Genomic DNA, 144179 nt, shown 5'->3' on the forward strand with positions numbered 1-144179 from the left:
AATGCAGCTATAATGAGATACAATACCAAAACTTACTGGTATACTGGCCTATTATATCGTACATATCAAAGTTCATATCAATATATATTCAGTGTGAAGTTATGTCATCTTATTTCCAACACTTCTGTTGTGTAAGCAGCCAGAATAACAGACTGACAAAGGAAAACAAATAGATCAACCCAGTATCTTTTCCCTTTTTTATTGAAGAGTGTGAAATGTCAGCTGTGCGAGACTTACTGCAAATTCATTAAATGTAAATTTCTGGCAGATATTCTTCAGATGCTTCCCTAGCTTTTGCATTCCAAACATGCAGAGTCAACATAAGCTGCCGTTAGTTGCCAGCAATGGTGTGTGTTTGTTTCCTGCTCTCCTGCCGCATTTTCTGTGCTGTTTGGTATTTCTAAATTTTGTTTAAGTATCTCTGACATCCAAGAGTATTAAATTAGTCTTGTACATACTGCCACCTGCTGTGATTAACCAAAACTAGAGCTAAAATACTCAATTTAAGTAGATTTCAGCTTCTTACCAAGTATAAAGGGGGCCAGCATTTGCATTCAGGCATGCTTACCCTGAAACTGAAAACCTCTGATGGCATCAGTCTACACATACATGCTGTACATAACTACTAAGGAGCTTTTTTATTTAACTGCTTCCTTGTGAAGGCATTACGCCCATTTATCAGATAGGCGTAAACCATCCTTCTGATTCTGTACATGTGAATCGACTTTGAACAAACACTCATCTATGCATGTTAATGTATGTACATACAAACACACACACAAGTGCCACGGTGATGTGGTGTCAGAAAGGAGGGGACAGTGTCTGCCCTCAGGTGACTTCCCTTTAACTTACAGCCCAGCCAAGAGCAGAATTTGGCCCCGACGCCCTTGTCTTCAAATCCCAGGCCCGTGTTCAGGACAGCATTTAGATTTGTGCACTCCTGTTGGAGCAGCCACGCTGTACGAATCACTTCATTAGCAGCATAATCACTTCCTCTTTTATTTCCCCACTAAGCAGTAATGAGTGCTGTAAGTACATTTTGATAATACGTCCTGCTGCAGGGCTTTGAACACAGGCTTTGCCGTCATGCCAATTCACATGCTTCAGCAGGACCAGCCAAAGCAAGCATACTCCTGCTCTCTGCATTATCCTTTTGCGTGTGAAAGCTGCGGTTTGAAAATAATAGATCATAGCGGAAGCTGGTGTGTTACTAATTAAACTTTTAAATCTCAACCAACCAGCTTGCCTATTTTAGACACACAAGTAGGGCAAGGAAATTTAATTGCAGGACCTTTACTGGGGGCAGAATTGTTCTACACTTGCAACCACCACCCCATCCCCCGTTTAGAAGTACAATCTCCGTTAAGTGGCTCTACGTGGTAGGGCCAACGCCAGCCACCACGAAGTTTACGTGCGTTACGGCACACTTCTAGAGGTCGGAGCAGGGCCCGGGGCTGCCCAGCCCTTGCGGGGACACCTCCGCGGCTGCAGACCCGCACACGCCGCGGTGACGGCGGCACGTTGGATGCCGCAGGCTGCGGCCGCCGCTCCGTTACCGGCTCCGCCGGCAGCCAGCGCCCGCCGGCGGCGAATCCCAGGGGCAAGCTGCAGCCCGGCTGGCAGCGGCGGCCACAACCCGCGCCGGGGGCGGCAGGGGGAGAGTGGCGCGGCGCGGCCCAGCGGGGCCCGGCCCGGCCCGGCCCCACGCCGGAGGCGCCGCCGGCCGCGCTCCTCCCAGGCCGCGCAGGGGTAACCCCGCAGCCGCCCGGGCTCCTCCTTCGCCGCGGCTGCGCGCTGGGAGCCGGGCCGGGCTGTGCGCGCCTATGCTGCGCGCCGGGCTGCTCCCCTGCACCCTGGGCCGCTCCCGCGGGGCCGTGCGGGGCTGCTGCTGCGCGCCCCGCGGCTGGGCGGGCGCGGCGGGCGGCGGGTCCCGCCTGCGGGCCGCCCTGGGGCTGCCGCCGGGCCAGGGCCACGGCCAGGGCCGGCCCGCGGGGGTGGCGGTGCCGCCGTGCGCCCGGGGGCTGCGCTGCGCGGGTAGGCGGCGGGTCGGGGGTTGGGGCTGGGGCGGATCGGGCCGGGCCGGGCTTGCGGCCGGCCGGCCCCTGCGGCCAGGCCCCGCCGGGCCCTGGTCCCGCGCGGCGGCGGCGGTGGCCCCCTGTGCGCCCCGGCAGGCCTCGCTGTGCGGGCCCGCGGGCGGGAGGGAGGGAGGAGGGGAGGGGTGACAGCCCGGCCGGGCGCTGTGACACCAAACCGGCAGTAGCCGCATTCGGTGCGGTATCGGCCTCCTGCCCGGGCTCTGCTGTGCGGGTGTCGAGGTTGTAGGGGCCTTCTCGTGATGGATGCTTCCTAGTTTCTGTGCCAGTGCATTATGTAGATGGCTTATAGCAGGGCACCCCATAATTAAAGGCAAAGTGCAGTGTGCTGGAAGTAGAAATGTCTTGTCTTTCTTCAGGTAAATTTTATCAACATGCCACAACAGAGGCCTCCCAAGCCACCTTAGCTAGCGTGTCTCCTGTTTTTGCAGTGGTAAGTATGTGCAGGCATTTCCACCACTGAGGGAAGCTTGTGCAAGATGACGGTGCTCTTTTTTTTTGTTTGTTTTTCTTAAAGCATAAGGGCAGATGGATTTGTCTCTCGGAGAACGTCCCTAGTTCTAAATTGTTGGTTTAAGGTATTCTGACTTGAGGACCAGTTATTGTATACAGCGTTCATCAAGATGTTTTTCTAAGATCCAGCATCTGCTGGAAATTCTTTTGCTTTAATTGTGAAGGCAGGTCAGCTCTTAGAAGTGTTGCAGTCAGAAGGTTTCTTGTTAAGCTTATCAAGGCTTGCTAATGCCTTTTAGAAATATTATTCCTGTGTCTTGGTAGTTGCAGTTCTAATCAAACATAGGATTTGGGGAAAAACAAGCTCTCTATATATTCTTTTTTAAAATTAGTCTGAAAGCCATTTGCCAACTGCTTGATTGACAATTATTAGTGCATATGAGGGAAGGTAAGGCCTCCTTGTTGAGAACAAAAAGCAGTCATTCTGCAACAAGGTGCCTGCAGCTAGGTCTGTGTGGACATGTAACCCCTGTTGCAGCTCTACTGGAATGTATGCGTAGGTATGTTTAATTCACAGAAAGTTATTTTTAAAGCCAGTAATACGGAATTAAGCTACATGGTTTATGAGCAAAACAGCAAACTTTCTCATTAAACCAGACATTGCAGTTTTTGCAGTAAAATAATTTTACTAGGAGATACAAGTGTTAAATGAATAATCTGAATGACAAGTGCTAAGACAAGGATTTAGGTGCAGGTTACTAGCTGAATAGCATGTTAATGCAGTACTTGACATGGGCACAAGGCCTAACTACCCAATTTGTAGTACTCTTCTTAAATTTTATTTGTAAATTTTTCAGATTGCTCCAGAGGAAACACCAAAATTTGTAATCCAAAATGTAAGATACCCTGCTGATCTCTTCTCCCTGGTATCCAGTGATAGGACGCATGGGAATGGTTCAAAGCTGTGCAGGGGAGGTTAGACTGGGCACAAGGAAGCATTTCTTTGTCAAGAGGGTGCTCAAACCCTGGCACAGGCTTCCTAGAGAGGGGGTCCATACCCCGTGCCGGTCAGTGTTGAGGCATTTGGACAACGCCCTTATTAACATGCCTTAACCTTTGGTCAGCCCTGAAGGGGTCAGGCAGTTGGACTAGATGATCATTGTAGGTCCCTTCCAACTGAAATAGTCTATTTTATTTTATTCTATTCTAAGTCTGATCCTCTGTAAATCAACTCCTTCCCAAGATTTACGTAGGAACGTGGTCATGCAGATGACACTGGTTTTGTTTGGTGTGTATACAAACACAGTGAAACACACAGCAATTTGGTGCAATATTTTTCTTAACTGGGTTGAACTGTGAAAAGAGGGCATAAAAAGTTGCTTTTTCTTCATAACGTATTTTCCATTTGACTTCTAGGCGAATGCAAACAATTTTAGAAATTGATTTCTTGCTTTATAGTAGTTCTGTGAAAAAAATATTTTTTTTCCATTCCTTTAGATGAAGCTTGACAAAGAGGGAAATACTACCTATTTTGGTGAGTTTTCATTGCAGTTTTGTTTGGTTGGTTTTTGTTTGTCTTTTTTTCCTTGTCCAGTACAGAAAAGCCCAATTGGGAATCTACATGGAGTAGAAAATTATATTTGTGATACTTCACTGTGTTTATTTGGGATGTTGCAACATTTCCTCTGTTTTGCTGCCTTCTATTGTTCTTCATAGCATCTTTTTTGTTACAATTTTTGTATATTTTTAAGTAATATTTTGAAAATAACGTATACCATCTCTCAAATGAAGGTCACTTTTACTTTTGTCTTTTCCCTTTTTGACCAGCATGCTACTTTCCCTGCCTTCTATTTCCCATCCTGTAGAATTACGTGTGCTTTCTCCAATGAGTCACTTCATTTCTGACGTGAAATTAATTGTCATGGCCAACTTTTGCACTTAATATCTAGAATTTTTCTCTTTTCACTCAAGATACAATCTTCTAAACTTCGTAAAAAATAAATTACATTGAGGAATCAATGGGAGGAAAACTGTCTTAAAGATAGTACAGCTTTTTTTTCTTTTGTGGGACTTAGTAACGCACTAAAATGTAATTTCAGAACATATATGCTTGTCCCTTAAATGTCTTAATCTAAGAATCTTTTTATGATAGAAAAGAAGAAAACAGACTTGTACCAGGAATTGGGTCTTCAAGCTCGAGATCTAAGATTTCAACACCTAATGAGCATTGCAACTAGGAACAACAGGATCATCATGAGAATGGAGGTAATGGTTTCCCTATAGCTGAGTGTAAACTTGAACCATGTCTTATCCTTGCACTTGCATTTTCTTGCATGGTTCTTTTAATACTAGCTTTCTATGACATGCAATCCAGCAGTAAATGTGTCTTTGGAACTCTACCTAGCAATCAGAGGTACGGGTTTACCAACAGTACATATTGATGACCATTTTACTAGCTGAGCACAGGAGAGACATTACTAACATTGTCACAGAAGTAAAGGCTTATGAGGAGCCTCTTCTCAATCATACCACCAGTAGCACAGTGCTGCGTCTGAACCATGGGGAATCCACTAGTTTGCAGTTAGCATGAGATTCTGTTATTTTCCTGCCTGAAAAGACATTTGAAGAGTGGCTTTATCAAAGCCTAAATTATCAAATGCATGAGTTACGAGAAATCTTCAGAGAATTTTTTTTCAGACTCCTGCATGTACTGTCTTTTTCAGTTCTTGAAGGCTGTCATAACACCAGAGTTTCTTCTGATACTAGATTATCGTAATTTAAATCTGGAACACTGGCTCTTCGATGAACTAGCATCTCAGCTGGCTGGGGAAGGTCAACTAGTTACATATTCCCTGCCCTTTGAATTCCGAGCCATAGAAGCAATCCTGCAGTACCGGGTGAGCTATCTCATTTTTCAATTATTTTGGAAGTTCTTGCTTCATAGAAAGGACACTATGATTTTATTCTTGTGTTAATATTTATACATACACATTTGTATATGTATTCCACACTTACTGTAGGAGCTCTTTTTTTGTTTTGGCTTTTTTTGCTTTAGTTTTTATGGTTTTGTGTGTATGTGTGTTTCCATTCCCTTCCCAAGAAAGTGCTAATTGGATGCAATGGCTTCACCATCATTTGGACAATTAAAAAACAAGTCAGAGTACCTTTCTAAAGACATGCTGTAGCTGAAATGGAAGTCACACAAAAGCGCTGAGGTTTTTGACCTCTTGGGCAGGAGTCAGATAATGATTTCTAGCTATCCTTAAAAATCTATGCTTGCTAATGCTAATGTGACATTTCTAGACAAATAGGGTTTTGGCTTTATTAGCCTTATTGGTGTGGTTGTCACTGGGTTTCAGTTCAGTGCAAATCACTTTTATAAAATACTGTATTTTGCACTGGCTTTATCTTGTAAGTGGTATCCCTATAGCAAGTATTTCCCGGGCACTGGAAAGCAGATTGTGTTAACTGCCTGTTACTGTGAATTCTGTGTTCAGAGACAGGAGTCAGTTGCCCAAGTCATTCTAAAGGGATTGTTTTAATTCTTATGAAGGATCATGTTGTTATCTAGATCAGCAAACTGCAGGGGAGACTTAACACTTTGCAGCCTCAGATCCTTCAGACACTGGAAGCTCTAGTGGACCCCAAGCTTTTGTCTGTGGATAGGAGTAAACTACACATTCTCCTGCAAAATGGCAAGAGGTAAATAAGAGTAAGCTGTGAAGAGACTAGAAGATGACCGTAGAAAATTATGTGCAATGAAATGTTAGAAAAATGGTATCTAATATTAATTTCCTAGATTAATGTAATGCTGGGTTGTGCATCTTATTTGTAAATACAAAAATCAGTATATGAAATACCTAGTGATACGGGGAAAAACAGAAAAAGAGAAATCTATTCCAAGTTGCCAGAAATACAGTCGAGCTTCTTAAATAGCATCTGACAGAACAAAATAATACCTAAGATAACAAAATAACATAATGAAAATGTTCCCCATAATGTAAAACAAGATGAGCCTTTGGATCTATGCTTTAAGGTTACTAGTACTAATAAAGTGGTAGCTTCACTTATTAGCGTCTCTGATATGACAGTGCAAATATGCACTCGCTACATGCTCACAGAGTGCTTGTTTTTTCTGACTTACAAATATATCAAAAAAGCCACATCTGAATCCCTTTTAGTGTGTGTCTGTAGCTCGCTGGTCCCCAGACAGACCACTGCCACTGCTAAGCGTGTGGCCTGTAGAGAATTTTTGAAAGAGCTCTTAGAACCCTGCAAGTAGTCTTCCCTGGCCACTCTGTCTGGCGAGAGCGCTGGCTGGCAAACTCATTTAGAGATTACCTTTGTGCACTGGTGCCAGTGAGGATTACTTGACCTTTTGCCTGTTCTTTCTTCAGCTTGTCAGAACTGGAAACGGATCTTAAAGTTTTCAAAGAAACAATTCTGGAGATCTTAGATGAAGAAGAATTAATAGAAGAGCTTTGTCTATCTAAATGGACTGATCCACAAGTATTGTATGTATATTTTGAAACCACATACTTTTTTAACAGTGTGTTTTGTTTAAGGAGAACTTGAACACTAAACTAGGTGTTCCCTGCCAAAAAGCAGAAAGAAAAAGACTTTCAAATTTTTTAAAGCCCTAATGCTTGCTGCCTCAGAAATCATTGTATTTGCCATTTTGGAGAGGGACTCCGTTAGCACTAGTAGTATTATGCAGTTTCAAATAGTTCTGGGCATAACAGGCCAGGTCATCTAGTATGTAATGGGATGGGAGCAGGATGGCAGGAGGAGGAAAAGCAAATGTTGTTTTTCAATACAAGTTAATATTTACTGAGAGAATTTTCTTCAGTTTCACCAAAAAAACCAGAGAGGCAGGTTTTAAAGCTTGTCTTGAATCGGTCAGATACCACACTTCCTTTGTTAGAAGTGTTCTGAACACCTTGCTTCTAGCTTTTTGCTCACCAGCAGAACCTGAAGGAAAGAGGCCCTGGAGCAATCTTGTGCACCTGAAGAGCTGCATTTCAGGAAAAATGTACATGCAGAAATAGTCCTATTGCACTCTCAAATTCTGGTGAAAGACAGCACACAGCAGCAGCAGCACTGGTCGCTTTAACAAAAACTAAAAAGCAAAAAGATAATGTATATCAGATCCCAATATATTTTGGGCTGAATTGTATTTAAGTCTTTGGCATACAGACATGTTTTATGTTTAAGCAGATAACAGAAACTACCTTTCAGGGTCCTTTGTGAAGTTGCTGAATAATGCTTTTGCCTAACCACGTTGCATGTGGATATTAATACTGTTCACATAGTAGCATGGCTTTGAAATCAGGAGACAGTTTGTTGTCCTGCAGAGCTTAGTCTAAATGTGCAGCAGAAACTCAGTATTCCAGAATGGGGACGCAGTTTGCATTTCTAATGCATCTGCTGGAGCAGTATGGGGAGGGCTCTGAATTCCAGGCTGCTCCTGAGCCAGAAGCTGGTCTTCGTCCTGGTTTTGCGCACAGCCTTCCTTTGGACTTAATACAAACTGCTGGCAAATCTCTTGGTGCCTCATGGTAGACAATGTGTAGGGAACATCTAGGAAAGATACCAAGGTGACCTTACACTGATGTCAGGAGAAACCTGAAGTCATCCCTTCTTTCAGACACCATTGCACAAGGGTAGGAGAGGTGGTGGGAAGTTGTGTGAGGAGTGCTGGAGCCATGCTACAGGATGCAGTGAGGCAGTCTGTGCACAAGGCACACCAGGAAACACTAGCCACGACAGCATGTTTGCAGGCAGGCTGGCAGCGTGTGGACAGCTGTTTAGGCTCCAGGATTGATGCAGGTGATGTGTAGTATTTGATGAACTCAAGAAGCCTGAGAAGATGTGGAGGAAGCCAGTTAGGCATATAGGTGCCATCAGAGATCATTTGCAGCAGGAATGGTGAGCTGAGCCCAGAAAGACAAGACGAGGCAGACATCATATCTGTGTGAAGGGATGGCAGACTGTTGAAAACTCATGAGACAGATGGAGGCTAGTTAATGAAAGCAAATCAGGTGGCAGTTATTTTCAAGTCCGTATGCCTGTTGTTTCCCTTTGTATATCCACAGAGGAGCTGATGTAAAGATACCCATCAAATAAGACCTTGAGCTGAATTCATAATACAGCAGATAGTGCTCTAAGGCTTTCAAGTCTGCAGCTCCTTTCATCTGCATGCAATGAAAACCTCAAGGTCCAAAGGGCTGTAAAATCAGCCTAGCTAACTCAAAAGTTTCTGCCCCATAAGAGAGAAACTAGGGGCTCTGTTAAAGGTCCTCAGGGAGCTTACGTGGGTTGATTCTTAAGACATACCATTTATTTTCTTGCAAAACCATTTCAGAGAGGTTCCTTTAATAGTCAGCAATGCCAGGAGGAGATTCTTCAAAAAGTTTAGTCTCTAGAGAAATGAGGTCATACCACAAAAGAAAACATGATTAAGAATCTTCCTGGCTTTGCTGCTAGTTGACAAGCTCTTGTGGATTTCAGGTGCCTCAGCTTTCATCTACACAGTGAACAATCCAGTACACCGCCAGAAACATACATACCTGTTCCAGAGAAGGCTGCTGCACCAGCAGTCAGACCATGAAGTAAGATGAAAGACTCTCAGACTTCACTTAGGAGAGCAGCATCTTCCATTTGATGCTCACTTTTCGGTTGCTTCATGCTCCCAAAACGTTTTGCAGTAATTACTGTGTATAGCTGAAACACCTTACAACTAAACTATTTTAATATACACCCAAAACATCTCCCTCACCATGTAATTGTTTGTGTGTTGACTTTTGGTTATGTTTTATTCTTGGAGTTTTTGACTGCATTGTTACCAGCTTTCACCACCTGAGGGCACCAAGAAATTAAGCATCTCCTTTCAAAATTGTCAGCACTTTACAATAACTTAATATAAAAATTTATAGTAATAAAACTTTATAAATAATATAAAACGTATATAACTTTATAACTTTTTAATATCTGAAAAAGTAAGATTTGTGGTGTCGTGCATGCCTTGAGCACATCAAATGCTAACTGCTCTACTCAAAATAATTGACTGCCTATGCTGATCAGGTGATAGATATAAAACTATGCCTTTTATTTTAAGCTGTTGGTATTGATGGAAGTTCCTCACTGAAAAGATTGGATTTTGAGATCTAGTGTCTAACAGCATTCTTGTTGGCTGTTCCCCACAACTCTTATGTGCCTTATCTTAACACATCAATAATACATTTCTATACAACATGTAGCTAACCATAAAAATATAAATTGTTGCTCGCAGTGAGGAGAGTACATCTGGGATTGACCATGCAGAGGAAATGGAGCTGCTGCTGGAGAACTATTACAGACAAGCAGAAGATCTTGCAAATGAAGCTCGTGAACTCAGAGTACTGATTGATGACTCAGAAAGCATAATCTTTATCAACCTGGACAGGTTAGCTACCCTATCTGTTGGACTGCCAAAAGCTGAGCAGAATTTAATGCTGCCTAGTCTTTCTCAAATCTGCCTACAAGGAAAGCTGGAGAATTCCATCTTCATGAGGGTTTGAATGGACTTGCAGTCACAGCACAAGAAGCTGCATTGCACTTTTCTTATCAGTGAACTGAATCAAGCAAAGCAACAAGACACCCTAATTAGTATGTGTAAAAAAACAAAACAAAACAAAAAAAACCAACCCAAACAAAAACAAAACAAAAAAACTGTCTAGCTAGACATCAGTTTTGCCTAGCAGGAGAAACCAAGCTTCTCCTAGATCCTTCTGGGGAGCTATTCACTAAAGGAAATATCTGCAAATTTAGGGGCAAAATAAAATTCTACTCAGGAAAGTTTACTCTTAATTCAGCAAAACTGAATTATTTAAGAGTCTGGCTAGGCTACTCAGGTGTTCAGTACAAGTTGCATTATCACTGTATGGAGTGATACAAGAATTAATAACTTTGGAGTGAGTATCTTCTCTTTCTCTGTATGCTACAGTTTTCACTACTAGTCAGCTTTCTTACTGAAAAATAATTGTAGCCTGCATTTGCAAGCACATGCCACTCTGAGGTCAGTGTTTAATACTTTCTCCTCTTTACTGGGGAGTTAATCTGTAGAAGCAATTGGTGGATGCTGCATCAGGAAACCACAAAAATTCTTTTGGGAAATACTTGAATATGGAATTCTCCAAAACAGGCTCAAGTTTATAGTCTGCAGCATTTACCGACTCTACTTCTTTGTAAGTATATTTATTTGCAAGGTAACAGTAAATTTTTGTTTCTTGTGAATATGGACATATAAATTCCAGCCAGTTAGTGGTGAGAGAACACAAATTTCCCTGGAAATTTACTGTTACTCTGTATATACACCTCTAAGAAGTGAGCGATGCTGAAAAGTCTGATGATGATGAAGCAGAACCTGGTGCCTTGGAGGTATCCTGATGCAGCAATTCCAGAATGATAGCCTCTTTATACTGTTGTTTCACGAGCTTTGTCACTGGGTTGCCTAATTCCAGCATGACTTCCTCTCTTTCACTATTTGGTTTTAGTGCATGCTGTATGGAATTTGAGAATTTAGGCAGCAAATCAGCTTTTGGGTTCCCCTTACAGATGTTTCTCCCTTCTTTAGCCACCGTAATGTGATGATGAGACTGAACTTGCAGCTGACTATGGGGACTTTCTCTCTGTCTCTCTTTGGACTCATAGGAGTTGCATTTGGTATGAACTTGGAGTCGTCTCTTGAAGAGGTAAGGAACGAGTGCTGCTTTTATCAGTGACATAAAACATGGGCCCTACTCTTACAGTGCATTTTATATTCAGTAGAACTTCATTCTTTCCATAGGTAAAGCTCCGGATTTATATTAGTATGTGAACATAATTTAGTCCAGTGATTCATGTGTTCATGCAGTCACTTTTTTTGTAAGCAAATTACTGTATGGCTAACTGCACAGTATTGTAGCCTTTTTTCTATGTAATGTCCATGGAAAAGAAATGGGAAGACAAATTTATGGTTGTATAAGGTCTGACTATAAAGTAGTATTAAGGTTTCTTTAATGATCATCTATTCTTCTGAAAAGACTAGCTTTGTCTTCCAGATACAAGGGTATCTGTCAAGCAGCCAGGGCATTTCCAGAGGAAATAATCTGTGTCAATTACATGTTTATATCTAGTCTGGGGGGGCTGGGAGGGAGTACGGGGTGGGGGGTGGGGGTGTGTACAAATTTACAATTGCACATGCTATCTTTAAAACAACAACAAAAAACCCCAAAACAAACAAAAGACTTCTTCCTTTCCAAATCCATTAGATAGGAAGCGCTGAATTTCCAGACTTCCCGATGAAGGAAGGAAAACTGCATGGGACAGTAACAGAATACACTAGGGTGATTCCTAAATAAAATGCTTTGCTATGAAACAGCCCTTTTCCCAAGGTAGGGCTTGTCTGTTGATGATAGAGAGTTTACCACTTCCTCCCATAAAGGAGGAGAACGCTGGTGGGGAGTGAGAGATTATCTTTGGATAATCCCTTTTCTGAAGAGAGAGTTGCATGACTAATGGGAACGTTCTGTCAGTAGGACCCCAGAATATTTTGGCTGGTGACGGGGATTATGTTTCTGGGAAGCGGTCTGATATGGCGACGCTTGCTTTCCTTCCTTGGGCGGCACCTAGAACCTCCACTACCTCCTCACGTACGTATGGCTGGCTAGGGTTTCTGCTTCAGACTCTGCACGTACAGTCCATTTCTAAATCAGGAGATAAGCTGTTGTAGAGGGGTAGGCCACTGAGCATGGGGGAATTCAGCTCAGTGTCTAATCCTTGACAAGGAGAAGGTTCTCCCTAGCTGGATTTGAATGAGGTGGGAAGCCCCAGCGCTGGCAAAGATACACTTGAGCAGTAAGATACTGCTCACTGTTGCCAGAAGCGAAGGAAGCTGCAGGCTGTTCCTTGAGACATGCTGTATTTACTTTCACCTGGCAGCCCAAGGGAAGCTGAGGCTAATGGTAGAAGCAGCCCTCATCTGCCTTCTCAGCTGCTGCAGCAGTCTGTTCATAGTGAGGGACATAATGGATGCTGCCCTCCTCCTCCCACCCACATACTAACTCTGCATCTATAGTCCCTGTCTTTTAAAAGTGAAGATAAAGATAAAAGGACGATGAGGGCAGGTACTTGCTGTAACATCTCTCTGGAGAATGATGCCATGGTTGTGATGTCCTGACTCCCAGTCCGAAGTTTGTAATAGCTCCTCAGGTGCACACCAGCTGTCTTTGCCATTGATACTGATGGCATCGTAGAGCCCTATCGTAGCAAGCTGTATGAAGATTTCCAAGGAGACCATCTTCACATTAGCAAGATGTTGTGTGGGTCATTTTCCCTGTTGACTACCCTCCTGCCAAAGCTTATGGGACTGTATTGTCTACCTCTATTCTGCACTCTGATATTTATAACAGGGAAGTATGAGTGGATTCAAAAGTTAAGTTTCTACAAGTGGCAAAAGAAAGGGAGACCCAGATAAACTCCCCTTCTTCCGTCCCCTCCCTTGCCACTAAGAGGCAAATGGAAGTAGTTTGTTGTGGATTGTTGAGTATGGCTACAATTAACTGGATTATCCTCAAGTGTTGCTCAAAACCAACTCCAGCACATACTGACTCTGGCTTGGAGAAATGTACTGAAAGGGATTAGGGAGGGAGAAGCCAGAAACAGTGTTCTGAAAATAAGAGGAGAAAAATCAGGGTTCAGGCCTCTGTGAAGCTCTGTTTCCTTCTGCTGCATATAGAGCAGCTTCTCATGTAATCACAGGCTATTTTGTATCTTGCTTAGGTTCCTGCAGTTTTGAAAAAATCCCAACCAGCAGCTGGAAGAGTGGAGATGAAGAACAACCTTAAAGCAGAAACATTTGGGCTGAGCAGAAGCACATTAACAAACCAATAGGAACAGCAGGAATGAAGAGACTTCTGTTGTTACAGGGTGGACTTTGGACACTTTCCTTGCATTTGTTCTTCCTGACTGAAAACTGCAAGAATTTCTAAACTTGCTAATTTATTATATATTTTGTGCCAAAAACCTATGGTGAGATTTTAGTGCTCACACACAAAAGGAGAGAAACACAAGGGAAAACAGCAGCATGCTTTCCACTTTAGTCTCACCACCACCCCACATATGTTCCATTCGTTTTCTGTATCACATACATGTACTTATTTTTTGGGCATTCTCATTTCAAGTGTTTCTGCCAAATAGTTCTTCACATAATGGTCTTTCTTAAAGAGAACAGTATTTTCAGCTTAAAGGATGACAGCAGTCAGCATTCATCAGTGATCCTGGTTCTGAGCTGCAGATTTAGGAATCTGACTTCAAATGTCAAAGAAAAATCCACCCCAAAAGTGGCCTTTTTAATGGATTTTTTTAAGGCCCTATTTAATTGCAGAGATCAGATTTTCCAAAGTAAAAAGCATACTTGCATCTCTTGTGAAGCATAACCTCTAAATTGACAGTAACCAGAAATAATAGTTTCCCTTATTTTAAGCGAGCAATAACAGGCTTTGAAATGTAGCTACTTATCTTGGGTGATCCTTAACAATTAATTAGGCTTAAAATGTATGCAGTTTTGGTAACAGGAAAAGCAGGCCTATTGATAATGCACACTTGTGCTTGCCATCTGCCACTATTTCAACACGCATTGATACAGCTGCAGTTTAACAACTCCTCATGTTGTCGTAAGGACTGATTCAAATGCTGGTAAAAATCAACAGACTAGTTGTTGGTTTCTCTTAAGCTGGCCTCTGCTGTCTCTTTTCTCTCCAAAAAGACAAGATAAAGCATGGACTAGCCTGCACCACAGTAAGTAGCCAGGTTAGTAAAGGGTGTGGAAGCCTGGTGTCCTGTGATGGAGTGAAGGAGGGAGTAAAATTCTTATGCCCACTATTTGTGTTTTTTCTTAGGACTTCTCTGAACTGTGAGGGTGTACTTCTCCACTGATTTCTCTCAGTCTGTGGAGGGAGCATGAAATCCTTCCAGATCAGGTCACAAACTGTCTGTTTCTTGTTTGGGGTGTTTTAACCTCTGTAACATACAGCGAGTAGCTCCTTAGCTGCCACCAGATAAATTGCTGTACTGGCAGGGGTTGAAAAGACAATAACTGTAGCTGTGAACATTTTTACTCAGGACTAACGAGTCAAAAATGGACGTAAAAAGGTACATAAAATTATGCAGGCCTGTGATCCTAGTTCAGATAAAATTGGTTGTATGTAATTATTTTCAAACAGTTGTTCTTGCTCTGTATGTGACTTCAACTACAGCTATAAAAGGCAAGAGAAGGTGAGAAAATTAATGGGGTTTGTAATGTTTTTGAGTTTTTTAGCTGAATTTTTTGCAGCCTTTTTGCATAGCAGGTAGAGATGTAAAAAACCTCTAAACTGAGCAATCTAGTGGAAAGACAATGGCTCACATACCCTGGCTGATAAACCCCAGAAAAGCCCAGTGCGTGAAGGGATAGTGATGCTGATGTTTTCAACCAAGTTGTAGTTGCATTAGGCCAGGACTGAAATGTGTTGGTGCAGCTGTTTGGGAAGCTTTCACATAAGCTTTCCAAGCTCTGTCTTTTGTGCAGAGAGGCTTCTGTGAACTGTATTGACTCCTTTTCCTGTACATAACTGCCTGAAAGCACAATAAAAGCACTGAGAGAAAGACACCTCTTTTACAAGACTGCCTCTCTCTCTACAGACATACACAAATGTTTAATGGTTTTCTTACAATTAAAGTAATCAAAATGCATTCATATGCAATAAAATTACTCTGAGATCATACATAGAAAAAACCAAAGCCAGTGGAGGCTGTATGTTCAGAATGGAATTGCTACAGAACATACTAGTTTCATCAATCTTCATTTAAAAAGGAAAACTTTTTATTCTGCCCTTATAAATACACTGCTCGTTTTGCCTTACACCACAGTTCACAGATTCGTAAGGTAAGTACTGTGTATCCAGTTCCATCCAGTTACTTCTTTCATAAAGTTCAGATTTTAAGCTTTTTTTTTTTTTTAAAGTGTTCTGCTATTTGGGCAAGTAAAGTCCATAAAATAGATGTCAGAACACATTATACATGAAGCTAATATTCACCTTGCCTTTTTTATTTTTTCAAAACAACCTCCCTGAGAGAGATGATTCCTAAGAAGGTAAGGTGAGGTGTGTCATCTTGGAGTATGACTTTTAGAATTCTGTGCTATTCCACTGACTTGTGTTATTTAAAATAAAAATAATGCTTTCTGTTTGTGAAGGAGGCAAGAGAGAAAATACATATACATTGTTTCTACAGACTAGTGTTGGTAATAATAGCATCACATCTTGCTGCTCAAGTTGTTTAATAGATAACTGATGCACACTCTTTTAAACCTGCATCATACAAAATTAGCGTTAATTAGTTGAAGACAGTACTGTTAACAATAAAAGCTGTTAACAATTCTAAGTTACTATGGTCATGGAATTGTACATGGAAACACAAAGAAAGGGTGTCAGAGTAGTCTCAGCCATGAGTGTGAAAGCAAAAGCATTTCCTAAAACTTAATCAGTTTTGCTTGCGCTTTTCTCCCTGGGAGATCCCAGCTGTTCTACAGCCTGAATGCAGGCCTCAAGACTTGCTAGAGACAGAGGCAGTCCTTTTGACTGGCACCTGCCTTTCTGTCTGGCTTTAGAGGTGCCCCTCCTCCATGCTTATTATTTTGACAGCAACTTTTGATACCTTAGAATCCCTGTTTGTATTACAGTATACAAGGTATTGTAAATTATGTGCCATTCTTTCCTGGTTTTGTCAAGAGAATACTCAAATCTGACCAGTAAAGAAGGTGACCACTGAACTTTCCTTACACAGCCAAATATTACTACCAAAATCTAGCCTTCCGCTCATTTCAGCTTCTAAAAGGGTTTCAGACCAGCTTTGCTTGTTCTAGGTTAAGTGATGCTACTGCTCACAACAGAATTAATTTGTGCTTTTATGTGACTGACATAGTTTTGGTTGGTTGGTTTGTAAGTCAAACCACCATGAATGCTCATATTCCCCTTCACTTAAAAACAGTGACCATCCCTCCCTGAACACTATCTAGGACCCTGTGTAGCTCTCTGGGACATCTATCTATCAAAAGTTTGCTGTCATGTGGTCTGTTGGTTTGTATGGGTTAAGGAAAGTATCACAGATACTACGGAGATTCTTCACTAGAAGACCAGCTGTGCCCTGGTCTTAAAGGCTACATGAACTTTTAGAGCAAGTAGACAAAAAGCCTTCCACCAAGTCGAGCTTTCGCTGAACTCCTCTCTGCTGCCACTACAACTTCTTTCTGCAGAGAGACAGAACAAAGGTTAGTGAAATGCAACTGCAGGTGCCAACTGCCTGGATTCCCTAATGGAAACCAGATTCTGTCCGTGCCATTAGTTTCATACAGAAATGTGATGAGGAGAAACGAGAGAGCAACCCACCTCATCAGAACAGCAGTTAACAAAACGATTTGGCAAACAGACTTTATTTCATTTGGGGAACTGGAAGAAGCTGGAACCAGTCAAATAAATCTCTTGCCAGTGTAAACTATTTCTCAGGGGTAAGATCAATACAGGTGAAGCTAAAGTGTGGACTGGATTGGTGCCATAGCAAAGGAACACAACTGCTTGGAGAACAGCCTCACTGGCACTCATGCAGAAACCATCACCAATGCCTTTGTTTCGGGTGTTGGATTATGCACCCTAACCTGGTTTAGAAGCTTTTACATTTCCAGGTGTTTCTCCATTGCATTTTAACAGCAAGAAGTCAAACACCGTTGGTTAAAGACCTCCTCCTGCACACCTCCTCAGTACTGAGGCTTTCTCAGTACTCACACAGGTTATGTCAGAGTAAGCAGAACATTGGACTCCCCTAGGCTGAACAAGCACTAAGTAACCTTCAAGCTGAAAAAAGGTTCCTCAGTGCATCATACAAACATAGGGATTGACTTTTGGTAAAAATAACGGGCATCTGTGGGAAACAAACAAACAGGTACACAAACGCATCCAGAATCATTCTGGTAAGAACTGGGCCTCTCTATGCTTGGAAATACTTGACATATGAACAGCATTCACTGCAAGTGATAGCTAGGACAGCGAGCCTGTAAATATTAAATGAGAGGGGGTGGTTTGGTGCCGGGTTTACCCCATAGCTGAGCATCCACTTTGCATACAGGTTGGCATGATCAGTAAAGCCAGCTGGCACCTACACTTGATTTACCATGCAACCCTTCAGCAAACTCCTAAGTAGTTTAGACCTGAGGCCTTTTTAAAGTGATCTCTTTCAGTTCAGGTATCGGGTGCCAAAGTTTTGACAACTCCATAGTTCATCCACCTATAAAATGGTTTTAATTATCAGTTCAGAGAATGACTTAAATGAAAACTTAATTAAATATGTAAAGCACTTAAGACTTCTGCAAATGAGTAAGATACATATGTGAGGTGTTGGCTATTATATGCAACTGAGGTAGAAAGATGTTATGAAGCAACCGACAACAGTAATTTTTCTCACCTTTCTTTCAGATTTCACAGTGATAATGGAACTCCCAAATCTTGATAGTTTCTGTAAAATAACATTGCTTGTTATAATGCTGATGATAGTTTTTTTTAAAGTGGGACTTTTTAATTTCTCTCAGTACTTTTGTTTTCTGGTTACTTACCTCAGGAGAAATAAGAACATACTGTGCCTGAAGAAGAAGAAAAAGAGAAAGTAAAAAGTCAGTGGAGAGAACCACACTAAGAGAGCAGAAGCCCAGTGCAATAACCCTGGCTCCTAAACAGCAAAGTAATGCAAGAACAAACAGGAGGAGACAAACCCCACAGATTCAGAAACATAAGTGACCTTCTGTTTTCTGAAACCAGGTCAGAATGCATCAGATATATGCACTGGATGTAATTCATTAGCTGTCATTATGACCTTATGTCCTGATTTAACTTTTGTGTTTTCTTACCCAGTCCTCAGGACAGGGAGATACCCATGATTTGCAGTGGCCTGTCACGTTCCCTGAGGATGCCTGCTTTCCATTGTAAATGTAAACACGGCCAGCTGCCCCACCAAACAGTATTGTGGAGATATCGTTAGTTCGCAGTGGGGATGTCACAATCATTTCATCTGCAAATATTACAAGGATGACACAACACATCAGAAGTGAAATAATGCTAAACCAAAACACAAGAGAGTTGGCATTCACATACTTCTAGATGCCACAATTCCTATTAATGATGACAGATAAAATGTTTCAATTTCTGACTAAGTTGCTTGGGATTTTAGAGATGCCTCCCCACAAGGCACGATGGAATACTTGTACAAGTCAATCGAAGAAGCAGACTGTATTTAGCACTTGTATGAATACGTAGGTGACCAGTCTTCCTACCGGCAAAAGTAAAACATTTCACCTCTGATCTAGATTCAATCAAGCTTTACCTAGCCCATCATTATCCAGGTCACTTAAGTATACATCTCCTCCAAAGCGAGAAAACATCCTGTCCCCACTGAATGTGCTGAGCAAAGAAGGCTTGGTGCTGTCTGTCAGATCGTATACCAGAGCCAGTCCAGCCTGGTGCAGCACTGAGGATATAAATGAAATCCTAGACAGGCTATCTGGAAAAAAAAGAAGTAACAGAAGTTGAGCATCAGACATAGGAACTTAGGTTTAGTACTTGACAGCAGATAATACTGGCATTACATAACATGGACAAAATTAATATAATTTATGAATAAGATCAAACATTATATGGCATTAACACTAATTAGCATAAAAACAATCTCTTAGCAATAGTAGCAGGGGAAAAATGCATTCAAGTTAAAGATAGAGTTCTACATTTGACTTTCCTAATTCCTTACTACCCACTGCCAGAGTAAGGACAAAATACTGTGTTGTTTTAATTCCAAGAAATATGCAGTCTACGAGCAAATCACTGCTACATAAGTAATGCAAGGTAATAATGCTGCTAAACTAATTTTAAGGAAGGAAAAATCCCATTGAAGCTGAGGCATAGTACAGAGGACTCTACAGGTAAGGCACTTGAAGGTGATTACAGTGATTATTTCTAGGTTTTTTTTTTTTTTCTTAAATTGTGTGGCAATTAAGAGGTCCCTTTTCTAACTTTTAATTTTGTATCTATCCTCTGGCCATATAGAAACAAAATTCCCAAAGCAGAAATGGTTTCCAATTTTCAGAAGCACATACCTGCAGTAGGTGCACCCACCACCAAAACTGCCCTTGTGATCCCAGCCACAGACATCACACCACTGGCCAGAGACAAACCCATTCTTCCCATCGCCTGTTAGATTTTTAAAAGACCTATGTCATTTCTACAGAATGTAATTTTATTTCAAATTATCCATAAGGTCCCATACTATAGAAGGAGCCCTACCTTGTCTCCAGTTACTGCAAACCAGCGCTTTGTGCTTGGTGGGTTATACCCATACACCTTCCCAACACTCTGCCTGACATCCGATGAGAAGGGATTGCAGCTTGAATTACAATGAAAAATACATTTGTATGTAACAACATATTTTTGTACATTCAGCTAGGATTGCTCCTCTTAAAATATTTTCCCCTTTTCGTTTGGAATAACAGTGGCTGCCAAATTCTAGAAATCTATTTTAGTAATTCCCATGCTTGTTCTAACTAGTTACAAGACATTTAGGGCACAGACTTGGTCTGTCTATCTGCTTGTTTGTCACCCAATACATTTTGGTGTTCAATTTGCTTTTAAAAATGCTATCTCAAAGTAAGTACTATCTATAGGATTTTTAGGCACGCTTACCTGTTAGCATTTTTGTGCCCCCTCTCCCCCTCCCAAAGAAAACCCAACAAATTCTTAAGTGTCTCTAAATAACAAAGACCCTCTCTATAAAGGGTCTAAAGACACACACCCCATTTCATGAGGAAGGATGAAGGCATAAAAATATGAATTTAATAAAAATATTCTAAGCAGAACAAAGAGGAAACTTCCTGAAAAGCTGGAAGTCTATTACAAATCTTAACCATTGTACAAGTAGGGCAGAATGGAGGAGAGAGCAAGTTGTCATATACAACACACCCAGCACAACTCTTCCACGTAGGGCTACCAATCAGCAGCAATGTTACATTCTCCAGCTGGCAGCTGTCAAGTGAAAATCCAAACCAAGCATAGTTTTCTTCCCCCTTCACCATCCAGTTGGCACCCTCTACTGACAGAAGTCCTGACAGACCAGAAAAAAAAAAAAGAATTAAAACTTGGTGTATCCTGGCATAGAAAAATCTGTTAGCAATCCTCCACTGATTCATCCTATGACAACAAGTTTCTTTAAGCAAAGTTACACCATCCATGATATGGCACCAGTTATTGCTAACTTCACTTGCTCAGTCTGCAACTGTACTGGCTGGTGAAAGCCTTTATTCAACACAGCCTGCTTCTAAATCCCTGCAATAGCCTACACAAAGTACATGAAATCTATCAGTCAAGCCTGCCCTTAACTAGTGACTCCTTCTTAGGGATAGGACAACATTGAAACTTTATCAGAACCTGTAATTCTTCAAGGGTTGTGGGTGGGGGAGCTTCAAATAATTCTGGCTTTAATTCAAATAGTTCATTCTGTGTTTTGGTTTTGCAAAAATGTCAGTCAGCAGTGTTTTGAAACCCATTTTCCTTGTGGTGTCTAATTTTATATGAATAAGCTACAAAAATTAAGTGTTATTGCAAATCTCAATTACATGATTCTGACAAAGCTCTGAATACCTGCGTATCCTGCCCAACCCCTATTAACTTTATTTAGCTCCATATGTGGCCTTTCCTCCTGCATTCACAACAATCTTCATCACCTGTACTCATTAGCTGTATTCACTTGTAGCATTCCTCTTTAGCCACATGAAGGAGCATACAGAATGATAAAAATTCATCTTTTGAGGTATATTTGCACATTTACAAGGAAGACCAGTGAGTCTGCCCTGGTATCACCAATACACAGTTGAATCCATTGCTTTAGCAATGGATATTGCGCTTGTTGAAAGCATTTAGCAATGCTTTCAACACTGTCTCCCATAATGTTATTGTATCCAGGCTTGGACATGGCAGTCTGGATGGGTGGACAACCAGATGGGAAAAACCTGGTTGAGATGATCACCCTCACAGGGCAGCGGTTAGTGGGTTATACTCTGAATGCCTGTGACAAGTGGAGTGCCTTCAGGGGTCTACCTTTAGACTCATCCTGTTAAATACTTTTATAAATGATCTGCAGAAGGCAACAACATGCCCTTTCATGAAGTTGACAGGAAACTGGGGGGGGGGGGGGCTATCACTTGAGGGCAGTGCTACCATTCAGAGGGACCCAGACAGGCTGGAGGAACAGGCTGACAGGAACCTCATAAAGTTCAGTGAGGACAAATGCAAAGCCCTGCCCCTGGGAAAGGAGATGCCCTTGCAGCAATACAGGCTGGGGACAGACTGGCTGGGGAGCAGCCGTGTGGAAAAGGTCCTGGAGATCCTGGTGGGCAGAGAGCTGAGCATGAGGCTCTGACAGCAGAGATGGCCAACAGCATCCCAGGTTATATAAACAGGAGCACAGCAAAGAGATCGAGAGAAGTGATTACTCCCCCTTTACTCCTCCCCAGGCCACACCTAAACTGAACACATTGTTCAGTTTTGGACCCCACAAAACAGGAAAGATGTTGATAAACTGGAGCAAATTTAGTACAGGGCCCCCAAGATAGTTGGGGGCTGGAGTACTTGTGCTGTGAGCAGAGACTGAGGGACTGGGACTTATTCAGCCTGGAGAAGAGAAGGTTTTGAGTGGATCTAACAGCAGCCTGCCAGTACCTATGAGGAAGTTAACAAGGAGATAAGAGCCAGGCTCTTCCCAGTGTACTGGGGTACTTAATGCCTTCTGTGCCTCTGAGTTCTCTATGCATGGAGGTGGGAGGACAATAGACAATGAGCATAAGCTGAAACAAGAGAGGTTCATACTGACTGTAACAAGACATTTTTTTCCCTATGAGGACAGCCAAGAAGTGGAACAGCTGCCCAGAGTGGCTGTGCAATCTCTATCATTGGAGGTTTTTAAGACCTGACTGGATAAAGCCCTGAGCAATCTAGTCTGACTTCATAGCTGCCCCCTTACTGAGTAGGAGGCTGGACTAGATGCCTCCTGAGATCCCTTCAAACCTGAATTATCCCATGATTAATTAGGAACAAATGAACAGTCACATAAAATATGGGAGGATTATTTTACTCAATAAATATTACCTTGATCACTCCTGTTGAAATAAGAGTAAAATGCAACCACAAATCCTCTCTGCTGCCCACCACCAGGTGCATATGGAGAGCCCACAACCAGATCAGCATTTCCATCCCCATCAACATCAGCTGCCAGGAGGGACCAACCAAGATTACAGTAGGAATACTGCAATAAACAGTTAGTTTAAGCCTGAAATGAAACTGAAACCAGTAATTCCGTAACAAAATAGAGCAATTTACTTCCAAAGAGCTAATTTTGTCTGCTTCTGATCAAATTACCCTCCCACTCCCTGACTTCAATTTTGTTTCCTTTGGGTTTTTTTGGAGGGCTATGCATCCTTCTGTTCACCCTGCTGCCCCCCCTGCACTGGAGTACAAACCAACCCCAGGCAAGCACCTGCTTGCACCATCCCCATCAGTCTAAATTCCCTTGCAATGAGAAGTTTGATTTTAATGTTCTTTTTTTAAGCCCACAAGCCCCTTTCCCCTTTATCTCACCTCGTGCTTGTGTAGCCCTATCTTAGCCTGATCAATATACCTGACAAGTTATGGTAACGTTTGGTTGAGATGCCAAGCCTCTTCCCTCAGTGCCAAAATAGACATACACAGCACCCTAAACAGCAGGAAAAGCAAATAGAGCATGAGAGCATCTGCATGTCAGCACCAAGTATGAAATCCAAGAAAAAGCACAGGGAGTGAAACAGTTCTGCAAGGGCTATTAATACAACTGCATTTTTCCTATCAGAGCCTTCTCATAATACTGTTTTTCCCACCCCAAACTTATGAATACCCATGCTTTAATGGGTACTGCTATAACCAGGCAACAACCTAGAGAAGAACAAAGAAGTACGTTTTCATCATACTGTGGATAAGGAGCAAGGACAGTATACTGTATATTACATTTGTTATACACACCTTCAGGTGGCTCAAATTTTGTTAATTATAATTTAATGCAATGGCATACACAGTGCCAGGCAAGACAGATGCATGCAATTTTCCAAGCTAGTGGGTCTACATAAAAGCATTTAAATTCCTATGTAGGCAGCTAAGTTAGTATCTGAAATTCTGAAGAGTTTTAAGCTTAATGGATGTGGTTTAAACCAAAACATTTCGCCTCTCAGTTTGCACAGGCCAAAAATACTCAGGGACCATTACATGGGCTTATCTGGTAGGCTGCAAATCATTAAGCCTCTGTAACTTGATTATTTTAGCAAGCATATCTGTGTTCATATCACATTTTGGATATCATCTGCCTGTAACAGCAGATGACAAAGGCTCACTGACCCATGAGGTCTGTTCCAGACTCTCTGTTCCTAAATAAAAAGGGTACACTTGTATTTCATGAATGGCTCCTTACATTTCAAGCACATCAGTGCTGCAAAGTTGCAATCTGATTTGGATTTCTAATGCGCAAAAAGGCCACGGAAAGAGAAATACAGATAGCTGTCACTGCTCTAGTCAAAGTACCCACAAAGGTTATAAACGTCTATGTTTAAATTACAATGTCACCTTGAGCAACAACAGAAATTCTCTCTCTCATTTCACTGTTCAAAAAAATATGTATCAATAAAAATGTTCTGTTTGGAGGGAGAAAACCCCAACAAACCCATTTGTGTGGCTTACTTTGTAAGTAAGAAACTGAGATCCCACAGAAGGTGCTCCAATTGCCAGATCTGGCACTCCATCCTCATTGAAGTCCAGGACTGCCAAGGCAGAACCAAATCTTCCTGAAGGCTAAAAGAAGAGGGATTGCTCTCATGAAATAACAGATGTTTTCAAGACAAAACCATCAAAACCTAATGTACATTTGCAATCACAGCACAGGAAAGAACTGGAAACAGACATGACAAAAATCTACCTCAACAATTCTTAAGATTTTCTTAGCGTAACTGTTCTCCCAAGTAATAACTGCCATAGTAACAATAAACTCAGACTCAACTGTTCTGTTTGAGGATGTGGAAGTGTTAAAATATAAGATAACTGAACACAATATGGTGCTGCTTTACTATTTCCTCTTCTGAGCCTAGTGCACCATTGATGTTAAGCTTATGATCTTTCCTGTTAACAGCATTATAGCCGTAAACTACTAAAACACTCTGTAAGAAGACAGCAGCTGTTACTCCAGTTTGTAACCACAGAAACAGATTAAAAGGAAATGTATCTCATCTCTCTCTATTCTCTGTTTTGTGAATAAAGATATTTTCTACAGAGGATCATCTTTATTACTGAAAAAGATCATTTGATCCTGTTTTTCAGTTACAAGCCAGTCACCATCATGTCAAATTGTAGTTTTCTCTTTTTTTAAAATAACGTGTACTCTTACTAAAGACAAACAATGCTTTTGTAAGAAGTTATCAATTAATGAAAAAATGAAGCTTCAAAGGAATTGAAACTTATATTGAACTAATAATTTTAGATGAAAAAGGAAGGGATTTTCTTAAATGCAGGGACCCAAATGAGCTATACTGTGACTTACAGAGACACTACCTCAGTTTTATTCAAGGGCAAATTATGTTCCAATACCCACTTATCTGGCACAGTAATGAAAGTGAACCTACAGATCACCATTGCTTTAATTGTTTCTGTGACTTAAGTAACGGTTATTTTTCTTGAAAAGCATATGACATCCTTTTACCAGGAGGGGCATTTCAGGAATAATCCTCAGACATATTAATGATACTGTTGCTCAGTCAAAATTTACTACATTTTCAGGCAAAAAAATTTAAGTGACAAATATCTGACTTGACCCCTCACCTGATGACCCTGTAGTACTTGGTCAGCTTTCCCATCTAGATCCATGTCCTCCTGTGGCAAACCTGACTGGTTGCCATAGACCACATACACCCGTCCTATTTGAACACGGCCCAATGTGCTGTACCCTGGTGCTCCGACCACCAGATCTTCATATCCATCCTGGTTTAGGTCAGCTGAGATCATTGCCCTGTACAGCAAGGGAGTCACAAAACCATAGCATTAGCTTCCAGACTACCACAACATTAGCAGAAAATTAATACTTTTACTTCTTTCAGGTAAACCAAGACCTATCTTTCCCCGTCTATTTTTGTAAAAATCTACACAGCATTTTTCATATTATATAATTGATTTTTGTTTTCTTTAATTAAATAAAAACAGAGCCTTGAAGATTCATCTTCCATTAATGCAGCTGAGATCCGTAGGAACTGCTTTTTACTTACTGACACAAGGCACCTGAGAGCAATCAGAGCAAGGAGCATGAAAAAGGGCTGCTTGCATATGACACAGAATACAAAAGATGAAATTAAGTATCTTTTTAACTGAACCTCTGATTTAATCAATGGACTTAACAGTAGATAAGCAAAGGGATCACAGGTCTCAGTAACATGTTGGAGTGGAGAGAAAAGAACTAACTACTGTTCATTTGGCTGGTGTGAAGTAAACTCAATAATTAAATCTTCAATTTTTGAGTCAGAAGGAATAAAGCAAGATGAGCAGCAATGCAAATTTATTTCATTACTCTTCCCTCTTGCAGGTAAAGCTAGAATCTCTCTGGCAAGGAGAGAGAATATGCCTCTTTCTGTGTCCTGACTCTACCTTTGAACTCCCTACTAGTGTTGTAGTGTTTCCAAGAACACTCGCTAGGCACCATCAGTGACCAATTTGGGACAGACAATTAATGCTATGCAAACATCAACCAATAACCAAAAAAGGGTAACAATGTTCCTATACTGTTCAGAACTAGAGCCCATGTTGGTTCTAATTTTGGTTCCTTCCATTCTGAGCTTGATCACACACAAAGCATTGAGCTACTTCACTACGGATAGAATGTTAAAAAATGGCAAGACAACCCTTCCAAAGAAAGAGGTTATCTGACCAGAATTCACATCTGAATGGAAATTTTGCTGTTGATACAGTTGTATTCAGTACTGACACAAAGAGGCTTATGCTAACATCTGAAAGAACGGTATTATGAGTTAACTTGCTGTTCTGACCAGTCAATATAAGCCATTCAGCCAGATTTGTATCACTAATTGATTTGGACTGTCACCTGTAAAGAGTATCCAAAGAATAAACACAAATATTTCAGTGGGTACTCAAAATTTTCAGAAATTAAGAGGGAGGTGGGAAGAAAAAGATTACCAACCATCCAAGTCTAGCATAGGGTGAAGTCAGAAAATATGAAGCTGCTGGCTTGGAGATGTACTTAGAAGATTTCTGATGCGTAGCTGCTAATACTCTCCTGACATTTGTTGCAAAAGCACGATTTATCAAGTGGAGGGAATTCTGAAATAAAAATAATAGAGAGAGACAAGAGTGGTTAAAACACGGGCTGAAACTCTAGAACATTATGGAGCACCTCAAAACCAAGTCACCAACAGTGGAAATCACCACATTGATCTAAGTGGACTCTGACTCAGGTCATAAGCACCATTTTAGAAAGGGACAAAAATCTGTATGCTCTAAATGGAGCACTGCTAATTGTTCACTGCTATGCTTTGTTGGGACTTCTTAACTCCAAAAAGCGACCATATGATTCTGTAACATGTAAATACTAAAGTGTAAGTACTAAAGATATATCTTGTCATTTTTGGCACTGCAAGATGTGTTCTAACTTCACTATACAATGAGCAAAGTGCAAAAATTGAGTATTTACGATGTGCATAGATTAACAATGGCTGCTGGAATCTCCATGAAGTGAAGCCACAGGCTACTGTTAACATCCAGAGACCCTACTCCAACATGCAGCACCTCAGACAGAAATTAAAACAATTTTATACAGAGCTGAATTTTACCTGACACGTCTGTCACTTCTCACTTACTGTTGCCCAAGATTGTATGTTGAAGTGAACTCCTCTCTCTGTATAATTTATATTCTTTTCAAGTGTTTTTGTAAGCAAAGAAGTTGTATTCTTGTGACGTTCATTTTTTGATTGTTTGTTTCTGCTAAAATAAAGGCGGCAGTAATAACAATTAATAAAACTGAATTAATGACTTGAGTATTTTATGACAAAGCTAGGAGAAGCAATCGTATTGCATGCAGTCAGGTGGCCATTTCTCCCATATATAAAGGGAGTTCTCAAGAGATACCCAATAAGCTGGTTTCTCTTTGAGATGTTTGCTAGAGGAATACATACACTTGTGCTCTGAACAGCTGAGTTCCATATTTCTGTACATAAATCCTATGGTAAGGGTAAACATGAATCAGTAGTTTCATGATTAGCAGAAAAAAGAGTGACAACTAAATAAAGTGTGAAGACTTAGCACTTCAAGTGCTAGGTAAGTATTCTTGTCCTTAGGCTGGAAGGTAAAAGTCTCTCCTAGGTTCTGCACAGTTCCCCTATACGAAGCTTATTTATTCATGTTAAGAGAATCTCAAATTCACACACAAAAAGATAAACCAAAAGATCTCTAATTTTCAATAGCTCACTGTCCACATTAGCAGAGGACTCTCCTTCCATCAATAAATCTTTGAACCTTCAGAGCTATACTTACTCGTAGCTGTCCTTGTGCTCCCTTGTGCAGTTTATAAACAGAGGGTTCTCAGGCAGGAAGCAGCCACTAAAGAAATATGCAGAATGCATTTTAAACATTTTCCCACAATGGAAGTGAAACTAAAAATACAACTTTTATCCTTACTGATTCCTCTGTTAGAAGTCATCAGTTTTCTCAAGAGACCCTGCTTATTCAAAATCGGAGCATCATTATAACCCTGAGAAATCCTTTTGATATTTATTTTAATGACCTTGATTAGGTTTTACATGAATCTCACATGTCTTTATATAACTCTTAAAGGAAACTTATTGTAACATGTCCTGCTAATTCTAATAATCTAAAGCACTTTTAATGAAAGTGCCATTCTGGAACAAAGAACACAACAGGTTATGCCATACTGTATTTCAAACATCATTTCGCAAAATAGCTGCAGTGATATTTTCCATATAAATGGATAGATTAATTGCCACTGTTGGTCTTATGAAGTTATTTACATTAAGGTTACACTTGTAACAGAGCAGTACAGGGCCAGAACTTCTATTAAAAATACAACATTCTGAGTATAAACCTGAGCTTCCAACACTAGAATATATACTCTTACTCTTTCTAATCCTATCTGTCTTCAGTGTCTGAAGGCAGTACCTGCCCTCCCCTAGGAAGGGACAACTTTGCTGGCTGATGACAGCAGCCAGAAGGTGCTGCCACAGCTCAGACTGCCAGGCCAGGCAGAACCTCAGGGCACGGCTATGCAACATTCAAGCAGGCCCCAAATTTCCCCTGTCAAGTATCAACTGGGCACGCCAGAGCCTTGCCTGGGGAAAGGAGTGTGAACATGTGACAAATGCGAACTCAAGGCCTATGTAATCCTGTGCACCCAGGTAAAAGCCACAGAAATCCCTTTGTCCAAGTGAGGATTTAAAGCTCCGCACCTCTTCTAGGAAAGAACCTGCCTTTGGAAGAACAATTAAATGGGTGTCAGAACTTGACTACTGCGCTTCATATTGTAGGAAACACAGCTATACCTGGTTCCATTCTCCAGCATATGGCTCGTCAGCTCAAAAATATTGTTCGTCCAGAACGCCATGTCATCCACTCCTCCGAGAAAATACTCGTGGAACTTCTCCACCAGAAATGGAGATTTGCTAGCATATGTTGGAAAAAGCTGAGAGACAAGCAACATCCTTAGTTAAGATGGATTACATTGTCTTCATGCTATGTGTTAATTTTTATAAAGAGAACAGACAACCAACCTTGGCAACAGCAAGCCTTTCTCCATGCCTGAAAAAAAAAATCTTCAGAAATAAATTTGCTTCATTTAATAATATTTAATTATTTAAACAGTTCTTTCAAGACTTCTTTATGGTAAATACTATGCAAGTCATCACACTTCCTTGTTGACTGTTAATATATTTTTAAAAGCTGTAACGTGAGAAGTAATGATCTTAACTTTATTGCTGCCCTTAATTTGGAGGGATTCACAGTGTTTGTAAATGCTGCATGACTATTGGTAATTAAATGAAATAAAGCATACAGCTAGGCAGTTTAGGATATTCAAAAGCAGACATTGCCAGATATCAAGAGTCTCTTTTGAATTATTTTTGGACTTGAAAGGATTTACCTAAAGTGTAGGTAGGCCATCTACCTATGTATGTACACTGCTCCTTCAGTACATGAAAATTGTATTGCTAACATGCCACAATGCAACAGTACTTGAAGACACAGCTGTTCTCACTTAAATAGGCATAAATACATTAAATGCATGAATGTGTTAAATAGCTAAGATGCTGAATCTGTGGTGTAATAATTAATTTAACAGTTATTAAGCAGTCCAAATCTGTAGTCTAGCCATTAAAAAAATTCAGGTGTTTTATGATTTTGGGGTCTAGTAGGGAGTCTATATTGCTGGCCTCAATGCATAAATTTCTGAGGTAGCATTTTAAATAGGATTATCCCATTTTCCTACATATGCTTCACTTATGAAAACCCAGACAAAGCTATTCAACTTACAGTTCGAGAAACAGCAGGTAAGTACAGTCAGTAATTGTGCTTTCAGTTATGATCTCTCTTCCATAAAACTCCTTATAGATAGCTGCTAGGTCTTTGACAGGTACATACCTAAAAACAAGACGAAAGTATGATAACAAGAGGTTTTTCCACATCACCTGATAAAAGATTACAGTTTCTGTAGTAATAATAGCCTGCTTTAAAATTCTAAATTTCAAAAGACTATAGAAGGTCATGAAGATTTACAAATGCCAGAAAAACCAGGACTGCAGGTGCAGTTACTCTCTGCACAACACTCTCCTCCTGTTTAGGTTCAAACTCAGAAACCTGTAGAACCATTCCCCTATGGCTAGTGCTGGTAGAGTTTCCACACTCCCTACACTGGTTCCCTGGCTTGGTGATCACATAATCTTGGAGGATGTCCTCCAACTCTCTGCTGTGCCAAATCTCCTCCTAGACAAATAGATATTTCCCACAGCTGTGCCACAGTTTTATTAATGAACTGTGTCTTCTACACCTAGATGAACTACATTCTACTTAAACAAAACACCTCAAATGACCTACTTTATCAGCAGAAAAAAAGGCATGTGAGTTTTTTATTTCAGTTAAAAACTGTGAGAAAAAAATTGTGTATATCTAAAACTGCTACTTCTTTTTATGCTTTTAAAACCTGTCTGAATTCCACAGCATCTATACCCATAAAAATCCTCAACTTTGAAAACTTTAAAATGGAAATCTAAGTGAGATTTATTTAACTGAGTTATTTAACTAATTGCTAGGACATTCCAGCAAACCTTTTTCACTGAATATTGTATATATAATTACTTATAATTCCCTTCAGCAATAAATAATTTAATCTTTCTTGCTGTGTTCCTATATGTAAAACACTTTCTTCTGTCCTTCCAGTTTTTCATGTCAGGGAACAGTAAATATGCATATACGAAATACCAAACTCAGAAAAATTCCAATAACTGCAAGGGTTTCTTTTGAAAGAAAGATAAAGAAGGACAGCATTTTGTTAAAACAGAGTAAGTATACAGAGTAAGCAGAAATAATTATTAAAGAAGGTAACCTCATTATCTTACCAATTCGATGCCAGATAACTGAAGTCCAGCTCAAACTGACTCAGTACATCTCCTCCTGCAGATGGAAGAATGAAAAAAAAACCACAAAGCCCAACAAACCAAACCCGTTACGTATCTATCATGGATAACAGCATGGATGAAGCTATGTATGGCTATGCTACCTATGTTTATATGGTAGATCCTCCTTAGAATACATAAATGGTTCACCTGAAAGTATGCTGCATATTTTATACTTCCAGAGAATAAGAATAATGTAAAATTTAAAATCACAGTAGTGACTCCATTTAAACTTTAGCATCCTTCAGCCTGTGTTTTGGCTTTAATACAAGTGTCCACATGCCCTATCACATCTCCTGAAACATGGAGCATGAGGACAGGGATAGCAGGGCTTTGCAAGCTATGGGGGAAGAGTGACAATATAGTGTCCATATGACTCATTATTGGCTCCTGCATTGCACAGGGTAAGAGCCAGAATCACCCACTGTGGTTTTGAAGAGGACCAGTTATTCCAACAGAAGGATCTATGATAAGCAAACAGAAACATTACCAAAATCACCAACACTGTGAGCTTCTGAGTATGAACCATAAAAATCAATCTGGAGAAAGAGAAAAACAAGAGAACTGCCTGTTTATTTTACTCATCCTTCCATACAAACATATGAACAGAAACAAATTGTCCAAGCAGCCCTAAGGTTTACAGGTCCCAAATCTGACCAACTTCGTTCTTATGGAGTTTGTGGCATTACGTCTCTCTGAAAATCTTCCTGAAACAGGGCTCCAGTTTTTCTCTTCCCTCCCCACCAGAGTCCAAAGCTAAGGTATCAATTCCAATAAGTCCAGTTATATCAATAAATATAATAGTACAGGCTTACTTCTCCCATGGCCTTTAGAAATCCTTGGTCGATGCCTAGGCTATGCCAGCTCACATCTGCCACCATATGTGAAGCAATTCCAAACAGGAAAGCCACCAGCTTCTCTGTAGCCTACACAACAACAATCCACTTGTAGTAATGTCGGTAATTTTATTCCTGTCTTTAAGAAGAGGTGAGCATTTTACGTTCATGCATTATACAAGGATATAGGTGAGAAACTCTTAAAATCCAAGAACTTAGCATGACAAAGTGTTGACCACTCATTCCTTGATGCTGGAGTCACTTTTTGCGACTTGAGAAGCTTTAAGAAATTAATACAGTCCAAGGCCATAGAATTACATGGTTGATGTCAGGACAACTTGTGTACTTCAAGTTAGATGTGTACTAAAGTGTTTTTCTGGACTGAAGACACACTTCCACTTCCAAGGAGTGAACCCCTCTGCCACCATGGGTGCTGCGCAGGCACCCGGAGGAGAGAAGGACATTCCTGTGCAAGTGCTGTTCTCTGTAAAAGTATCTGATTAAAGCCCAGGTATGAAATTACTCATCTTATTCCTACAAACAGATAAGTTATTTGGAATAAATTTATCAGCAACAGAAATTTCATTTCTCCAGAAAAGACTTCTCTGCATTGAATCACTGTAGGTTCCAGAGGTCTTTCAAAAATCTGTAACTGAATCATAGTTTTTGATGAATTTATCTTCCCAAGGGTTAACAGTTCACAAGATCAGTATCACCAATGGCCAGTCAAAAGGCAGGCAGACTTGTTTAGGTTTTAAAGAGTGCATGCTCTCAAATGCTGCTCCACCTGTATGACCCTCCTGAGCAGAGAGAGAATGGCAAATTCCCCAGTAAGGAAAAGAAAACAATATGACCTTTAAAATAATTCTCAATTTGACAACTTGTTTTTCCTCTTCTCCTATGTAGCTCATATACCATAAACAAGAGCAAATCAGGACTAAGTCCAAGATTTCACAAGTGAGAATTCTAAAAGACGACTGGTTTTCAAGGGGCAAACACTCAACCAGATCTGATTGTAATGCAAGACCACCAATCACATTTGAAAGTTTGGACCTATGAAATACATCATAAGCACCAGACCACATTGGAGATAACTGATATGGAAATAATAACTTTTTTGTCTGGTAAAGATGAAAATAGCATTTCAAATTTTCCTATATCAGTGGAGACTTTAATTTAAAACTTTGTATTTTTTCTACACTTCCCAAAAGATGAAATTGCAACAACAAGTGAAGGTGAAGAAAGTAGAAAGTAGAAAGCAAAGTCTGAAGTTAAAGAAATCTTCTTACCTCTTCCCAAGGCTGAGGATAATTCATTCTAATGTAGTGAATACTTGTACTGAGAAATGGTGACCAGTGAGTGTCTTCAGACACATCATGGAATATTCCTATTGCAATAAAACTATATCAGTATTTGATCTTTTTTCTAGGGGAGGGAAAGGGGGGAAAGGAGGAAAAGGGAGAAAAGGGGGGAAGAAAGGAAAGGTTTTCTCCATGAAAAAATAGACTTTTGTTCAATTTCGTATCGTACAGACGATACATTTTGCAAACCACTTATATGAGAAGAGCCAAATGAGATGTATTTTTATATGATTTGTACTGTCAAAAGAGATACTAGATTTACCTTCCCTGATTTTGGTTTGAAGCATCTGAAAATTTTGTGCCTGCTCCCTTTCTCTGTGCCTGTGAGTAGGTACAGTACAATGAAAAACTGCCTCCCAAGTGGACAGGATAAAGAGAGCTGACAGAGAAGCTGCTGACTACATGAATGCATCAAATTGTATGGCAGAAAAGCTGATGGGCATAGCAGAAAACTCAAAATATCATGCTTTGGGACAGGTTTCCACAGGGCAGAAGAGGGCTATGTCATCATCATCATCTTAATTTTCAACAGAATGGCAAACTTGCCAAGATACAGTCAGTGTAGGAGCAGAAGAAGGGCAGAGGAAAGCAGGAAAAATCAGGTTTTCCTTTGAAGCATCAATTATTGCTCTCACTTGGATTTATGCAGAAGAGATTATGTAGGATCTAACAGTGACCTTGCCTAAAAATTTCTGTGTACCTACATAAAGCTAAGGGCAAAGTGATGCTGATGTGACGAGACTAAGCAGCACAGTATTAAATTCTCTAAGGGGGAAGAAGGTAGGCAAGAGAGAGATTGTTCGGACCATCAGTACACTTGGAGGAAGAGTATGTATTTGTTCGGACAGAACTGTGAAACTGCAGAAGATTAAGGTATATTAAATGCTGAAACTGAGAGAACAGACCTTGTGGGTGACTCAGTCACCTCTTGGCCTCTCGACATTTTACAGTGCAGCTGAACTGCAATCAAGGATGGGATTTGCTAGACCAAAATTATGTGTTCACAGAGTAGACTTCTACATGCAAGTTTGCCTCCTGCCTGGAAGGACAGTCTGGATGGCTTTGTTCTTGATCTAGAGGCACACAGTTAAAACAGCTCAGATCTGTAGAGGTACCTATTTCTTCCACATTGACTAAGGAGACTGCTGACAAGTGGCCCAAGTATAAAACAAGGCAAGATGGACCACAACTTTAGTGAAGGAATGTGGGCTGGAGGCTGCAGATAGAGAGGCTCTGATCACTGGCCCGGTATAAGGCAAAAATCAGAACTGTTAGAAGGGAATGACAAGGTAGATAGAAATAACCAAGTTACGGTAGGAATTGAAGAAATTCCAGGAGAACATCAGTCCTGAAAACAAGGCAAGCGAGATTGAAGTTTGGGACAAGATGTTAGCAGAGCCAGGCAGAAGACCAGGAACAGCAACCTGGTGAGTGACAGGAGACAAAACCAGTATTAAATACCAGAGCAGAGGGACAATCTGGATGTGAACTGAGCACCATGACATAACAACAGAGAAGATCCCCTGTTAGACAACCTGGATGGGGCAACCTGCCTATCAGGATATAAACCAAGCAGCCTGTAGTTGGCATAAACAAGAGTCAGCATCAACAACCTATGACTGAGAAACAATGAGAAGTCTAGCTGCCACTGTGTGATTTAAGACTCTCAGTAGAGCAGGCAATGAGAAAAGATGGGGGAAAGTGTCCTTGGAAAGACAAACAAGGATTTTGCAGTTTGAGGCAGGAATAACAAATACTGACATAAGTCGAGGCACTGGCACTCAGCTGAAAAACATGTAAAAGATGAGGCAAACCAAACAAAGATCCTAAGAACATATTGAATTTAATGGATCTGAATTTGCATGACCCATTAAAATAAACCAGCTCCCATACTTTAGACTTTCAGTAAGATCTCAACAATCAATTGGCCAGATATCCTCACACAAACTACATATTACTGCCTTGTCTCTGGATAGACACTGCCTTGTCTCTTGTCTCTAAACATCCTAATAGCTTGTTTGTTGGAGGACAGGCTGTCTTTGTCCCATTTGCTAATTGTTCACTATCCAGATTTACCGCTTTAGTAGCAAATATCCTGGAGCAAGCCCTAGCTGGCTGTTTTATAGCTCCAGTATTGCTGGAGAAGCTGATTATGAACAACAGCTGACCTACCAGAGTTGAAAAATCAGGGGACCAGCTGCAAGTCAAGACATACTCTTTACAGCCACTGCAACAGGGTGCTAATTTTGTAGTGCAGTCTTTAGATCTGCAAGCACCAAAACTAAGACTGACATTAATTTAAAATGGGAAAAGGCAAAAGTCAGCAGTCTGGAAAAGAAAGGCTTTAAACTGGAATGTTACACTTCTCTCCCCACCCTCCGCAAGTCCTACACTATTTTGGTTTTGTGAGCTTTTTATATTCTCCTATCATCTTTGTGACTGATCTGATAGAAACTAATACTTCCTAGTATAGAAATTAGCTCTAGGCTTTCCCTAAGACTTAGAAAAAAGATCATTTTGTCCTCTCAATCTCTCCCCAAGACAGTACTCAGTCATCTGACCTAATTTAGTCAAACAGCATCCTTCTATCAAATTGCCCTACACATAAAATAGTTAAATTTACCCAAAAGTTACTTTCTTAAAACATTTTCAAATATATTATTTTCTTATATAGTTCTACAAAAAGGCTCCAAATACTAACAAAAATGGTGGATTTTTTTGCAGGAAGGTATTTTTGGCTATACTTCATTTCTTACAACAGAACTATTTTCAACCCTACTAAATTCTGTAGGATTTTCACATAAAAATACAGCTGTTACAATACTGGACTTATAAAACTTTTCTTACCACTTTTGCAGATTGAAGGATAAAAGGCATCAGGATAAATGCTCCCAGCCTGAAATGCATCTTGGTGGTTTAATAATAACTGGGAAAAAGATGGGAGAAAAAAGGAATCAGAATGCTATTGCACAGCACAAAACCACAGTTCACTGCCAATACAGAAGATTAAATTTAAATACCCAGCAAGATACAACTGTTATCTTGGTAAAAAACATTATTTCAGTGTCGTCACCATCCTCCATCATCCTGCCCTGCTTCCCGCCTTGCCAAAATACTTGTAAGCAACACTAAACTAATCAGTATACACTGTAATTTGAAAGGCTGTTCAGGAAAGTATCGATATAATCTAATTTAGGTACTGGTGAAGTCACCTTCTGAAGGTGGCCTCCTCCTCTTGGACTAGACACAAAGCCTGGTCTGCCATCTTCCATCCTCTGAATCACAGCATAGCTGTCTACAGCGGAAAAAGAGAATACTTCCCTTGAGTGATCTCCTACTTCGATAAAAGATTGAATTATATAAAATAGTCTTCTTTACACTGTGCTAAAGGATATTAAAAATGTTTTAAACACAAAACACATATGTGTTTTGTTCATGTGTTTAGGAAAACTGTCCACGTGTTTACAGTACTCTGCTGGATACAGCCCATGAAAGAAAAAGCTATTTGCACCAATCAGAAACTGGCTAAATTATATATGTGGTGGACTAAATTCAAAATCTTGTTGTCATTTTGCTATCCTTATGTTTACTAAACCTCCTTTTCAAAAGTCCTCTACTGATTCTTCTAATACAACTACCCACGGAGGGTATGACTTAAGATGATGGGAAAAAATGCAAGACACCACACACAGTATATACACATTATTATAATTACTACATATTTGCAATAGTATTCAGAAGGAGTCAAATGATTTTCAACAGAACAAGGTAAAAATACAATCTAGGCACAATAGTTACACACATATTACTGAGAATAAATAATAAAGAAAGGCAAGAAGACAGACAGAAAAACACTCAGAAGAAAGGCGTACACAATTAAGCAATAATATGCTTCCTACCTGTCTGTAATTAACATTCCCTTCATGCTTAATGAAAAATTCCAGAGCTCTATGTGCTGAAAAACAACATATTGAGGTATTGATTTATAGGTACTGTGGCCAGGCCCATGTTTTCTTAGAAGCATTATCAAAAACAGAATACACCGCATCATCATATCTAAGCCAAGCAGCACAGGTACATGAAACATGATTTCTCAGAAAATGCTGTATGTGTGAGAGGGTGTGTTTTCTCACTGAGGGAGCTAATAAGGAAATGCTGTTTCTGTGGCACATCTGGATGCTGAGGTCTCATCAGTCTCTCTCTAGTCCCCAGCTCTCAAGCTGACCAACAAAGCCGAAAGGGTTTAATCACAGGGAAAAGGAACTCCCCGTGTCCAGAATTAAGCTACAGCAGTGAACTGACGCAGATCATGCCCAGCATGTATAGACTATGGATCATAAAATTCTAGCTGTAAAGGACCAACATCAATTGTATTTCAGTTTCACTGTTGCCCTTAACATTGAAAAAGGTACCTCAGGAATCAACATGGATATTTAACAGTTTGATTAATTTTTAACATGTATGAAAACCAACAAAAATCTAAAGTCAGCAAGGTAAATAATACTATTTATTCACTGAATAGGCAGACATTCTTGCTGCCAAAATATTTATTGAGCAAGCATTAACAAAAGAATGAAACAAACTGACATAACTTTTCTTTAATGAAGTCTCCTTCTAATTAATGTTAGATTCCAGGGATAATCTATTAACACTATTCTAAAAATACTCAACGCTGCCTCTAAAATTATTTGGTTGAAACCGCATACACGGGTTATCATCTTGCCTTCCCACACAAAGTTACTCCTCACTTAGAGCTATTTACAAACTAAGACTGATCAAGATAACCCAGAATATGCTGAATTTAATTTGATCCTTACCAAATAAATCACATCACAAAAAACCCCCACTCTCATTCTGGAATAAGATCTAGACAAAAATGTGTGGGTTTGAATGATCTTTCACTTTGAAGTTTACCTACTGATCTAAACCATCCTTATACAAATATGTTAAGATACCTTAAGGACCAATCTTGCACCAAAACAGGAATAACTTAAAAATAATAATAAACAAAAGTATATCACTTTAAGGCTCAGTCATTCCATTCTCTATTGCCAGTGCCGGAGACTCTCAGTTTGGCAGTTTGCCTTTCCTGTCTCCCGTCCCCCCAACTTCTCTCATTACTCATGTGGGCCCAGGTCCTAGTTCACCTTTACAACAAATTTTGTGATGGATCCCCACAGTTCCACACAGCCTCACGGCTCTGACGGGAGCCCCTGGGGAGGAAGAGCCTCCCCACTCAGACCTGCCTCCAGCAACAAGGCCATGGCAAGTAGGACACAGCACAGCTCTGCTGAGCACACCAAACATGATCAACATTTTGAACAGGCACAGCTTTTCACCGTTTTAAAAGTACTTTCAGAATTCTGTCCAGGACAGACTTTGGTGCTGGTTTTGAGTCGGAGGAGTTCCTTTCTACAGTTTGTTTGTTTGTTTTTTCCTGGAATACTCAGTGTTTGGATTTGGCAATAAGTTTCAGTATCTTATCATCGTGGACTTTTATTTGCAGATTAATAAAAGCACTGATTTTAGCAACATCAGAGCCGAACCCAGTTTAATGTCATTTTCAGACAAAAGGACAAAATTTGTTGCAAACTATGACCCAATAGTTCAGTGTACACGCTACTACTCAGACAACCAAGATCTTTAAATTATATAAATGCAAGTTTTCTGCAATATGCTTCCTTGATTAGAACAAAATGACTGCTTTGGGACAGATCCGTAACCTCTTGTTTCTCTTCATAGATTTCTTGCAAATACACTCTATTCTGCCAAATCTGTTATTTCAAGTTTTCAGAAGCTCATACTCAGTAATTAGAGCCCCAAGCTTGCAAAGATGTTTGCACTTGCCTAACCTCAGGCAGTGTGACTTCTCCTACTGAGTACTGTGGGTTTCTTGACATATCCTTATGAAAAGCAAATGGTTGCAGGATGCTGACCAAGGGTACAACACTCAGTAAGGGAACATACTCTCAGTCTCAAATGAATGCCATGAATAATCCCAGCCTTTAACTTGTTCAGTGTTGCATGTATTCAGTACTTAAGGTCTGAATTACCTGAATAGAGACAACATCATATGTTTTACTATCTGTTTGAGCAACGGATTTAGAATCAGAAGAACAAACAATTAAAACCGTCAATTTATTTTGAGTAAACGTTTCAGAATAACCTCACACTATTCATGAGTGTTCTTGCAAGAACTACAGCAGAAACCAGATTTTAAAAATAACACATGCAAACAAGAAATTAAAAACAGAAATATTTTTCCACTTTGATGTTCACTCGGTTCTCTCCTTCATTCTCTACAAATCTAGGCTGTTCAGGCTACAGATAGCAACCTACCAGAAACAGACGCAGAACAAATTTTTCATTATGTTAGTCACAGATACAAACACATTACAGCATTTTATCTATTTTATGCAGATACGGTAAAAATTAGTACATGATGATTTGACAACAAAGCTACCACAAATGATCTGTGTTATTCTCTAGTTTAAATATAACAATCCCATAAATTGTGTAAAGTATTCCTCTTCTTTCTCCAAACGAAACCCTGTCTGCGTAAGACTCACAGACACAAACATTCCAGTTACATAATGCCTGTGTTTTAGAAGATGGAAAAATACGCAACCAAATCGAGTCAAGCCATTTTGCTTATAAAAACAGTAGTTTCAAACTCCAAAACCAAACTATTCATCTATCCTATGTTATTCACATTTTTTTTTAAATTACGTAAAATGCTCATTATTTTATTTCCTCCCTTTGCTTTCCAGCAAAATCTGACTTTACTTATCTTCCCAAGCAACTCAAAAGACACAAAAATTAATTGTAAACATGTCTTACCTATTTCAACATGTGTTGAAATTCCACATGGGATACATCTTTGACAGAAATGGTATAGTATAACCAGCAAAACAGACCAAATCTTCAAACCAGCCATGATGCTGGCTCAAACTGTGATTTTCAGAAGCCTGGAGCAGTAGCACTGTGACCTTTGAAATGTAGGTTACGGAGCATGCCTTTTCTTTCAGACATATTGCTGACACAGCAAGTAAACAACTGACGTATTTTTGAAACGCTATTTTATACCAATGCTTTTCTTTACCTCAAATAAAGTAATTTATAAAAGAAGAAATAACCTATAGGTGTTCTCCCCTCTTGAATTCTGTAATATCTCTGGGGTTTGGGCAGTGTAACTGCCATCACTGCACAGCAGCAGTGGGGTCTGTTAACATACAAAAAAGCACGGCAGGTAAGACCATCCTCCCACAGTCCGTTCAGCTCATGGTGCACTTGCATTACAACAGCTATGTCAGATTTCACAAAAAATTAAAGCCAGTTGCCAAAGCAGTAGAAACACGCTAGCTCCCGAGTTGTAGGCAGTACGAATTCATAAGCTCTGGTGAGCTGACAGGACATTGCACACATACATTTGGGTCTTATGATCCAGATTGAAAGCCCATCTGATATACTGTGGGAAATCATGAGAGTACTCCTGCCATACACATTGCTATCAACTTCTGTCTGACTGCAGAGGCTGGGCGCACTGTGGCTCCCAGCCATCCTCCATGCAAACCTGGCCTGGCCACCATGCCAGGCTGCTGCTCAGCCTGCGGGCATGGCTGGGACGTGCGGCACAGCCTTGCCGGTCCCCAGCGAGATGGTGGCAACCGGCCAGGGGCTTACGCATGGCCCTCCTGCCAGAGACCGACTGCAGCTACCATGAGACCCGGAGGTGAGGGCCACCGGCCCAGAGGGCCCACAGCCGCCCGCGGGCCAGTGCTCCTGGAGCCAAGCCATCAAGCACAAGTCCCCCCTCTCCCTCTGGAGGGGCGTCTCAATGAGGCTGTGGAAACGGGGCTCCGTGAAGCAGGAGTCCCCTACCGAGCTGCCCCCACACCTGCCAGGGCAGACCAAGCGTCTCTACCCGCTGCCCGCCCACCGCCATGCCCCGGCGAGAGGCCGCTTCTGGCCCGGCCCCTCCGCAGCTCCTCCTCCGGGGCGGCGCGGCCGGGCTCAGCCCGGGCCCCGCCGCCTGTCGCCGGTGCGCGACCATGGCGAGCCTCCTGCCGCGGCGGGCCGCAGCTGCCCGCCGCCGCCGCCTCCTTCTCCCCCCGCCGCCCCCGGGTCCGGCGGCGGCGCGGCGCGGCAGCTGGGCGCTGCCCGCCGCCCTGGTGCGCCGGGGCGGCCTGGTGGGCGGCCGCTGGGTGGAGACGCCCGCCGCTTTCCCTGTGCAGGACCCGGCGAGCGGCGAGGAGCTGGGCCGGGTGGCCGACTGCGGGGCGGCCGAGGCGCGGGCGGCCGTGCGGGCCGCGCACGAGGCCGGCGTCGCCTGGGGCCGCCTCCCCGCCAAGGTGAGCGGCCGCGGAAGATGGCGCCCGCCTGGGCGGTGAGGGGGCCCCGGGCGGGACGCGGCTCCTAGCGCCGCCCGGGGCAGGAGGCGGCCGGGGCGGGGAGGTCCGGTCCGGCGAGGGCCGCCCGTCCGTCGGCGGGCTGCGGGTCCGGCCTGGAGGTGTTCCGGGGCTTGGCTTCGCTTCGCCCTTGGAGAAGCTCGTCGCAGGCGCCGCGCCGTCCCTGCGGGCGGCGGCCACGGCAGCCTTCTCTCTTCCCAGGAGAGGAGCATGCGCCTCCGCAGATGGTACGAGCTGATGATGGAGAACAAGGACGAGCTGGCGAGGATCATAACGGCCGAGAACGTGAGTACGGCGGCGCGGTCCGCCTCTGCCGGGCGAGCGGCGCCGTGCCCGCTGCCCCTGTCAGCATGGGTTCTGGCCTGTGCTGGCATTCAGCCTCTTTAGAAAGCATAACACCGGGATGCTAACATTGAAATAAATTAACACTGACAGCCGTCAAAACACTCTGTATGCATTTCACCAGTTAGCTACCGTATCTTTTTTTATTACTTAAAAAAGTTGAGCCTAGCAGATGCATTGTGCATTCCCATCGCTCTGTTAGGTCAATGGATAACGTTTCAAACTTCTCTATTTCTGGCATACATACAATGCATTATTCTGATGACAATAGTACCTAACAATCCAGCGGAAGTCAGACCCACATTGTGCTTCATGGTGGGCAAAAGCATACATCAACCTAAACCATGGTCTTCATGGCAGAAATGTGTTTTATCAGTTTCATTGACTCAGAAAAAATTGCATTACTGTTAAAGCAAGTCTCCAAGTTGGATTCACTTAGTGTGCTTTGGTTTGCATCACAGAGCAGTCTGGGAGCTCCCAGACTGGTATCCTTTTGGATAAAACCATGCTAGGAAATGCTTCACCAGCTCCTCTGTGGTGTCCTCTGTGGTGAAGATTTTAATGATCTGTGGTGATCTTCTCCTCTGTGGTGAAGATTTTAATGAATGCTAATGGTCATTCAGTCCACGGGATCAGATCCGGAGGTAGTCCAAAGTAATACTCCCCAAAACAAATGTGCCTGGTATAAACTTGTAACTGTTTGGCTGTGATTTGCATCTTCTTCGGAATGGTAATAGAAGCTAACCACAGAGTTTGTAAATAAACACATGCTACATTTGCTATTCCAGCTCCTTGTCTTGGTCAGGTATGAGTCCGGGCACAACGTACAAAATATTGACTATACAATGATGGTATATTGAAGCCACACAACTGTTGCTGCTGCAATCATATAATCATTTTTGAGGCTGCAGTGTGCATGATAGGGGATTATAAAGTATTCTGAAAAGAACAGAAGCTCCAAAATGACTTGAATTTGTTTTTATCGCTTCAGTCTGCCGCTTACAGTGTATCTTCAATCTGATTTAATCAAAGGGGAAGCCTCTGAAAGAAGCACAAGGTGAAATCCTGTATTCTGCCTCGTTTCTGGAGTGGTTTGCAGAGGAAGCTCGCCGGATTTATGGTGATGTTATTCCGGCATCTGCAAAAGACAGAAGAATCCTGGTGCTGAAGCAGCCAGTAGGAGTGGCAGCCATTATAACCCCAGTAAGCGTAGCTGAATTTTTCAAATCAGAGGAAGGTTTTCAGCTCACCCCACAGCATGGGGCCTTATGGCTCCTCCTGCCCAGGAAACACCTCTGTAAAGTTTCATTTCTACCTTGTACTCACTTCTTCCTGGATTGGCAGTGCTTCTTTGTAATGTTCACTTAGGACAAAGCACATCATGTAGGTCTGTTTAGGTTACCACATAATTACAGAAAATGTCAGCTATTTCTGCAAAAACGGGGAGCAAAATTTTCACAAGTTTGATTGTACTTTTCTTTCTCATCCTAGTGGAATTTCCCCAGCGCTATGATTACCCGGAAGGTTGGTGCAGCTCTGGCAGCTGGCTGTACAGTGGTAGTGAAACCTGCAGAGGACACACCTTTATCAGCCTTAGCTCTTGGGGAGGTGAGCTTTTGTGCTAAGCTTTACCTTAGCAATGGACTAAAGCTGTAAATGGGGAGTCACTTCAAAGGTAACTTTGGCCAACTTCATACATGAAGGAAGGACAAGTTGGCTGAATTGATCCAGAGGTTTTAGTTTAGTAAGAGTCTTTGAAAGTTGCCTCTAATACGGTCTAGAGCCTCAAAGAGGACCTGGCCATGTAACTACACAAAACATCTTTATATCTTTCCTTTGGTGACTTTGAATGACAGCTAGCTTAAACTGGAGCGAAGCTGCTCTCTTGACACCGTGGCGTCTGTTATTAGTTGCGCTGCACAGTTTTGGCTTACATTGACTTACAGACTGGTTTCTTCAAAACAATAAACAAACATTAAGTGACTATTCCTTATACAAAATGCACTGATGATGCAAATTCTGTGTTCTTTTGTTGCAGCTTGCAAACCAGGCTGGAATTCCAGCAGGAGTGTATAATGTTGTTCCGTGTTCCAGACAACAGACACCAGCTGTAGGGGAAGCTCTGTGCACTGATCCATTGGTAGCCAAAATATCTTTTACTGGCTCCACAGCAACAGGAAAGGTACATAAGTGCACAGAATATCCTTGAAGATTATTACTGTGGTTATACTGGAAAGGTAGGGGGAAAGTGTGTGCCTTTATACGGAGCCTTCTTCTTTTCTGGCTGCTGTACACAGATTGTCCAAATAATTGTGTACTTCTTGAGATACTGCCTATTTACTTTAATATCAGTACTTTGCAGAAGGATGCCTGTGTGCAACTTCTGGATAATTGCCCTTTATTAAATTATAATGGGAACAGTTCTGTACAAGATGCTCTTGTTTCATATCATAGGGTGACAACGTACTAATAAGAACACTGAAATTGAGTTCCAGAGGTGCTATTCAGGAATGGCTTCTGCAGTTGAGATATAAAGTGTTAGAGAAGTGAGGCCCTTGCATCTCTCCTATCAACCTTAGTCAATAAGCAATCTTACTTGTCACCGTCTCTAATGAAGTCAATAAAACTGCAGAGCGTGGCTAGAAGATGGTAGAATTCTATGGGATGGCCATATGCAGAATGAAGAAAAAGTCTGATATCACGGCAAATCTTAATCCCAAATTCTGTCAGATCTTGGAAAAATTTTGTAAGAGTAGTCAAGATTTTTATTACCAAAAAAGAAAAGAACAAGCAAACGAGAGCCAGTGTATAAAAGCCTGACCTGAACTGAAGTTGATGAAAATCCTTCTTTTCATTATTTCTTGGCCAGAATTTCATCTCTGAAGATTTTAATGAAGGAAATTAGTCCTTGTTTTTGTCATAGGAGAAAACAGATGGTCTAGCATTATAGAGAAGATGCAGGTTAATTCCCTGCCAGAGTTAGTTTTTCACTGCCTTCCATCTGTGGTTCCATAGTTCACATCTGGTAGAGGTACAAACTCCTGTCTCCTCTGTTGCCTACAGATACTGCTGAAACATGCAGCTGGCACTGTGAAGCGAGTTTCCATGGAGCTTGGAGGACATGCTCCTTTTATAGTGTTTGACAGCGCCAATGTGGACCGTGCTGTTGCAGGAGCCCTTGCTTCTAAATATAGAAACTCAGGGCAGGTAAGAGTAACCTTTTCATCCTTGTTTCTGGAAAGTGAAGAGCTGTACATACAGTTTAAGCTGTAAATAAGCTATTTTATGTAAAAGGAAAGCATAGAACACTTCATTGTGAAGAGAAAGATGCTGGAGTCACACATGGCTCTGGCCACCCAAGCCAGTTATCAGCAAGTCTGAGTAACAACACTGTAAAATCCCATGTACTTTCACAACATACATATCAGTCAATATCACTGAGAAGGAAGATGTTCACTAGGACCCCTCGCAAGAGCGTGAGAAGTGATAAGGCATTTTGTCATGTGCTTCGTTAGCATTAAATTAATTGGAGAACTAGAGCTGTGAAGACACCATCCTGCCTCAGTTCTCAGGATTGTATTTTGTAACATGTGCCTAGCCATTTCTTAAAATAATGGCTTCAAGTCTCATGATAAATGTTTCTATCTGTAAGATTGTGTGTTCGATTCAAGTCTTTTTTGTGTTCTGAAAGCACCCAGCAGGAGTTAAGGGGATTGAACTCTGTTAAGACACTCGTGGCTAGATTTTTCCACCATGAATAGCTTAAAAAAAGTGATAGACAGGATTCAAGTGTACATTGCTTCAAATGTATTTTACTTAGAGTCAAAAAAATTTTAAGAGCATCACTTTCCAGAACAGTCAGCTGAGCAGGACTGTGTGGAGACTGTTCCAGCCTTATGAGTATTACCTCTACACGTGAACATGAAGTTGGAACTCCAGCATTGGAGAAGCAGCAAGTTTTTGGTGGGATTGGGAGGTCATTTGGTTGGGAAAATGTTGCTTGAATAACACAGGAAGAAAACATAAGAGTAATCTTGGGAAGAAAGAAAGGAAACAAAATGTCATGGAATGTGGACAAGGACTACTGAGTGATCAGACACACATTGGACAAGATCTAACATAAAAGGCACCTCTGCTGCTGCATAGAAGGATAAAGTAGCTGTTACTTTTGAGAGACTGTAGCAATCAAAATAGGATGCAGTCAAGAGCAAAGGGGTAGCACAAATAAGTAGGCCACTGAAAGCACTTAAAAACAAATTCCAGGAAGAAAGCAAACTCAAACCCAATTAATGAAGGAGCTCCAAAAAAAAAGCACATACCACCAAGGGTGATTTGATGTTCTGCTGCTCAGTCCAGCATTCTGCAGTCTAATTAGAAGGTATTTCTTGCAGCTTCTGGACCTTGGTTGATCCGTATATCAGAGTCCACAGAACTCACAAAACCTTTTCATAGCGTGAGTAAGTTTAGCAGTGTGGCATATTTCACACACATACTGACAGCTTGTTGAAGTTGTATGTCTAAAGGGAGAGGGGGAATAAAAGAAATGGCAAAGCTAGGTAACAGCTTAGGATGATGGAGAAGAGGCATAGGACAGATCACTGTAGTAACCTGATACTGTGGCATGAAGGCCAGAATGAATTAATGGATAGATTAAATACAATATCAACTACTGTTTCTTTTTCCTTTTCATGTTTGTTTTCAGACCTGTGTTTGTACAAACCGTTTCCTGGTGCAAAAGGGAATCCATGACAAATTTGTGGAAAAGTTTGCTAAAGCTATAGAGAGAGAACTACACGTCGGAAGTGGATTTGATGCAAAAACTACCCAAGGGCCACTAATTAATGAAAAAGCAGTGGAGAAGGTATAAATAAAAGGTTTCATTTTTATGATCCACAATGTAACTTTAGATTTATATTTCATTTTTGTCACGCTTGTTTTGTTAGAATGTATTTGCAGTGTGGCTGGAAGTGTGTTCTGTCCTCCAAGTCCATTGTATACATACAGATGAACAGGTGTGGCCAGTTAATTTATCATTCCCCTATTTCCATTAAGGGAAAAAAGAGATTCCTCCTTCAGGAGAAACTGATTCCTCCTGATTACTTCCTAGAAGTTCTCAAGAATATTTACTGAAATTGGATAAACCGTGAGAGTTGTGTGGTGATCCTGCAATTCTGAAGCACTGTAAATGACAACTGATTTTGAAGAACAGTGCCTCTGTTTGGCAAGAGCTAAGCAGAATAATACATTGAGCTTAAAAATACCGGAGCTCTGGATGTTGTAATCACTTGAAACCTTACATGCATGGTTTGGCTCTTCTGTTTTGGATGATTCCTGACTCCAGGAAATTTTTTTTTTTTTTTTTAAATCACAGTAAGTCACATTTTCTATAATATTTCACCCTTCCTAAGGTTAAAGATTATTAAATCATGTGGTTCATACTTTCTAAGATACTATGGCTCAGTTATATGCAGGCTTGGTTTGAATCTCATTATACTTGAATGCTGCCAGATTCTTTCTGTTTATAAAGTAATAGAATATGAAAATATTCAGAGTTATTTGGGAGACAAAGGATACAGTACTTCGATTTCTTTCCTTCATGCCTTCCCTTTGTGCATCACAAAAGTATAGCGTGTGTGTGTATACATCTATATATACAAATAAGCAAGCACTGTATATAGTTACTTAACTGCCTTTCTGTAATTTCAAAGGACAGTATTCTAGATGGAGACTGCTACTTTAGTTTTCTCAGTATTTTCCTGTCTTTGGATGAATTGCAGATGTAGGGGGTGGAAAACGTTCTTGCCAGTACCGTCTTGAAAGTTGTCTGTTTCCCTTTAAATGACAGTTTTTATAGTACTTGATTACTATAAAAATAGTACTTGATCACCGATATCAGGTGTACTTCTTAGTCCTGCAAAGACTTTTTCTCATGTTAGATGTAATCTTTTCATTTCAACAGAAAAGCTGAATCTTTAATAGCCGTGAGAGTGGGGCCATACTCGTAATTTATCCCTCTGAAATTATGTCAGACTGAGAGAAATAAAAATTCAAGATAAATTTTAAATAATATTGCAAATGGTCTCCTGCAAAGTATAAACCTCTATTCAAAATCTTCTATTTAATACTGGAAAGTATTACTTCTTCAGTGGAAAATATACTATTGTTCATTCCTAAATGCTGACTTTGAGATTTTTGTTTTGCATACCTCAGGTAGAGAGGCACATTAATGATGCAGTTTCTCAAGGAGCATCTATTGTGACTGGAGGGAAACGACACAGCCTGGGGAAGAATTTCTTTGAGCCAACGTTACTTAGTAACGTTACCACAAAAATGCTTTGCACCCAAGAGGAAACATTTGGTCCTTTAGCACCCATTATCAAGTAAGATTATTAATTTTCCAGATTAAAAATAGCAATTAAAAAACCCAATGAAATATTATTTTGAATAAGTAAGATTTCAATGACAGTTTGCCAAAAGATATTTTTGTATGATCACTCAAGTCTTGTAATAAGACTGGGGTACACATGTGAAAACTTACTTTGGATATGTGGTTTGTTTGTTTCTTTCTCTTGACCCAGTTTTAGCATCTCTACAACTTCTTGAAGATTATTTTCTTTTAAATTGTATCAGCAGTTAAGCAAGGGTAGATAGCAGCAAAACCTTCATCAGTCATCAGCTTCATGATATGTGATACGAAGTAGGCGGCAGGACTTTGCAGTTTGTCATGTGATTTGCTAGTCCTCAGTTTTTCTGATGGAGGATGACTTAGAGCTCTCTTTTCTCTTTAAAACATTCCCTGCCTCCATCCAGAACAATTGGATGTAATGGCAGAACATACAGTTATCTCTCATACTTGAGAGTGCTTGTGTAATTGGGGAAATTGGTGGGCTAACCCATATGAAGTCAATGTATTAACTACCAGTATCTAGGGAGGATAAAGGCAATCTTAACTACTTAACTGCAGTTTAAATTAAGAGAAGTGGTAGAAACTCCTCCATTGTTTCAAAGTGGAAATTAAATCAGATGTTGAAAATACACTTTTGGAAAAAAACTGCATCTTGACTTTTTTATTTCTGATAAGGCTGCTTCTTGTCAGTAAGTCAGCAAGACGGTAGACGAACTGCAGGCCTAATTTGTGTTTTTTCTCTTTATATTGACAGATTTGAGACTGAAGCAGAAGCTATTGCTATAGCAAACGCAGCTAATGTGGGTCTAGCAGGTATGCCTCTCTGTCAGATAAAAGTATTTGTGTGGTTTTATGAGCTTTAGTGTTAACGGAGTGATGATTTTTAATGTTAATAAGTCTCTTTTTCACAGTCTTCTGCAATTGTTCTTCCTGATTTTAATTTTCATTCGTGTATCTCTGTGTCTGCATGGCAGGATATTTCTACTCCCAAGATCCAGCTCAGATCTGGAGAGTTGCAGAAGAGCTGGAAGTTGGAATGGTTGGTGTTAATGAAGGCATAGTCTCCTCAGTGGAGAGTCCTTTTGGTGGGGTAAAACAGTCTGGCTTAGGGCGAGAAGGTTCAAAATACGGCATTGATGAATACTTAGAAATAAAGTATGTCTGCTTTGGAGGCCTATAAAAATCTTCAAAAAGCACAATCCCAACAGCTTGGAAAAGAGTGCTGTAGTTTTAATAAGCTTCTTGAACCAGAAATATGTATGAATGGAACTTCTACCTTCTTTAAAACTAAGCAACCCTGTTCTGTATGTGTAGAGATATTTACAGTATTCTGTGCTGCCATATGTTTTTACATGTTCTTTATTTATACATTCAATTTTTCAGCAATGTGACCACAATGTCCATCATTTTTAGTAAGGAGTAAGGAAGAATGCACATTTATTATTCTTGTATTATCCCGTGTAACTGGGAGGACTTGGAGACTCGTGCATAATGAAAATAGATCATACCTATGATCGGGTTATGGGGCAACGGGAAGCTAGATGACTGTTTTCGACTGCCTCTAACATTTCAGTGTGGATGTGGGAGGCTTTGGGGATGACAGTCTCCCTTCAGAATTTTATGTAAATATCCACATTTTCTAATGTGATTATGTGACTGTCTTTTAGAAACAGGCATGTCTTTTATTTTTTTTTTTAATTGTGGGAGAATCTAATGCTTATGAAAGGTGAGGAATTGCTTTTAGCTACAGCTAGACATCCATGCAGGCAAAGGGACAGCTTTTTCAGTGCATGTTAATGCTAGTTGCAGAGCTGCCACCTGTTCAGCTTTGGGCTTCTAAGCAAAGAGCTGTAATTTGTGCCTAACAGATTGCACGCCTGGGATCAAATATGGCCCTTGTTTGATTTTTGTGAGCCCTAGCAGTCCTGGGAACAGGACAGTGAAGGACAAGGAGCTGCTGGCTTAGTGAGTAGCAGGAGGAAGATGGGATGCTTACTTGCAGGAATAACTTGCAGAATTGTAAGGGGACACTATAAGGGCTGTGTGAAGGAAGCACAAGTAGTGACATAATGATATAGCTAAACTCCCTTCCATGAAAATAACATGACTTTCCTTGGGTAGAAGTACAGTCACTGATGTAAATGTTGTTCAGTGTCTAAAGGAACATTACTCACCACCTCTAAAGAACATGAGCAGATAGATGATTCTGTGGGCTTTGTGCCTTGAATTGGATTCGTGGTTACACAGGTGAATGTCCATTAGGGAGGAAGGTTTAAAAACCTTTGAACTTGGCTAACTTGTGACCTAATAAAGACTTAAATAGAAGTGATTAGAGGCAAGACTTCTACACATCACCCCACTATGTTGTCATCTTCAAAAGATGATATAAAGCTTCCTCAATAGAAAATAAACAATGCTGTTTAAACATTATTTTAATGGCAGTCAAAAGAAGCACTTTAAAAAATGTGCAATGTTAATTTGGTAAATAAATCAGCAATGCAGAGGCTAAGGGGAATAAATTTTGTTTCCTGTGTTCGTTAACTTTATTTGGTGGGGTTTTACTCATTAATTACTAAAAATAAATAAAAGAAGGCAACAGAGCTCTTCTTCCTATACACTAATGAATGTACCCTATGAAATGGGATATGTTAAGATACTTTATCAAATCAGGGAAAAAGGTACCAGGTAACACAAGCCTTGGTGGGGGGAGGGGGAAGCAAGCCAGAACTGACTTTCATGGGGTTTGTTTAAAACGCACATAAGGTAGCATTGACTGCTACTTATTATTTCTAAATATTTTTTATGATTATATTTGTGTAACACTTGAGACCAGGTGGGTCTGGAGCACATTATCTGTCAGTAGAGTATGTGTGCATCATGCCAACCAAAGGGCGGTTAAAGGACGCTTACTGCCCTTCTAGTAATTTCCAGTGCACCAAAAATGCACATTTAAGATAGTGAGGACTTAATACTGTATCAGTTGCAGCATATGTGCTTGTTGTCAAGAACAAAAAAAGGATGGCCTATTTCTACACTAGTTGCAAGAAACTTTCTTGTAGTCAACTTCAAAGCTTACACTATTGAACACAAAGGCTGCCTGAATGTGGGGAATACAGTGTTGTGCAAGAGGAAGCCGTTTGCCAGCCTTGGCTGCCAGTATGTGTTTATTTCTTATTGGAAAGAGTAACTTTCCAATAGGTAAAGGTAGAAGGTAATAGGGTAGAAGGTAAAAGGTAATAGGTAGAAGAATGTCATAACTTGGTGCCTGGGTACCACAACACCGTGATGCAGGCACACTTACAGGTATTGTACATAGGTAAGAGTATCTGCCACTGAAATTGCACAGGCTTAAAATATGTCTGCCTATGAACTGCAATATAAGGTCAAAATTAAAGTTATCTAATTTAGTGCTGTATGACAGTGCAGTCTTGAATGTGGGTGTACTTCCTGGGACAGTGTAGTTGGAGGATAAATTCTTTAACCCGCTGCTCTATTCATTGCAAAGTTATTGATCTGATGCATTGGTGCATTTAAAACCGTGATGTCTTTTCTGAGAATAGCACTGTTAATGAGTAAATGTTTACTTTTTTTCTAGCAAATAATACTTTTTACTATGCTTGGTAACAAGCACAAACCATAATTAAAGATAAGGCATGTAATAAACTTTAAAAATACCTTTGTCTAGTTTGGATTGTGTTTGGATTCCAGCTTAGTATCCTTGTGTCAGTAAGGTCTACATCAATTAAGCACAGAATAATCTTAAAGTTGTCTTCATGACAAAAGCTGTGATTCAACAAAAGATAGACTTGAATTCTCACACCTGTTATGTTGATTACACTTGTAATAGTTTAGCAATTTCTGGATATTAAAACTGTGATGGAAAAACATTTTCAGTTAATAAATAACTTCTGTGAAAGCACTGGATTTTGTGGTTTATTACCTTATTCAGTGTTGAATTGACAAACTGACAGCAGCCACATTAAGTTCAGTCTCAGATTTGCACAGAATTTTGTTCTGCCAGCTTTAGCACTGGAAAAAAAGACGACATTTCTTTGCATCCACATGTTCATGAGGTGTAAGATTTTGGTTACCCCAATTGCAGTCCCTTGAATCTAAATCAAATAGATGAGACTGCTTTGACATACTAATATGCCATCAGTCATTTTGTATGGAAGTCTTTTATGCTGAATCAAACATTTTGCCACAAGATACAGGTTTTGTGGATCAGAGTGCCTTTCTCTGCTTTCAGGATATGATTACTTGCATAATTCTTTACTTCATTTATTAAGATTTAAAACAGATTTTTGGAAGCTTTTTTAAATTTCCATTTAGTTAATACAGTTTTGAAGCCTCAGAAACTGTCTTCTAATTTCCAACCTGACTTAGTCATGGCCAATTTCCATTTTATTTTCTTATGTTACCCTTTAAACAGCTGTTGTTTGACCCCTGTTGGCTGTCCTCTCTGTGTAATAAACTTAAGAAACTATGTTCACCTGTTCTACTAGATACTAAAATTTTTAGCTTAAATAGGCAGAAATTATCTCCAACCACAGCGCACAAGCTTTTTTGGCAAGTCACTCTAGGTAATGCTTGTCCATTGGTATGCTAATCTGGCAGTTACCTTGGGCGTTCAGGATAAGTAAGGGAGGCTCTTGATGCTGGTAACACTGATCCAATACCAGTGAAGATAGACAATCAGTCTTACTGAGAAGTACGTCAAGCCTGACCAATATCTAGTACTTAATTTTGTTTACGGTAGCTGGCAGATTGCACTTCGTTATCTCTTGTCACCAAGATCAAGGAAATGTTTAAGCGGGTTAGTGTTCTGCAGCCTATCCATTTCCCAGACACTAGTGTTTTTAGACACAGTTTATGCTTTTATGATTAATTGTGCTTTCATGATGAAGTCACAGAACATAAACAGCAGTTTAAATGGTTTGCACAGGGTAAAATAGATTTTACTGTTCTAAATCAATCAGGCACATGCTGGGAGTTGGGCAATCCTGTAAGTAAAAGAAGCTCCACGCTTTGACTTGGCATTGAAGTAACTGTCTCACTGTTACTGGCAGTCATAAGCGTAACTGGTCATGCCCTTTGTCCTAGCCCTACTGCTTATGGAAGGGTTGAGCTATCTTAAAGGAGAAGGTTTAATGATGGTGTTCAGAAGCTCTAAGTTAAATTTTAAGCACTTGTTTAAAGTGTTTTTAATGTCAAAACTCTCTGTCTAGGATCTTCCAAGACATGAGAAGTTGGGGGTTTATTCACTTTATCAGTGAATGCTGAAGCTACTTAACACAAATGGCTTAAGTTGTTTAGGGATCACTACTGATTATCTTCTGTTGCACAAGTCTAGAGGCTTCCATCAGCCTACTCGTAAGGGGAGAGGGGAGACTACTACTGTTACCAAAGTGTACAGTGCAGTAACAAACAGGCAGATTCCATTCTTCAATAAAGGACACCATATCTCATCAGCTCATTCAGCAGCCAGTATTCCCTTGTAGGAGTCAAATATGAATGTAAGAGGTACCATGGAGACTGTGGCACCATGTATCCAAATACACTTAAAGTTGCTTTTATGGTGTTACATAAATAAATATGCTTTAAAAAACCCCATAAATATGCTTTTATGTTTTTTCCTTACAGAAAGACACTTGTATCTCATAGTACCTTTTATTATCATGATTTAGCACAAACTTCATATACACTAATGCATGGATTTTTTCTTTTCCAGTTCAGAAACAGGCAGCATAATCTACCCCTAGCTAACAGTATTTTGGGTTATTTTGCACACTAGTATCTCCGATTACTGCAAAGCAGCCATTGTACTTACAAACACTCAATTATTGGATTTGCTATAGAATAAGCCACAAAACTTGTGAAATCACCACACTTGGCATGACAGCTGGTGAATATTTACACGCAGCCAACTAAACCAAGTAAGGACAAGCACCACATGAAAACTCTTACTGTGAACTGCAGTAATTTTTTTTTTCTGCTCTCTGATGTACTGAATAATTTAATAATTACCTCTCTGAAAAAAGATACTGTTTTGCTTTTGTCAGTAGGAAGGGATCAGATACTTCACTGCTTTTATGTTTGAGTACCGACATAAGCAATGGTGTACAACATATCTCTATTAGCCTGACCCGAGTGTTGAGTCCAATACAGAATACCATGTCTAAAAGAGTACCTGACAAGTTCCTAGAAGGAAAGACAAAACTTTATTAGTAGTTACATAAATGTATTAATTTCAGCTCAGAAATTGTTCCAGTTACAATACATTATCATTTGCAATAAATAACATTTTCTAGAAACAGATTTCTAATATAAATTCTGTAATAGCTCACCCACCTACAGGGAGAAGTGCTTCTATACAGAGACAAACTACTGATGTGCAGCTCATCTGCACTCGATTCATAGCCTGTGCAAAAGAAAAAATAATTTGCATTTTCTCCCTCCTTTTTTAAATTTTATTTCTAAGCTTCAAGGTTCCCTCCCTTGCCTTGGGGAGTTCAGGACCTAAAAGGTATGTGCAATGGGTTCTCCTTTGCTGCAGAAGTATGGGATTAGTATTCTAGTTAGGGATCAATGATCAGCGATAGCTGATGTTAAGAAACTCTAATTTACCTCTATCCCATTTTCCTTCTAGAGGAATGTTTACCTCTCTCAAACCTCACATAAATGTCTCAAAAGACTAAAGTAGCTGTCATTTTATTACCACCATCCCAAAGCTCCAGCTGACTACAGCCCATTATCAGTATATTGGGGGGAAAAACTAGTTTCACTTTAGGCTTAAAACAGGAATAGGAAATTTGCCTAAGAACTCAAATTATTTCAAGAACATTAGAACTTTCTAAGGAAAGTTTAAATTCAGCACAGAGAACACACGCATGTGCTCACTCTCTGTTAAGTTCACACAGTTAAGTTCCTTGCATGTCTGCGTGCTTCTGTTTGCCCACAAGAGACCAAGAAAGAAAAGGAAAATTAGCATCATATAAGAAAACACAGCTGACAGCACAAAACAGATGCTTGAACAGTACCTCTACCTGATGCATCTGACCGAGGGAGACTGCTAAGACGCTGTTTACCTAAAAGGATGCAGTTAAAAATGTACTCTTACACACAAAACAAGAATAACCTTTTTTCCCCTCCCCAAATAGACAATCCTCTGCAATTAGACTGTTCACATTTTGCTTGAATTTCTCAGCAATCTACTCAGTTAATATGAAAGGCTGAACCATAGGACAGAGAATTTGGATGTGCATCTCAGCAGATTTGCCAAGGTAAATTTTGTTTCGTACTGCAGTAGCATTTTGGTTAAGAAAATTAAAAACAAGCCGATGACCTGTTCACAACGTGGCAGTTTCATGCTACGTATACACTGTGTTGAGTGTTGAACCCATTTAATGCCTCAGGCAGTAATGGTAAGGAAGTTTTTTTTCCAAAATACACTTCTTATTTAAAATGCAAACAAAGGCAGTCCTTTTACATAGCTGGACAATCTCTGCTTGTGCATGCATCAGAATGTATAAATGTAAAACCAAGATACAAATGAAAATCCAGTGCTTACATCAAGGCTATGAGGCACTCTAAGTATCAGTACACCATCTGCCTTCGAAGAGAGGCAGTATCTTATCAGTGCCAAACTGAATTTATTCTTTATTTTCAGTGGATTCTGAGCCATACATGACCAGCTGTATCTGGTCTCCTCTGCTTTTCAGTGCAGATGAGACTGTTGGGAATATCCCCATCCCTATTTCACAATGAAGCTGCCAGCACTCTTTCTGTATAGGAAGGAAAACAGTGTACAGAAGTAAATGTAGGGACTGAGACCCCACTTCAAACCCATCATAACCCAAAGCAGAAGGCTAGCATCAGAATTCTACCATTGTGTTTGCCCCTTAACAGCTAATTTTCTGACCCTTTCATTCCAGGTATGACCTGACATTCTGCAAGAAAGCAATGGTTCTAGAAATAAAAATGATACTGAGTCAAGATACAAGGCTTGCTACAGTCTCTTCTAAATTCCTGACAAAATCATGCTTGGCCAAGTGACACAAACATGTGATAACGCAAATTCACAGAGCTAGAAACTATTATTTTCAACTTCTGGGCAAGTTTCATATTAAAAGCAAGCCTGATCTTATGTAAGAGCAATGACTTCTTCCAAGGAGGTGGAAGAATCAAACTAGTAGAATTAGAAGCAGCTCAAAAATTTAAACTAAGCAACTTCCACTTTCTATGGCCTTATGCAATAAGAAATTTGTCTAATGTTTCTTATTTGTTAGAGTGAGAAATACTTAGCCAAATCATGCATACGTTCTCATGACACATGAACTTACCACCAATCCAAAGATCTGAGCCCCCAGAATGTGTGTGGGGGAGTGGTAATAGCCCTGGGAATTCTGCAGCATTGAGGAAAGCAGGTTTATGATTCCTGTAGTTGTTTTACTAGAGAATCAGTCTTCAGTTGTTTGGTGGTTTTTTTTTTGTTTGTTTTTTTTTGTTTGTTTTTTTAAAGTCTGAATTTTAATTCCTTGAAAGAACAACCTCCTAGGCTTCAGCACCAGCTTTAAAAACGTAAAATAAACCCAAAATACACAAGTGACTGACTTCACAAAACTGAAGGATGCTGCTGACTGCACTGACGTCCTAAAAGATAAGTTTATAGATAAAGGCACACTGGATACAGTATTTAGCAGAAGCATTAATGGCAGCGTGGCCAATACAAAGTTGTAGTTGCTTATGCAACTTTTTTTTTCTTAAATGCATGTTTCCAAGAGCATAATTCCTGCTGGAACATTTTGGGAATTTGTGCAGAATGGATTAAGCCCACCATTTTAATTTAAAAAGGAAAAAAAATTAATATTTTGAGTGGGCCTTAACTTTCTTCAGGAATGCTTTAAAGTGAATGTTGCATTATTATGTTAACACATCTGGAGCAGAAATTGAAAGACATCAAAAGCTGACCTTGCTTTTATTGACCAAGTTATTTAAAAAAATATATATACACACACACTCAAGAAGGGTGACAAAGTAGATTTGTTTCAATAAATAGCCTAAAACCCCCATACACATAGAGTTAAAACTTGGCTTCTGAAGCAAGCAAATCATACCATTTACACTGCATCTTGCTGGTGGGTATGGGAAAACATGGAAAACACTTGCATTAGCCCTTTTTAGCTCTTCACAGCCTCTCCCACCACTAAGACTCCTGCGGCCATACTCAGCTCTCCAGAGAAATGCAGGGCTGGGCACAGGATAAATGCTCCTCAGTGCAGCATTAGTAGCCTTAGGGATTGTTGCTGGCTGCATTTGAGAATCAAAGGTATGAAACCAGTTATGAGCATGCCATGTTGCTGCAACTTTTGACTACTGATTCTTTCCAACCTAGACAGTTCTTCCAACTTTTGCCCAACTCCACTGAGAAGCATGGAAGCCACGGTGTTCAACCCAACTACTCTGTTGTGTCAGGCTTCTATGGAAGGATGGAGAAAGCCCCAAAATTCTCCACCAAATTATTCCTCATGATGGAGGTGGGCTATGTCCGCTCCCTGACCCTTCTCATCTGCTCCCCTTGACCTCTATACTGCTCCACCCTTCTCTGTTAATGGATTCTCCACCACCAGATTTAAAAAAAAAAAAAAAAAGTTAAAAAAACCCCTGCAAATGCTCCCAGAGGAACGTTTTCTCCATCAGAACACATCATTCCTCCAGCTTACCCCAAGACTCCAGCATGTCAGTAAAGGACCACCAGGAAAGGCTTGACTTCATGGCCAGACAGTACAACTGACACAGATTCCCCCACAAGTGAGGCTTATGTTTAAAAGCCAAGTCTTCATTTTGGGATTTCAGGAATAGTATTGGGGGCATGGCTTTAAAGCCTAACAAGCACGCTATAAAGAAATTATCCACATTGCAAACAAGAACATCAGAACTCCAACATACCCACCCTTCCCAAACACCTAAAGGGATCTCTTTAGACCAACATGTCTAGTCACTGAATAGCCACAGAGGAAAAGTAAAACGATCCAATATTCGAGCTAAACCCTTCCTCAGTACCAATTCCCATGACAATGAAGGTAGGTGTTGAAACCCCTGCTCCACACAGGATATTTTGCCACAGGCATTTCACTACACAAATGCCTGGCACATTCTTTAACTGAGCACTGAGGCTGTCAGATGATAACTCATCTCAGCTGAGGGTTCAGTCTTAAAAGGTCCAGAGCTCCTTAAAAGTGCTCTCTAAGCAAAAGGTTGTTTGGGATGCTCAAAATGCTTCTGAAGGCACATCACACTGAGTCCTTCCTGCCTTTCTGCTACTGTTTCCTGGCTGACATGGCAGACTCCAGAGAGCCAAAGCACCTTCATCATTACAGAAGCAACCTAAGGCTGGACTTCCCTGCAGGCACTATACTTTCTATGTAAATACAGGGAACATTGCATTCTACAGGACACAGATGTATCACATTACTTTACAGCTGATTAAGTGCAACTGCTAATTGTAAACTTCCTCTGAAAACAAAGACATTTCCATCTGATGAGTACTACCATAGAGAAGGAAGTCACAAAGCACACTCAGAGATAAATACAATGCACTAAAAACGCTCTCTCTTTGTGTTCCCAACCTAAACTGAAAATGAAGATGGAGCCTGTGGTCACATATTGCTCTCTATAGTTGTAAGGGAATTTATCTATATTGGCTGTCGCTGTTTTAGGTCAGCATCATAATCACACTGCTTCTCCAAGAGAGAGACAGGAGCACAGGACAAGAATCTGTATGCATCTCAGTTACCAGTGTTAGTAGCATAACAGCCTTGCTTAGTTTTGTAGCAGCGATACAGGAAAAAAGGCCTTCTGAAGTTCAGACGAAGATTCAGCATGGAACATGCAAGAAATAAGATGTACTTTTCCTTGTTCCTATAATGGTGACAAGAGGAGTCAGCTGACCATCTAATCCTTCTGCCTTCCTTCCCCTAACTGTGCTAGAAATTTACCCTTTCATCTGCAATTAGTTGATATTTTAGGAAGCTTTCGGTTCTGGAAAAACAGAGGTGGGCCAACATGTTTCAGATGTGCTGGACCAGTGTGTTCTGTGCTTTTACCCTCATTCAGTTATCTGTCTTTGGAGCTGTAGCTGAAGGAAACTCCATTTCTGATGGATCCATTCATGAGGGTTTTAGGATTCTCTCTTTCAATCTTTTCTCTGCTGAAGATAGTGTCCTGATCACTGTCAAACTCTGACTCAGAGACCATCAGACTGGAGTTGTGTTCTGTACTTCTGTGTTTTATACCTGACAATAAAAAAGCAAAACAAGCTCATTAGAAAGGTTTCACTTTTTAGTAACAACTAACCATCCTCCCCTCTGCTGTGATATGAAAGATAAGTGAAAACATTCTCTGCAATCTAGCATAACAGCAAGCACCACTGCCACCACCGATATAAAAACTGGCCTAGGAGGTATCATACACCGTCGGGCAGATACTCTTCTGACTTTACTGCAGGCCCATCAGTTTATGGCTCTGAAATGTGAATATATGCATTTAAATTTGAAACGATTAAATGATCTTAGTACATAGCTAATGCACTTTTAATAGCTTTAATCTGGAAATTAGTCTGTCCCCTCAACTATCTGATTAACACAAGTGGCAAGGAAAGGTCATGGTTTCTACAGAAATGTTATGTCTATCTTTCTGGGACAGCAATTTCTCATGATGATTTTACTTCCCTGGATTCCAGTATTTCCCCTGGTAAAAACCGAAAGTCTGCTAAATCAAAGTATATGTGAACAGGGGGTAGTAGCTGAAGTCTATTGATGTTTAACAGGGCACTTACAGGCCAGGAGGGAACTGCTGTGCAGCAATAAAACCTGCTCCAAATTAAAGTGTGTGTAGGGGAGGAGGGGTTACATGGAGAAAGTCTGTGGGATGATTAGATGTTCTAAATTAAGATTAACGAAGAAGCTCAGAGCAGTGGCTGAGCCCCAGGCCTCGTGAAAGAAACGAAGTGATTCTCCCCCAGCCATTTCATTGTCTATGCTTGCCTCTGCCATTCCCAAACTTGTAGGTCAGCCTCTGGGCTCCTCCTGACTGCAGGTGTCAATTCAAATAGGTTGACTGTAAGCTTGGTGGATGAGTTTCCAGCTGAAACAGATTGCGCTTACCATATTTGGGTCGTAGCTCCATTCTCTCCTGCTCATCTATGTTATCTAGGATGGTATATTTTGTTTTCTTTCTTATCTTCGTCCTCTTTCTGCTAAAAAGAAAGTTACCACAAAGACATTTAGTTCTCACGTACACACATAATCTGCTCCCTCTCCCTTTTCATACAGATAGCTACATATCCCAATATACAGAACCTCATTGTACTTTCTCACCTCCACTTAAAAAGAGTTGTTCCAGTTCATAGCTGTATAAAGCAGCTGTAAAATCTGGACCAGAGGGCATAATTTATTTTCTCTCTGACACACAAAGATGAAGAAAGCAAGAAAGATTGACTTGCTTTGCTAGGCCAGAGGGGTTCAGTTTGTTCAGTTTCAACATAGTAACTAAATACGAGGTAGACATATATTCATTTGTTTCCAAATAAAATTTCTGTAAGAATTGGTTAGTCCCCAATTTTTTTTTTTTTTTAACTGAGAGAATGTAAGTGGTGCTTGTCTGGTTATGCTTACAGAGAAGACCAGACAAAAATTGAGACTGGCTCCCTCATATATATGCAGGGACAAAGCCCTGCTGGTCTGTAGGCAAATCCCCACCTGTTCTTTCTTCATTTAAATCCTTCCCCAGCATCTACTTCCACAATGCTGCAATCATCATCATCTCTATGTTAAGTTTCAGCTATTTGCAGGAGTTACTCATTGCTCATTAATACAGATGGAAAAGTCCTGGAGCTAGAGGAACAGACACAGAACTGTTTGTTGTATTGGATTGAGAGGGAATGAACAAAGGATTTCAGGGGAGAAATAAGGGCATTCACGCATGAAACCAAGGGGGCATCTCCTAGAAGATGCTGTCACACCTCAGGCATTTTTCTGGCCCTCTTTCTCATAACTTTGGAGGGGGGTGGGTGGGTGGGACGTGCCCTTTGTCAAGGCAAGGTCTGGAGAAGGACTCCCACCCGGACTGCACGGTTCACAGTGGAGAAGCCACCTACTGCTCAGCCGACATTTCAGCAACAGCCAGCCACTCAGCATTCCCTCTAGTGTCTTCTAAAAAATGCAGTTCATTTGGCACATCAATAAAGCCTTTAAAACCCCCAAAACTCCAGCCAAATCTTGGACTACAGTGTATCTTTTTCCTGTAGTTTCCACAAGGCAAAGGGCATCTCTTGCCATTCTGTCCTGTGCAGCATGTCCCTCCTCTTTTTTACACGTATCTGTATCAACCTGCCTTCACTCTCTGGCACAAGCCACACAAGGACAAAGGAGAGAAGCAGCTGAATGCCATAAACAATCCCTTTCTCATCAAATCTACACAAGCCTGTGAGGCTCCACCCCACACTGTGGGAGTGGAGTGACACACACTTCTATATAAACCTTTCTACTAACAGCACTGTTCCTTCAACCATAAAAAGGAAATCAGTATCAACTCCCGCGCATTTCAAACAGCATCCTTTACATACTGCCAAGACACCCTAGAAAAAGTTGAAAATCCAGAAAGATTTTGATGGTGCTTCATTTTTGCTACCACATGAACAAGCTATCTGTTTGCTGGGCTTTTTGAGCAGCAGCAAAAACACTTGCTCTAGTGACAGAACTTGCAGGGGCTTGTCACTTGAAAGAGAATTTCTTATCGGCTCACTAGGAAAGACTGCAGAAGGGGGCAGAGAGGGAAACAACATACAGTAGTAGGCAAAACTGTTTAAGGGAAGAGGAAGCAAGAAGTTTGCGTGACTGAGATCACTGGAGTACTCCTTGCCTGTCAGCCAGATGCAGCCCACCTGTCCACCCTTCCTGTCCAAGGGAGACACCAGGTTGGAGCAGCTCCCTTCCCATGGCCTAGAACACTCCGATGTTAGTGACCTTCAGGGCGTGCCTCTTTTTTCTTAGCATGGAGTACCTGGAGGACTCAGTGGGAGACCATGAAGATCTGCAGTACACTCTCAGCATTTTAACATAAGTTATCTCTTAATATGAAGGATACTCTAATATTGGCTTTTTGATTTTCAAAACGCAGAAGAGCACAGAGCCACAAATGGATACTTCTTTTTTCAATGAAAGTGTGTCTATACAGAAATAGCTACAGGAAGCTCCTCAAATATCTGAAAAGAGTTCAGTGGTTTAGTGCTAAGGACTGAACTAAAATGTGGCAGTTGTGTGCAGTTTTTGCATACACCCCATTCAAAAAGAAAGGCAAATCACGCACCTTTTGCAGCAGCAGATGCAGAACCAGGCAAGGCCTACTATGACCACAATCAAAATAAAAACAGATACAGTCACATAGAGTATACTCCACTCTGAAAAAAGAAACACAACAGTGCTTTGTAAAGTAATTACGAATAGGATAATTTCTAATACAACTCTATTAAAATAACCAATCATGAGGAATGGGGAGTGGCAACAGGAACTTAGGAGAACTTAGCACCTTCATATTCTCAGAAGAATCCCTAAAAATTCTTAAGCTTCCAGATTGAAAGTGTACGTTTGAAAATTTTCTTCCACTCCAGTACCTTTTACCATCCCAAGATACCCGAAGTCTATGTGGGAACTGAAAGTCAAGAGGGCATGGTTACCACCTCAGTTGTCATTCTCTAACTGAAATAAACATAGGCATACTCTGGGTCTAGCATTTTAGTAGTGCTTTAAGAGAACAGCTGATTAGAGATAGATTCTTCTACCCACACGCTTACATTTGTAAATCCAGGAAAACATGAGAAGGATACAGAGAGATGTGCAATAATGCAAACTCCAACATGTGCATACTCACTATTTCAGTGTTATTATGACACTATGGAACAACACAGCCCTTAGGGCAGGGCTGCAGGAGGTCCCAGCCTCAGGCTTAAAACCTGCTGTCCCATTTTGGTTGGTCAATTAGTCTTCACTCACTAACAGACAGACACATGGCCCATGGTTACTTAATGGCTTGTAGCAAGCTCCTTATAAATTTCTACAGATTTACCTGAAGACTAGTGCATTGCTCAGCAAATGTCTCCAAGCCTGCACAGTACTAACAGTTGAGCTTTATTTCAACTCAAGTAGAAGACCAATTTAGTTAAATTAAAACTATTAAGTATTTGAAATAGAGAGGCTTAGCTGATACGTTAGGTATGCCACAGAATATAGACATGATTAAGCTGGTGAAACTAAACTGCATTTCCCAGGTGCAACAGGCAAACTGAAAGAACAGTGAAATTAATCATGCTAAAAAGCTGAGGTTTTAAAGGTGACTATATTGGTTGGTCCAGAATACCGGTGTTTTCTTTCCTTAGGTCAGATCATACTTCTGGCACAGAAGCATCAACCACCCACTCAGAGAATCTAAGTTGTTGCCTCTTTTTCAGCTTTGCAACAACAAGATGAATACTGCTCAAAAGCTTTGCAATGCCCATGCTATTCAACAACCCTTCCAACTGGCCCCAAATTTGTTGCAAGATCTCCCTCCCATGACAAAGTTTTCATGCTTTTTTCCTCAAATAGTGATACTTTTTAATATTTAAACTTTTAAAATTTTTTAAATATAGGCTACTGCTGTCAAGACATTACTCAAATATCTTTCTATAGAAAGACATTGCTGGGCTGGAAAACAGAGACTGTTTTAGTCTTCCCTCAGCATATACCTCCTAAGTACTCCCCATTCTGACAGCAAATAATCAACAGTCTCACAAGATGATGACTTATTCTTGAAATACATCTCACAACACCCAAACTCACCACAATTACTCTCTCCATCATTTAGATAACGATGAATCACATTTTCCATCCACAGCTGGTAGCAAATGCACCGCTTTGTTATGGGGTCACAGTGTCCATGTCCAGAGCATTTTAAAAGACAGGCTAAGAATAAAACCAAACATAGGTTCAGTTCTTTAAATGGACAACTTGTCACGCATCCTCTTACTGTGAGACTAGATTGGGGGTAAAGCATCTAGTTCATAACATTCTGATATTTTTAAAATCTCCCTTTCCTTTGGTGTTACGTGTTAAATAGATTTACAGTTCAGCAGACTGCTGGCGGCAAAGAGAAAGATAAGAATATATCTTAAGCATACAATATTTAAATTGTATGCAAGTCAAGAACAGTTTATTCTAACGAGAAATAAAGATGAGTTGAAGTTGTGGAATTCAGACCTGCTCCTTTCTTTATGACCTATCTGTAAGAACTTCTAAAACACCTGAGAACTGAGGAACATCAGCGTTCTCAGGTACTAGAAGACAAGCATCACACCAGAGTGTATTTCAGTATTTCAAAACTGAATTACAGCATCTGAGGCCAGAACGTTTACATACCTCATACACTTATAGTAGTAGCTATTGCTAGATCAATGCGTCATATCAGACTAAAATAAAAAGTTATTCCCCTTAAAACTTAGAGTAGCAGATTTGCTATGTCAAGAAGAATGTTAATGTGTATTTTCAAGTGACACCTACACATTTTGGTAATCCAAGTACATTTACAATAGAACAACAGTCCTTTTCAACAGGTAAATAAAGACAGCATTTACTACAGAATCAATGACTATTTTATTGCCAGACCTTGCGTACTTTGTTTGCATTTGAATGATGATTCAAATGTCCTGATTTTAAAATACAGAGAAGTCATATCTGTAGTATCTGAGTATCATAAAAGGCTCACATTACTAGTGAAGTTTAAAATAGGCTTAGAAGTTCAACCATCTTTTTGGGGAAAAGAAAAAGTTCATTATAAGAAACCCCAGTGGCCTGTCTACATTGCAAGTAATACAAGACTAGGTTATAACACAGGGATCACCTGACCATTTTGCCTGATACAGGCAGACAAAACCAAGTTATGTTACAAGCCTATTACTAAACACTAAAAGCCTTGAAGGAACCAGAGACATGAAACATTCTATATTATGGCTATATTAAATTTTACCCATCTTCCAACAAAAGATGGTATGAGTGGGGTATCTTTATCCTCATTCCCCAGGCCTTCCTGATGCAGACCAGATTAAGATGTGCTTTTGCCTGCTGTTAGAGATGATGTCTTTTAAAAGGACACAAGTAACTGGCACCAGTCTACCACAAATGAACAAGCATTTTAACTGTTGTCTTCAACATCATCTTTCGGAAAGCTACAACCAAGCCCAGACACCAGATGGCAGACAGAAGGCCTTCATGCACTGTTTCCAAGTGCTGTGTTAGTCAAATGCCTGCGAAGTTCCGAGATGAGCAAGCATGATCCAAAACATACCAGCTGTGTCAACCCGCAGGACTTTAAAAAGCAGAAAGTCAGCCTTCTCTTTCAAAAGCTGCACATGCAGAGTTCGCGAGACATCCGATGCCTTGATCACCTTGGAAGGATGCCCGTTCTGCACGTAGAACACAACTGCGGTGCTGCAGAAAGAAGAGCTAAAGACATGACTGCTGTCAAAGATCGCTTTTGTCAGGCATTCAGTTTACAGCCTTTGGTTTTGTTTGTTGCTGGAAAGCAAATGTCACCACTGATAAAGATTAGGGAACTCTGTCCATGGATCCATCCAAATGCCATGGACTTCATTCTGAGCCGGAAGCACCAGCAGTTCTCTGGCTTCTCAGTGTAACAGAAGAAAGATGAGGACAACAGCAAATGTAATTCCCTCCTTGGTCTTCCTGAGTCTCACTTTAAGAGAAGTATGTCTACATTTGCTTTCCCCACTCTCATACAGAACCTGTCACAAAGCGCTCTGAAGCAGTTTGAGTAACTTTAAGAAACTGAATTTAAGAGGAGGAAAAGCTCAGAAGCAAGGGAGCCAGAGAATTTCATGTGGGAGCCCTCCTCCTCTCCCCACCCTTTTTTTAAGTTGGGTGCTGTTGATTTCATCCTGTATCAGACACTCCAGGGAACATCTTTATCTGAAAAGCAGTAACTGGAAGCTGTGATTAAAAATATCATAGCTATAAATGCTAGATTTTCCAAACTGTTTGTTTTTAAATTTTAAGAGGTTCCCTGAGAGCTAAATAGACACCAAAATGGGTTTTAAATTACTGAGTAGTTAACAAGAAGTAATTTAAAGATAACTCATGTCAACAGGTTCTACCAATCATGCTGAGAAGTTTCTCTGGGTATGCACAGCCATCTCTAGCCCTCTACACCAAGTAGAGCGGGTATTTCTACTTCAGAGTAAGACACCACACTTAGGAGTATCCACTGTGTAGTTTTCTCTGCAAAAAATGGATTTTTGTCGTCAATTATCTGGGAAAATGTTTATAAAACACTTAGAATATCAAAACCTTAGAGAGGAAGTAGAAGAAAAGGGGACTAAAACAGGTTTGATCAGATACAGCTGGAACCTTATTTTGAAATACAATACTTGCTTCACTGTGAGAAAGTCTGTCTGTCTCACTCCATCCAGCACTTGGGAAAAATAATAGCACTGTATGGAACAAAGACACTGAAATATATGCACATGCTTTCTTTAAAGGAATAATAAAAAAAAACCTATACAGAGAATATTTAATTATTTTTTTAAAACAAAACACTTCAGTTCTGAGCCTCCAGAGAGCTTACTTCATCAATTTTCTACTACAGCAGAATAAATTCACCTTTTAAGGTATATACTGTTGAGAGCTATCGCATTTTTTTGTCATCTTAGAAAAGACTTGCAATTATTTTGCAAACTAATTACGAGCTGTGAAAGAGTCAATGAAAATCACAAATCTTCCTGGCACAGCAGGATATCTTTGTACCTTATATCTGAGTAGGCTTGTATCTTCTGAACTTTGATATCCGAATCCAAAACATTCAGCAATACAGCCAGCTGTCTCACCAGGGTGTCCTTCTGCTGTTCACTCAGCTGTCCCACTCCAACTTGCAGAATCAGCTCCACCAGACCACTCCTTTTGGGATCTGACAGAAGAACATGCTATTCTTTCAGAGCCTGGCAAATATTTCAGTACCGACTGAAGACAACATGCAGTACTCAAAAGTATTTATTAATACTATATTTTCCTGCATCAGACCCATATCCCTTATAACCCAACCCTTTTGTGTTCTTCAAAAAATACTTTGCCTACATTTCCACATTCCCTCTGAAACAAACCTGGTGGGTCCTAAGATAGCAACCCAGCTTATCAGTTGACAGAAAGCACTTCAGTGTGTACTTCAGTTCAGCGTTAACACATTTCTGTGCAGAACAGCAGCTTCTGTTCCCCTAAATGCTGCCATCTTAAGGTCAAAAGGTAAGGACTAGGTGAGTCTAATTTTTAAGTTCCCTGCCAGTTATCTACTACTGGCTACCACCCAGGAAAAGGGAGGCAAAGATGGACTCATATGGTAGCATGCAAGACTGTGTGAGTAAGTCTGAATGGATGGTCAATCTGAGAAATATCAAATATGTTTACCTTCACAAACTGAGGGTTCTGTTAAATAATACTTGAACTTCTAGAGTGCCTTGCAAACAAAACAAGCTTCACAGATATCCAATGAGAATCCTGAGCCAATTATTGTGACTACATTCAACAATAAAGTGAGGAACAGAAATAAAATCATTGCCCAGGAACCAGACAAACAAGAAATCTGTCAGACCCAAGATTTCAGACTCATTTCCTGAAACCTCAACTTATGCTTCCATCACATAGCCATTTATCCTGCATTTGAAAGTAAGTCTATATACGAGCAATATCAAACTATGAAAAGACAATTTAAAAACCCCTGAAATTCTTTGAGGTTTTTGTCCGTCAGGATGAAAGAAGGAAAACAAGCATAAAAACACACTTTCAACCATCAAACACACAACTGCAGCATTTGTACTTAAAGTTAGTGCTCAGCTCCCATCTCTTTCCACTACCAAACTGATTAACAACCAGAAAAAAGAAACAAAAACCTACAATGAATGAAAAACAACAAAAACCTAATGAAAATATTAACTAGGAAGTATGATTTTTATTTATTTATGCTTCCAGTAAGGCAATGGTGTAACTGGTAGTTAAGAATCCAGACATGTCATCTTCTAACACATTCAGGCCTATTGACAGAACAAGAAGGTAGGAAGAGAGAGACTTGTTCGCTTTGTGTTTTAACTTGAGAGAATCTTGTCAACATTGAAATAAATAAGTGAAAAGGAGAACAAAGATGAGGTATTCACAACGTATCGATGACCTTTTAATTGTCATACCAGGCCGCACTTCAACAGTTGCTGAATCAATATCTGAGTCTCCTTTAGCATCCGTCACTTTCAAGTGAAAAGTATAGGTGCCTTCCACCAGATTAGTTAACTGCAGAACTGCCTCGTGGTCTGAGCCATGGATCACATCCTGCAAAAAAAGGTTCCGGGATGGATGATACCCTCAGAGAAAGTTGCAGATATGACTATCAAGTCAGGTATCTGGTATGCCAGTGTGAGTTCTTGCTTTGGCTTTTGGGACAAAGGTGACCTACCCACCGTTTATAGCACAGTAATGCAAATCTGGAAGCGGCGGTATGGATATTTTCATTTAAAAAAAAAAACAGGCAAAACAGCTGACATTCTCAAGTACTCATCTGCTTGCAAATCTGAGACAGTTACATTATTATTTCTCAATTTTACTCCAGTACCTTCAGTTCTGTTTAACTCCCAAATTATTTCCTTTCCTTGGAGTTCATGTATTTCCAGCTATCATCTCTGCCAGCTATATTTAAGCTAAACCTCTTCAATTCTTCTCATACCCTAATGTGAATTGCTTCTAGAAGCTTTGTTATCATTTTGCTGTTTCTCCTCTCTCAGTTCTTGCTGATTTGCCACTATCTTCCTGACTGCGAAGAGCTGTCCGTAACACTTTGTGTGGATAGGCAAAAGAAGTTATCACCATTTTAGTAGCTGACACATAAACTTCAGTTTATCATGAGGTACTTCTGCTGTCTGCCCTGACTTGGAAAGAAGACTGCACTGCCCTAATGACCCAGGCTATTCACTGGGGTCTGCCAGGCAAGTTATCTATACATCTAGTGCCAAACACCACTTTTATCTTAAACTGCAAGTTTCACCTCATCTGGTACCAGACATGATTCCTTAGTCTTTATCAGTATTTCTTGCTCTCTCAGACTCTTCCTCCTTGGAATATCTGGATTTCAGATGATTTTTCTCTCAAACACATTAGCTTGGTACTATCACCAATTACTCAAAGAGAGACATTATTCTTCTGTTTCCAGTCTTTCCCAACTAAGTCCACACTGCTGCAGCTCTCTCTCTTAGCTACCATATTCTGTAGCTGTACTGAAAATATCACAAGCCCCTTGAACCAAACCATTAGAGAGCAGGGGAGACAAGCCAGACACAGACACCATGCCTCACAGCATCTTATGAGTTGTACCTGCTTGCCCTGCTGCAGTGACACTCCATGCATAACAAGAGCCGAATTTGACTCATTACAACCTTCAAGAAACTTACCCCAGCTGCTGGGCTTTGGCCATCCCGAATCCACAAATATGACACAATCCCCTGGTCATCAGCAGACCTTGAGCCATCCAAGGTAACAGAGTTATTTGGAAGCACTAGAACATGCTTCCCACCAGCATGCGCCCGGGGTGGACTGTTGTTTTCTGGTCATAAAAATAGTGGAGGAGAAGGATTTGCTTTTAAAACATGCAAAATGTGTCATGCCATTGCCAGTACACCCACACTGCAATTCTTTACCTGGTGATTACAAGCAGTAACAACAGAATCTCGTGTCAAAAGTAGAGGGAAAGGATGAGTGGGTATACAGAATTTGGCTCCAGGATTATTACAACCTGACAAAAGCAGAGCTGCACCATGAGGAGAATATCAGCAAGAGGTGCCAACCAAAAAGATCCTTTTCAAAAAGCATTGTGGGGTACTCTATTTACAGTCTCCCAATAACTTAAAGCGTCAGATCTTCTCAGTCAAGCAAAAAGATTTTTCTGCCTACTTAGAAACACAGGCCAGCATGACATCACCATGCTGGGCTCTTCTTGTCTTGAGAATCACTTATTATCTAACAGAAGCTTGTGTAAGGTCTTATATCTTCAGATTACCTGTATTTAGGCAAACTGTAATCAGGAAATCTAGAGCAAACCCAGTTCCCGAATGCCTTTTGCTTACCACTAGCAGTGAAATTAAGGCATGCATTGGGAGTATGGCCAAAAAACACTAAAGAAACATGAACACATTCTCTTTCCAGAAACCAGACATCACTGACTTTTTTTTAGAACACAACTGATAAGACACAGCTCCAGGAAGCTGTGAGGCTGAGTGAAATACCTCACTGGTCTGAATACTAGGTTGGACATAAATAATTCAATTTTGGGCAGATCTCCAGGGCGTTGGCTGGAACTCTATTCTTTAGAGCAGCATAGAGTTCTCTGTGATACAAGTGATCTTCTTGCCTCTTCCAAATAAACCAGCTGATTAAATATTGGAGCACTGAATATTTTTAATATTGAACCTTTGACTGTAGTCCGTACATACTGTGGCTATACTTCACAGCATGAATGAGACCATGAGACACATTTGGGTAGAGCTGCTTCCATGTGTTTTTGACTAAACACCTAACTGAAACTCTCAGACAGTTCAACCAATGATGCACATGGGTAAAACTGAGTCCAGCTTCTTCTCCAAGATTCATTCATTCTGCAGTGATACCAAGTGAAAAAGAAACAAGGCTGCACTGTTTTCAAGAAAGTCAGCAGCTAAGGTTCTAATGCAACTCTACTATCATTTCATAAATCGTATAGGTACCATACTTGCAGAGCCAGAGTGCATCACTCCCCTCAAAAAACATGGTATACAACAGAAAGCCAAACTCCGGACCAAAAAAAGATTTGAAATGTATTATGCCACCTTCTTTAAAAGGAGGCATAGGCGCATGGAGATTGCTAAAATCACTCCGTAAGGAACAAAATGAGACAAAAGATGGTTGGATTATCACCACCTGCAAAGTTGAGGATGCAACATAAGTCAAAGCTATGAAATCTGTCAGGAGTACCTGACAGTACCTCTGCCAGAAGAGCAACGAAGCTAGTGAAGGGTCTAGAGAACAGGTCTTATGGGGAATGGCTGAGGGAACTGGGGTTGTTTAGCCTGGAGAAAAGGAGGCTCAGGGGACACCTTATCTCTCTCTACAACTACCTGAAAGGAGGCTGTAGCCAGGTGGATGTCAGTCTCTTCTCCCAAGTAGTAAGTGATAGGACAAGAGGAAATGGCCTTAAGTTGTGCCAGGGGAGGTTTAGATTGGTTATTAGAAAAAAACTTCTTTACCGAAAGGGTTGTCAAGCATTGGAGCAGGTTGCCCAGGGAAGTGGTTGAGTCACCATCCCTAGAGGTATTTAAAAGACATGTAGATATGGTGCTTAGGGACATGGTTTAGTTGTGGACTTGGCAGTGCTAGGTTAATGGCTGGACTTGACGATCTTAAAGGTCTTTTCCAACCTAAATGATTCCATGATTCTATGATCTCACACAATAGGTATTATTATCCTAAAGCCTCTTCTACAACATGTATGTTGGGGAAAAAACGAAAATTAAAAAACCACCACAGCAACTGTTTCTCTGTATCAAAAAAACAAAATAAATACAGGCCTTTTAACGTTAAGTTTTTAAGTGGAAATTCGTATACTGTGAGACCTCACTTCTTGGATGTAACTTAAAACCCACAGTAAAATTACTTTTCTGCTCAAAGCTTGACATTGAGAATAAAAGAAAAACATATCTTCTTAATGAAGTAAACACACCATGGTCAAAAATAGTATTTTGGAGCATTTTTATTACAACTAATTCTGCATATATTTAACTTTAAAAAAGCTTGCAGTAAGCCAAATTAATTCTACCAGTCACTCACAATACTACTTCATTACAAAATAGCAGTAACTCTTCCTGAATACCCTTGAAATATGACAACAAATACATTATCCCTTTCTGTTCTGATTTCCTTTACATTCTGTCAGTGACTGAATTAATTGGCAAGTTGCCCATATCCTAAGAAGCAGCAACTAGGCTTACCTTCCTTCACAGTAATAGATAGCACAGATGCACTGCTTAAGCCCTGTTGGTCTTTCACGGTCAGCCTGAAGCGATAGGTACCAACCTGAAGACCAGTCACAGTTGCTATTGCTTTGTCACCATTTTCCATCTGTACAAAGCTTGGTCCACTGAAACAAAACATCTCAGAAAAATAATCCTGCACAGCCAGCCAAATTGGTCTTTCAGCAGCATCACTCATGCCATTTGCTTTTATGTATATTGTAGTTCTACCACTGCTATAAGCACTGATGGTTAAAGAACTATATGAGACATGAGTTCAGTTCAGAGTATTCATAAATCCATTTTTTCAAGATATTCAAAGCACCCAAGCATCACATACCCAGTTATTAGAAGAGTAGAAAATGCACCCCGGAAGTTCAACCTCCTCGCTGTACTATTTCATGGGAACATGAAAAGACTGTTGCTCTAAGAGCCACTCACAACATGTACAGGGTGCCAGCAAACCTCTTCCTGTACCATAGATATGACAGTTGCATGAGCTAATACCTTGTCCTTTTATTAAGGATCAATTAGTTTTGTACATAAACACACAATTATAAACTTTTGTAAAACATTTTCAACCACTGTTCAAGAGTGCTTTAGTCACCTACTATTGAAAGCTCAGGCTAAACAGGTTGTCAATTTACTTTATTATTCAACAAACAAGAACTAGAGAAACCCTAGTTCTAAGCACTGATGGGAAAAACATTGTACATTACAGGAGGGTACCCAAGCCTGTTACTTGCTTTTTAACAGGAGATGTGGAAGTTCCTGTCATTTTGTCTTAACTTTGTAGCAGTAGGCCTCAAAATGACACACTGCAAAACACAGGCAGAGATTGCCTAAGCTTTCCAAGTTGAACTTAAAATTCCTGTCTCTTACCCTTCTAGCACCCGAGCGGGAAGATCCTCAAAGCAGTTCTCAAACAGTGCATCACCCAACACAATTTCATAAGAGGCTCTGGCACCCAATCACTTTCACTTTGTTCTCTATTTTACTGGAGATTAGTAAAATCTCTAGATACCTGATATTTTCCCAATGATAGAAGACAATGCCTTGGTCGTCTTGGCTTTTGGTTCCATCCAGTGTAGTACTTTCTACTGGGAAGGTCAATTCCTTGTCAGGGCCAGCCACTGCTACTGGAGGACTGTTATTTTCTGTAAAAATAATATTTAGTGTATGACATTTGCTAGGTAGTCACTGGCAAGGATTGCCAATGAGAGAGAAGATTTTACACAGAATATTATATTACAAATTCGGTATATTAGCTCAAAGGTACAAATCACAAGTATAATGTGCACAAGTCAGCAGAAAATACTAGGTGGGAGAGACTAGCTCTGCAATAAGCCAAATCCCACAGCAAGTACTTCCCTTTTTCACAGTCTTATCTAAAGGCACAGTCACAATCCAAAAATTTTGCAGCATGCTCAATGCATTGTATGAAGTGTTTTATAACAAGAGTGGTGGGGTATTCTCCTGATTCCACCACTGCATCCCTTTCAAAACCACCCACATGAATATGGTTCTTTGCCCCTGAAGAAGATACTGACCCAGGTTTTCTGCTGCTCAAGGTCAGCATGACACCACTACGTTAATGCCAATTTAGAGCCTTTGAGGATTTAGTGCAGAAACATATAACCTACTATTCTGTTTTCAACCTCTGCTTTTGTGGCATGGTAAAACTGGCAATACTACCATTTTCCTGGATATTTATTTACCCTTAGACCTGACTTTGGCAACAGTATCTTTGTAGCTGCACACTATAACAGGTCTAAAAGGCACCACCACATGCTGTACTTCCCATTCATGTTCTTGATTTCTGCAGTAAATGCCCACTGTAAAGTTTTCCCAGAAGGGGTCATCTACAAAAAGATGTGTGATAAGCAACAACCAGAAGATAAAACGTTGCCCCATGGTGGAACGTGAGAACTTCAGATGGGCAGAAAAGGCCACTTTGGATGTAATAGGCGAACACATTACAAAAAAAAAAAGGCATTAAAAAAAAAAATCTCATGAGGCCTGGACCATTTGGGCCCATTCGTCACTCAGCTCCAAATCTAAACAAACGTGTGAAAGATGCAGCTTTTGAAAATTCCTTGCTTGACACTTTTCCTTAGAAGGTGCAATGCAATTCTAGTGAGAATTCAAATCACACAAGGATTCTCGAAGGAGAACTGCAAAACAGTAAGAAAACAGAGCAAAGCACTGCTTGATACCCTGAACAGCTTTGCAAAACAGACTTTGTAGGATATTAAAGTCAAGAGCTACATTTTAGCTTTTAGATGTACACTCAAACACATCTCTGTGCAGGTTGCCTTACATAATCAGGCTGGTGTGAGCCCTCAGGATCACCACCTGGACTTTCTATGATTCTACACTTAACTGTTTGCTTTGACAGAAAATGGAGGTGGAAGAGTCCTTGGATGGAGGGATACCAGACATTCAGACTGCCATCGCAGTGGTGCAATGCAGGGAGATGAGGCATTCGAGGACAGTGCTAAGGCATCAGGCTGGCCCACCCCTGAGGGACCCAGACGTGCCTGCAGCTGACTTACCAGGCTGTACGATCAGTGTGACCTCAGCTGTGGACCGCTGCCTCGCAGAGTCTGTGACTGTCAGCTGAAACGTATAATCTCCTTCCTGCATTGCAGATAACTGGAGGTACGGTGTCCGCACTCCCTACATGGCATTTATAAAGACAGAGAGAGCAAGATAAAACAGAAATGCTCATGGATTAAGAAAGGTCTTACAGAGCAAATGTGAGGAAAAAATAAAATATGTTTTCATTCATGCTCAGTGTTTGAGCAAGCAGTTTAAGTACCTTGTAGACAAATAGGAGGCTTAAAACTTGATGCACAGACAGATGTAATGTATTCACTATTGCAACTGTCCCTACCAACCCAGAGAAATATCTATAGACAGTAAACCTTAATTTCTTATGTTGCTATAATTGCTGCATTATTTCTGAACAACAATAATTGTGAAACACATGGGACATTAACTTTCTCAATTAGGAAATCAAACACTGACTGAAATTACTACAGTTTATTCAATTTCCTTACAGATATTTCAAAAACAAACATGACATTCTTTAATATAATATTTATAAAAATTGTTAAGTGAGCATAAAAAAACCCACCACAGAGCATGGCTGCATAACACTGCCAAAAGTCTTGTCATCTTTCACTCCAAAAACTGAGTTTCTGTTTGAGTCCTACTTTCTCCAGAGAAAGTGTTACAAGAAAACCCTGACTACCCCCACATTCTCCCCAAAAAAGTTTTCAGCGCCTCAGTCCAGCGCCTCAGAAGATGGAAGCCTGTGGAGCAGGCTCTAGGGTCCAAGGACAGACATTGTGAACTCAAAAGTTCTTCCAAACCACCAGGGAACAAACAACAGCAGGAATCAGAAATGGCCACAAGGAATGAAAAAAATGATGAGAAGGAATTAAAAGTAGTATCTAAAATAAGAGCGGAATACATCAGAGAGGAACAACAATAAAAAAAAGGAGTAACAGCACTCTAGATATTTCAGTGCTTCTGAGTAGTTACTTAGATAAGTGTTTGCTCATGTTGGAGGCAAAGATAAAAGAACTTTCCAATCCTATGCAAGGAGAAACAGACATACCTGCATTGCTACAACCTTGCCTTTGCTTTTGGGACTGAGCGACCACTCATAGCTGACAATTTCATGGTCATCGCTGCTCTGGTTTCCATTCAGCGTGATGAAGTTCTGGGGCAAGATGACTGCCTGATTAGGTCCTGCATTGGCAATAGGTGGGTAATCCACTGGTTTGTTGACAGTCAGAGATGCAATGGTGGAGTTGGCTGCTCCATCTGAATCAATCACTGTGAGTCTACAACAGGAAAAACATTATTGGAAATTTGTTAAGATGGACTCCTGTCAAGTCCTAAGTTCAAAGGTTAACTTTTTCTGGCACTTTTTCAAACACCACCTAAAACAGAGCCACTGATTAGATTATACAAACTTCTGCTTCAGAAACACATATCCCTCAACTAAGGTAGGAAAGAAATTCAGAAGAGTGTTTTCAAACACAGCTTTCAACCTTTAAGAAAAAGAGAGCCCAGCTATTCTGAATCCCAGATGACACCCTTTCCCTGCAGTCCATGGCAACTTCATCTATTTCAAACAGATTTCACTGCAAATTCTTTAAAAAATTTACTCAGCAAAAAACGGGGATTTCATTCATCAGCCATAGTGGAACAGTCCCTGTTAACGCCTACATCCAAAACTACTCTGGATATTCAGAAGCTCTGCTTATAGCACAGTAGCAGTTCCTGACTTCTTATTTCTTTGTGGCACACTATTACTAATTTTAATGGAGCTTAATATCAGCTCAGATTTTTGAAGACGTCAAGTCACAAAACTAAAAAAGTACAGGGTTTAAAAAAAACACTACTGCCTCTCAAAAACACAATGACAAATCGTCTTAAAATGAGACTGCTGCAGACACCTGAAAGTGATGAAAGACTACCCCCCTGTGTGGTAACTGACTACATCTCTAATTCACCTCTGTTGTGAAAACTGCATACAGCTGACCACATGGAAGGGAACCACTCTTAAAGCCTTCCCCGAGTGGGAACAAAACTAGTGCTCATTAATTCTGTCATTAGGGAACACATACTTTTGCAGTGGGTGCACACCCATGCATATTAGGAGCACTGGATTTTGTTGACTAGCTAATTTTCTGTAAGCTTGAACACACTGCTCTATTGTTCAAGTACGTCAGCACCCCCAAAGGTGCACAAATATAGCAAGTGATTTCTTAATTCCCTAGGCTTTGGAACACGCTTAGAGCATTGCTTGTAAGCAAGCTCTACCCTTTTTAATACAGAAAAATATCCTAGGCTCATTTCTGCCACTGTACAATATGGAACAATTTCAGTAAAGAACACAGAATGAAAGTTGAAGCTATGCAATTTTTGGTGAAGCTTAGGCAAACCACCACGTTTAACGTATATGTACGCTGGCTTCAATGTTCTGCTGATGCTACACTGATACATAATATATTGACTGGTACGCTGTTACCCACTGGCAGCCAAATAACCCAGGGTCAATGGGAAGTCTGCCTCTGTGCAGACTAGACTTTTAAGTTAAAAACTTCAGAAAATAAACTCTGATTTTAATTAAAGCACCCAGAACCACAAACATTGCTTCCATTGTCTGGACAAAATCCAACTTCAGCAATGCATAAGCAGAGGAAAACAGTAGCAAGGCAAAGGCTTTTATGAAGAACAGAATGACTCTTATTAAAATCAGCACACAACTGCCTTGCAAGGATCAGTCTCCCAACATTGTTCTGTCTGCCACCACCCTTCAAGGGATGACTTTCACAACCTGACTGCAGAGTTTAATCTCAGGACACTTGCCAACTTCTAAGCTGAGGGAAAGAAGAAAAAAAAGTTCTGTCACAGTTATTATTACTGGGAGTGGGCGGTATTTAATTTCTGATACCTTGTTTTGCATAACTTTGTGCTGTAAAGCATCACCACATGAGTATTACAAAATCACTGCAAACACTTTTTAATGAAACTGCTCCTTGCATCTCTCCACTGTGCAAAATGAAGGGTAACAGCATGCAGAAGAAAAATGAATTTTTTGTTTGAGGAGGTACACGTGAGCACAAAGACAAACAAACATTTAGCTGACATCACAGGAATAGTTAAAACGCCAAAGGAAAGAATCTGTGCAGGTACCTGAAAGTGTAGTTTCCAGGAACAAGGTTAGACAAGTGCAAGACAGGTGTGTCAGCAGATGCCTTCTGCTCTCGCAAAGGACCTTTAATTTCCTCCCAGTGGTAACTCACTATCTTCATATCATCTATACTTTCTACATTCATTAAAGAAAAACATATCAGTTTCTTGTAGCAATTGCTGGAATGAATACTAAGGTCTGTCATGCACTGATCCCCAACTGGTTTTCTACAATTATCTTTTAAAGCATATTGGAACAGGGTTCATGTACCACAGCTGTTAAACCACAGATTCCAAGTTACATTTGGTATGGTTTATCTAAACAAACAAACAAACAATTCTTCACACACACACAGATAAAAATCAGGTCTCAGACTCTGCACATTCCAACTTGTCTGCTCTCAGTAATTATGAATGTAATTATGACATCTCATCATATCCTATATGGCAGCTCTCTACAATGGCCCCAGGTGTACTGGCACAGAGGCCTTCTGGGTAGGACAGGAAGAAGCTGTAAGAGTAGCTGCTGTTTGGAACCAGCAGCCTCCGACACACTGCATCCCAATCCCCAAGTTGAAGGCTGCATTTTATCACTTTAAATTTATTGAAGTAATTTATAACTGGACTCAAATCCCCAGAATAAATCATGAGTTAGGGAACTTCTGAGTAGAGTGAGAAGAAGGAATGTCACTTGTAATTGACAAAAAATGAGGTTGTAACTGTGTATTCAGATATAAGCACAGGATGGTCCAGTACATACGACTGCCATCAATGAAGGTAGAAGTTGTAGGCAAAGAAACTTCTTGTACTTTGGGTGAAGCAACAGCAACAGGCAGCTGGTTTACTCTGACTGCTGTGAGAAAGACAGGGGAGAAAAAAAAAAATAGTGAAAGCTTAGGCAAAACTTATCTGTTAACTCTACAGATCAATAGTCTCCAGTGATTTAAGTCTAGGATTGACAGCTTTGCAGCATCTGCTGTCCTTTTTGGACAAGGAAGAGAAAAGGTTACTGAAGAGCAGTGCACTGATGCAGCAGTCTTCCGCTGCAGCCACTTCTAACTGGTATAATTTAGATCAGACCTGTGCACTGTAACTTGCAGCTAGAGCTGGTTCAGCACCTAATTGCTGTTCCTAGCTGTACTGGAGAAGGAGACCATAAAAGGTGGCACGATGCTATCTCAGGCCTTGCCTGAGAGGGTACAAGAGCAGAGAGAACTTAAACACAGTGAGCAAGATCCTTTACTCTACTTCCTTAAAATGCTTTATAAACACCAAGATATGAAGCACCTTTGCATGACTGGACTACCAGATGTCCTTGACAGACAGTAACTGACAGACTATTAGATAAGCATGTTGTACAACTACTTGTGTTGAAGAAATTAATTTCATTATTTTAGCCAACTGATTTACCTGGCTTGACTGTGACATTTACAAAACCTTCACCAAAGGCGTTTTCACCAGAAACCGTCACTTTGAAGGCATAAAGTCCCACCGATAACTGAGACAAACACAGAATAAATTAGGTTACATGTCAAATTATACAAAAGCAGTATGCATAAATCTGTCAATCACATTGTAAACAGAGAAAAATCTGGATATCTGAAACCTAGAGCTCCTTTTATAAACACATGACACTAGTCACTGCCCAGAAGTGGGGAATACAAAGCAAACTCTTAGGAATTTTTACTCAGAAAACTTATTTTTTTTATTTTTTCAGAAAAAAATTATTTTATTTTTTACTTAGAAAACTATTAGAGCACTCTAAAAAAAGACACTTCTAATCTGGCAAAGATTTGGTGATGCATGCAAGTGAAGAGACTCTGGCAGTCATTCGAACTCCTTGAATCAAGGTGCCCTTCCCCACGGGTTAGATTCCTGTGAAAGGACCGAACAAATACAATGAGCCTGAGCTTACAGCTCACTTACATGAGAGAGCTTCAAGGTCTGGCTGTGCCTGCGCTCCATTTCACCACCATAGTCAGGAGGGTGACTGATTAAGCTCCACTTATAGGTGTAGGCTGTTTCTAAGAGCAATAACACAGCATAAAAGTAATCAGCTTTGCCTTCAAGATAAGCCCAGGAAACAAAAAAATCAAGTTCATGACCCATCAGATAAAGTGCTACAGTAGGAAATTATGACTGCTACTGTTTAAGGCTGCAAACTGAATCAGTACGAATACATGTTAAACTTCCACATTGTGTTGTAACTTGGTAAAGCAACAAGGATGTAATGGACTTCACAAATAATTGACTTCTTCAGAAAAACCAGCTTCACATGAAGTGAATGCATTTTACATATCTACCTATGAAATATATATTCTTTGCTACTGCAGTTCAGAAGCTGGTAGTTTTAGAGTAAACGTTGCATTCAGAACCTACTTTCCCCCCACTCTGCTTTACAGCAAGATGCCATAACCTGGGCCATCTCCTCTTTTGGTAGAAATTACAAGCTTGCTATTGAACCATCTGGCTAGTGAGTTCAGGTTCTGAAAATAAAAGCCACTTAAAAAGAAAAATCTCTAAAATCCAAAGGAGGAAATCCTCTCTGCAGTTGGAGCCACAAAAAAGGTAGTAGTAGGAGATGAGAAAGATGGTTTTATCCTGAGCTGCGGATGTTCACATAACTCAGGACTTGTCTGCATTTACAGGTTGGTAGTGTGTGCATCTCCTTGTATGCCAAGGCCATTCAACTCACCTGTAGGCGGTGGTGGGACAACAAAGGCATTCAGTTCAACCTCATTTTTGGGTAGCATCACTTGTATGTTATCTCCAGCAGACACAATAAGTTCTTTTACTGTATCTAAGACAGAATGAGTACGTATGTTTTAACAGATGGGATGGATATAAATTTATTATCTTCAAATATTATTTGTAATGAATTAAGTAAAATTTGACAAACACTCTACAGTGAATAGGCAAGTAAAAAAATCCTCAATATATAATCAAACAGTAATCTATTATAATCATGACCATGGCTCCTTCACCTTTTACCAAACCAAAATTTTTCTTCTTCTCAAATATGAAGTGTCATTTCCCCTACTTCTGTTTTAGAGAAAAGCATTCTGATTATTCCTGTATACCACAGGTAACATTGCTCTGCAAAAAGAATTATGCATTCTTCTTAGTAATTGTATAGAAGTGCAGGAATTAAAAAATACGCAATTACAGAAGACAAAAAAGCCATCTGCACCAGAAAAAACCTCATTAAATAAAGTAACACAGTCCATACTACAACTCCAATATTACACCTTCTTTCACCACGAAGCACTACTTCTACGTTTGTGTGGCACTTGAGGCATGCCTCAATGTCCAGCTCAGTGTCCCTTTTAAAAATTCCACTTGTATAGCAGGGCAAAGGTGTTATTTCGTAGCTGAACCGCACATTCAATCTATTTGCCATCCAGGAACACCCTCCCAGTTCTCATCTGTGAAAACTCTGTCCTCTTCAAAAAATGCCCAAGTCCACAAATCCAGTCCCCAACAGAAACATACCAAAGCACAACTTCCGGAAAGGTTCCCATAGACTTGTATTTCAAAGGTTTATATGTCTTCCTTTTAATACTGGGAACCCACAGAACAAAGGTGCTCCAAAGGCAACATTCACTAGAGTCTAAGCGTTCAACTTACAAACTCTGAATAGATGAGCAAGAGGCTATTCAGCAGTGGCAGCTGAGAGGTCTAAAAATGGATGAAGAGGCCATGTTGACAGCACACTTTGTCACTGCTACTTAAATGCACCCAAGGCTCCGTAATTGCTCACGGGAGTTGCCCTAGACACCAGTGGAGTGGAGTTTTGTACTTTGACCTCCACATGAGATGAGAATAAAATGGCTTGATGAAGGTGATAACCAAAGGAGAGAAGGAGGGACTGTCTTAGAGACTTCCAAGACAGCAAGGCTGAGAACACACAAACTGAGGCAATCCTTGCACAAACCAGTACTTACAGTGAGATTCATCACAACCTTCCCTTCAGCTTCTTCTTCCAAGCTCCTTTTTGAGTCCTCTTCAGCCTCCTCCTGTGAAGGAGGAGGAGGAGCTGCCTAGTCAACACTCCATGGTAATGATGATCCATTGCCTTGGAGAGAGATCTCTTGTAGCTCATCTCTTCCTGTTGACTTCTACCACTATCCCAGCTGGCAGGTTGCAGTTTGGCAGAAGGTGCCAAGAATGTCCCAAACCAGACTTGTTCTACCAGGAAGCAAAGGGCTTAGCTCTCCATATCCCTCAGCACATCAGGAGTGCAGAACAACACACATCTGTGCTTCTCTGCTTCTTGTGGCCCTTCTAACCCTTTGTCAGAGTACACAGGGAAGCGGGAAACCCCGCAGGAGAAAGGAAATACTCTAACATACACGCAGCTTTTACCACCACTACAGAGGACATAGTGGTTAAACATGTCCTTTTCAAAACAGAAACTTCTGTTCTGCAGCTGGAAGTCTGACAAGCTTCCTTACAGCTTTGAAATTAAAGCAAAACTTTTTTTTCCAGGATGGGGAGGCCATGTTCTCCCCTACTAAGGGCTAGGCTTCTCCCCCATGTTGCTGCATGATATCTGACAACTATATATAGCGGGAACCTGACTGAAAAGTTTCTGAGAGGGAGGAATGTTCTGAAGAGTGACACAAAAATAACAGTATGGCTAGAAAAGACTATTCTGAAACTCCAAAAACTCTCAGGTATTTCTACCAAGTATAAAAGTTAACCCATTTTTAAAAGGCTCTTAATCTCTGCTTTTTACTTTCCTATATTTTCTTGAGTTATAGTTTCCCATTAATGATGGACTCGGCCAGAGTTTTGCCTCAGAAGTAACTGGCTAAGGGGTCTGGAGTTTGCAGTGTTACTGTAGGTCTACAGGCTTAAAGTGGGCTGATGTTACATTTGGATAAAGAACGAGCTCATAACTAACAACAGGTTGGAAGCCTGACAGTAGTAAAGCCATCCCTGCCCACTGCCCAACCTGCAGGTACCCCTCAGATCTCCGGCTATGTTGAAACATTACCTGCTTTAGCAGCAGTAGCAGGTGGTGTGAATTGCTCCATGGACTCAGATGGCACAGTATTAGTGGGAAGTAGCATGATCCCACCTTCAGTGACATTCTCTGGGGCCACTGTGGGAGTTTGGGTTTTCTCTGACACACCTGGGGAGAAATCCAGTTTGTCTGAAGAAGAGGAAGGCGTAGCAGCCTGAAAAATGAATTATAGGGAAAGAGTTGTCATAAGTGAGCCATTTTTCACATCTCTAGATTTAGACGTATGCTGTTTTTTAAATAGCATGTAGGGTGAAGCCTACTGATTTATGTTACTAGGAGGTTTTATTCATATACAGAATACCTATCAAAGGAGGACTGCTTTTTTTCCATCAGGCTTTGTAAGAAATATAATCATTTTCCAGTTTTCAGATGTGGAACAGTGTAGGCTATGGTCTTCAAAATGAGGTAACCTGGAACACAACTAAGGCTATCTGTTCTCAAAGTAATAGAGAACAGTAGGACAGGTCTAAATATAGTCATAAACCTTTAAAAGCCAATGACAGAAAGTCTGTGTGGTATTAATGTCTTCGTGCTGTACACACACTAAGCTAGTGTACACACACACTAACACAACAGAATCCTTGCCTCTTACTACATCTGCTCAGACCAGAACTTGCTCATGCCTTCTTATGTCCTTGTCACTAATAAAATGCCCTAAATCTCTCTACTTCAGTCACCAAGCAGTAGTGTTCTTCTCACTGCCCCACTCTGTTAGTAAATCAGAACTGCAGCAAAGGACATGGCAAGTTTTGCAGGAATAACTCAGCACTGTGTTAGCTTTGCCCATCACCTTGCCCCTCTCTCTCAGGCCTCATCACCTTTCTGTGACACATTAGTCTCAATGGGCCAACAGTTTTTCCTTACCTCCTCAGGACTTATTTCTGACCTAACATCTAGAGAAAAGCATTTTGCCAATTATGGTTACTGTGGGTGGCACATGAAGACATAACATGCTGCTATTATTTGTACATAATCTATTAATTGAAGAATAGGATTATGAAGGTTGGAAAAATGCATACTTGTATCACAGAATGGCTGAGGTGGGAAGGGACCTCTGGAGATAGCCTAGTCCAACCCCACTCCTCAAAGCAGGGTCAGCTACAGTAGGCTGCTCAGAACCATGTCCAGTCAGGTTTTGAATACTTCCAAGGACAGAGAATCCACAACCTCTCTGGAAAACCTGTTCCAGTGTTTGACCACCCTCACAGGAAAAAAGAAAAAGATGTTTTTTAGTGTTTAAATAGAATTCCTTGTATTTCAATTTGTATCCATTGCCTCTTGTCCTGTCACTGGACAGCACTGAAAAGAGCCTGGCTCCATCTTCTTCACTCCTGTCATAGTTATTTATACACATTGGTAAGATCCCCCGAACCCTCTCTGCTCAAGGCTGAACAGTCCCAGCTCTCAGCTTCTCTTCCTATTTCAGGTGCTCCGCTTTCACTCTGCAGTCTGTTACCTCCCTAGGAAATCAGAGCAGCTCTGCCTTGGATGTGGACAGGACAAAAAGCTCCCTGTGCAGCTGGGAATGTGAAAGCGATGCCAGGGACTGTTGCCTCCCAGCCTGCAAGGAAACAGAGAGCATGGAAGTCATCTGCAACTCCACCTCTGCCTTCAACAAGGACAGAGAGAAAAGATGCTTGTGCAGCTGGGTCAGTGACAGCAGTGTTAGGGGCTGTGGCTGCCTACCCTGTGAGGATGCCAAGGACCACACCAAGAGCTGCACCTCCAGATGGGTCCATAACACAGACATGCAAGCACCTTTGTGGCCACACCTCCAGCTCTGCTCAATGTGCAGAGAGTAACAAGATCTCTCTGAGCTGTTGGGACACTGACAGCAGGATCAGGGACTGCAGCCCCCTTAAGGTAATGCCTTCAGCATGCCAACCCTAGACTCTCATCAGGAATCTCTCCCTGGACAGCGTTATCACGCACAGGGAGAGCCTCAAGCCCGTCCTGCCTCATACCTTGACAAAAGGTCTTTCCTCCAGACAGGTCTCCTTTACATACTCACTCCATCCCACATCTTCCAAAAAGACCTTCTTTACCACACTTTGGCAAACCAAAGTGTTTCTTTGCCTTCCAAATTTGAGGGAAATCTACTTTTCTGAGCTTTCTCTGGCTTTCCTCCTCTCCTGGCCCTTTGCCAATCCATCAGCTGAGAAGCAGCCATCCTGGCTTTGCAGGACAGATGGGGACAAAGTCACCTTAAATGTACCTTTCCTGGGACACTCTCTTCTGCAACGGCACCAAACATCTCTTCAGTCAGCAAGCCTACGCAAGGCTCTGCAGTCAAAAAAGGTGCCCTGTGGCACTGTCATGTCTGAAGTGATGTCACAGCTGAAAAGACAGCTTAAACTAAGAATGTCACCAGGCAGCAGATAATTGGGGCAGGGGCAGTATCAGAATTTGAGCTCTCAGGAAGAAACTATTACTAAGAGATATGCTGAAGCAGATGTGGAGGGCAAGATTAACCTAAATTCCAGCCCGGGAACTGAAAGGAAAATGAAAGAAAAGAAGGACTCTGGGAGTGAGTAGGGCAGGCAGTTCTGTTGATATGGGCTTTGTGGGTTTTTTCCTTTGCTTTTACCCAGCTGTACAGCCACTACTGCTTGTTACAAAACAAACACACCAACTGTGAGGGCCCATGTCCTTCAGTTCTCGGGTTATGACTCGAGTGCAAATCTCTTGAGAATTCCAACAGAAAACAAGAACACCCCCATAATCCAAAAGGAAAAAAATAGTCATGCAGTTCCCTGGGGAACCTCAAAGTTACTGTGCAAGCAACAGCATCATGCCAAAGGGGATCCTTCCCTGCTTCTGGTTGCTGGCTGACCCCACAGATTGGGTGCTTTCTTTCTCCCCGTGAATGGGAAGGACAAGCCCAACCATGTTTCCTTGCTCCATCCTGATCCTCTGTGCAACCCACCTTTCCCCCTCAAGGAAGCATCTTCCTCAAGTACTCCTAAAGACAACTGATCAGGACTCTGGTGAGTCAAGGGCTGGTACTGTTGTGTTTTATATGACTGCTTCCCCAGCAGTGTTTCCTCCATGTCCCTCTGCACATTTGACTACTACATAGCTGCAAAACCATTTGCTCTCATTTATCTGGAAAAGCTTATGGAGGGCAGCTCTGTCAGCAGTGAAACTCTGCTCTTTCAGTGGTCTGCTGCTCCCTCCTTCTCTGCATTCAGTTATCTGTCTAATGATTTCAAGTAAGTATGACCTCTACTAATTGTGTCATTGGGAAGCTGCAAAAGAGCAAATCATCATACTGTATGACAAGACGTGCAGAATTCAAGAAAGAAATAAACTTTTTTGACAGGTAAAACTAAATATCAAAACATCTTTCAGGGGTCTTATAAATCCCCTAGGGATCAAGTCAATGCATTTTTTAACCAAACAGGACTGTTCAGCATTCGTGGGCCTCAAAACTGAAACTAAGCCAAAATAAGACATTAACATCTCTGATATTCCACTTCATTCTAACTCTTAAATATCAATTCTGAAGGCATACCAATCAGACATTAAAAGGCTCTTCATCACATATATTTTGTCAGCCATCTTAAACTTTCTTAGGTGGAGCTTTATGCATTTTGACTGCACCATTATTCCGGCAAATGCAATAAACTCAAGAATCAAGTCAGGCGTAACCTATTGAATAAATGTTTGAAACATTGCATTATCAACATAGCAGTAGCTGGAATCTGACTAAGACCTGAAAAACCTCACCTTGCTTAACAGATCAGCAGTTAACTGGAACTTTTAAAAAGACAATTAATACTTCACAGGTATCTCACTTCAAGGATGGGCAGCACTGCAGATTTCTGTTTTGGGCAGCTTGACAGCATTTACTCAGTACAGATTTCTAAATGTATTCATGTTATTGAGCTGCTAGAGGGTGACAGTCCATAAGATCACTCTGAACTCTGATGTAAACCCAAAAGCCAGGTTACTCAGTTAACTGACAAACCCCTTATGCTCTATCCCAAGTCACATACAGAAACCTCCTACACCTGACTGCATTTATAACAAGGATGCTCCTGGGGCACAGACTCGAGAGGCCTGTGTTTGGTTGGTCTCACAGTTTAAAATCTGTCTCCAGGTCCTTGCTCAAAGAACACAGCACCTGAGTACACTGCATCCTGCTGACTACTGTGAAGGGAGGGAACCGCATTTTTGCCACCCTGCTCTGTCTTACTTGTCAAAACAGCTTTGTCTGGAAGCTGTAGAAGGGAGCGCCTTGGCATGGACCTAGGAACAGAGCTATAGAATTTCTATGGCAGAATTAAGTGGAGGATAGGAAAATATTGTATAACACGCAATAAACAGAGGGCATTTAATTAAAGTTATTAGCAATAATGGTTTTAAGACCTTCACATTTTCATAACCTATATAAACAGATTGCAGTTTGAGAGGTAGTCTGGATTATATACCAGTGAGAAAACTATTTGGAGACATCTTGGCATTTTTAATCCAGTATAAAAACTTAAGATTTCCTTAATAACAAAATTTGGTTTCCAAGAAACATTTTTTCAGAAGGAAACACAAATATGTACCTGAACAATTCATATGAGATTTGATTAAAATGTCTGCTTGCTGGAGAAAGAGACACATAAGAAGGAAATCCTGTCACCAGAATTTATCATAGGCAGCATCTTTTTCACTAGAGTCACGAGTGCAGTTCCCCAACCAGAAAAACTGGAAGCCAAGCCGGAATTTTGTGTTAGGCATAACCGACAGGGTTTGGATGGCAGGGGACTGGCTGCAGGGGTCACCCCTGTGGTCCCAGACCATTTGACAATGGATGGAAACAAGCCACAATGCGCCAACACTGCAACTACTCAGACATAGTTAAGAAAGGGCAATAGCCACTGGGGGCAGGGGACACAGGAGGAGGTAGGGGGGATGCACAACAGGAGACATGAGAGGGAACATGTGGAAGGGGACATTATTGGGCACAGGGCTGGAGACACCCTCTTGGAAGGTGGCAGTTCATGCCACCTCCCAGGGGACTGAGGCCTACAGAGAAGCCCACACCAGCACAGAAGAAACAAGTAAGAAAGAAGGAACAGTGGCAGAAAAGAGAAAGAAGGAACAAGTGGTGAAAAGGAAACTGCCATGCACTGACCCCAACCTCCTGTGCCACCTGTCACCTCACCAAAGGGACTGAGCAAAATGCACAGTGAAAAGAAGGGGAGTGGAGACTAGGAAGGGGAGAGGACATGCGTCTGGACTGAAGTTGAACCTGGGGAAGGCCAGGGAAAGGTGTTTGCCAAAACCACTCATCATCTTCATTTTTCTTTGGATGTCTAAATTCAAAGGATTCCCACTTGGGAAACAAGGCTGCACAGGCTTTGGCAGCTTCTCAAAACCTTCTGCTTCTCCTGATGCTTAACCTTTCTCTACATTAATAGAGAGCCTTTAGAGTCATTTCACAATACATTTCATGAACGGCTTTCAATGCTATGCCATCAACCCTCTACAGCTCTGCTAAAAGAGCACTGCCAGATTACCTTCTACCTACAGTTGTCTTATCACCTCTTCAACATCACTACCAGCTGGGGCTAAAGACTGACCCAGTTTTGGAGCTTTGTCCCTTCTGCACTGAAAGAAGCAAGCTCATTCCTCAGCATTTCCACGGGAATTTCAATAGCTGTGCTAGCATAATGTTAGCATAATGTAAAGACCACACAGGAATGCCTCCTCCATGTCCCAGTGAGAAAGAGGTTTCTCTCCATTTCACTTTACAATAAACTCCCATCTACACAGGCAGTGCATAAACAGAAAGCAAAATCTTTCTAATCTGGCTGGGGTGGCAAAATCAAAGTAGAGATTTACAAAGTAGGCTTGGCCATATACATCGTTACCACTGCAAGGTGTGAAACCTCAACTTTCATAAAGCTGTATTCACATGATCCCTTAGAGATGGGGAACGGATTTGCTCAGCTCTGTTTGCCACACACTTTAGGTCAAGTCAAGGTTGTATAGCTTCTCTAAGTCACAAGTCATAAGCAGTTCAGTCAGCAGAGATCCTGACAATTGGCTAAAGCTTAGCACAGTGCTAATGTGGCTTCTATTTGCCAGGAAAATACAATGGAGGCAAGCTTCAAGTCTTACTGCACACCCAAAGTGCACAAACATGGTGGTGCATAGAGCTACTGCAGGTTGTTTCCATGGCTTAATTTCCAGCACACGGCACAGGCAGTAACTAGAAGGTGCTTGTTAGTTTCCCCTAGTAGATGGAAGGAAAAATGGGAGATGAGCTTAGTACAGCAGTGGTTGGGTTTCCTTAATTTTAACTTTGTAAGAACAGCTCAGCTATCACCCTTTGTTAGAACTAACTGCAACTCTAATGCATGACAGAACATCACTTCAAGTTTTATCAGCAGGGACAGTATACTTTGGTATCATACTTTTCATGTGTACATTTATACCTACTTTTTGCATACTAATAGAAAAAACAAGTAGTATCTACCCCTCTCACCTAAACTCCCATGTTAATTTATGCTCATTTCATGGTCTGCATGGTAGATACTTTTTAAAACAAGTCTTCTGTTGTCAACTCTGCTTGCAGAAGCAGTACCCACTTTTCAACTTGCAACAGCACTTTATCTGTTACAAATGTTCTTCCATAGACATGGAGACAAGTTCTAATCTCTTCTCACTCATGCCACCACATTCCAGACAATCTTGGTCAATCATAAAAGTCACAGGCTATCTTAAGCCTGGAGGAGGTGATCCTTCAAAAGCAACCTGCTCTTATGGTCCCCACTTATCTCCAGGACAGTCTCCCTTGGGATTCGTCCAAGCAGATCCCACAACAGGCCAAAGGCTCCTCCCCTGAAGCCCATGGCTGTGACCCTGCTTTTTGACATATTCCTGCCCCTCTCACGAGCCTGAACTTCACTACCTCTGGCCACATCCCTGACCAAGCCCTCCTTGCCTGCAGGGGTGAGGTCTGGCAGAGCCTCTCTCCTTGTCAGTTCCACAATCACCTCTGACAACTTCTTGAAGTTATCATCAACGCATGCCAGAAACCTCCTGCACTGCTTGTGCCCTGCTCTCTTGCCCTCCCAGTAGGTATTGGGGTGGCTTAGATCCCCATGAGGATGAGGGGCTGTGAATATGAGGCTCCTCCCAGCTGCCTGAAGGCTTCATCTACTTCTTCCTGACCAGGCAGTCTGTGGCAGACATGCACCCTAATGCTGCTCACAACAGCTGGCCTGCCAGCCCCGACCCACATAAACTCTTGACTAGCTCACTGCCATCTCTAGGGAGAGCTCCTAGGTCTCCCCCTAGCACCTGCTGAAAGGGTGTGTCACCCTCCATGATCATGAGCCAGCTAGGGCAAAAGCCCAAAGCACCCTTTGATCAAGAACAGCTGACAGAGCTTGTGAGAAGCTGCTAGAGGTCCCAGCCTCTGCTAGCTGTCCTCTCCCAGCTGCAGCAACCACTCTTGTTCCTCACAGCACCCTCAGAGGCCCCCCAAGAATCCCAGAAATTCTCAGAATATCTAGAAGATCTCAAAGCAGAGCCCAGAAACTACCACACCTCTAGACTGCAATGGTATCCAAGTTAGACTGTATCTTAAGACTTGCTGTTCTCCACACATACTTTTGCCATTTCAGTCATCCCCTCCAAGAACTTCAGTTGTCACAGATTTCATGCAACTTTCTTATTTACATGTATTTTTCTTCCCTACAGTAAAGGCAATAACTTATGATTTTTACAGCAAGAGATAGGTAGTTGCTGGTTACAAAATCTGGTGGAATTTAGAGCAATCCAGCTAACATTGCTTAATTTCCTCTTCCCTCTAGCAGGGGTGCATGTCAAACCCAGTAAATGTTGCCTTTACAGCCTGTTCCAACTTTCCAACTGATCCCACCCTGTTCTTAAGGAACCAGAGCCCCTTCAGTCCCAACTTATCAAAATGGTTGGCATAAACAGAGAACAGGTGCATCTTACTTAAGTATCTAAATTAGGTTTTAAGCATTTAACTTATTTTTGTTATTGCCAGACTCAAGAAAAGGATTCTGAGAACAAAAACACCTTATCCACTTTATCCTGCTGTATATCATGGTCCAAAACTACCACTGTCCCTCCTTATGTACCTTGCCTCTCTCATATGTTTTAAAAGCATTATAAAAGGTATTTACTCAGCACCATTACATCTGTAACACCACTATGAATTAGTAACATGAAACCCATAAAACAAGCTTGATTTTATTGATGAAGGCACTTATGTTTACCAGTCTTGGCCTTTGGATACTAGAGGGTCCACTAGTATTGCTCAGCTAACTTCTAATGAGTCACCAAGGGTCAGAAGGGAAGAATACTGTAACACTATTACAACAGCTCCAAGCCCACTCATCTGTACACTTCCAAGGAAACCTCACAGTGTCCCAAAAGCAGCTCTGCTCCTTATCATCTGATAGAAAAGAGTCCTTTGGTGATTCATCTGCCTCTTTAGACAATCCTCTCCCCTTCAGCCTCTTCTACACTGTAACAGGACTGTAAGTCATTTGAGTGTTAGGGTTACATTACAAAGCAATAATCTAGTTTGATTTGGAAAACAAAACAATTGCAAAGTGGCCTCACCATACTCTGCCTGCTTCCTGAGGGGCAAACATACCTCTTTTTGCAAAGCATCATCAGGTTGTGCAAGAAGTTGAACAGCTGCTTCACTTTCAAGTGTCCTCCTGGGGAATGGTGTGATCTCTGGGAGAGATGACAACCCCTGTATGGAGTGTTCAGTGACAGAGTTCAGTTCAGAGCTGTTTTTATTCAGAAGTCTTTCCACCTTCCCAGCCTCCCCTTTCTTTTCAGCAAAGTCTTCGTGGTTATCTCCATCATCACCCACGGAAGAGTTGAAGCCGTTTTCACCTGCCACCATCAGGCCCCAGTCAGCATAATCCGTGCTCTCCTTCTGCTCATGTTTGATGTTCACCTGAAAGGGGTCCTGCTCCAACTCTTTATAATCATCAGTGTATTCAGGTATCTCCTCAAGGCTGGGATCTTTGCCAAGCAGAGACAGCTCCTTCAGGCTACTCACTTCCTCAGATGGTTCATTCTGGAGTCCCACAGAGTGGACCATGCTTGGGATCACTTGCCCAAATCCTAGCAGCGAGGCTGGCCTCTGAGAAGGCCTCAGCACAAAAGTAAGATAGGACTTCACAGTTTCAATTTTTTTAGGTTCACAATTCTCTTTGTGTTGGCAGTTCACAATGTAACAGCGTCGTTCAAACATCCAGGACAAGTCACAACCAGGGAAGTCACAACATGCTGCGATGCAGTCAGACACTGACATAGCATGAGGAACTCGCATAATTTTAGTCGTTTCTAAGTTGGGAGATATTACTGCACCCGAGTACGTGGCTCCTTCTCTGCACTGCTCACAACTGGAACCTGAAACAACACCACCAACATAAGGCACAACACTACAACCAAGCCATAATATAGTTTACTGTGACCAAAAATGGCTTATCACAGGAGACAAGATAAAGACAGGTGGTACCCTGCTTAAATAAGCTAATTTCCTTTCACTAATGTCACCACTACTTTTTTTTCAGTATGTCCCCTTGCAGTGGTATTTTTACATTGGAGGATTTTTCAGTGCAGGGTTCTTGATATGTTTTGCGAAGTACCCTTGCTACAAATACAAATACATAGAGATGAAAGTGAGTTGCCAATACTTAAAAACAGGAACAGAGCAGGGAACACAAAAAAAAATCATGGGGTACGTCCATTAGCCCCATAGCATAGTGAGCAAAACATGTTTTAAAACAAAACTCAAATAAGATGCTGTAACATGTCATTGTTTCATCTGAGGGAGAAGGCAACAAAAATCTACATAGGAGAAACATTTGCCATCTCACTTGAACTTCATGACGAGTCCCTCACACCAACATAATTGCTGGGCTTAATATAAAAGCTGGATCAAATTCTCAAACTTTTGCTGCTTTACCCACTAGTTCAGGTGAATCCCAGGAGCTTGCTCCAGTAGGGAGCATCCTTCCTTCCTTTGCAGTGAAGTTGTAATCTTTTAGTATGAAATCAGAATTATTTTCATAGCACATCACAGACTGAGTGTGAAGGGTTCAAATCAAGCATGAATCAACATACTGTTTATCTCAGTCAATTTTTAACTTCTTTTCTAGGTGTTTTTTTCCTGGTTATAACTGCCCTTCAGAATTCCTCTATCCAAAACGCAACTTGAAAAATCTGTTCATGCTTCAAAAAACAGTTGAGTAAAACCAGGACATTCTTCATAACACAGTTTTCAACTAGACTTGCTAACTCAACTAATGAAAACAAGATGTCACCACTGTAGAGCTAACACAGTAATGGAAGACAAAGTTGACTCTGCCTGCTTTGCACGTCATTAACAGTTGAGCTCTAGCAGCAGAAACCTCATTATTCACAATAGTATATGGCAGGAGAAAAAGAAAAAGGCAGCTTGACTAGTGGATTCCAGCTGAAATCTGTTGAGCTGATGGGCAGGAAAAATGAAAATCAAGGAGTAGGAATAGGCCAGCAATAGGGGTTACGTCTGACCATGACCTAGAGCCTTGGAGATGCAGAGATTCTCCTATTCATGCAGTGTGTTCAACACTGCACTACAGTTCTCACCACACCTTCTGGCTGAACTGCAGTACACTCCTTCACAATACATGATCCGAATACAGCTACTGAAATACTTGTGGGGCATCATGTTGCCTGGGATGAATGTACAGATTGCAAAGTAGGTTAAGTTCAATGCAAAAACCCAAAACAAAAAAAAATTGCACCACACGCTGAGGGATAGAGAGGACAAGACTTTATGACGGTTTTGCAGAGCTTGCTATTTGGGCTAAGGAAAAACATGAAACAAAATCAAATTTTAAAAAAGATCAATGACTTGCAAATACGTATAGCTGAATAGGAAGCTGACAAAAAGGATAAACAGCTTCAACTACCATTTTTCTGACTACAGTTACTCCTTCACACAGAGCTGGGATGCTGTTTACTCTTTCACTTTACACTTTCAGTGAAAAATCTATGCAGGGGAACATGAATTTAAAACAACCTAACCTGTTCCAACATAGCCCAGACATGAAATATCTTTATCTGTATCCAGGAGATGCTCAGGATTTGTGCATTTTTTTTCTTTCACACTGCATATAAATATTTCCTCTACATTCCCTTTCATCTCCAAGAACATAAGACCCTGACAGAGACTCTGAATTGTCATCACAAGTCTTTACTTTGTCTGTGCAACTTAGGACAGGACACCCAGCACAGCTCTGGGTTAAAATGAAGTATAGGAGTCAGGCAGCCCATTTAACCATTCTGTCCTTTTTCAACCCATATCAATTTAGGTAACCCTGTAAGTCAGCAGGGAGATGAGAAACAGGCCTTTAATAAAGTAAAACAGAAACATGACTCTGTGTGAATGTGCAGTATTAGGTTGGCAACAACTCATTACAATTAATACTTTAGGAACAGCACTATTAAGGTGGGTCAAAAAACTCCTTTGAGGGCTGTTTTCATCCCCCTTCCCTTCTTTACCTGAAGGAGAAAGTGACCAACCTGTTACAAGAAATTTGGAAGTTTCATTATTTATTTGGTCAGACAAGAATGACCAACAATTCTTGTCTTAGAGACAGACTTACACAATTGGAATAATCCAAAGCTCTAACCTGAGGCCAGACTTCAAGTCCTTACTCAGCCTGATGTCAAACAAAGCTTCAAATCTCACTCTGCCACTTTCAGTTTCATACATCAGCTATCACACTGCAGTCAACCTCACACAAAATTAATGGTGTTTCATTAGTCATAGAGAGAAACAAGTCCAGCAAATTCCTAAGATAATGCATGACTTCAAACCTACATCTACTAAGCATGCATCCTAGCCACAGACCTTAGCTACCTCCTTTCTCAAATGTCAGAAGGCCTTGTTTTCATCCCAGTTAGGAATGGAAAAAGCAGAAGAGCAGAAGAGCTCAGATTCAGACCTTGCACCAAGAAAAGTCACATTTGACCAGAATCACCTCCCATTACCTTCTTGCTGGCAGCACAGCACCAAGAGCTCAGGTGGCACACTATTCTCACAGCCTGAAAGCCTCTGAACTACGTGAGCATGGAAGGTCCTACAGCAGCTTCCTGTAGGAAGAGTAGGACTGTCTGCTTTCTTGACATCTGCTCCCTTCACTCTCTCTAAGCAACAAACTAGTTCCATTCTATTTTTAGGGTTAATGATTTTTTTTATCTATCCAAGTAACTTTTACCTAATTTTGGTGAATTTTGAGAGGAAAGATGCTGTATAAGTAAGAAATAAGTTTTGTTTTTCCTACCATAACAACATGTTGAAACAAATTTGATAAGGTTCTGGAAGCAAAATAAAAATAACTTCTTTTTTTTTAATTGCAGTCACCTAAGAGGAGAACTTGAACTCCAATTTTCAAGCTAGAGCTTATTTCCACAGCAGAGTTATAAACCCCTAAAAAGCACACTTTATATCATAAATGCTGAAAAAGTCTTATACTCCAGCAGCTTTAGTAATGGCCTATAGAAAGTACTGTCCTGGAAACCAGAAAAGCTGTATTACTGAGAACTTCATCAACATCTGCAATGTCACAGCATCAGTTCCTCTAGCAACAGCTAACCTCTCTGTACACTATAAATGTGTTTTCACTCTTTTTCTACAGGCTGCTTTTAGGTTATGTTGTGTTTCCCCTGCCTTTCCCTGAAAACTCACAGGTCTTTAAACAGGGATACATCCAGGATGCCAAAGTGCTTTTTTGGGCCTCAGTGAGGATCCTGACTGCAGATTAAGCACTGCAAGGGGAGGAGGAGGAGGAGAACAAATAGACAAAAATATGCTCAGTTACATAAAGGCAAATCCTCAACACAAAGCTAAAGCCAATAGTATTCTAGCTACATCTACAAACAATGAGCCTCAAAGCTTTTGTGGCTATTACAGCAGCCTTCATGACATTTATCATTAACTTCTTGTGTTCAGGATCTGTCAAAGCTCCCCAATTAGTTCAGTGGGTCTGATGGTCCTCTCCAAGTATCATTTTCATTCCATGAATTGCTATCATCCCCATTTGTCACTGATAAATCAACTAAGTGCTATTTAAAGAGGAAAAAAAAAAGAAAAAAAAAACCCCACACCTAAAGAACACTTCTCCCCCCCCGCCCCCCCTTTTTTTTTTTTACCAGGCTGTGGATACGCTCACAATCCACATGTGCCCAAACCACAGACCAGATCTGGCCTGACAAAACGATTCATCCAACCCACAGCCCATTCTCCCCTTAATTTACACATGAGCACCTACGCACACTGAATTACTCAACAGATGGCTCGTCTGTCCCATCAATGAATCTGGATATTTGCAGTTGGAGACTAGAAGGGTACATGCATAGGTGTAGCCACTACATCCCTCCACAAGGAAACAACAGACCACTGCCAACAGAGACATGGACAATATGAACTAACCTGTCATACTGCATAACTCACTATAATCTCAGAGGTCATAATCAGACACTACAACATCTTGTCTCTCTGGAGAGACCTGTGTGAACCAGAACACCTTACTAGAACATCTAGCCATGGCAGTATAAATAACAAAGAATGCACTGCGACCCCAGGCTAGTGGTTCCACTGTCATTTCAAAGGCATACCTATGTCTTAAAGTGTCCTTTGACACTCCTGGCCTGTGTTTCATGCACTAAATACATGGGAAGAAAAGGGTATTCATCTTATTCTTCAAAGTCCAAGAACAGCAGTAGTGAAATGTGTTGAAAACTGATGGTGCGTAATGTATTTAGAAACAACCTCCCCTAGATTAAAGAAAAGGATACTGGTGATGTCTGACAGACTCTGGGAGGTCATGTAATCTATGTCTGAGCTGCATGGAGTTAAAAACAGAAGACTAGATTGCACAGCACCTGTGACTGCAATTACCTGCCAATCCATCTTTGCATTTTTGTTGGAGTGGCTAATCTCAGAACAAAGCACCACAATATGAACACACAGTATGAGAAAACTGAGAGTCAGCCATGAGAACGCTATTATATTTGCAGAAACGCATTTCAATAGCAGTATTTGCAAGGCGTGCCTCACATGCCAGATTAGAATATGCCTGCTCAAGATGAGAGCTGGACTGAACTGATTCCAAGGTGTTGGATTCCCAGATGCAAAGTAAACTGTTGTTTCTGTGGTGGAAAGTAAAGTAATGTCTTCTATCTCTCATAGGAAAAAAAAGTCATTTTTAGATGCATTAACATAAAAACTTTTTTATTAACGGCCAGAATAATTGAAATCTATTTCAATATAAGCTGATTTCACCAATGAACGGATATAAGCCAGTGAAATTAGACTGGCATTATAAGGAATGCCTATGTGGAGAAACTAGGAGCTGCATCCACAGGTTTGGGAAGTCAATCATCCAAATTGCATGAGATGCTGAGTGACAGAGGCATGGTACATGGTATACATGGTATACACTACCTACCAACACATCCAGCTGAAGCCTCCTGAGAGGCACAAACATTAGTCAGTGGTAGATATCTGTATCCATTAGGTGATCTGCCTACCATTCTAGCTTTGTTTTTCATTGTATTGGGTTTATGTGGCAGGGTTTTGGTAGTCGGGGGGTGGAGGGAAATGTACTGCAGGGGTGGCTTCTGTGAGAAGACACCAAAAGCTGCCCCCATGTCAGACAGAGCCAGCTCCAAGAAGAACCCACTGCTGGCCAAGTCTGAGCCAATCGGCAACGTTGGTAGCACCTCTGTGATAGCATATTCAAAAAGGGGTAAAAAACACTGCGCAACAGCAGCAGCCAGGAGAGAGGAGTGAGAATATGTGAGAGAAACAACTCTGCATACACCAAGGTGAGTGAAGAAGGAGGGGGAGGAGGCGCTCCAGGCATCAGAGCAGAGATTCCCCTGCAAGCCCATGGTGAAGACCATGGTAAAGCAGGTTGTCCTCCTGCAGTCCACAGAGGTCCACGGTGGAGCAGATATCCACCCTACAGCCCATGGAGGACCCCACACTGGAGCAGGTGGACGAGCCCTGAAGGAAGCTGTGACCCCATGGAGAGCCCACACTGCAGCAGCCTCCTGGCAGGAACTGCAGCCCCGTGGAGAGAAGGCCATGCACAAGCAGGTTTTCTGGCAGGACCTGTGACCCTGCGGGGGACCCATGCTGGAGTGGTCCGTTCCTGAAGGACTGCACCCCGTGGAAAGGACCCATGCTGGAGCAGTTCTTGAAGAACTGCAGCCCATGGGAAGGACCCACGTTGGAGAAGTTTGTGAAGGACTGTATCTTGTGGGAGAGACCCCACGCTGGAGCAGGCAGAAGAGTGTGAGAAGGAAAGAGTGGCAGAGACAAAGCATTACGAACTGATTACAACCCTCATTCCCCATCCCCCTAAGCCTCTCGGGGGAAGGAGTTAGAAGAGTTTGGAGTGAAGTTGAGCCTGGGAAGAAGGGAGAGGTGGGGGGAAGGTGTTTTTAGATTTGTCCTTACTTCTCGTTATCCTACTCTAATTAATTGGCAATAAATTAAATTAACTTCCCTATGTCAAGTCTGGTTTGCTCTTGACTGTAATTGGTACGTGATCTCCCTGTCCTGATCTCAGCCCGTGAGCTTTTAATCGTATTTTTCTCTCCCATCTTGTTGAGAAGGGGAAGTGAGAGCGCAACTTGCTGGGCATCTGGTGGCCAGCCAAGGTCAACCCATCACGTTCATGAAAAGCAGTCAAACACTATTAGCCAAAAGCCATCATGCACAAAATAGAAAAAAAACCCAAATAAATGTCATCTAAACAGGAGAGAGTAGCCCACCTCCATTTCTTTTGACAAACCAGAGCATATTCTTCAATATACTTCTGAAGACATTCATTACTGAGCCTGTTTCTCTATTATCTCAACGATGCAACGTCAAGCCGTTCTTATATTAAGTCAGCCTTCTCATTATCTTAAGTTAAAACAAGTGGTAAGAAAATTTTTTTTAATAGAAAAAGTAAGCTCATGTGCACAGAAAAACTGCAGAATTAACATCTAGCAAATTCCTGAGCCTGAGTCAATTCACCTTAAAGCTTGCACAAAAAAGAAGTCCTTTTGACTTAAAAAAGGCGAGCATCCACTGATGTATTTCAGCGAACATATCCTGGAAATCAGCAAGTACCTTCCAGTTTAGTTAGAGTTAATATTAATTGGATGGAAAATACTGCAAATTATCGATATGAAAATAAATACTATAATTAATACTAAAATAATGTGATACCAGAATGTATTAGCCCCTAAACACTGTGTGCTGGTACCTGAGATACAGGGACAGGCTTGGAATACAGCCAGCAGTCTGAGTGTAACGGTCTTGTTCTCAGATAAATTAAGAGAGCATAGCAAAATTGCAACTAAAGAATGAAAACAAGACTTTCTATATGGACATGGAGGATATTCCAGCCTGCTAACAATTAACAGCATTATCAAAAGCATAAAACTGTGACATTCTCTACAGCCAAATTTCAGTATATACTGCACATTATTGCCTTCTATTGAAGTTGTGTTTTTTTTCTAAAGATACTGGCATGGACCCTACAGCAGGTATTCAGTATCTCATAGGAGAGCATTTTATTTATTTACAAAAGGCATACTTATTGTTTACTACAGCAACAAAAACCTTGGCTCCAGGTTCTCCTCAAAAAGCTTGGCACTGCGAGATCCTCAGGGTGATCTTGAGGACTACTTCAAACCAACTATGAGCACAGCTGTAGTTAATGCCTATCCCCCCTCATCCAACATTTCCAAATTCAGTAGTCAATTTAAGCCTTAGCACATTAGCAAGGCTCTCCCTCATGAAACAGCCAATCCTGTTTATACTACAGGAGATGAAAGCCAGATAACTGAGTATTATTTTCTCAATTCCTGCTAATATACTGGCAGGAATCTGCCAGTATCTCCATAGCCAGAATTCAAACACTGTCTTTTAAAGAAATAAACCTCATGTTTGCACATATTGTTCTGTAGCTGTCACGTAAAAACTGCTTGCACCAGATTGTATCCCTGTGACACAGAGGCAGTACTAAGAATTACTATCATTCTTCATCTGTCTGATTATGGAAATAATTTACCTATCTCTGTGGCTGATGCAAACACTTACAGGACTTTGCTGTGGTCTTTGAAAGGAAATACATGTCTATAGAGTGGATGATGAGGTGAGAGATGTAAACAAATGCATTTATGCTTCTCTTAAATCAACCATCCTATGATACTTCAGAAGAAAAAAGGTAGCTTAGAACATAAGCAATACATCATTCTTAAATTGCTGCCCTGCAAGAGAAAAAAGGAAAACTCTTTGAACTCTCCCACTACCTCCTCTTGCCCCATGTATCTCCCGTGAAACAGCCCTATTGAAACTAGCTCCAAACACCTACTCACAACTGCCTTCCTCCATTGCAATCAACTGCCACTTATGAAGCTGTACCTTACAACAACTTTTTCCACTGAGGGAGTCACAAGATTTCCCAGCTCTTGCCTTACCCATATATTTCATTCACACCTGCATACACACTCCGGGAGCATTTGCTTCACTCATTTTGTGTGACTCAGACACACGAGAAGTAAACTCATACCTGTTATTGCCCATAGTAACAGGCAGAGAACACCAAGTCCAAATGCCATGCTGCACCAGGAAGGCAGTGACAACTGCTTTTCCAACCAGCTGCGTGGAAATTGTATGTCTTAACGTCGGTTTCCTCTAATGTTGTTTAGTACCCTGCTGTGGTCATGAAGCACTGCAACGGACAGCACAGGAAGAAATAGGTCAGATGTGAGCATTAATTAGAATGTAATTCCTATTCGTGAGGAATTATATTAATAGGAATAATAAAAACCAATAGACAGGTTAGATGCAGACTTTATCATTACTTCGTGAGTTCTTGATGGATGACATAGTAGATCAGGCAAGCTGAAGATACAGAACAATTTACATACCTGGAAATCTCATTCTCTCAAGATGCAGAAATGTCCCAGAAAGATTTGCATGCTTGGGCTCCTGTACCTCAAAACCCACAAATATTCTATCTGCAGTTATCCAGACCCTGGTTTTGCTCTGACTTTAAACAGAAACTATCAGGTACCCTTTACTGAGGAATCACAGCCAGTATCATCCGTGCTAAAATCCCTGCAGTGTTAAGTCTGCTCTTGAGGCAGCCCTCAAGCTATTTTCTCCCAGCTATCAAGGTAATGAAAGCAGACACTTCTCCAGAATTTCTAGGGAGACATTCCTTGCCAGGACACTAATTCTCCAAATAAGGCAGCCTAATTAACAAATAGGTCTACTAAGGGACAAATAGTTCAAAGCAACATTACTCACGCAAGGAAAAAAGTTAGTTTAGCCAAACTCACAACTTCCCCCACATAAAGGATCCTAAGTAGATGCTTGACCAAAAAACACTTCTGTAAATGAAAATACAGGCAGTGCTTTTTTTGGAGAACAGCCTTTCTTAAGGCAGAGTATCCCAGTCAATTCCCTTTGACATTCATTACGTGACTTGGTACAGGTAATGACTTTCATATTTCAGCTGCCTATATCTACATATGATAGAAATGCTGCAAACTGGCAGGTTCCTTACCACACATAATTTTATATGATGAAGGACCATCTTGCTTTTTTCCCTTGCAAAGGGAAGAAGGAAGTTACTTAGACATGCTACTCTTGCTAAGGCTGACTGAACTAGAGTAGAAACCCTAACAGCTCAGCAGCTAGACTTCTGCTCTCTGAAAGAGGATCTTTTATAGATGGCATGTCTGTAAAGCACAGGAGCAACTGGACCGCAGTCTGCAACTTGTACTTTTGTGACTGACCAATAAACCCCTACAATGGAAGAAAGCTCGGAGGAGATGGGCAAGGGCAATGTGCCCAGGGAGCTCAGGGAATAAGGTAGGGTATGACTGACCACAGCTTTTGCAAAGCAAGCTGCCTATTTATCGCAACACAAAGGGGACCAGAGGTTATTTTAGGTGATAGGTGTTTTTAAACACCTATCAACAGTTGAGTGGCTCAACTGATGGTGTAAATGTTTCTCCCATTTAGTTCATTAAAGAGTGTGAATGTCTCCCTGAGCCAGCCAGACCAGCATGGGAGAAGTGAATATGTGGCTCAGCCCAATACAGAGTATAAAAAATGAACAACTAGCAAAAGAATTTTGAAGAGAACAATGGGCTTGAGCTGGCTTCAACCCACAGATTCCCTCCCAGTGACGGAGGATACCCAGTGTTGCGACGGTGAGCTTATTATAGAGACCAGTAATGGGAATCACATTGGCATTGCGATTGACCTGTACATTGCCATTGCTATATTTTGCCAAGCGTAATGTATATTTGCATTGTGATTTCATATATTTTGTATTTCTCCTCTAAACCAGAAATTCCCGTGTCACATCAAGTATCTCCAAATAAGTAAATCTGATATTAAACATTACACCCTCCACACGTGGAATATCTAAAAGAACCTGGTCAGAGAGTACTGGACTCTGACAACTCAAGTCTGTGGTACAAACACTAATTCTGCTCAAGACATAAGCAGAATGACCACAGAACATCACTAAAGCAAGAAAAAAAAAAAAAGAAAATAGATTTAAAAACAAGTCCCAAGTACAAAAAGATAAGGCTTTCGGCAAGCTCCCTGCAAAACCAGGAAAGACAATTACTAACTTTCCAAAAGCCTGATACTTGATTTAAAATATAACTTGACTTTTGTGACCTTTGTTCTATCCAACATCAACAAAAGCACCTGAGGAGCAGCACAAAGGAATTCCAGCCAGTAAGTCAGCTTCATCAGGGGCCCAACTTAAATGCCTCTATGCAAATGCACATAGCATGGGGAATAAACAAGAGGAGTAAGAGACATGCACACACCTGCAGGGCTATGATCTTATTGGCATCACAGAGATGTGGTGGGATGACTCCTATTACTGGAGTGTTGGAATGGAAGGATACAGGTTCTTCAGGAAGGACAGGCAGGGGAGATGAGGAGGGGGTGTCACCTGCTATGTCAATGACCAGCTGGAGTTCCGCCTGGGGATGGATGAGGAGCCAACCAAAAGCTTATGGGTCAGGATTAATGGGAGGGCAGGGACAGGTGACATTATACTGGGCGTCTGCTACAGGCCACCTGACCAGGAAGACTGAGCTGATGAGGGCCTCTATAGACAGACAGGAGCAGCCTCATTTTCACAAGCCCTGGTCCTCATGGTGGACTTCAACCACCCTGATATCTGTTGGAGGGACAACACAGCAGGGCATAAACAATCCAGGAGGTTCCTGGAATGCATTGATAACTTCCTTCTCCAAGTGACAGAGGAGCCAACGAGGAGAGGTACTATGTTGGACCTTGTTCTCACCAACAAGGAGGGGCTGGTGGGGAATGTGAAGCTCAAGGGCAGCCTTGGCTGCAGTGACCATGAAATGGTGGAGTTCAAGATCCTTAGGGCACCAAGGGCACACAGCAAGCTCACGACCCTGGACTTCAGGAGAGCAGACTTTGGCCTCTTCGGGGATCTGCCTGGTAGATTACCATGGGATAAAGTCCTGGAGGGAAGAGAGGCCCAAGAAAGCTGGTTAATATTCAAGGATCACTTCCTCCAAGCTCAGGAGCCATGCATCCCAACAAAGAGGAAGTCAGGCAAAAATGCCAGGAGGCCTGCATGGATGAACAAGGAGCTCCTGTCCAAACTCAGACACAAAAAGGAAGCCTACAGAGGGTGGAAGCAAAGACAGGTGGCCTGGGAGGAATACAGGAAAATTGTCTGAGCAGCCAGGGATCAGGTTAGGAAAGCTAAAGCCCTGATCGAATTAGATCTGGCCAGGGACATAAAGGTCAACAAGAACAGATTCTATAGGTACACTGGTGATAAAAGGAAGACTAGGGAAAATGTGGGCCCTCTCCAGAAGGAAGCAGGAGACCTGGTTACCTGGGATATGGAGAAGGCTGAAGTATTCAATGACTTTTTTGCCTCAGTCTTCACCGGCAAGTGCTCAAGCCACACTGCCCAAGTCACAGAAGGCAAAGGTAGGGACTGGGAGAATGAAGACCCACCCACTGTAGGTGAAGATCAGGTTCGAGACCATCTAAGAAACCTGAAGGTGCACAAGTCCATGGGACCTGATGAGATGCATCCGTGGGTCCTGAGGGAACTGGCAGATGAAGTTGCTAAGCCACTATTCATCATATTTGAGAAGTCTGGAAAAGGGGAAACATAATCCCATTTTTAAAAAGGGAAAAAAGGAAGACCTGGGGAACTACAGGCCGGTCAGTCTCACCTCTGTGCCTGGCAAAATCATGGAGCAGATCCTCCTGGACACTATGCTAAGGCACATGGAAAATAAGGAGGTGATTGGTGACAGTCAACATGGCTTCACTAAGGGCAAATCATGCCTAACAAATTTAGCAGCCTTCTATGATGGGGTTACAGCATTGGTGGATAAGGGAAGAGCAACTGATGTCATCTACCTGGACTTGTGCAAAGCATTTGACACTGTCCCACATGACATCCTTGTCTCTAAATTGGACAGACATGGATTTGATGGATGGACCACTCGGTGGATAAGGAATTGGCTGGATGGTTGCACTCAAAGAATTGCGGTCAACGGCTCGATGTCCAAGTGGAGACCAGTGACAAGTGGCATTCCTCAGGGGTCGGTATTGGGACCAGTGCTGTTTAACATCTTTGTTGGTGACGTGGACAGTGGGATTGAGGGCACCCTCAGCAAGTCTGACGATGACACCAAGCTGTGTGGTGCAGTTGACACACTGGAGGGAAGGGATGCCATCTAGAAGGACCTTGACAGTCTTGAGAGGTGGGCCTGCATGAACCTCATGAAGTTCAACAAGGCCAAGTGCAAGGTCCTGCACGTGGGTCAGGGCAATCCCAAGCACGAATACAGGCTGGGCAGAGAATAGATTGAGAGCAGCCCTGAGGAGAAGGACTTGGGGGTATTGGTTGATGAGAAGCTCAACATGACCTGGCAATGTGCACTTGCAGCCCAGAAAGCCAATCGTATCCTGGGCTGCATCAAAAGAAGCATGACCAGGAGGCCAAGGGAGGTGATTCTCCCCCTCTACTCTGCTCTCATGAGACCCCACCTGGAGTACTGCATTCAGCTCTGGGGCTCCCAACATAAGAATGACATGGACCTGTTGGAGCAGGTCCAGAGGAGGGTCACAAAGATGATCAGAGGGCTGGAGCACCTCTCCTATGAAGGCTGAGAGAGTTGGGGTTGTTCAGCCTGGAGAAAAGGCAGCTCTGGGGAGACCTTAATAGCAGCCTTCCACTACCTGAAGGGTGCCTACAAGAGAACTGGAGAGGGAATTTTTACAAGGGCATATGGTGATGGGACAAGGGGTAATGATTTTAAACTGAAAGAGGGTAGATTTAGATTAGATACAAGGAATTCTTCACTATGAGGGTGGTGAGGCACTGGAACAAGTTGCCCAGAGAAGTTGTGGATGCCCCATCCCTGGAAGTGTTCAAGGCCAGGCTGGATGGGGCTTTCAGCAATGTGGTCTAGTGGAAGGTGTCCCTGCCCATGGCAGGGGGCTTGGAACTAGATGATTTTTAAGGACCCTTCTATGATTCTATGAAGTGTCCCCTTCCTAAGGCAGCTGCAAAGCAGCCAGAACACTGAAGTTAGCTGGTCTCTCAATTTATTCATATGCTGCACAATTAGAAAAATTATCTCTGATCACAAGAAATAACTGTCAACAAAAAACCCCAAAACACATCACACAACAACACTACACTGCTTCTAGTAGGACACTATTTTGATATCTGCAGTTAGATGTTCTCTTAGGAAGCAGTTCCTGACAGAATACACATAGCTGTGCTCCTCTGTAGTGAACAGGACTAATTTAGTAAGGCTTTGCCTTAGAAAGAGCAACAGGTTGTCTGGATGCTTCCAGGTACTACTTCTATAATACAAACTATTCAGCAACAGGGCCATTTTTTACTGTCTTGCATTCCCCAATTGCTCTTCTTCCATCAACTATAAAACTAACTATTTTTGTAACAGGCAAAAAGCCCAAAAGTTCTTATTTTTTTTAAGCCAAGTAATTCCAAATGTCCCGCTTAGAATGCGGCCACTGAAATGGCCAAGCCCTTGGCAGTGTCACAGTACAGTATCATCAGCAACTGAACAGAAATGAGCACTTCAGCACAGGAGGGGAAGAGTGTTTAAGTCAGTCCTGAATGTCCCACAATGTGGAGCATCATCTTTTCATTTCACTGTAAAGGAGATGCAAATGAAACTGTTTCATTTTGCAGGGTAATGAACTGTGCAGGCTCACACAATCAATCCACAGAACAGTTGAGGCTGGAAGGGACTTTTGCAGGTCACCTTGTCTACCCCCCCCCCCGCTCAAGCAGGGCAACCTGGAACAGGCTGCCAAGGACCATGTCCAGACAGGTCTGAGTATCTCCAAGGATGGAGACTCCACAACCTCCCTGGGTGACCTGTGCCAGTACCTGGTCACCCTCACAGTGAGAAAGTGTTTCCTGATGTTCAGAGGGAATCTCCTGTGTTTCAGTTTGTGCCAACTGCCTGCTGGCCTGTCACTGGGCACCATCTGGCTCAATCTTCTTTACGCCCTCCCTCCAGGTATTTGTAAACACTGAAGAGTCCCCTCCAAGCCTTCTCCAGGCTGAACACCCCAGCTCTCTCAGCCTTTCCTCATAGGAGAGATGCTCCAGTCCCTTATCTTAAATAGACTCTCTCCTGTAGTTCCGTATCTGTCCTGTACTGGGGAGCCCAGAACTGGACACAGTACCCAAGGTGTGACCTCACCAGTGCTGAGTAGAGGAGAAGGATCACCTCCCTCGACCTGCTAGCAATGTTCCTCCTAATGCAGCCCAGGATACCGTTAGACTTTGCAGCAAGGGCACAGTGCTGGCTCATGATCAACTTTGGCAGAAAAGGACCTAGGGGTCCTGGTGGACACAATCTGCTTTACAGCTAGGTGGTCCCCATGGAGTTGTTCTTCCCCATGGGCACTTCCACTTGCTGAACTTCATGAGGTTCCTGTCAGCCCATTTCTCCAGCCTGTCAAGGTCCCTCTGGATGGCAGCACAACCCTCCAGCCTATCTGCCCCTCCTCCCAGCTTTGTGTCATCAGCAAACTTGCTGAGGGTACACTCTGTCCCATCATCCAGCTCATTAATAAAGATGTTAAACAGGACTGGACCCAGTACTGACCCCTGGGATACACCACTAGCTACTGGCCTCCAACTGGACTGTGTGCCACTGGCCATCACACTCTGGGCACAGCCATTCAACCAGTTTTCAATCCACCTCACTGTCTGCTTATCCAGCCCATACTTCAACAGCTTCTCCACAAGGATGCTATCAGAGACAGTGTCAAAAGCCTTACTGAAGTCAAGGTAGGCAATATCCACTGTTCTCCCCTCATCTGCCAAGCCTGACTTCTATAATAAAAATGACTAAGAGGTTGGTCAAGCATGACATTCCCTTGGTAAATCTATCCTGGCTCTCAGCTATGCAGGCACTGATCTCCAGTTGAAAACAGATGATTTCTTAAGCCTTTCCAGCTGAACCCACTAGCATACACCTGCCAATGCTGATCATCTGCATGTTTATTCTAACACATTACTCAAAGTGATTATTTTTATTTAATGTTTTATTTCAGAACATTCAAACTAAACCAGAGAGCCATACAGAGCATACAATTTTTATAAACTTCATCTTTCAACAGTTTTTTGAATGTTTCTGTTGCTTTTGAGAATGAGAACAGAGGAACATAGGTAGGATGAACAACCTGATAAGCATTTCCAACTTATTAACACATATACCCCAAATACCTCAGCAGACTGAGGGGGAGGGAAGATATAATGGTAAGACCATAATTCCACACACAGCCTTTTTCCTGTTTCTATGGAAATATGTCTAGATTTGGGAAAGTTGTTAGCCACCAAAAATTGTGATTTGCAGAAGAGCTTATTACTGAAACTCAAGGTTTCTGAGATATTGTGCATTTGCTGTAACCTTCACTCATTCCCAGAAGCAGCCAAATGGACCAAATGCCTAAGAGAGACTTTCAGTCCTTTAAGCCTAAGGAAAAATGCATCAGGCTCGGTATCAGAACATCACAAGGTCAGAATTAACCCCTATCAGTAGGCAGAAAAATAATTTTGTTTATTTTATAGGCCTTTTTATTCTTCAGGACCAACTCTATCTCACTGCCACTAAAAGGAGACAAGTAGCAACTTCTATATATATCCTACAGAAGAGCTGACTGAGGAGTTCACATGATTACTTCTAGCAACACTAAGAAAAACACTGAGAGACCATGCAAATGATCCAGATTTTTGCAGCATAACTTGTCCTGAGTCCAGAAACACAAGTACTTGTAGCAAACAGTTGTGGGTTTGTTTTTTTAATTTATATTAAGAAAATATGAGTTACCAAAGCAACAAAATGCCAGACTTTGGACTGCATGCACAACCTTCATTGAATCCTTATGGGACACATCATGTGAGGATACAGTGAACACACAAAAGCAGCACTGTGTCCTCCCACGCTTTTGTGTGGCCACACATCTATTGATGTTTAATTTACATGTAATAAAAGAGCTTGCATTCACTGCAAAACTAGCTTGCATTTCCTGATATTAGGATCAAGCTCAGACACAAAGCACACACAATCACAATTCAGTGCACAGCATCTGATCCACAGATGAGAACATAACTACCAGAAACTGCGTGCTTTCTTAAACAGTTAAGACAGTAAACACTGCTGCAGTGTATGCATGCAATGCTCCTCTCATCTTCCCCATGATACTGTAGTGTTCCCCACAAGTGCAAATTTCATCACACAAACACAAGAGACATTAAAATTTAAGGTGGCCAGCCATGAGATTCTAGCAGTTAAAAATAACTAAGGACACAACATTAATTTTCTAGCTGAATCTCTGTCCTTCACCGATATCACAAAGCCTGTTATTTTTGTAACAATACAAGCAGACAGCACTGCTGGTAATGACTTTGGCATTTCTTGGCTCTTAACAGTTAAAGTCTGACTCGACAGTTAAAGTCTGAATTATACATATATTGCCTTACTCTGAAAGCCATGTTTTTCTGTTCCAGCTGGCAGCCTTTGGCAGTGTTCTAGCCAACAGGAGAAGGGGAAATTCTGAACTGATCCCTCAATACAAGCATTTCGACTTTGCAATGTTTTAAACATATGCAGTTGCTGATCAGGACTACAACATCTTTTGGTAGCTAACACATGAAGTACAACAGCTTTCCAAGGAAAAGGAATTGCCTGTATTGTTCCCCTTTCCTCCACCCCAAATCTCGCTCTGCATTTTGGTTCACCTGGACTTTAATGCAGACTCAAGTAATTTTCTCCCTGAGAGAGAGAAAGGGGTCAGCCAAATAGAACTATATTGCCACCTCCTACACGTGATTAGGCCAGGGCTATAACAGTAAGAACATGTACGGACTAAATTATCCATATCTAGGAATACATTCAAATCCTAGAGCTGCAAAACAGCAAATACAGCATAAGGCAGTACGCTGACACCCTACAAAAGGTGTAGCGGAATCCCTTCGCGCTAACAAAATCAGAGACAGAAACAAGTGGTGTCATGAAAACAGCCGCAGAGCAATGCCAGACAGCAGAAACCTCCAGGAGAGCAAGGGCCCTGAACGCTGGGCTCAGCCACGCTAGCGCCGGTGGGAAAGGCAAGCAGGGGCTTCTCACCTCCTTGCCCTTCCGGTCATTAGGCAACATGCCAAAAGAAATACTGAACAGCAACTGAAATTCAAGCCACAGCTAAAGCAAACCCCCTATCTTTGAACTGACAGCATCTCTTATAAAAAGCAGGATGGCTGAGGAAAGGAACGCATTACCAATTTTGGCAGTCCTACATTTAATGAAAGTTTCTATATGCATATATATACGCACACACACATATATATGTCAAGGTTTCTATTAAACATAATACAAGACTATCCTTCAGGAAATCCACCCCTCATGAAGAATTCAAATTAGTTATTTCATCAGCTATTGTATCTGCATTATTATTGAGCCAGTTAATAGCTGAGCATTAACATTGTGTTAATACTGCAGAAGAAAGAAAAATAGAACTTCATGACAGTAGCATTTGTCCCTAATAACACAGAGAAAAACTTGGGACATGTGCAGGCACTAAGAGTTCTAACATTAACAGGTACTGTATGAACACACATCAACAAAACAGCCACAGGTTAGACATCTAAATAAAGGGGATAATTTTCAATCCCTTCAGCAGATGTGGAAGATACCACAGTCTCATCAATGCTTATGACCTGTGCAAAGTCACCTCCCCCTCTCATACAATTTTCTAACCATAGGTACCTATACTTGAAAACAAAACTGTGACTACTGATGGAAAGTTATTGCAGCTACAGGATATAGTTGTAACTGCAAACATCTCTCTGCTTTATCCAGAGGGGCTCCCACAGGTCATGTTGAAGGCTGACATTAGATTGGCATTAAGTTCCAACTCTAAATCAATTTCCTCAGTCAAGTTCAGGGCACAAACAGCAAGTTAATGGTGATAAAACAACAGACTGAATAGCTGAAAATACCCTGCTGTGTCATACTGGATGGACTGCATGATCCACTAGTGCCACTGGCACCCACAGCTCTGTCAACTGCTAAGTGACACCAACTGGACAAATAAAAACAAAACAGCAGTGCTTCATGGAAGGAGTAATTTTATTCTACAAGATTTAAGTAGCCTTTATTACAACTGTTGTGGAGAGAGCAAACAACAGTGGAAATCCCAAAGGTGAGACACTTCGCAGGGGTAGATGGTGTCAAAAATTATTTACAGGGAAGAAAAAAAAATATTTAAAAACACCAATGAATGGTGGAACTGCTCTGCTGAGAAATTAGAACACTATTATTAGTGTCAGGATTTACATCATATTATGGCATACAATAAGTGGGAAAAGGTCAGAACAATTCAGGATTGTTACTACTTAATTTGCAGTACAGACATTTGTATAGCCCTGAGGTCAGCCAGAAGAGCAGGGAGGGGGCACCCACTAATCAAAAACTAACCTCAGTAAGAGTTAGTAGCACAGAGTGAGATCATTAGACATCTGAGTGCACTGCACTCCTGTCCTGGTTTCCCCACTCCCCACTGACAGGCCAGGGACATAGACATATCTCCCCTCAGAAGAGAGGCAAACTATTGGAAAATTCCTCTAAAACAACATACTCTGGTTTCCATGTTTTCCATTTTCACAAGAACATGGCCTCACTTATCAATTCTCTTTATCATCAAATATGTACTCTGCAGTGAAAACTAAGTGAGACCTGGAAAGGGAGAGCTTGAAGGAACAAGATACCATCTTGTTCCTTCCATGGCCCAGAGGCAAGACAAAGCATCCTTACATCCTCCTTTGGATTTTTATCTAACCTGTCCTAAGCCTCCCACGAAGGGTATTTCAGAATTTCTCTACCTATCTTCCTTTCAGCATTTAACTATTTTTACAACAGGAAAACAGACCACAGAAGAAAACTATCCAACATGTGTACATAACATCAGTTTTGAGCTTTGGATGGAAAAAAGAGATTTAGCAGACTGCCTGGGAGAAGGAGACATACACATGCAGAAAAGGTGGTATAAATCTTTTTCAAGCTTGCAGAGCTTGAAGTTGCTACTGTCCGACAGCTGACTGAAGGCCTGTGTGACAAAGTTGCGTGGTTTCAAGCCACTTCCTAGTTCAAGCGTCATTATGACAGAAAGCAATAAATACAGCAAGCTGCACTGCACAGCAGACTCCAACTAGATACTGAGACATCCTTTTGCGGCAGAGGTAGAGGTTGCAGGTGAGGGCTGATGCTTCTGGAGAAACTTGAGTAAATTATAAGGAGAGTTAGAAGAAAGAAACCCACATAGATAGTTCAAGCTGGATCACATAAGTGCACAGAACACAAGAATTTATTTATTTTGCACTTGTTCAAGGTCAAAAATTACTATAATAAAACTCCAACAAAAGCTTTGCTATAGCACTAGGTTGAAACTAAGAGTATTTTTTTCTCCACTTAAGACTGTAAGCCCTCAAAAATAAAAACCAGAACCATTGATTCAAATCATCATTGTTGTACTGCAGTCCTTAGGATTTTGACAATTTTTCCTTAAGTGCCATTTCGTGAACTACAGTAATTCTTGAAAAGTCTCAACCTTCAGCAGAAAAAAAAAATTCTCTCTCTCATTGCTGCAGATAAAGCCCTACAATTTGAACCCACAAGATTCACAGTCTTTCACAGGCTGTGAAGACTTTAAATACTGGTGGTTTTTTTTAAAAAAAAAACAAACTTCATGGGACAAAGTTATGACCCCATTTAAGTCAGTGTCAGGATTTAGGAGATCTCATTTATGATACTTGAACCCTTGCAATTGTTAATACTGCCATTTAATATCTAATACTTTAAAAAAAAATAATCAACTCTTCTTGTAACTTGATCTCTACCTAAAGCATGAAAGCTAATATTTGCAGATCCAGAGGACCCATGTTTGTCAATATACTATGAAGGAACCCTGGACACTGATCTCAGAAGTGCTGGACACAAAGTTGTTCACAGTTCAAGGAAACTGCAGACACTCGCTATCTCCAAAACATAGAGGCTAGCTACCACATAAAACATGAGGTTGTCTTGAAACAACAAAAGTTTACAACCTCAGCCAAAGCAATACCAGCTACAGAAAGGGTAGCAAAAGCTTTGATGTTATTTATTGTCCAGTGTAATTTGAATTGTTGCAATTAAATCAACTACTAGATTTTACTTCAACATTATAGCACTAACAGTACTCACAATGCAAACATTGTGGAGGAAGACAATGCAAAGCTACTAAATTAAATTTTAAGTTTTACTGCAGAAGTTCTCTGGAACCCACGTCACTTAAAATGAAAAGCAAACTTGCTGGTTTATGGCCTTCAGGTGATTGATATCACCTTAATTAATTAACAATACACCATACAGTAGAAGAAATAACAGTCTGACACTTGAAGTCAAATGGATGCGCTAGGATTTTAGGTAATATTTTTTTATTAAAAGACCGTGGTGTTATAAAACCAGACTTAGAAGTTACGTAAGTGCATCTAATTTATGATAGCCTTCAAGAGCTGTTCACAGATTGATTGCCAGAGACTGGCTCAATGTAAGTACTAACGTCAACAAAGCTAACTGACCATTTTTGAGATTAGAGTATTGAACACCCAGCCACTGACTGAGATACAATCACACACACTGCAGGAAAAAAGCTTGCATAAGGTGGCATGGGTACAACAGTAGACAGCCAGAAAAGCCAAAATCTTACAAGTAAAGTACATAAACACTCTCTCCATTTGTGTCTTGCTATTTTATCACCTTCAAGAAAAGACTCTTAATGCAGTTGGATGCGGTATATCCATTTGTAGACTTGAAATCTTGTGTGTTGACAGCAGAGAAATGAGTACATTTTCTTGGCTACGGGGGGGGGTGTCTTTTCACCTACATGACCATGCCAAGTTTTATGTCCATTGTTAGTCTGGTCTCCTGCAGAGAAAAAGCTTATTTGACTGCTGTGTAAGTAGATCCCTCTTTTTACTTACAGTATCCTTTAAAGCTATAGGCTGATTTCAACCAGAGAAAAACAGATTACCAGCAGTTAATTAAGTTCCTACCACTTCTGTAAAAATACCCAAGCCAGAGAAGGCAAACCTGCAATTTTAACTTCTACAGGCCCACCCCCAAAAAACACGTCATCCAATTTCCATAACTGAAAATGGTAGCCCATGTGTCACACCATCAGTGCAGTCTGTGGAAAGACAGGACTACACAGAAAAAATGTAGAGGCACATGCAAAAGACAATGGAAAAATCCTTGTTTGACCTCAAGACACAAATTCACAGAAATCTTCATTAACTCTGCTGTTCAGAAAACTACTTGCTTGTCATAAACAGATAAAGACACATGTGCATACACACTCCCCTAAGATGCAAATCTCTGGAGCCCCACCTCAGATGACAGAGCACATTTTATTTCTTTAAAATCCATCTATATTTAACCAGAGGAACTCCTTGTAACATGCAGAAGAGTTAATAAACTGTACAGAGAACAGATTTATCAAGGAAAATGCATTAGGACAGGAAACAACCACTAAACTGCCCCTTCATCAAGGTTAACTAGCTGAAAACTGCCATCAGGCTAACTGCATTCATATTACCTCCAACTGGATTGAGTGAATTCCTATCTGCCCAGTACAAAGTCACGTCATCCTGAAAAATACTCAACAGTCATACCCTGGCACCATTCAGAAAGAGATTAGGTACTTAAATGGAAAAGCAACTATATCTGCAGTTAAATTAGATTATAAATTTGTACAGAAAGACACTTTGTGACAGAAATTGAAAGCTAACTGCCTGACAGTAGGAAGGATTTCTCCCCATGGGTACAATATCCATTACAGTGGTTCTGTGCTTCCTCTACAGCACTGAAATTGGAGACTGCTGGATATACACCACTTGATCATAACTCCACCTTTAATCACCAATTTCCTACTAAGGATATACATTTAGTACCACTATCAAAACTAGCATACATAAAGCATCACCACATGCTTTCTTAAAGGAAAGATCTATAAGCAAAGTCCATACAACCAATATGTGAAGAAGCCCACAGCAAGCCTACTTTATTCAACATCACAGAAGGTACAGCTGGAAAGGGTCTGAAGGGCTCCACCTGAAACAGATACCGTGTCTGTGCATGTGAGGAGGAAGGGGAACCAACTGTTTTTAAAGCATTCCTGATGGACATTTCACTAGCAGGTTCAGAAACCTGTGCATGGAAACTCCCCCATCTCCACATCATTGCTATTAGCAGCCTGCTTAGACAGCATCCAAAATCAACACGGTGAGAGGTCAGCTGTATGCAAAGCTGAACTAAACTACAGCATCTCCAGGTCACCAAAACTTCTTCACTCCATGCAGCTCATTAGAACTGACAGAATTGCAGCTCACTGATAAACAACTAGTGAAGATGTAACAGATTCACATTTGCATGTACTTTCTGTGGAACCTGAAGTTTTCAGAAGTGTTACAGAAGTGCACCTCCAGCCCTCCATCACAGTACTTCCTGAAGGAAAAGGTGGGGAAAGACTGAATTGGGCAAGCAACCCCAGAGCACAGCCTCCTCCACAGACCATGACCATAACGCCAATTAGCTTCAATAATGTAAAATCCAGGCTACATTGCATCTTCCATTGCCTTGTGCTTAAGGGAAAAGCATCAGCCCACGAAGCTTGCACACATACACTCTCACCTTACCTGCACCACTCAGACACACAATTTGATGTGTAACATGCTGAGCAGCTCAACCCCCATCATCTAAGCTACCAAAATGAGTATGGAGAGTATCACCTATTAACTTTGTATTATTGCAGGTTTTCAGTGATTCAGATTTGGCTCAAGACAATGCCCAATTGTGAAATATCAACTGCAAGAGTCAACCTTGCCAAACACAAGGAGTGGATAATTAAACAAAACAAACATCTATTAGAGTTGCATGGCTAAGGATCAGTCTCCTACTACAAGATATTGTAAAGGCAAGGGCAGATACAGAACCTACCCCAGAGAGTTTAAAAGCCAGTATATCCTATATCAATTCCACTATCTTGTCATGCAGCCAGTATGAGGAACACGAGAGTGCTCCTACAACACAAACAGATAGGGAGGAACAGAGGGCAAAACACGTTGTGTTTCATTTTGTTCCCTCAACTATCTGAGTATTCATAGGTTATCTGTGATATGCTCCTGAAGGGGGTCAGGGGAACGATGGAACTGTCTTCTGGTTTTGTATAGCAATCTCAATATAGATAGCACCCAAAACTGCAGTGATACAAAAATCACACTGTATTTTCTTCTGTTTATGCTCTGCTCTACTGCTCATAAAGCAATCTGACAAAGCATTTCACATAGCACCATGCTCACCCGTCACACATAAATACACATTTAGGCTGTAACAAACACACACTTTGACAGAAGACTGGAAAGCAACTTGGCAAGAGTAATATTCTTACATTCTTTGGATATATAAATATCCAAATATATATACACACACACAGAGAACAACAAAAAGCTATGATTTCTGAGTTCAGATCAGATATAGTTAAATGCACATGCACAGTTAGGAAACATCCCATCAAAACTGTTTGATCCTTCATACATAAATATATATACCAATTTGTATTTTTATATATGTATGTAAATAAATCTGATAGATCAGCAAATTAAATACCAAAACATACACACATTCCCCCAACGCAGCCCACTGTCGTTTCTCCCCACGCTCCCGGCCTAACAGGTCGCACAGGCACACGACACGCGTTGTGCCACACGCAGACGGGGGAGGGAGGACGGGAGAACTCCCTGAAGACCGGATCATCGCTACCGCTGTCCCGTTAGCATTTCAGCACGACGCTCACAGCCGCGCCAGAGCACTCCTTTCCTCGGAGCCCTTCACACCTGGGAGTGCGCCCGCCTGCGGGGCGGCTCCGGGCTGCGCTTCCCCGCGGACCCCAGCCCCTCGCCGAGGAGCCGGGGGCAGCTGCGTAGGGCCCAGCTCAGGGAGTTAGTCACCCGGCGCCCAAGCGGGGAGTCGGGCAGCGCCGACTGCGTTTTCCACCCCTTCCCCACCCGCGCCGGCACCTGCGGCCGCGCCCAGGCCGCGGCGACGAGCCTACCTGGCGGCGGCAGAGGGCAGGAGCCGGCAGGGCCCCCACGGCCCCCTTCCTCCCGCAGATGCTCAGCGCCGGGGCCTGGAAGCCGGCGCGGTACTGGGGGGCCGGGGGCGCTCGGCGGGGCCGGGCCGGGCGGCGAGGTGCCGCCCGCCTCCTCGCCGCTGCTGACTCAGGAGCAGGCGCCGTCCCTCCGCACACCTCCCGGGGGCGGCCGTCGCGTTCCGCGCAGGATCACTGCCCAGAGACACCCCCCCCAACACGCACCGCCCGCCGCCGCCCGAGCGCTGAGGGCGCCAAGCCCGCCTCTGCGGGCAGCGGCAGCGACCCCGGGGAAGGGAGAAAAGGGGTGGGAAAGGGCCCCCGGGAGGGGACGCGGGGTTGGTCCGACTTCATCCCAAGAGGGAGGGCGGGGGCTTCCTGCCGGCAGCAAGGCCAGGAGGCGCCGCGCCTCCATCTTGAGGAGGGGGCGCGGGAGAGAGGCCGGGCGCAGGGGCAGCAAATGGCGCCGCCTCCCGGCAGGGCTGCGAGCTCGAAGCGGCGCCCCGGGCCGGGGTTAACCCCGCGGCGGCTGCGGCAGGGGGCGGGTGGCGCCGTCCCGCCGTCCCGCTGTCCCGCTGTCCCGCTGTCCCGCTCCCGTTGCTGTCCGCCCCGCCTGCCACCGCTGCCCTCCGCAGCGGGGTCCGGCTGCAGTGGAGCCGTGTTACCTTCCGCAGGATTACCCCGAGAGGGGTTTGACCTTTCCAGAGGCTCGACCTCGGTGCTGCTGCTGGAGATAAAGCAGCAAGAGGCTCCCAGGTCTCAAGACCTTAGGCAGAGTTCTTAAGATGTTGAACTAACAAGCTTTAGTGAGAAGGTAGCAGAGCCCTCTGTGCCACGCGACTTTGCGTACAGTGCTCCACAGGCGACCACGGTATCCCTGTTGGTGTGCCAAGGGGCCTTGAAGGTGGGATCCTGCCACCTTTGTATCGTCGTGCTGCAGGAAGGTCTCTAGACCTTTGCCACCTGCATGGCTTTTGGCTGCTCTGTGTCCATGTTCAATGTTTTGGGGACGCTGTCACTCCTGGTAGGGCTTTTTCACAGTGCACAGCTGCACAGGGACTACAGCAGGAGGCTAGCACCCACCTGGCATGAGCTACGCTGGGGCAAGCTCCCCAGTCTATATGTTCTCTTTCTACCTTCCTTCTGATTCTTACCTTCCCAATTTGCTGAAAAACATTGGGCCAGGGACCCAATGCTGCTCAGCTGGCAAAGCCCCACATCCTAATGACAAGTATAGCTGTCTGAAGCCTCTCTAAGAGTACCCATAGCTTATTCAGCACAGCTTTTCAATAAAATATTCAGCATTTCTCTGTCTTTGATTTTGCTTTATCCTAGTTCTTGCCTCATTCACATTTTGTGCTGATGGACTCTGGCATGTTTGCAGTCAGAGCATGCAGAAACGGTTTGTTTGTTTCTTTGCTTTTTACAACTGCACTCCAAAATAATTGGCCTATTTCCATTTGGAAAGAGGCATTTTTCTGCTCAACACTAAAGTCCATGTGCCATAGAGAAGTAGTTTAAGTTTGTCCATCTTAGCAACATTTTAAGCAAGCAATTTCATTTTCAAGTGAAATTAAATGCAAAGAGCTGTGAATTTCAAACTTTAATTGCAAAGGTTTCATGTTGATTTGCACCAGCTTGTGAAGGTCCCAAATTCTCTGTTCCACCTGCTAGTGATGCTAGTGTATTGCCGAGTTCTGCTTAGTCTTTAATGAATTGCCAGCGCTCGACTTGGGATAAATGGTATTTTGCAGGTGCTACAGAATGATGAAAAAAAAATGCTCTAAAGATGTAAAAATGTCATCTCTTGAGCATACAACTGCTTTTACCTCCTCTTTTTACCTCCTCTTCTGATTCTCACCTTACCAACTTTTTTTAACAATAGTCCGTATGACATTTCCTGAAGCTACTTAAATCTTCCTTGGTACTGGGAGCCCATAACTCATGTGCTTGCTCTGTAAAGCAAGGAATTAAATCTCTGAACTGTAATAGTGGATTGCTTGTGCATATATATGAAGGAGCCTAAAGGAATTGTCTGTTGACATTTTTTTAAATATTTTTTTCGCTATGTTCTTATGCCAGTTTTGATTCCTCAGTTTCTATGATTTCCGTGTGTTGGCTGTTTCAGCCAGCTTATGGAGACAGAAGTCTGCTTATTTGAAGTAAAAAGGATCATGTGAATTCCTAAGAATTATTCTAATAACAACACAAAATCATCAATGAGAAGACTGCTATATTTTTTCTGATGTTCACCAAGGCTACTTGACTTTGAAGAGGAAGTGCGTGCGGAGAGAGGAAGCCTGGCTATCTTTCCTTTGCGAGGCAGCCCCATTTCTCATGCCTTGCAGCCTTCCTGCCAGCACTGAGCGTTGATTTACTGACCCCGTGGGGGAAAAGGATTGTCCTCCAATGCTTCGCATGGTTGTGCAATCCTAATTTTACTGACTGTAAAAGCACCAGATGTAGTGGCACAAATTTTTTTTATTTCTTCTGCAGGAAAGATTATTCACTTGTATACTCAATGCTAGCGCTTTTTGAATGCTCTGTGCAGGTATGCAAAAGGCTCCTTAGCACAGCACAGGGTTAGGGAGACAAGTCCTCTGTGCGTCCTGTCAGGAGGTACCTCCCACCATCTTAGTGAAAGCAGGGGGAAAAGGATGAGAGCAGTAACTGTCCCTCTGTTTGCTTTCTCTGCACAGGAGTAGCTGATCCAGTGTCCTTGACTTTCCTGCACACAGATTGCCTTCTCCGTTGAATGAACAAGACGCAGCTAGTCCTACGCAAATGCAAAGGCATCAGAGCAAACAGCTCCCATTCGAGAAACCCAGCAGCAGCACCTGGTGCCTGTTCACAGTCTGCAAACTCCAGAAATGCTATGAAATGGCGGAACAGACCAGGAAAGCAGACTCGCTGCAGATGGCTGAGGCGAAGATGATATTTTCTTGCTAAGCCAATTCTTGCCTTTCATGTCATTGATGAACTAATAGGCTTAACCCTCATGAAATAAAAGGCTCCGCGTGCTGTAATGCTATCTGAAAATCTTTAAAACTTCAAAATGTAGCCTTCTAGGTAAATGTTGATCTGGTTACCTCCAGCTGCCTTCCCACAGTAAGTGCATTCATTTGATCAGACAAAAGCCTTGTGAAGCTGTCATCACCCAGGACAACTAACTCGCTGCCAGACATCCAGGGGCATTTTGGAATCTGCCTCTGACACACACCCCCATCACTGCCAAATGGCCCTTCTGAGCAGCTTGGTGCTGTGACAGGGCAGCCCTGGCCTGAGACATAACATTACTGCTGCGTGCAGGGAGGTTCCTCCCATCCCAGGGGCCTGGCGCAGCCCTCCCAGTCACCCCCGCACCCTGCTCTCCTTCCCCCTCTTGCCTGGCTTGCTAAACCAGCTGCTTTGAAGTTTTCCATGTGACATCCATTCCAAAAGAAAGAGGTCTGGGAGATATGCTACTTTGGTTGGCAATACTTGACCTTTGTTAGATTGTACTGTGCTTTTCCGAAAATACCCTTTCACCACCTTCCATCTTAAATAGGTTAAGAAACTGCATCAGTTCGAGGAAGTGTCTGCCAACAACACTGAAAAAGAGGGTAGTATTCACCTCCAAGGCATCTGAGACAGAATTTTTTCTGCTTCCTCAATAATTGTGAGAATTTTTGAAAGACACAATGAGATGAGTTCCCCTTCTTGGCCGTATCTGTCCAGCATTGTCAGTTGTACTCACATGTTACCTCTACTGCCAGTCCAGGTAAAGCTTCTGCCTCGACCAGTGATGCCTGAGCAGGTTTTTATTAGCTCTCTGTCCCACCCGTGACAGTATCAGGAAATCTAGTAAGAGTGCAAAAGGTTAGAGTGACATGGTATAATCCTTTCGTTCTTTCTTTTGTTGAAGTATGTTATCTTTCATTGAGGCAGATGTATACTTATACCCTTTTCCTTAATCAAAACTGTAGTTTTACAACATTTCTTTATGTTAGTAGGTCCGTTTCTTGTCATGTATGCTTGAATCCATAAATAATGATACACCAGTGATTTTACCGTGGGTTGTTGCAGATACAGTATTACCTCCATTGCAATCGTAATTTAGCAACATTCCTGCCTCCTGTTTAAGCCTCCTGTTTTCTCAGCCATTACTGAAATGGCAGTGTTGCACTGATGCCTTCTCTGTCTCTGCGGCTCTGTTTTCTCTGAGCTGATGTTCCACAACGTGCCTTGTCTCCAAGAAATAAAAAGATGCTATTTATGAATCTTTATTAATTAGTCTTTTTTGTACTCTTAGTGAACCCAAAACCTGGAAACCTTTACGCTAATGAAGTTAAGTGGAGTCACTCTTTAACCCCTGCTTGGTGTTTACCTGCACTAGGTGTTTCAAGACAGCACCTGCATGCACTGTGTCTTCAGTACGATTTTGTATTGGATTGCCTGCCGCTGGGTAAAAACGTACTGAAATACAAATAAGTGATAATATGACCTTTGTGGAGATTTTCAAATCCCATTGAGCTGATAATCATGCCAATTACTCATCAAAACACACCCATCTGTTTCTGTGTAATTATTCCCATCTTTATTCTCTCCTTGTTGACTATTTCTACTCTTTGCATTGTTTTAACTTCTCAGTTAAGATCTATAGGGCAAGGACTTTTACTTTGTACACCAACCATAACAATAGTTATGGTTTTGCAGGTGTTGCCATAATACAGGTAGTCATGTTTATATTTTGATCTAGTAATTTTGAATATGTCTTTTTTGTCCTTGTATCAAATTGACTTCCAAACCTTTATATGATGTATGATATTTGTAGCTTTAATCTTCCACGTACCTCCTCTTTGTAAAACAAATTTTTATTAGTTGCGGTTTCAGATTACTCCCTGTAGTTAAGAGCATAAATATTGTTTAGGTGTATACTTTTAATCGTGATAACATGATTTTCTGCTGTTACTGTGGTTTTGCCTCTTTTTTTTTTTTAAATCCATCTATTTATTATTTACCTCCACAGATGTTTAAAATTTCCTTATTTTGTTCTATGTGTATCTCTTATCTTTTAGTAATTTCAAGCTATTTTGATGTAGAAGTGTTTAAAACTTTGCCTGGATCCCTAGAAGAAGTTGCTTCTCTTGATATCTGAATCAAAGTATTAATAAAATAATGCTTCCTATAGTACAGGATTTCTTCAAGGTCCATTGTTGTCATTGATTATCAATAGGAGAGAATTACTTAATTTTCTTATATTCCCATGTTTATGTAAGTTCTTTGGGATGTATAGATGCCATGACATCGTATCACTGAATCAGGAAAAGAAATAAAATTATAAGTTGTAGCCCAATAAATGTTTTGCTTGGTTTTACTTTGCTGTTTCTATTCCTTTAAATATTTATGGTGTTTTCTTACAAGTTTTAGTTGCCGTATTCAGCAGCTATTTTACCTTTTACATCAATGTAAGAGGCAAATTGATATAAGGGCTCTGACTCTTGATTATCAGCAATTTGGGTACTTATTAAGTGGTTTAAAGTGCATTTAATTAAAGATGTAGTGCTTGCTTAGCGTTCAATAGTCAGTAAAACATTTAGCATCTATGCCCTCTTAATTTTTTTTAAATACGATTGCTTTTACTGTAGTTCAAGAAGAGTTTTAAAAGAGGTATGCATGATTTCCTCATTCTGGAAGAATGACTAACCACTAATTACACCAAATATAGTCTTCCCCTTGCCTGTCTTTATAATTAGAAAAATGAATTGGCCCTTACGAAGTGTTATGACTTTGCTTGTTCCTAATAAAAATATTACGTCCCCACTCACTCACTATTTCAAAGGTCAAGAGACACTGCTGATCAAAGGAGGGATCAGTTAGTCAATGCTAGAGACGGATCTGCAGTTTAGGCATTGTGCTAAGTCACCACAGGTCTGAATCCTCTTTTTTCTTTTCTTTCTTCCCCAAATTAAAAACCTATCCTACAAGATCAGCCATTAGCCTTTTTCATATCTTTCAAAATAGTCCAGAAGGTGTCCACATAAACACAAGTAGCCATAATGCAGGAGGCCACATAAACTGGTGTTTCTTTGACAAGGCATGAGTTTATTGTGCTTTCCCTTTCTCCAGGATCCTTGGGAATGTTAAATTGCCATCCCGTCTTCACCTTCTCCATGAATCCTTTGTCTGCAACTACCAGGGAGGGCAAGGAGATGTAAGTGTTGAAAGCAAACCTCATGACATTTCTTTCCTCTTAGTGAGGAAGAAGAGAGCATGCAGCAAATGAAAAGGTGTGAGCACTATTTACTTGTGCTGGCTTTAGTGGCTTGTGCCAGCATTGTTGCTAACAGCCAGCTGCAGGAGGACAGGGAAGACTTGCTCTGGCTAAGTTACTGATACAGAGAGAGTCAGCAAGAGATAACCTCTCTTGCTGTGTAAAGTCAACTGGTACAGAATTAACTCCTTAAAAATGCCAGTAAATATGAACTGACATTGTGAGTCTTAACTAGACTGTCTTTTTTGCATCATATGGCACTGATGATTTGATATTTAGACTCCCAGATTTCATACCACTGGTATCATTTAAATCACAGTCCCAGTTCTCATATCTACGCAAGGGTTAGGATTAGACTTGAATATTCGTACAAGAAAGTGTGCTTTCCACTGGGTTCAGTCTCATTCACTTAGCACTGAAATGTTCCCAGTCACTTAAACTGGGGGGAGTAATTTAATTTAACATGAGATTCATTCCTTATAAAAACACATATAGGCCAAAGGAGTATAAAAGACACATATAGAAGACACAGTACGGCAACATGGGAAACCATGAGTGAGGTTAAACCCCACTTTCCTCTGTCATAATTTCCTTGAGCATCTAAGCAAACAAAAAACCTTTTCAAAATGAAAAGAAAAAACCACCCCAAGTACTCTTTCCCCTGCTGTTATGTTTGAGAGCTGTTCCGTAAAAAGCAATATGTATCTTAGGATTTTATGAACTTTTAGTTATTTGGGAACACAACCAAACAAATCAAGTGCTGAGTTTTCTGGCTTAGCTTTCATGAGACTTCACACTGATGTTTCTAAGCTGCGTGTTACTGCTGAGAAGCTTTTTGGGCATGTTGAGAATAGTTCCTTTAAAATATTATGGCAATATTATTGCAATTGTCATATCATGTTTTCCCTTCAAGAAGCCAAAAATAATGAAGAGCTGTGTTTAGATGCGGCTGTTCTTTACACCTGGGCAGCTTGTTCAGGCCAGGAGGTAAGCAGAGCTCCTGATCTAAGAGGAAGGGTTACTTCACACTGACTAACCATCTCCTCAGTCCAAATGTTCTTGCTGATCTCACATTTGCACTTACATGCCATGACCTCCTGCAGCAGAGAGGCATGCAGCCCCGTGGCCCTAGGGCATGGGCGAGCTATTGCACGAGCACGATGAGCCCCCCACCCCAGCTGACTGTGCCCCGGAGGGCACAACGCATTGCTCGGCAAGGCCAGGCTAGCACCCCCCAGGGCGGGCGCTGGGCCCCAAGGCAGGGGAAGGAGCGGGAGGGGTGTGCGGTGCCAACAGGAGCTGGGACGGGGGCTCCTTCCCTTCTGATCCCTGCAGCAGTCTGTCCCTCGTGTTTTCAAACTATTGCTGTTGCCCGCAATGGTTGATTCCCATAGTATTAATCAGTCCTTAAAAAGAAGTCAGCTTTGGAAACAGGGGAATTAAACACATTGACATACTTTACACACATTTAATTAGAGTAAAATGACTGGCCCTGCTGCCTTTCTGGTTTCTCAGCTGGCTCTGTGACCTCCGGTCCGTGCTGGCAAAGATACTCAACCAGAAACGGCCCTTCCAAAAAGGAATAGCCAACTGGAATAGGTATGTTAAAGCAGATAGACATTTTTGAAAAAAGAAACAGTGTCGTCATGGTCCAATTTATAACCATATCACTGTACTGTTTGTAGTTACAGGGAGTGATGGAGGGCCCAGAACAGAAAATCCAAACTATTTGCAATTAGCCAGGCTGAGCTTCAAGTATTTTTATATCTCACAGTGTAATTTTATCATGAGCAGAATCTTTCATGTAACACTCATTCTTACTCTCTTTTATGTTGGAGAGCTGCTTATTAGAATTAAATGTCAAATATTTCTTGCATAAGTGCAGTCAAACCAAAAATTCATCTAGTGCAGTACCCTGTCCCATATCGTTGCCAAAAGTAGGCGGCTAGGGAAAAATACACGTGCTAGCTTTAACATCTGCCCAGCATGTAGCCGTATTTGGCTCAGTGTTTGTGAGCTGATTGTATCAGAAATAGCGTGGCCAGCAGGACCAGGGAAGTGATTGTGCCCCTGTACTCGGCACTGGTGAGGCCGCACCTCAAATACTGTGTTCAGTTTTGGGCCCCTCACTACAAGAGAGACATTGAGGTGCTGGAGCGTGTCCAGAGAAGGGCAACGAAGCTGGTGAAGGGTCTAGAGCAGAAGTCTTGTGAGGACCGTCTGAGGGAACTGGGGTTGTTTAGCCTGGAGAAAAGGAGGCTGAGGGGAGACCTTATTGCTCTCTACAACTACCTGAAAGGAGGTTGTAGAGAGGTGGGGGTCGGTCTCTTCTCCCAGATAACAACTGATAGGACGAGAGGAAATGGCCTCAGGTTGCGCCAGGGGACATTTAGATTGGATATTAGGAAATTTTACTGTAATTTACAGTAAACAAACATTTTGTTACATTTACAGTAACAAAAAGTTACTGTCAATAATATGTTGTTAATAATATGAAGAAGTGACTAAAAAGGTCCTGGATGGATTAAAAAAAAAGTCTCTGGCTGATCGGATTTAAATATAGTGTCTTATAAAAGGAAATAAAGACATATTCATTGACAAGAACAGTTCCAAAAAACAACAAGGCAGAACGAAAACGATTCAAGATTTTATTTTAGATACTTGATACTCAGGATTTCTAGAACTTAAGGCAGAAAATGAACACCCATAAAAAAGAAAACCTTCTCTTTCATGAGAGGAAAGGTATTTTTATTGAGTCACATTATGGCTGAGAAATGTTATCTGTCATTTCGGACAGCAACAGTATTCAGAAGGATTTTTTAAATTAGATTTTGCTTTGTCCTTTTAAGAGTAAATATTATAGCTATTAGGAATATGTAATGTGCTATAGCACACTGTAGCAATTTTTGGGTTTTTACACAATAAGAAGTGATTAATTTTCAGCAAGTTGATTGTTTTTATGGGGTCACATGTCTGAAAAGCATAGCTATTCTTTTATTCTTTCAATTTGAAAGAACTGAAAAGCTTAGATCTTAGAGAACTGTGTTCTAATGAAAATACAGGGCTTTATTTTTTTAATATATATGAACTGCAAAATTACAAACAGCATCTATTTTTTACATGCAATCTGATGTAGATCATTAAGGGTTCAGTTTCTGAATACAGTTCAGTTATTTCAGCTGTGTATTCTTCCCGCAGTTCAGATACTTAGATATATGAATGTCTGCATAAAATTGTCTATGCAATTTTGTGGGCAGAAAAATGTAAACGTAGCCAAGTGCACTTCCTATTCTGTCCCTTTTTGTGTTTATAGGCTGTTTTGTCTCATTTTGTCAGTTTACATAGTGCAGCAGACATTTGCAAATATTTGTAATTCTTTTTAACAAGGAGGTATTGTACAGTGCAGATTATCCCTGGTGCTAAGGTAATATTGGCCTTAAATGTAGAAAGCATTCTGCTCTGATTCAGTTTCTGTTGGTCTGGGTTGGAATTCTATTTGTGAATAATATAGTTAGGATCAGGATATTCCTATCTTTGCCAGAAGGTACTCAAGTGCTTTATTTCAGGCAATGTAGTTATGCCATATACATTTTATGTTTGATAGTTTTGGTGAGCATCCTCTCCTTTTATAACAAACTTATTAGCTTGGTTAACTCAGCTCCACTGAGAATACCTTCAGGATTCAAATGCTGTATCAAGCAAGATTTATTACATATAACTGCCGCGTGCAGAAGGACTATACCCCTGCAATCAAAAAAGCTGCTGTATTTTATAACAACTTGTATCCTTGGCAACCAATGTTGTGGAAGAGAAATGCCAGAATCACCTGAGTAACCATGGAGACCAAACAAATGTTTATGGGTAAATGGATAATCTAACCTACCTACCTGACATAGGAAATACTTGATAATTAATATCTGGAGATATTATCTTGAAATTGATCATTTGGAATGAGTTATTTCTTATCATTATAAAACATGCAGCAAAAAGCTACATACAAAACATATGATAAAGAAAAATGAGATGTCTCTTCTCTGTAACCTTTTCCTTTTTGATCACACTTAGATCAAGTAACCAAGTTCTGCTGTTCTGTATGTGTATCTACTAATAGCAGAGCATTTGTGCATTCCTGCGCAATAGCTTATATTGCCAGTTCCTCCACCAAATGTGTGTACGTTCCTGTACCTCCCCACATAGATTAGCATCATATAAACTGTAGCAAATGTTCCCCAGGAGTACATCTCTGAAGGAATAAAATATCCTTGCACTGTGAGGATATTCTTTAGTCAGTATATATTTTAGATGTCATTCAGGGAATTACTGAATTCTGATCTGGCCTTGATTTGGCTTTGAAATAAACCATGTATTCTCCCATGTCATTCAAGAAACAAGTTTCTGAAGGACTAAGAGTAATCACATCATATAAAGTACTTTAATAATGAGAAATGGTATCTGTTGCTGTTTTGAGTAAGACGCTGAGATCAAGACTTTTGCCTGAGAAATGGAGGAATACAGTCTGAAAGCAAGCTGAAAATCCTCTGATCCGTCTGGTCTTGACTGCCCTCTACAGCTGCAGTAGAAAACTGCAACTGGCTTCAGCTGTGCTCGGGGAACTGCTATGGAAAGCAAGTCAGTGAAGTCCCGTTAAAAAAAAGACATTTAACTTAGTTTTTACAGTGTACTTTTATCTAAGAACAACACAGCATAATTTGAGAAGGAACTGGCATGGAGGAGAGGAGATGTAAGACTCGGTGCGGAGGCTTGATCCTTTCTTTCTTCACTTTAAATTCTCATGCCGCATCTTTTGTATGGGTCTGGAGTCCTTACGGCTGGAGCCTGGTAGGAAAACATGGGAAGGACAAAGAAGACGGGACTAAGGTTACTGAAGTGAGATAATTAAACTTGCAGCTGAAGGTTAATATACATAAAACTGCCTTTGCCTCTTGGTGGCCAGCTACTGCATCCAAATGGAAAGCGTAAGGGCAATAGGAGGTATATTCATGCTATGTCCCTGCCCCAGGCTCAGCCCGGGATGTTGGGAGGCAGCCCAGAGAGGGTATCTGACAAATTTACTCACTTCTTTTTAAATCAGGGGAAAGGAAAGAATGCAGATGACAGATACTCACTGAGACAACCCTGGAAATTAATTGCAAGAAAAGGAGAAGGTGTTGGAATAAATGACAATTATACATGATGTCATCAAGCTTATTGCAGGAAAAGTCACCAGCACTGATTTAGGGTACAGACAAAGCTGCTTTAAGTCAAAGAATAGAAAGGTAATTATAGACAGGGACTTTTACAAGAAGTCAGATATTGAGATATATAAAGTCACATTAACTGCTAAAAAAGAGGTTTAATGAAATGGGAGACATTTCAGAAAGCAGCAGTGAAGGTCACTAGCAAGTTGAAAGAAAAGTCTGAAAAGTGAAAGATAAGAGAGAAATATGGTTAGTTTGTCTAACACAGCAGACAAGTAACAGTTTAATTATTGTTAGGATGAAGGTGAGTTTTTTCAGGCTAGTGTTTCTTACTAGGAACTTACAAAGACATTTGAAAACTCCAGAAGCTCACCATACAAAAGGATGGCTCCTGAAAAGGGATTGACTGGCTAGAGAAACAAAATATGTCAGTAGTGAAATGAACAGAGGAAATAATGCTAGGAAGGATATCTAATAGAATTACCACATCATAAAAGATTGAAACCTGAGCTGCTAAGCCAATTAGGAGATATTTACTGAGGCTGATGTGAGTAAGAGTATAGTACATAACCAAACTACTCTTAGAAAAGCGTGACTGTAAATGGCTGCTCTGCAGTAATGGTTTGTATGTTACCTTGTAACTTGTGGAAAATATAAACTACTTCACCTGTCCTTTCTTGGAGCCTTCTTTAATTTAGGTATATGATAATAAATTGCTCCAACGGTTATTTTATGAAACATCCAACACTGCTATTTCTTTAGAGATGGCTGGAGAGATTGTCTAATTTCGTACTCCATGGCACTAAAGAGAACTTTGAGTATATAAAAATATTAGAAAAGCTAAATATTATCTTCCAGAAAAGGAAAAATCTAAAACAACTGCTAGATTTTACTTTTAATTTCAAAAAATCTAAAAGGATTTTGTGAATACATTGAAGAAGCAGCTATGGATTTACTGACTTTTTTTCCTCTTCTGTAGCTTTAGTATCATTGTAGGTAGGTGGAAACACTTATTTTTAAAGCTGGCAATCACACTCCACTGTAAGACTTTGTTTTTGGCAGACTTTGAATGTTTGAGCTGCTCTTTCCTGAGCTCTTTCAGAGCTAAATTACTCTTTAAGAATATTTAAAAATGGTCTCTGGTCTTCCCTTCTTTTGAATGAAATTTTGAAGATAAACCTAACTACCCTCTGCCTTTAGCTGCACCAATTAACCCTGCCCCCAAATGCTGCTAGTGGTAAATCTTCGCAAAAAAATGTCAGCGATGTAGTGTTTAGCAGCCACTTTTTCTGGTGAGTTCATTCTCTGTACTTTCATGGACTTTTCACTGTCTTTCCAGTGGCATCTCTGAACTGCAGGAGACTAGTCCATATCAAATACCTTCTTTGAGAACAATGAGTTTGATTTCTTTGTGTCCAGTGTCCAGTGGACTCATTCTGTATCAAGGACATGGACCAATTCAAGAGAGAGAAACAAGAGGCTGTGAACAACTAGGAAACCTGGGGTAAATGAATCCTGCACATAGGCCATTCCTATGCCTACATGAGATACCTATGTAAAGGGCTTCATGCTCAGCCTGAATCTGTCTGCGTATGTAATGAGATTGTAAAAATGCTAGCATTGTGTAATGGAAAAAATTAAAAGTAGCTGAAGTAGCACCAGCTCCTGCTGAGCAATCCGGCTTTGGCACAGTGAGCAGGTAAAGCCAGCTGATCAGTTAGAAGGGTGTATATGAGTAACATACCAGTGGTTTGCTGTGTTTGTGTGGTCACGATTGTGACTGTCAAGCAGAATACTCTGATGCACTGGTGAAAATATCTGCAACACTAAATCTAAGGGATTTAAAATTGATGCTAATGGGGTTGGAAGAATGTTGTTCACCATTCCTTAATTCAAAGTTATTCATTATTCCGCCTTTCTGTTCCATCATTAAAGAACATACTGTGTGTCGTGCTTGACAAAGATCCTCCCTTCCTCCCTTAATTGGCTATCAACAGATAATTCAAACAAATAATTTGCACAGTGCATAGTATGCATTAACTTGTCCAAATGATTAGAGCACCATGTGCAACCTAGTCATTTATTTGAAAATCAGGATCAAAACACTAGTTATTAACTAAATGAACACTGAAAATTAGTTGCCTCATTCTAAATGACTTCTCTAATTTTTGTGTGATTTATTCAAACATTACTTAAGGGCCCAAAGATAAATACAGAGCTTCAGACATAGTATGTGAGGAAAATAACATAGCTTAAATCAGTATCCTGTATTCATCAGTCATCAGCTCTGGGGAAATAAAACAGGAGTGGGAAGCATTCCTTTCCTGCACCTTCACAGATTATAGTCACAAGCCTAGTAAGGAACTTTTTAGAAATGTCCTGAAAACGATGGTAGAGGAGAAACAGTTATATTTCAAAGCCAGTCAGAACATAAACCTGACTCTGATCTGGACATCTCACTGCATTTAAGCATTTAAAGCAGAGAATAGGCACATTTTTTTCCTCTTTCCCCAGCAACCTCCTCTTTTAGTCACAGATTCTTCGTCAGCCTGAGCATCCTTTGTCAGTCACATTTTAACAGATCTGTAGAGGACAAGAAACTTTAGCAGGCAAGAGAAAAGCTGAAGCAAAAATAGCAAATATTTCATATGTAATGAACACAGGGTGAAAAGACGAGAAAATAATAATCTTAGGTATGGAATCGCATAATACTATGTCTGTTTTTAATTGTTAGGTTGTGCAGTTTTAAGTAGCAAAGTCAGGGAATACTCTGAAAAGCTTCTATTTCTATGAAACCACTGAATGTATAAGCAGTGTACATAGACACATATTACACGTAAGGGCATTTACATTTGCATTCAGAGCATAAAGATAATGAAAAATCTGCTTCTGAAAATGTTGCCGAGGATGACTTCAGTATTAATTATTCATGCAATGGCTTTGGATTCTTTGCTACTTTTAAATAGACAAAGAGTGCCAAAAGGAAAAAGATGTTCTGCCTAGCCTAAAATCCTCTTTAGGTCCTCACTTGTCCAGAACTTGAAGAAGAAACAGAATATATTGTTTTATTTGATATATGCTGTACAGTAAACTAGATTTTTTGGAACCAAACTGAAAATTAAATTTCTCTATCACAATGTTTCTTAACTCCTTAGTCACAAGCTGTTAAAACTTCTTCCTGACATATTAAAAATTTGTTAAAGAATATACTTTTCTCTTCTAGCAATATGTGAGAGTAATGATCACTCTCAAAATGCTCAAGGAAACAGCGCTGTCTTCAAAACAGCTGCCACTTTCTGTAGTATGCAGTTTCAGTGAAAGAAAACCAGGTTTAAATATATATTTATTTTCACCAGGTACTATGACGAGCTCTACCTTGCATGACAGTGTACGATTAAGAAGTGGATCCTACACTTCTGAATATAGCCCAAAGATGGAAATATTGATATTTTTATCAGAGGTGTTTCAGATAAACCTAATCCCAAAATAAGTTAGCCTGAACTATGTTTTCCCTCTGAAGTGCCAAATCTAAGGAAATTTTGTTCTTTTTCTCCTGTTGGACTGAAGTTAAAAAAAAATACATCTGACTGATGTTTTTTGACTGAAGAAAGCTCCTGCCACTGTTTCTAGATGAACTGGCTCCACAAAATGTTCTTTTTTAGAAGGCATCATGGGTAATTTTCTGGTGATGAATTCTTGTTCCTGGAAGGCAGTGAGCTGTTTTGGGTTTTTTCAAAAGGCAGTTGAAAAAATGTATGTTTAATTAAATGTGCCTCTCATTTCCATTACCAAAATTATTCTTTACCCTTTGTTACTGGTTATGCTATAATTGACAGGAAGCTGCATGACCAGTAGCTGTAATTTATAAAATATTTTGGGATATTTCAGTATGAAAAGCTCTATACAAATGCAAGATATTAATAGCAATCTTGACAGTTCCAGGCAGCTCAAATTTAAGGACAAATTCTCATTAGAGTAAAAAATAAAATTCAAACCAAATCCCACATAATTCAACTAACTGATCTTTAATCTAAATAAAGCTGTATTTGTTGTCATGGGCAAAACAGACTCGAATTGGGGAATTTAGCTTAATTTATTGCCAATTAACATAAATATATAATTACTGAGTTGCGTAGTGAGAAACAAAGAAGGCAGATATCTAAACACTTGGGGAAAACACCTTCAGAGGTGCTGCCAGCTCCCCTCACCTGTGCCCTGCGGTGCGTCCGTTGGAACCGGCTGGAACCGGCTGTGTCCTGCACGGGGCAACCCCGGCCTCTCCTCAGAGGGGCTGCCCTGCAGCACCCCCCCGGGAACCCCATACATCTATTTTGTCTATTTTCCTGATTTTCATTTGATGAGTTTATTTTTTTAGGTCAGCACTAATTCTTTTTCCTAGCATTGTTGATTTCCCAGCTTAACTACTGACCTGCTGGATTGCATACCTCAGGCCTCTGAAGATCCGCCCCCAAAGAGCTCATTTCCATGTGTAGTACTCTATATTATATAAAATGTAGTAGCATATTAAATGGGATGAAAGTTTCAACTGAAACATAATGACCCACGTGGGGTTTTTTTCTGATGGTTTCCTTAAGTCTGTAAACTATTTGTTTGGAGAGATGTTTGCAAAATTAAAGGGTCTTGCCCTGTTTTTGGTCTCAGGGGGTTTTGCAGTTGTGGCAGTGTGGCTGTAAAATCCATGCACCCCAAGAAGTCTCCAGCTCTTCTATTTTCTATTACCTACAGAAGGTCTCAAATTTGTTCATTGTGACATTTCGTTTGATTTGATAAGTCAGAAAGGTTTGTAGTGTCACCTGTACTAGTAACTTGAGGTGAATCTATCTAAATTATAGTCTATCTGTCTCAGCCATCTCGTTCAACACAAGCAGTGTCTTTGGGTCCAGTCGTAGAGATTCATACACTTTATTTTAAGGATTCTTATTTAAATATCGAGGAACTAGTGTAAAGAATTTTTTGCTTACAGTTCAACTTATTTCAAACTTCCGATACCAGAGTGGGGTTCTTCTTTCCAAAGGATGTATATTACTGCTTAGCAAGCATCTTGTATTGTCCTCTGTGCCTTGCAAGGAGCATAAGCCAACCTAATTCATTGGCTTACATTGTAGAGGATTTTGTTGTAGCAAGTTCCGAGCCAAACATTGTGCATATGCTAATTTGGCATCTAAATTTTTGCTTCCTAACAGTATGATTGAGCTTACTTTGGACATGCTCTTTGGGCTAGAATGATGAGTAATGTTCATTCAGCAAGAGAAAATTGTTGAACTCTTTCAGTGTAGTACAATAGGAAATTGTTTCTTGCAGAATTACCTAAGTAACAGTCATATGAGCTTCAGTAGAGCGTGACTAATTTTTTTATAATTGTAGTAGCAACAACTTGATAATTTTAATTCATAAATGGGGGTTAAGTAGAGACAGATCATGTTTTACTTAAAACATGTCATCACTAGGAGCTTACTAAGTGATGAAGAAATGTTAACTGGGATTTTTTTTCTTTCCCTTTGGAACTGACTGGTATTGGTAGTGGTGTCACATCCATGCAAAGGGAGCTGGTCAGATTTCCAGTGGGATATAGCCAAGCTTTCTCTCACTGAGTGCGTACCAGCCTTACCTCACAGATGCCTCAGAGTCTAAAGTATTTTGTAAAGGGTATTCTAAAATATGGTATGGTAATCTAGATAAAAGAAATTTGGTATTTGTAAGTATATTTTTCCTCCCCTTTTCCATTTTTCTTCCTTTCTTTTCCCCATTTCTTTCCTCCTTTATTTCATTGTAAAATTTACAATTAGCTTTCACCACTTAGTCCATAGCATTTCATGTCTTTTTCCAGATGTGTGGCATGGGGAAATCTTACAGTCTGCATAAATGGAAAATTTCAGAACTTCTAGTCATGAATTTTTAAACAGAGTGAAGCCAGCCTATTTAAATCTGTGTATATAAATTAACTGTTTTCAGCCACATTAAGTAGTAAAAAGGAATTATGAACTTCCAGGCCACAAAATGAATTTAATGAGGTTGTATGTTTTACTGTTGCAAGCTAGAAAATGCTTAATTTCTCCCTCACATGTCTCTTCCAGCATATTTGGAAAGTGTCCTGTGGCATTTATCCATATATACTATGTGACATTCTGTACATGCCAGAATAGTTCTGTAATCTTTTATATAGCTAATGGTGTTGTGTATAAATGCAGACAACAGGCTGAAGATTTTTTTAGCTTAATTGTTCATTGTCATCTTTTTAGTTTCTCTCCTACTTTTTCCATCAGTCTGTTGTTTCAGATCTTCGTATACTAGTATTCTGGGAAAAGTAAAATCATAGCTTTTAATACAACTTTCTAAGCATTTTAATGTAAAATAAGAAGATACCATTTTATCTTGGGCACTTCCTTGGGCTCTTCCATTTTGGCTCCATAATATCTTTCAAAACTTCTTTCTCAGTTCAGTTGTAGATATGAATCAATTGAAACAATAGAGCATTAATAATATCACAGCATTTTTTCATTAATACATTGTGAACATGGTGCAATTTGACTGCTTTCCAATAAAACAGTTCTACAGTAAGACTGTCTGCTAATACTGATGCAACTCTTTCCTAGGTCTGTATGGGTAGTTTGATGACAGAACTCAATGAAACAAAATAAAATGTCATGGACAGTCACTGCTAATTGGAATTATGATCCTGGAGAGCAAGATTTACAATCCTCAAATACTAAATATTACAGCAAATTCAGTGGGTTTGTTTTAAGTTTTTATTATTGCTATTCCTTTGCATTTGCCTTGTTACGTGTTTAAAATACCTGTATGTATAATTTGTGGGAAACATCCCAATGAGAAACCTTGAAGTTAAAGGGATCCTGAGACATTGAGGTATCTGCATCTTATCTCCCTGAACTGATGGCAGTAATTATTAGGCAGTAATTGAGGGTGGTCATCCTTCATTCTTCTGTCCAGACAGGTCAGCTGGAGGGCCAGATTAGGCTAAAATTTCGCCTGAAGAACCTCAGTGTGGCGGAAACTGCTGTACGAGGTGTTTCCCTTTTCCTGTCTTGCTCCTCTGGAGTACAGGAGAATTCCTGCCTGCCTATGGGAGGTGTGGGGATAACCCCATCCGGCCCCACTCACGCCTGGTCGTACCCCTCTTTTCCCCGCAGCACCTGAAGAGGAGTCCTGCTTTCAGAGAATGAGGGGTTGTGGCTCACTTTCAACCCATCTTGTCACTGTGGAGAATAGCAGCAGCTATACAGGTAGTGTTACTGGCCCTGCTTTGGGAAGAGACAAGCGTGGAGGCAGAAGCAGGGTTGGTGCAATGCAGCAGTGTGCAGAACTATTTGTAATCAGGCACAGGACTTGTGTTGCCCTTACGGTGAGACCTTGGTAGCAGGAGCACACCACAATTTTGGTATTGTTTCCATGTAAAACTGCTATACTGCCGTGGGTCTATTGCTCATACTTATTGGGATAATGTAGAAACAGTAAGAGGAGATGCAATATGTCTGCAAAGACTTTTGCACAATGATTGCTTTTGGTAACATGTAACACTGATTTTTCATGCAATAGATATAACCAGAAAAATTAAATCAAAACATCAGAGAAAGGTCTATGACTTACTCAAATTACGTGTGAAAAATTCCATTTGACTCTTATTATACAGGTGCCAAAAAATACCACCATGCCATTAAGTATTGCAATAATGATAACGTTCTAGTCAAGGCATGAGTGACATTTTGGAGAGCACTTTGAGGAGGCAGAGAAGCAGCTACTTGTATGTATTGCTATCTGCTATTAATAATACACCATTTTTGAAGGAGGAGTATTCATTGCCATAGCAATATGTGTATGACAATTTTCAAAAACACCCCAGTAGCAAACAAGGTCACAGAGGACTGGCCAAGTGCCACCTATGTGCCTTTAAAAATACACTTTTCCAAGCTAAATTAATATAATACAGCACATAGCAACCGGGAGAGTAGCTTTTCAGTTTTGGAAGTATCTTGTCAGTGTGGCTTTATTTTGCTTTTATCACAGCTGGTCATGTGGAGATGAGGAGGAGAGGAGGAGAAAATTGTGTCAAAGGTGGGCAGTTGAAAGCTAACCAGAAGTGAAGTTTGAGGAGAGAGGAAAACGGAGAGGAGGTTGCTTGCTTCAAAGAAGGATGCGCCCAGACATAAAGGCAGCTGTGGATAAAAGGGGAAGAAGTGGGCAGGAAGATGAGCGGTGTGGACACCTCTGAAAGCAAAGCTGAGTTGAGGCAATGAAGAGCCAAAACGCTGGCAGTGCAGACAAGACTTATAAATTAGAGATGGGAAAAAATAAAGGTATTTCTGTAGAAGTGGTTTTGCTCTTCATCTTGACAACGTTCATGGTCTGCTCCGATGCCAAATTTGCACTTACACCTGCTGTGTGAGCAGGTCTTAGACACATCAAGTATATTGTAAGTAGAACTGTTTTAAATGAAAAGGAGTTCCTAACAGCAGAAAGGCAGTTACTTCTGGCAGTAACTAACAGTGTGAGCGCTGGTTTACTCCTTCACACAAAATGCAGCTAGTGATAAAACACTTGTGGAAGTGGCTTAACTGTGTCACCTTGCACAGTCCTTCCAGACTGCTGACCTAAAAAATCAATGTTTTTTATTGATACCAGTTTCAGTAAGGCAGGTTATTAACAGGTAGTCGTATAGCCTTTCCCCTTACCTGTATTCCCAGTACAATTTTAAAAAAAAAATAGCAGCTCATATTGGATTTTCTTTTTGCTCAGGTCCAGACTATGATCTGAAGTAGGCAGTCTAACTCCACACTGAAAATGCCAGGAAGCCCTTACAGCCTGAGTGGCATCACCCAGATGCATACCTGTCCTGGTTTTAGCTGAGATAGAGTTAATTTTCTTTATAGTGGCTGGTATGGGGCTATGTTTTGGATTTGTGCTGAAAACAGGGTTGATAATACAGAGATGTTTTAGTTGTTGCTGCACTAGTCAAGGACTTTTCAGCTTCCCATGCTCTGCCAGGTGCAGAAGAAGCTGGGAGGGGACACAGCCAGGATAGTTGATCCAAACTGACCAAAGGGCTATTCCATACCACATGACGTCATGCTCAGTATATAAAGCTGGGGAAGAAGGAAGAGGGGACATTGGGAGTGATGGCGTTTGTCTTCCCAAGTAACCACTACATGTGATGGAGCCCTGCTTTCCTGGAGATGGCTGAACACCTGCCTGCCCATGGGAAGTAGTGAATTAATTCCTTGCTTTGCTTTGTTTGCGTGCGCAGCTTTTGCTTTCCCTATTAAACTGTCTTTATTTCAACCCTCGAGTTTTCTTACTTTTGCTCTTCCAATTCTCTCCCCCATCCCACCGGGGGGGAGTGGGCGAGCGGCTGCATGGTGCTTAGTTGCCGGCTGGGGCTAAACCACGACAATACCTAAGGGAGAGGGGGAAGTAACACATTTTACAAGATGAAGTCTTCTTTCTGACTTTTAACGCCCAGCTCCTGCTTTTGTTAGTGAAATTTAAAGTTCTTTCCTGATTTTGGGGGGATTGATTCTGTGACATTTTCCCCTACTTTGAATGCTGGAGCCAAAGCTCAGTATCTTTCACTTAAGTGCTACCAGCTGAATCAGCAAGAGTTAAACCAGGCAATCATAACATATATGCTGAATGCATCTGCATTTGTTCCCCTTCCCCTCAGGTTCACTACAGACAATGGTCTTTCTTTCTCATCTGATATAATTTATCATATTTGCGTGAAGGGAGCAGAGTGCAATCTAGTTTGGCAACCTTGAAGCTGCATTCGTGATTGATAATTAATGATATATATAATCAAATATTATTATATACATATATCATAGCTTATTTGCACAAATCAGCTTCAAATTATAACAAAAATTCTGTGCATCAGCCTGTCACTGAGAATATCTACAGTGAGGATTCTTAAATTATGCCACAGAGCCTTTCTCCACATGTGGATTTTCAAGAACATAAAAAAAAATATTGTCTCCGTTTTTTTCCAGAAATTAATGTTAGATTTTCAGTTACTTTCAAGTCCCAGCAAACCTACGTCTTATTTCATGCACAGAAATGTTTCTCAAGAATCAAACTGTTATCCTGTCTGCTCTCAGGTTTTTCTTGTGATACGGGTTTTTTTATGAACCAGGTATAACATTGCTACTGGATATTAGACTTTTTTAAGTCCATCATCACTTCAGCAAGGTAAAAAATGTGCTTTATATCCTATTTTTATTATTAGAGCAGAAGGATCAAATAGAGATTGTCAACATTAGGGATTGTTACTAATCACAATGGTGAGGATATATTGAAGGAACATATTTAATCTCAGTAGAAGTACATCTATAGTCATGTACTGTGTGCTGGGGAATGCTGGTTATATTTGATTGTTGACTAAAATTTACAATGTTAGAGCAAAACCATTCAGAAAGGCCTGAGTTTTACTGTAGTCATATACAGTGGCATATATATTACGTACAATTTTTACTTATTCTGAAAGTCTGTATAAAATATCTACACTAAACATACATAATAAGCAAGAAAGTAAATCCAATTCTGAAACTTTGCTGAACCAGAAATCATTTCATATTGTTATCTTCCAGAACATCAGTTAAATTCAGTTGTTATAGATGAGTTTCCAAGTAATTAGCACTGCAGTTTGGATGCTGCACAAGACTATTGTCAGTAAGGTGAGAAATTAGTGTAAAACAACTTTAGAAGTTCACATGAATAAAGATTATGAAAATAAATTTTATTTTCACTAATCTTCATAATGACTCAGTACTGGGAAATGTTACAATATTTACTGTCTTCACAGGCAAAATACTTCAAAACAAATTCCAAAATAGTAAGCTTCTACAAATATGAAGAAGTATACCTCTTTTCTGTGAGATTTATGAAAGGTCTTAACACTTTTTTCATGTTCAGTCTCTTCTATTTCTTGTGTCAGTCTCTGCCGTTTGTCCTGTGTTTACTTACCTTCCATTTTTTTAGATATCTGTTTTTGTTTTACCACTTAGCTAATGCATTATTACCTCTCTGCATGCTAATGTGATGGGAGCAAATTAAAATCTCGCACCAACACTGCATTTTTTTTAGTGGAAATGGATATGAATTTTGTAACTATCTCAGTGTGATCTGCTACCACCTGCCACTTCACTGCTGCCAGTCATTGCATCCTGTTTATGAAAAGGGCTTAGACACCCATTTATGAACAGTTCCTTCAACTACATTTTTTGTATTAGATGGAGGAAAACAGTAACAAGGGAAAAATCTTCAGGTATAAATAAGTGTAATCCAGAGACAATGAGAGAGAAAGAGTGCAGATGTGTCTATGATTCTGCAAGATAGTCAATTTTTTTCTCATAAACAACTGCTTCTTCATTTCTTTGAATCAGACATATTTGTTCTATTTAAATTATCATAAAAAACCCCCAACAACACACCACCCAGATCTCCCAGAGTGCAGTCTCTCCTGTCAGCAGGCTTGAGTTGTTGCTTGCACCAAAGCTGACTGTAGATGTTGTACACTGCACTGCAGCTCCAGGATAATAATGAGATGTTTTTTGAATGTACATAATAATAGATGCACATTTAGGTGTTTTTTAAATGTGGAATTGTCCAATCTTGCTACTTGGAGTTTGCATATTTAGGCTGTTAAATGATAACCATGCTGAATAAACTACAATTCCTTCTGCAGATACTCCCTACCTTTGAAAATCTCTAGGTAGGCAGTGTCCTGGTTTTGGCTGGGATAGAGTTAATTTTCTTTATATTAGCTAGTATGGGGCTATATTTTGGATTTGTGCTGAAAACAGTGTTGATAATACAGAGATGTTTTAGTTGTTGCTAAGTAGTGCTTATACTAAATCAAGGACTTTTCAGCTTCCCATGCTCTGCCAGGTGCACAAGAAGTTGGGAGGGGGCACAGCCAGGATAGTTGATCCCAACTGACCAAAGGGATATCCCACACCACATGACGTCATGCTCAGCATATAAAGCTGGGGAAGGAGAAGGAAGAGGGGGACATTGGGAGTGATGGCGTTTGTCTTCCCAAGTAACCACTACGCGTGATGGAGCCCTGCTTTCCTGGAGATGGCTGAACACCTGCCTGCCCATGGGAAGTAGTGAATGAATTCCTTGCTTTACTTTGCTTGTGTGCGTGGCTTTTGCTTTCCCTATTAAACTGTCCTTATCTCAGCCCTCGAGTTTTCTTACTTTTGCTCTTCCAATTCTCTCCCCCATCCCACGGGGGGGGGAGGGGGGGGGGAGTGAGTGAGTGGCTGTGTGGTACTTAATTGCCAAGGAGGGCTAAACCACAACAGGCAGCTACTGATGAATCCTGGTGAATCCTTGTCTAGCTAGATACCCAAATCCTCTGGTGTTTTGGGTTCCATGAACTTTTTGGTCTAAAATGGCTGGATCTGTCCCTTTCAACATCTGTGCTCTGGCAATCACCTCCCTATAACATCTACACAGCACTATACGTTAGTCCTCTGAAGGCCTCAGAAGGATGTGCATGAAATTATTGCCGCTCTTGTTTGTCCAGTAACACTGACATGACATTCTTGCGATATTTTTGTGAAGGCTTTCCTATGAAGTATATTATGTTTTTCACAGTGCTCTTCAATCCAGTATATGCTGAGAGTGTTCTGCAGTCTGCTCTGTCCCTGAGAGCCTTCTGGGTACGTTCAGCAACATTTTGCAGCATCCAGACCCACAGTTTTCTCCATGGTGGCCTTTGCTTTATCCCCCACCAGGTCGCTATGGGATCAGTGAAGCGCATAAGATAACTCCTTACAGCATCAACAACCAATTGTTTTTAGCTCTACTAACTTGAAAAAGGCTTCAAAGGTTGTTTTTTTATTTGTTTGTTTGGGGATTTTTTGGTTAAAAAATAAGAAACCTATGTATCAAGTACCAGTCACAGTTCTTTAGAACAAAGTACATAAGCAGACGATAACTTAGCTTTATCTGTCGATATAAGCTGTGTGAGACACTTTGGCAAAGGAGAACTTAATAAAATACTAACTAGAGGAAAGCTCACTTTATTCAGACAAATTGTGTTCTGGGTTTTTGTGCACAACTCTGACATGCTAGGAAGGATATGCTTGAATCAAAAAGTTTGGCTTCATGGGAACTAACCAGTAGCATCACTACAGACAGCCAGTTCAGTCACATCTTAGCATAGAAAGGGCTCTAACATTGGCTGAGATTTTTATCACTGTGTAAAGAAGGCAGCTTTTGTAGCCTCAAGAAAATTTATTTCTATGCAAGGTTAAGAGTTTTCAGGCATCTTGGTTGAGTTTTTATTGGGAGGCAGCAGAGAAATGTTACGTGGAACATACTCCTTACCTTGATTAGACAGTTTTCCTCTCAGTGAGGCTTTTGGCTGTGTTGATGTAACTGGATAGAGCCAGCACACTTAAAAACACACTTTTTTTGCTTATCATGATATGATCTGTCCATGATGTGGAGCCATGTTGATTTCTCTAAAGGAAACCTTTGTTTTTGCTTGGATTTTCTATAATTTCAGTAGTGTAAAAATATTTTTATGTTCAGAAGACACACAGTAATCTAGGGTCCTCTTTCAGTGCATCCCAGTCCAACCTACTCTAAGAACAGGACTGATATTAAATGCTAAGAATATAAAGAGTTTCTGTTCAAATGAATAAATAAGGTGTATTAAGAAAGAAAAAAAAACAATTAAAACCAAAACCCCATCCACATCATTGTGGATGTAATTTGTAATATTATTATTGTGGGTACAGTTCACATTCCTTTAGTTAATTTGCATATTTATTTTATTTTTTTTTTTTTTTCATTGGGACATAAAACTAGCCAATCAAGTTTGCTCTGGGCTGGAACATGGCTTACAGTACACCATTCAGTGCCAGCTATATTTTTTTCCCTGCATCAATAATGAAAGCTTCTTTTTATCCAGAGTATTGTGTTATGTGATTGGGGCACATGTAGGAGACAGTTGTTTAATTTGCAGCAGATGCTGAAAGAACCAACCATTCCAGAATTTTCAGTTAGAGTGTTAACAGTGAAATAGTAAGCAAACATGCTGGGACTGCATGCAAGAGCCCCTCGAAAAGTGACTCCACGCATCCCAGTCACAACCGCTAATACTAGTGGTAAAAAAGAAATGTTTGCTGCTTGTTTGCTCCGGTTAACTCTTCTGTACCAGCACAGCTAAAGAAACATCTGTAACTGAAAAAGAAATAGCTTGGGTAGGGACCAGCTGCTTCATCTCTCTCTTGTTGGTAGAGGTAGTGACGAGATGGAGGGAGAAGCAGCAGCACATATTCAGTGTGGGTTAACACGGTGCGCCGCTGGGTCCTCAGAAGATTTGTATTCTGTCCTGAAATCCCACCCATGAGTCCTCTGGATGGCTACCCAGGCTTGCCAGAGGAGAGCTGGTGAGGGGACACGTAATATGCACATACCTGCAGTAATCATGCCTTCTGCAGTAATCATAATGCAAACTGGATTCGACTAACAGCCCAGGCTCCAATGCAAATGCAACTGGAAGGTCCCTGATTACGGAGGTCAGACAGCAGTGCCCAGGGAAGACAAAGTGCCTGGTGGCATGGTGTGGTGAAGACAACATTCTGTGGGATCTCACTGCTGTGCCCCATGGGAACCTTGTAGGCAACACTAATACGTGGTTGGGGCTTGCTGACAGGAAGCCAAAGGAATGGTAAAATCCATTTCTGAAGAAGGTAAATGCTTGTGCCTTAAGATTATGCTTCTGTGGCTTAGTTGTGAAGATAAACAGTGAAGGATGATACTGCATTGACAGTAAAGCAGGTAAAGCAGTTTGTTATTGCTTTCTAAGGCCTGAAATGGGGTCTTGCTTCCAGACTTGTGACCAATACTATTTTTTCCTCAGGCTTTTATTCACAAAATTGGAAATAGCCTGTATATGTGATTAGTTTGTACATAGGAAAATTGGAGTATCTTGTGCATGTCAATTAATAAACAGAAAGATGTATCACCTTCACTTTGTTTGTGCCTATGGTTCCAGGTGTCACCATATGTTGAATTAAAGTCTTTCTGCTTTAGCTGAATTGGTTTAATTAGAAAGTGGAAGAAAATGTTTTTGTTGGATGCTGCTACTTGGAGTCAACTGAATCACTGCATACTCAAAGTTAAAATCACTACATACTCAAAATTAAAAAAATTTACTTGTCCAAATATAAAGAGGTATGCATCCTTTCTTAAGGATCTAAAAAAAAAAAGAAAGAATTTACTCAGAGGAAGTTTGTATCCCTTCATGCTCATCTGAAATAGTTTT

General features: G+C 41.1%; 4 protein-coding genes across 10 annotated transcripts; 2 read left to right on the forward strand and 2 right to left on the reverse strand.

The window, feature by feature from the left end:
• The first annotated feature begins 1787 nt into the window (after positions 1–1787).
• Positions 1788–15253, forward strand: MRS2 (magnesium transporter MRS2). 2 transcript variants are annotated; one of them, XR_012041069.1, is made up of 11 exons: positions 1788–2034; positions 2453–2526; positions 4044–4080; positions 4699–4811; positions 5270–5443; positions 6118–6248; positions 6944–7060; positions 9838–9990; positions 11161–11278; positions 12101–12217; positions 13347–13367. XR_012041069.1 is itself a non-coding variant. In XM_072853388.1 (11 exons), the coding sequence occupies exons 1-11, from the start codon at positions 1824–1826 to the stop codon at positions 13455–13457; spliced, it is 1353 nt and encodes a 450-aa protein (XP_072709489.1). In that variant the 5' UTR covers positions 1790–1823; the 3' UTR covers positions 13458–15253. The 2 variants fall into 2 exon arrangements, 1 of the variants encoding a protein (XP_072709489.1); XM_072853388.1 differs by having other exon boundaries at positions 1790–2034; positions 12104–12217; positions 13347–15253.
• On the reverse strand, positions 15250–41713 carry GPLD1 (glycosylphosphatidylinositol specific phospholipase D1). Its single transcript, XM_072853385.1, has 25 exons — positions 40421–41713; positions 37480–37535; positions 36428–36506; positions 33509–33606; positions 32199–32309; positions 31874–31922; positions 31327–31381; positions 30245–30352; positions 29488–29515; positions 29260–29399; positions 28238–28303; positions 27565–27688; positions 26889–27028; positions 25523–25709; positions 24392–24502; positions 23307–23381; positions 22778–22934; positions 20597–20738; positions 19925–20024; positions 19738–19831; positions 18972–19148; positions 18499–18659; positions 18208–18234; positions 18060–18110; positions 15250–16851 (listed from the first exon to the last, which is right to left on the reverse strand). The coding sequence occupies exons 1-25, from the start codon at positions 40515–40517 to the stop codon at positions 16774–16776; spliced, it is 2511 nt and encodes an 836-aa protein (XP_072709486.1). The 5' UTR covers positions 40518–41713; the 3' UTR covers positions 15250–16773.
• On the forward strand, positions 41589–54364 carry ALDH5A1 (aldehyde dehydrogenase 5 family member A1). The gene is made up of 10 exons (XM_072853386.1): positions 41589–41931; positions 42190–42273; positions 43363–43533; positions 43822–43938; positions 44369–44512; positions 45394–45537; positions 47033–47191; positions 48541–48710; positions 49491–49549; positions 49711–54364. Exons 1-10 carry the CDS (start codon positions 41632–41634, stop codon positions 49914–49916), a joined length of 1554 nt encoding a protein of 517 aa, XP_072709487.1. The 5' UTR covers positions 41589–41631; the 3' UTR covers positions 49917–54364.
• Positions 54365–117579, reverse strand: KIAA0319 (KIAA0319 ortholog). 6 transcript variants are annotated; one of them, XM_072853381.1, is made up of 21 exons: positions 117377–117579; positions 101217–101378; positions 92228–93000; positions 83566–83749; positions 81262–81366; positions 80493–80590; positions 79977–80064; positions 79327–79419; positions 78570–78702; positions 76480–76708; positions 75410–75533; positions 73879–74011; positions 72834–72982; positions 70266–70417; positions 69015–69153; positions 67588–67747; positions 66113–66270; positions 64612–64734; positions 63104–63194; positions 60901–60989; positions 54365–60030 (listed from the first exon to the last, which is right to left on the reverse strand). In XM_072853381.1, the coding sequence occupies exons 2-21, from the start codon at positions 101263–101265 to the stop codon at positions 59852–59854; spliced, it is 3249 nt and encodes a 1082-aa protein (XP_072709482.1). In that variant the 5' UTR covers positions 101266–101378; positions 117377–117579; the 3' UTR covers positions 54365–59851. The 6 variants fall into 6 exon arrangements, 5 of the variants coding, with proteins under 5 accessions (XP_072709482.1, XP_072709481.1, XP_072709485.1 ...); XM_072853380.1 differs by having other exon boundaries at positions 60901–60992; XM_072853383.1 differs by having other exon boundaries at positions 54366–60030; positions 66113–66255.
• Between the last annotated feature and the right edge of the window lie 26600 nt (positions 117580–144179).

The sequence above is a fragment of the Ciconia boyciana genome, chromosome 2 (genome assembly GCF_034638445.1).
Source record: "Ciconia boyciana chromosome 2, ASM3463844v1, whole genome shotgun sequence".
Classification (NCBI taxonomy): Eukaryota; Metazoa; Chordata; class Aves; order Ciconiiformes; family Ciconiidae; genus Ciconia; species Ciconia boyciana.

Coding starts and splice junctions, on each gene's coding strand:
- MRS2 (XM_072853388.1), top strand. CDS start 1,824: ATGCTGCGCGCCGGGCTGCTCCCCTGCACCCTGGGCCGCTCCCGCGGG. Junction 6,249..6,943: donor CTCCTGCAAAATGGCAAGAG/GTAAATAAGAGT, acceptor TTCTTTCTTCAG/CTTGTCAGAACTGGAAACGG. Junction 11,279..12,103: donor TGGAGTCGTCTCTTGAAGAG/GTAAGGAACGAG, acceptor TTCTGTCAGTAG/GACCCCAGAATATTTTGGCT.
- GPLD1 (XM_072853385.1), bottom strand. CDS start 40,517: ATGGCTGGTTTGAAGATTTGGTCTGTTTTGCTGGTTATACTATACCAT. Junction 33,607..36,427: donor TCCTTCAATCTGCAAAAGTG/GTAAGAAAAGTT, acceptor TTATTGCAATAG/GAATATTCCATGATGTGTCT. Junction 19,149..19,737: donor GGTGGGTGCACCTACTGCAG/GTATGTGCTTCT, acceptor TTTTTTTTCCAG/ATAGCCTGTCTAGGATTTCA.
- ALDH5A1 (XM_072853386.1), top strand. CDS start 41,632: ATGGCGAGCCTCCTGCCGCGGCGGGCCGCAGCTGCCCGCCGCCGCCGC. Junction 41,932..42,189: donor GGGGCCGCCTCCCCGCCAAG/GTGAGCGGCCGC, acceptor CTCTCTTCCCAG/GAGAGGAGCATGCGCCTCCG. Junction 42,274..43,362: donor GGATCATAACGGCCGAGAAC/GTGAGTACGGCG, acceptor ATTTAATCAAAG/GGGAAGCCTCTGAAAGAAGC.
- KIAA0319 (XM_072853380.1), bottom strand. CDS start 101,265: ATGGCATTTGGACTTGGTGTTCTCTGCCTGTTACTATGGGCAATAACA. Junction 93,001..101,216: donor GTTACTATGGGCAATAACAG/GTATGAGTTTAC, acceptor GTGTTGTTTCAG/GTTCCAGTTGTGAGCAGTGC. Junction 76,709..78,569: donor CCTGGAAACTACACTTTCAG/GTACCTGCACAG, acceptor TTCCTGTTGTAG/ACTCACAGTGATTGATTCAG.